The 136,853-nt window shown below is 38.0% G+C and overlaps 3 protein-coding genes across 3 annotated transcripts; 1 reads left to right on the top strand and 2 right to left on the bottom strand.

The window, feature by feature from the left end:
• Window positions 1-32,741: 32,741 nt before the first annotated feature.
• Window positions 32,742-92,217, bottom strand: STK4 (serine/threonine kinase 4). Its single transcript, XM_026697558.2, has 11 exons — window positions 91,992-92,217; window positions 88,768-88,848; window positions 84,802-84,930; window positions 80,466-80,580; window positions 79,996-80,160; window positions 77,670-77,837; window positions 75,458-75,595; window positions 74,863-74,991; window positions 72,323-72,509; window positions 54,495-54,646; window positions 32,742-32,961 (listed from the first exon to the last, which is right to left on the bottom strand). The coding sequence occupies exons 1-11, from the start codon at window positions 92,021-92,023 to the stop codon at window positions 32,803-32,805; spliced, it is 1,455 nt and encodes a 484-aa protein (XP_026553343.1). The 5' UTR covers window positions 92,024-92,217; the 3' UTR covers window positions 32,742-32,802.
• Window positions 92,218-94,473: 2,256 nt separating this feature from the next.
• Window positions 94,474-106,374, top strand: TOMM34 (translocase of outer mitochondrial membrane 34). Its single transcript, XM_026697560.2, has 7 exons — window positions 94,474-94,698; window positions 97,524-97,623; window positions 98,553-98,705; window positions 99,416-99,582; window positions 100,198-100,345; window positions 104,379-104,505; window positions 104,944-106,374. Exons 1-7 carry the CDS (start codon window positions 94,578-94,580, stop codon window positions 105,046-105,048), a joined length of 921 nt encoding a protein of 306 aa, XP_026553345.1. The 5' UTR covers window positions 94,474-94,577; the 3' UTR covers window positions 105,049-106,374.
• PABPC1L (poly(A) binding protein cytoplasmic 1 like) lies at window positions 105,290-134,201 on the bottom strand. The gene is made up of 15 exons (XM_026697555.2): window positions 133,841-134,201; window positions 132,191-132,384; window positions 130,040-130,155; window positions 127,795-127,934; window positions 126,630-126,724; window positions 125,806-125,943; window positions 123,529-123,624; window positions 121,781-122,047; window positions 120,249-120,339; window positions 119,762-119,890; window positions 118,923-119,062; window positions 117,850-117,943; window positions 112,341-112,471; window positions 110,278-110,366; window positions 105,290-109,745 (listed from the first exon to the last, which is right to left on the bottom strand). Exons 1-14 carry the CDS (start codon window positions 134,031-134,033, stop codon window positions 110,283-110,285), a joined length of 1,908 nt encoding a protein of 635 aa, XP_026553340.1. The 5' UTR covers window positions 134,034-134,201; the 3' UTR covers window positions 105,290-109,745; window positions 110,278-110,282.
• Between the last annotated feature and the right edge of the window lie 2,652 nt (window positions 134,202-136,853).

Here is a 136,853-nt window from a genome sequence, read left to right as displayed (position 1 = left end):
GCCTGTGGTGGCAATTTGAAGCCTAAGCCTTAAAATTGACATACAGATAGTCCTTACCTTATGACCGTTCCTTTAACGATTGTTCAAACTTACGAGGGCAGTGGAAAAAAAGTGACTTAAACCCAGCCATAGTTATCACCAGTGGAGCATCCCCACAGTCACATGATCAAAATCTGAATGCTTGGCAACTGGCATATATTTACAACAGTTGCAGTGTTCTGGGGTCACATAGTTGCCATTTGCAACTTTCCCAGAGAGCTTCCAACAAACAAAGTCAATGGATAAAGACAGACTTGCTTAACAACCACACGATTTGCTTAACAACCACAATGATTCATTTGATGGCCACAGTAAAAAGATTGTAAAATTGGGCGGAACTCAGTGACCACATCACTTAGTGATAGAAGTTCTGGACCCAATTTTGGTTGTAAATTGAGGACTACCTGTATCACAGATAGGAGTAAAAACACATGCAGATCAGAGGTAGTATTCAGTGGTAGTGGAAATGTTGAGTAATTTGGAAAACCAGCGAATACCACCTCCGACTGGCCCCACCCCCATCTATTCTCTGCTTCCCGAGTCCCAGCTGATCGGCTGGGTCTTCTTTTGTTGTCCTGCATAGGAAAACAGGGCTGGAAAGCAGGTTAGTGGGGTCAGGAGGGAATGGGGATTTTGCAGTATTCTTCCCCTGCCACGCCCACCGGGCCACGACATGCCCACCAAGCCATGCCCACAGAATCTATAGTAAAAAGTTTTGAATCCCACCACTGATGCACATCAATTTTTTTCCGAACTACCACCATCTGCATATATTACATGCCTTCTCCCTGTGGTTTTTTATCTCATTGCCTGCCAAAAACTGGCCACCCCCAATGTAAATAACTAGAAATGGAAGAGACAAATGGTAGCCCCCTACTTAATAGTAGCTTACATTTTGATATTTTGCTCTGATATTTCATTCTGGATATGGTTCATAGTTTGCCTTCAATAGCTACAGTATTTGTCAGAGAGAATTTAAAGTAGAGTAACTGAGTATAATGGTTTGGGAGGAAAAAACTTGTCAGGAAATATATTCTCAAAGAATTAAAGAAACTTTTGGAGTCCTACAGAAAACACAAACCACATATTTCTTGAACCACTGTACAATTCTGGTGCAGTATATTTTGAGTTACAGACAGTCCTCAAATTATAACTGGTTGCTAAGATGTTATGAATGATCCCTTCAAAGGTACTTACGACATGGTTCAGGAGATCCAATAACTCCCCCCCCTGCCCCCCCATGATCACGCACCTTCATTTGGCAAACAGTCACACTTCCAGTTGTTTGCATCATCCCAAAGTCACATGACCACAATTTATGATGTTTTATCAAAAAAAATGGCATATACTTCCAGTTTTGGGCAAAAATGCCCTATGGTGAACAGTAGGTCTGTTTAACAGCTGTAGCATTCATTTAGTAACTAGCACAAAAAAAGCCTGCAAAATTGAATTGGTCACATAAGCACCTGTTTTACAACCATCATGATTCATGATCATAATTGGCAGACTCCATTATGGTAGTAAGTCAGGGTCTAGGATGTTACTGAGCACTGACAATAATTGTAGTTTAAAGATAGTTTTCTGTACCCAGTGCAGTTTTTCACTGGGTGCCATGTTGGTTTAAAATAATTGTATAATGTGTGGAATACCTTAGGAAAAGGAATTCAGCAAGAAAATTAAGTCAGTCTGTTGGCAGGTAAGTTTCTGTTTCAGTCTCACTGCTTTGTAATATATCAGTTTTTGTTTTTGTTTTCCTATTTGATCCATCTGTGTCTCAGTCACAATATTTGCAGCAAAATCAACTTTCAACACATTTTTAATTTAGAATTAGTCATTATTTAATTCACTATATTTCACTAAAGGAAAGCCACTTTTTAGCAATGTTCACATGCACAGATTAAATGGTATGAGAAATGCCAGCAACAAAATCAATGTTAAACTGTTATATCCCAGGTTGCCTACACAAATGCAGGCTTCAATAAAAGCCTTTATTACGCTGCTATCCCACAACAAATGGCCCTACAAGGGCCGATAAAGCTACATGCCAAACTTTCTCATAGACAATGCAACACAGTCCCACAAATTAAAGCCAATGGTTACCAGAGCTGCTTCAGAAGGTGAGGAGGAAGTCCATAATCGAAGAAGAAAGAGGCAATGTCCACAAGGCAAGGTCGATAAGTCATAAGGTTCAAGATCCACAAGGCAAGATCCATAGTCCACAAACAAGATCAGAGACCACCGTACAGAACCACGATCTCAAGCAGAGTTTACAAAGGTTGGGAAAGTGCATGCCAAGCAAAACAATTGTTCACAGCGAAGGCCCTTCCCCAGCCTGATTAAATCAGCTCAAGTCAGATGTTCCTTGTGAGAAGGGGCAGGGCAGCCTCCTCACCAGGAGCCTCACAGGCCGCCTCTGACCTTCCCTCTGCTCCACTCTCCATCCCTTGAATCAATTGGGGGAGGCAGCTGATCCTCATCAGAGGGAATCTGCTGCCTGTCATCACCACTCCCTGTTTTCAGCCAATCTTCACCTGTATTTGATGCCACAAAGTTGTTTTGAGAACTCCAAGGTGCTAGGCAGATAATGGTTCACTCTCAGGGCATGACAGCCTTGAAACCAGGTTATAACTGAAGTCTGCTTCATTTCTGTAGCTCCATGGTATAACCCTCTTCATGTCTCTCAATTCTTTAAGTTGAACTTAGGTTCAATGCTCTTCTGGAATACTGCCAAACCTGCTTGTCATATTTGAAACATGGGTTTAGTAGTCTTCTGCATAGCACTATATCTATGTTTAGTTCAATCTGAATGTGGAAATCCAACTGTTAGTTGATTGGTTTACTTTGCACCCATCCAAAATACTTGCACAAAGCAGAATAAATTTTAAAAGCTAAGCTATCATAGTCGCCAGGCTGCCTGTCAAAACATGCTTTCCCCCTCCAGTCCCACATCCATCCCATATTCTGCTGGTTCATGATATTTGGTGGATGGGAAAGAAAATAAAACTGGGGGAATCCACCAATCTCTTTCTTTAACATGTTCTATATAGCACCATTTGCTATCTTGTATTTGCTGGCACTGCTTACTGCAGCAGAGGAATTGCCAGTAGGAACAGAAAATGTTATGGGAATATGATTTTCTGCTGGCTCAAGAATTGGTGACCAGCATTTTAAATCAACAACAAGGAAGAGCACTTAGTGGTGGGCTAATAAGTGAAGCAAGACAAATAGTACCATCCAGACAGTTGCCCTCAAAGACCTGGTTCATGCTATAGTTTCATCTCTTAAAAAATAAAATTGTGTATTTAACGTGAGAGACTACACATACAAGCACATAAATCCTCTTGTATGCTTAAGTATTCTTGTTGGACCTTCTAATGCATTGTTGTGTTTAAAAATAGGCATAAGCTTACCCACTATAAAAATAATGATTCCAATATGTGTGTGATTTGAGGCAAAATACTGGGATTGTGAGGTACATTGAGTTCCAGGCTCAATATGTGAACCTATAAAGCAGGGGTCTTCAAACTTGACAGCTTTAAGATTTGTGGACTTCAACTCCCAGAATTCTTCTTCCAGTCATGTTAGCTCAGGAATTCTGAGAGTTGAAGTCCACAAGTCTTAAACCTGCCAAATTTGAAGACCCTTGCCATAAAGGGTTGGATCCATCATCAATTTCCATTTCAGTGGGTGTACTCTCTTTATAACTACATTTGTACCCAGCTCAATAATATGATTGCTTTATTTTATGCGAAATTTGCAGCAAAACCACATGATGCTGCCATTTAAACTGTTTTTAGCAGCTTTATTACAATAACTTTAAAAATTGCATAGTTCACACATTACTTTCCTCATTTAAGTTGCCTCTTCAGTCTCCCAAGTCCAGGTCTGCCATAGTTCAGGACCTTTTGTTACCAGAAAAACATGATTATGGTTCCCCAGCCTGAATAAGGGGGATGAGCAAGATAGTAATATAAGTAGTGCATCTCATAATCATTGTGTCCCAAATAGCAGAGTCCTCATTACTCAAATCTCATGGGATAAGTCACAGACAACTGCATTGTACCTGCAGTGTGTGAATAAACCTGACCCTCTTGGATGTCAAAGGCAAATTACAGAAATATAATCCAACAGAACTATAAGTCATAATATGGTCATTATAATTTTCTCCTCAGTCATTAGAAGCCATCACCACAGCAAACACAATTAACCAATTAAAATTTTGCTTGTGAAGGCTCCCCTCTATAATTTACACATTTTTCTCGGCTATTCTTTCTGAGTAGTTCAATTATTATTATTATTTTTCATTTATTTGTTAATGCTACTATAGCAATAAAAAGATGGAAGGCTTGCTTTGTATTAAACTATTGTTCCCAACTCTCTACATAAAGTGATTCTTCACCCCTACATTCTTTGGTATTCCAATGGTGGAAGTTAAGTTTGATGATCAATTTCTAAGGCCACTTTCTGTGACCTCCCAAATGCAGGCAAAGCAATTATACTCATTTATTTAATATGTTATCTCTTGTCTGCCTATAAAAACACAATTGAGATATCCATCAAAACCTAAATGAATAATAAAACCATGATTAGAACAAAACTATTAAAATCAAGAGAAAGAGCCATTAATTTACAAAGCCAGATGGACCTGCAATAAAGTTAAAAGCAATTTTAACTTTTAATTATTTTATCTTGGTTTTTACTTGGCTCCCATTTTCCTGAACTTGATATTTACTACATTTCAATATATTTTTATGCCTTTATCTATAAATAACCCAGTCATACCAAACCCACTTGAGAAGCAGTTTCAGATTGTGGATGCTACTACAAGTGTCCTATTATTTAACCCAATCCGCCACCAGGATCTGATAGATAGCAAATTCTTTGGGAAAGGGCCATTTAGAGCTGTAAAGGACACAACCAGAGCTTTCAATTGAACCATGAAATAATAAAACGATTCAGCAAGGATTAAAAATAGCAGCTGCAGAACTCTATAAGGGAATAATTTCAAGTGTGATTTATGCTACCCAATATTGTAGCGTATGCCAGTAAGTTTCAGCAACTTTGCTATTACATTACAAGCAGACTTATTGGTTGTGTTAATGTTGGCATTCTACACTGTAAATCACAGGCATAATTGTTACAATCCCATGTTCTGAGGAGCAATAACTGAAAACCATCACTTTCCTGTCCTGCTTGTGAGCCTCCAGGGTGTGGGATGCTGTGTGAGACAGAATGCTGGAATTGGTGGGTCTTTTGCCTAAATTGAAAGTTCACCTAAATTGGCTTTTGTTAATTTGTTATGAGCTTTGTCTTTTCATGGTTATGCCACAAACATGTCTCCCTGTTATTAAACAAAGCATAGGATAGTTTTATTATGTGATGCTATTCTCTTTTCTGCTTTTCACCTAGCAGTGCAGCTGCAGCCCCATCTTTTTCTGCTGACCAAAACTTCGGAATTTTTGTGGAGGTGTAGATCAACACAATTCATTGACTGGGAAAGACACGTCCCTCCTGATATGTCCCTGGGGAAGCCATACAGTTACTTTGCCCCAGGCTTCTGCCTTGGGTTGTTCAACCTCTGAAAGAAAGCAGACAAAACCTTTGCTTAGCAGAGGAAAAAATATTTTTGTTTTCCTCCTATCTGGTTGAAATGCTTGAGTATGCCTGGATGAACAATAATCATAATATCATGATTCACCAAAGCCTTGGACTGTTGTTTATAAACAAACAGATTGCATAATGGCTTCTGTAATCCACATCTAATGCAAACTTCTAATGCATAACAAAATAAAAGCTTTTCTACTGGGGAAAATTTAGATGATCACTTAGGATATTCTCTTTTTGCTTGGTGCTGCCCTGATTTAAAGAAGCAATGTCCACTATTCTTCTAATCCCCAGGCACTGCTGATAGTGCTTAGTTTAGTGAAAAACACATTTTGCAAGTAGACATCCCAGGCACAAACTTTGCTAACTTCTTGCAGGGATAGGGAAGGTCTCAACGGTATCAATAATATAATCTGGATCAACAGTCTACTTCAGTGTAAGGTAGCTTCTTCCACTTCTAAATAAACAAGATGAGGGAGAGCCCTAGTCTTCATGGAGTCTCTTTTGATATTGAAGGAGGCTATGCAATCTTTCCTAATGACTTAAGTGATGATCCCAAATACAAACCATCACCACTATCAATTCGCAGTAATAATTTGATAATTCATGATACCTAGTTACTCCCTCATTATATTAATACCGGATTCTTCTAGAAGTATCTGTACTATCTCCAATTAAACAATTCTCCCGGTTTTGGAGAATATTAAACGCCATAGAAAGTCTTCTCTCTAAAAGTTTAAGAACAGAAACCTTGATTCACTAAATGGAGTCCTCTGGTACTGTGACATCCATTAGTATGACACTAACGTGTCAGTGGCTGTTAGCATGCTAATGGGAGCTGATGTGTTACATTATGCTCTTCATAATAATGTGCAGTAAACATTGCCCTGTTGGATTGGACACCTATTGCATCTATTGATTACCTTTCAACTTCCCAAAGGTAAATGGCAATGGATGTGACTATTAACTAGATTCTTGTGTCATTCTAATACAACTCAGCATGATCTGAGGCAAGACGCTATCTTCCTACTCATCACTTCTTCCCTCTACCTGCTCAGAAACAGTTGTATTAAACAAACTTTTGCCTTGTTGCCTATAGCAATTAAAATTGTCTCCAGGCAACTGGGCAGAGATACTGTTATAAACTGGGAATGATTTGTTCCTTCATACAAATGACCAAAAAAAAAAAGCTTCTTTTAATGGTAGTTACTGGAGAAGAGCTAGTTAGGCTATTGGAAAGATGATGAGTGGGTGAGAAGTGGAGATGGTCACTCTTTTCCAGGCAAAGAAGTAAATGTTTCCCTAAATTGAACTCTTTGGATAGAAATGATTTTGGGGAGAAGTCTATTGCCTTGATCGTTTTGAATGGCATAGATCAGGGGTCTCTTTAAGCCTGGAGGCCTGGCATTGCTTTCTATTTTTACTTACTTGTAAGAAAAGCAGGAGTTTCATCCCTTATATGAATGACTTACAGACATCTCTCTTAAAGCCTTTATAAGGCCCTGAGAAGCAGCATACATATCTGAGCATCTCTCAGCTCTTTTTTTTCACCACTCACTATGATTTATTTCTTTGTTATTTTCTTTTCCTAATGAAATCAATGGCCCAGTAAATGGGACAGAATGAAAAATACTGAAATAACTCCTGGGAATAAATTAGAAATGTTTGGGTTTTTTTCTGCCTTTCATTTAAAAACAGGTGGATTCTTCCAACTGTTTATTGCTTTGGGTCAGTCTCCCTCTGGTGAGGAGCCAAAGGCCCTTGCCTTATTATCAACTTAAAAGAACCAGCTTTCTTTTGATATGGATGTCTAGGCTTCTGGATCATGATAATGAGTAAAGGAATAGTTATTGTCTCCATGTCCTCCTTTAGGAACTTTCTGAGTTACTAAGGACAACCTGTGTGGCTGGGTTGTTCAAGAGAGCTGATTTTTGATTCAGGAAATCTCTTCCCACAGCTCCCTTTGCATTCACTAGCAATGCTCTGCCAATGCCAACTCAACTTAAAAATGAAAAAAAAGGACATCTCTGGAAGTATTGCAAATTTTTTGGTCAGGGAACACATGTAGTAATATCTAAAGAATTGGCAGCAAATTTCAAGAGCAGGAATTGGAATCACAATGGATCCAGTTCATGAGAACATGGGAGGGAGGTATTCTGGAGAAATCTGGGAGTTGAAGTCCAGATATCTTAGAAGTTGCTAAGGTTGAGAAACACTGCTGTTTACCAGGGAACTGGCTATTTATTGTCTAGTAACCAGAAAATGCTGGAAATTTTTAACTGTAATATGTACAGCTACAAGATCTACCCTCTTTAAATTGAAGCACTAAAGACTAAGTGTAGGTGAGAACAAGTCTATTTTGTGACAGAGGTCACAACCTGTACTAGAGAGAAGCTTGGAATAAAAAATGAAAGGGAGAAGTGGGAAGAACAAATTAAAAAAAATGTCTATGTTGCTACTTGGGTGGTTCTCCATGTACATTTTGAATCTGGATGATTCTTAGCCACTGTTAATTTGAAGATCTGCTTTTAGCAGAAACTAGTGCCAAAAGGTCATTTAATGTCCTTCCTGTCCATAGATTTGCACTGTTGGAAATTTCTGCAGCTACCGGTATACACTTTCTGGACTTGGAGTTACAAGTTATCATTAAGCAGGAGAAAAGCAAATGGAAGGAAGGAGAGAGAAAGGCAATAGTGGATCTTGACCAATATTCTACTCTCCCATTATTTTCCCCTGCAGTGCAATCAAAATATATTCAGAATCCGAGCTGGGAGCCAAAAGTGCAACACAGCTTGGGTGCAATAGGTTGCAGAAAATCTACTCCTTCATTTAATGATAGGGCAGCCTTTTATCACCAGATGATAGCAAGCAAATATGGAAAACTAATGTATCTGTCTCCAAGAGCTGTGAATGCTAAATGGATAGAGAAAGTGAGAAAAGTCGAAATGAATGTAAGCGTTCTTGTTCCAAGTTGCCAAAAATTGCATTAAGCTACAATATTGATGACCACGAGTAGCTAATGATCCTGAAACCCTCCCCAAATGAGAAAAGCAAGTTAGAAGTGATCAGGGTGAGCACTGCAGTTCAGAATGGATAGCCATTCTTCCTTGTAAGAGTGATGAAAACTGCTTTGGCTTTTCTCCTTTGGAGTAAAAGCTTTGAGCTCAAAGGCTGCATGTACATAAACAAACACAAATAGTTACATCCTACTGAAGCCCAAAGCACTGGAAATAATGAATATGTACATATATGCAATTACCCAGACAATCATGTATCCATTATCTGTTTATTTTGCATGAATAGAAGGAAATTCCACCTGAAGGTCAACTCTTTCATGCATAGCTAGTTTTGGGAAAATGGGAGCTTCTTAGTCATAATTATAATACCTAATTCTGGATTATCTAGTTTTCTTTTTTGCAAGTATCCAGGGGTGGGCTTCAAAAATTTTAGCAACAGGTTCTCTGCCCAGTTGCTGGGTGGGCGAGGCCATGGTGGGCGTGACCCAGTCAGCCTCCTGCACCATGGTGGGGGTGGAGCATTTTTGCCCTCCTCAGGCTCTGGAGGCTTTCCTCAAGCCTCCAGGAGGGCACAAACAGCCTCCCTTGGCTCTGGAGGCTCTCTGGAAGCCGGAAACGGGCCTGTTTCTGGACTTCTGGGAAGCCCGTTTTTTGCCATCCCCAAGCCTCCACATGTCCACATTTGCTTCCAAAATGGGCCGCGTGGGGACTCTTAGGAGGGATGGGCCGGGCCAGCCAAGAGTGGGATTTGGGGTTCTCCAACTGTGCAGAATCTTAGCTAGGGAACCCCTGCGAACCCCCAGCAGCCTTCCCCTGCAAGTATCCCTTGGCTACATGGCTTATCAGCATTTTGTTATAACTTGCAATTCTAGACCTAGAAAACCTAGAACTATGTTGCCTTCGGTCTGATCTAAGTATAGTATATAAAATCATACATTGCAATGTCCTACCTGTCAATGAATACTTCAGCTTCAACCATAACAATACAAGAGGAAACAATAGATACAAACTTGATTGCAGGAAATATGTCTTCAGCAACAGAGTGGTCAATGTCTGGAATACTCTACCTGACTCTGTGGTTTCTTCCCCAAACCCCAAAAACTTTAACCTCACCCCTTTCCTAAGAGGTCTGCAGGGAGCATGCGTAAGCGCACCAACGTGCCTACCGTCCCTGTCCTATTGTTTCTTTTCTTTTTTTATTTTTCTTATATGTATCCATTTATTCATAACTATGTTTTTACTTATACCTATTATCTTGTAATCAGTTGACAAAGCAAATAAAATAAAAATAAAATAAATGCTATTATCAGGCAAGGTTTCATGCTCCAAACTTGTTTTTTCAAGCAGGTCAAGGTTTTTAAACTGAGACCTGGATCTAATTGCAGACGGAACAAAGGACTCATTGGTATGATTATCTGTGTACTGTGAGGTATCTCTTCTGCTTTTTATATGGGTCTTATCAACATGGGTTCAGAAAACAGTCTTGGTAGCCCTGGGTCCTTTCATAAGATCCAGGTTTTCTGTCTGAAGAGCTCAGTTTTAACCCTAGCAGTACCATTAATGATAGCAAGAATGGAAAGATAAAGAATCCAGTATTTTGATTAGCATAGATAATCTGTTTCTATAGGGCACCTCTTCAGGTAGGAATAGCTCTTCTGGTACAGTCCAGTCTCTATTCTACCTAATTTTATTTGTAATTTGGGGGGGGGGGACTTCTAATGAAATCATAATTAAATGGAAACATGACATCCATAAAAGCAAAATCTTAACATTAGATATCATCTTAATTTACAGCCATTTTGTGAAAATGCTTGTGTCACGCTCTCAAAATTCAGGTGTGTTTATTGACTCAAAAAAGAAAAATGTTTGATAGACTAAAACTTGACTTGATATAGCAGATGCCGAACTGCTATAGAGGTTTGGGCAAATAAACAGCTATGTTATATTAGACATTCAAGACATTTTGAATTGTCTGGATCAATTTTCTTCACTTTAGCAACTTTAAGAGGTGTGAATTTTAACTGCCAGATTTCCCCAGCTATGTGGCTGGAGAATTCTGGGAGTTGAAGCCCATACATTTTAAAGTTCCCAAGGTTGAGAAGCCCTGGTCTGGATGAATCCTTCGACATATATCCAACCACCCCCAGAACTAGCTATTATATATAATTCTGAGAGATCCAATTGTATTCTTAGGTCAAAGGCCTTTGGTGTTGCTGAACTATCCCTCCTGCTATCCATCACCACTGGCCGTGCTTCTTGGCTATTAAGAATTAGGATTCTCCATCCATATTTATGTCAGCTCTGTCTCTTATGCAGTATAATCCATTTTTCTTTCCTTGCTTTTCCTCTACCAGTATCATTTTTCCTTGTTCATCTCATTGCTGGTTGCATCAGATGAGTGCAATAAATTATTTGTGGCACATAGGAGTGAGTCAAACAGCTTTATGGTTCTTAAAATGACACATTTCCTATGTAGTATTGTTTATGAGAATACTGGGGGGAAATAGGCTCTTGAGGACTATATCACTTACAGAGCCAAGAAGGAAAGTAACTTTGCATGCTATATTGGAGGAAATTCCTATCAGAGTGATAAAAAGCAATGCATTAAATAACAGAACACATGGATTTGTTAAAGAGGAGATTTCTTTACACTTCTGCAAAAAGTTTAAAAGGCTGATTAATTCCTTCAGCTGTCTTAAGTTGTCATGATAACACAGATGATTAAACTCTGGCTATGCCAAAGCAATTTATATACTTGTTTATTTATTTATATCCCATCTTTCTTCCAGGAGATGAAGACAGCAGAAAACATTCCCTTCTGTATAATAATTATCTGCACTATATTCTTATTTCAGGTGATTCTATGGAATGTTAATGAACAATTGTATTGCTTCAATATCTATTCACATAAAGGTGGCACTCATTATCAACCCCTAACTATAACAAAATATCAGAGTTGGAAGGGACCTTGTAAGTATTCTAGTCTGACCCCCCCCCCAATCCAATAAGGAGTCCCTACACCAGTTCTCACTGATGGCAGTCCAGTCTCTTCTTGAAAGATTCCAGTGATGAAGCTCCCACAACTTCTGAAGGCAAGCTGTTCCATTGGTAGATTGTTCTCACTGTCAGAAAATTTATCCTTATTTCTAGGTTGAATCTCTCCTTGATCAGTTTCCATCCATTGTTCCTTGTCTGGCCTTTTGGTGCTTTGGAAAATAGGTTGTTCCCCTCTTCTCTGTGGCAGCCACTCAAATATTGGAACACTGCTATCATGTCTCCCCTGGTCCCTCTCTTCACTCTTCACTCACTAGCCATGCCCAGGTCCTGTAACCGTTCTTCATATGTTTTAGCTTCCAGTCCCCTAATCATTCTAGTTGCTCTTCTTTGCACTTTTTCTAGAGTCTCAACATCTTTTTTATAGTGTGGTAACCAAAACTGGATGCAATATTCTAAGTGGTCTTACTAAAGCTTTATAGAGTGGTATTAGTACCTCAAGTTCTCTTGATTGAATCCCTCTGTTAATGCAATTTAGGATTGCAAGTACTGTAGTTCTAGCCTTACATTATAATCTATCTGAAATATTGTGAAAATAAAAATACTAAAATTATTATTATTGAGCTTGGAAGGAAGACATCAGCCATGTGACTAAGTCTTTAAAAAAATGTTTAAAAGATAACGTATCCAAAGATCCTTAGCTATTATTGATGTGAAAACTGCTGGTCAATGTTTGCTGTTACCATCTCTAAATGTTTCAAATACATCTTTCTAATAGTGATCAGGGAATAAAAATTTGGTAGTTAAGCTACCCCTGCAGATAACAGCCACATCTTCCTAAAAAGGAAGTCGTGTTGCATTCATCAGAAGTCATTGACAGCATCTGGTTAGAAAGATTATTTGAAGAAGTTCAGACATGTAAAGAAACAATGCATTATGCCTTTCTGATAAAGATGTTTTAAAAAGTGACTGTGGAAGATTTTCCAGATCTTCACATTAGATTCCAATCATTCTAGTTTTTATTTTCTTGGAATAAACAGGATTTTCAGCATCCATTTGAGGACTGCTTACATTCTGTTTCTCCTCATCTCTTGGCATTCTTTGTAAAAGGATCAGTCTCTTCTTTTTTCTTGTTGCTCTCAAGTTGTAAATGAGCCATTACATATCTTGTGCAATCTGACTGATATTTTAGAAAACAGCCAGACCACATAGTCATAAACTGATGGCTTGACTCCACATTTTCTTAGATATACCTCATGTGGCACATAATCACTTTTGAGGGTGTCCATTTCGAACCATATCAATTGCTTAGGAATCTGGTCTTTCATCTACCATTATTTTTCTTGCAGCTTGGTTTTTAAGAAACAGGTCTGGAATATAACAGCCTGTTTAGTTCCAGTCCTTAGTACATGCATATCATGCTAATTTCAAGAGATAATGTTGAGCATAAAAAGATTAACTAGTGGCACGAGTCAACTGTTATGGGTTTTGTGGTCTGTTGCATCTTGTTCATCTTGATAGAGTTTAGCTTCAGATTTGAATATAGGAGTTTCCTCTTTCTCCTAATATGTTCTGGAATCAAAATATAATATGCAAGTCAAACATGTGAATGAAAGTTGTTATGCAAATAGATAAGTATGTATAGTAATCATTTTTAGGCATGGGAGATACTAAAAATTAAATTGATCCTTCGTGGAATTTGCTTCTCTTATTAATTTGCATGCAGCCTATATAAAACATTTCAACCTTGAAGGTCAGCCAACATTCCATAAAACAATTAGAAAACCCATATAATTTTTCAGAACTCTTATTACTCTTACTATAGTCAGAGTTATGAGATTTAGGGAGAAATCTGGTTTAACACTGAAGCCACAAGGTACTTAATTGGATTTTACTCTGCTAATTAATATTCCTAAAGGTCCATAGCGCACCTAGTAAGTCTGATTCTATTTTCTACTCTATGTAAGTAAAATCTAAGTCAACCCTGCTCCCAGTAGATTACAAATGATAGAAGTTGAATTATACACTATTATTGCAATTCGTTTAATTTTGGTTAAGCATGTTGTGTGAATTCAACCATTCTAGTTGCAACAATCATTTGGCATTAATGTGAAAATAGAGTGCATGTCAACTTCATGGTTTTACTAGCATGTCAAATACTTTCACCATTCATTCTCATTTTCTTTACCAACCAACCTAGGGTATAGCACTGAACCATTCATTCTTTTGTGACATTTGGCCGGCTGGAATATTTGCAGTTACAGTTACAAGCTTTCCTATTGACAAATGTTCTCTGTTGATATCAATTAAAAACCATTAATGCTCTAATGTTAGGAAAGGCAGCCTTCTGCAATTCTCAAATGCATCTGTTTATGGTCATTCTTCATTTGTAGGCTGCATTTTTGGGGGTGGGTGGGGTCAGCAAATGAGTGGAAAGAGGAATATTTAATGTCATGGTACTGTCTAATAGAAAATAATATACATAGCTTGGGATTGAGTTGGTGGGATACTGGTTCATTCCTTACGTCCATAAATCCAGAACTAGCAAAAGAATTCATTGCAGCACTACTGCACAACATAACCTGAAACATCCAGACTCATGGAACTCACCGAGTTTTAGCTTACTACCTTTAAGCTCAAGGGACAATTATACTAGCAAAGCAGGAAACCATTCATGGACCCACTATACAATGACACCTTCATCATCATCATAAAAGAGACACATGAGACAATAACACCTTTAAAGAAAGAATCGGATTGAGGATAATATCTGGTCCAAACAGCTTAGTACAGAAAGCTTCCATTAGTGTGCTAGAACTCCATACAGTGTTTTAGAAAGACAATAATGATTGAATCATTCTGGGAGATGCTTTATTTTAAATTAAGTTTTGAATTTACAGAAGCATAGGAGGGGGGTCATTAATATCAAAATGGTGGACAAGCCTGGGCTATCAAAGCATCGCCTCTTTTTACATGCATTTAATATGTAGCACACCTGCTAAAAAAGAGAGGTAGGACTTTCATGTACTCATTTGCACCCAAAATAATTTTTGCATCATTGTCTTCCTCTTATGAATTGGCCTCCACTTTGTTTTGTTTTTATCATTAGCTTTAGTTGTGTATCTCTTGTGGGAGCCATATGAACTGAAAGGGGATTTAGATACACTTCGTATTAAGTAACATCTGTTTAGATAATTGGGTTTCAGTATCCTCAGTATAATATTTAATATAATATGGCAACATTAACTGGGAGTATTGCTGTGATGTTGCCTGTGATATCCCCCCGCTGCCATTATTAAGACAACACAATTATCTAAATGTCATTGATTTCAGTGAAAGAGAATAAAAAAGAATGAGTACAGTGCTTGAATCCTAAATGATCCAAACAGTGGTGGGATTCAAATTTTTTTGCTACTGTTTCAGTGGCTGTGGCTTGGTGGGCGTGGCAGGGGAATGATACTGTAAAATCTCCAGTCAGAGGTGATATTTGCTGGTTCTCTGAACTACTCAAAATTTCCGCTACCGGTTCTCCAGAACTGGTCAGAACCTGCTGAATACCACCTCTGGATCCAAAATACAAATGAAAATGATTTTTTACTGAAAGATGAAGTGTAACAATTCTCTGCCTAAATGTTCTTGGTTGCTGCCTATGATTCTGTACAGCATAAGATAAAATACGTAGCCATCCACAGAATCAAATAATCAACTTAGAAATGTAACTGCTCTCGTGGCATTGTTGAATTGATGATATACCCAGCCATCCAAGATAGTTTGATGCAGCTGCTTGATAGATTAGGAACTGACAGTACAAACCTGTACAAATCTACTTCAGGACCCATGTATCTGTGTATATATAGCACTACAGCCAAAGGAACTAAAGAAATGTTGCTAATTAATTATGAAATGTGTTTTATAAATGCCATTGATGTTCTTCCAGGTATGCTGATGTATATGTGGGTATGAAGAATTTTGCAACAGAGCTGGGGAAGTTTAGAGCAGAGATTAAATCATGCTTTTCCTAGAATAAAATATAGTCAAACCTACTTCATTCTGATTGTTTTGGTTAAGTGGTTTCCATAAATTCTAAGTGCATCATCACAAACTACTGAAGAGAACACTTTATTTTTTTCTTCCCTTGTATCATTTAAAAGAGAATCTACCATTTGTGATGCCAAAAAAAAAAAAAAAAAGACTAAACTGCTGGCATCCTAAAAGAAAATATCCAGTAGTTTATGATCTGCCATTCTGTTCAAGAAGTAACGTAATCAATTACATTTAGCTACAGCCTGTGGGAACCAGTCTGCCCTAATAATAGAAAAATTAAAAATAACAGCAAGCATCCGGAACAGCTGATTGTGGTGCAGTTTTGACCCAATTAAAGAAATACTTTATATTTGATTAACATTTCTTGATATTTTCAAACTTTACCTATCATTTTGAAACCAATGATTTAGAAACATTTTTAAATGATATAATAATTAATGTTAACTAAAAAAAATAGATTAAAAAAAATCTGCACCAGATATTTTGGGCATTAGTCTCTTTGACAATTGCTATCTTTCCTTACTTCTGGTATATAATTGTTTCCAGTATGAGATGAGAAAAATTAAAGATATAACTTTCGGTAGTTAAACAATCTACTTTATCCCTGACTTATAATCCTTTGCTTACTTATGTATATCAAGAGATCGATTGTCCAATGTAGGGTTCACAAAGACCCACGCAGGGGTGGGATTCAAATTTTTTAACAACCGGTTCTGTGGGCGTGGCTAGGTGGGCATGGCTTCTTCATCTTTTTTTGCAGCACACCCCCCGCACTCCAATTTTTTTTGCCTCCTCGGCCTCAGGGAAACCTCCTGGGGTGTGTTTTTGCTCCCAGGAAACCTCCCTGAGGCCCAGGAAGGTTAAAAAATGGAGCACGGAGGGACCGTGCAGCACGCCCCCTGCGCTCTGTTTTTTTGGTCTCAGGGAAGCCTCCTGGGGGCATTTTTTCTCCCAGAAGGCTTTTCTGAGGCCCAGGAAGGAAAAAAAACACTGGGGGTGCAGAGGGGTGCAGCGCACGCATGCACACACACACACACGCCCCTTTTTGCTCCTGCATCTCAGGGAAGCCTCCTGGGCGAAGCAGTAAGACAGCGAGGGGGATCCCGGCACAGCTGATCATCGGCACAGCTGATCGTTGGGAGGAAAAACAAGAAAGAAATATCTTAAGGAGTAACTGGGCGGGGGAGAATGTAGTCAGCGATGTTGGGCATATGTGCAATGTCGCGCATGCGTGATAAGGACTGACTGGGTGGGGACAGGTGGGCAGAGAGGGGGAGGGGCCAGCCATGGGCACGTTTTGCTGGCTCTCCGAACTGCGCATAATCATAACAATCAGTTCTATAGAACCAGCCCAAACTGGTAGAATCCCACTCCTGGACCCAGGAAGTAAATCATGCAACCTGTTTCTGGAATCTTTCAGTAGGATTTTTACCTTCAGAAATTAAAGGTGCCTTTGAGGGCATGAGCATCAGCATTCCATATTTCAGATCAAGCTTCTTCTGGAGAGATACAAGAAATATATAATATATTTTTGTCTAATCCTGCAGGTTGATTCCTCAGGCATCATAGCTTATGCACATTCTCTAACAAAGTGCAAGCAAGGCTTGAGAAATCATGGTAAGTTCAGTGACAGTATAGACAATAGCTCCATAAAGAAATTTGCCAATTTTAAAAATCTAAAAGATGTTCTTACCTCTTGCCTATGTTTGTGTCAGATGCTTAGTCATGTTTTATCAAATTAACTGATAAATAGCCCTTGCCTTTGCATGAAATACAGGACTACAATATGGTTACTCATTTGATTAATTTTATCTTTCTATTGGATAAAACACTGATGGTTTTATCCACAAAATGCAAGAAATTAACCATAAAAATATTTTTAAAAATACTGTAAAACAAAACCATTTTCTTCACTATATTATGGTTAGGCATGTTATATATGAACACAGCTATAGATTCAAATAATTCATCTGTTAGCATGCAATTCACCACACCCTTCATCCACAATCTGTTTTTCAGCCAGTCTTTGACAATATTTTTTTTAAAAAAGTTTGATTATTTGGCTCCCTGCCATACAAAGCATCAGTGGTAGATTTCAGCATCATTCTCCAAATTGGAATTAAAAATACCGGTATAGTAGTTGGGTAAAAAGTTCATGACTATTTTCTTCTATATTTGCCCTCCTGCCAAGTTTTCTATCAGACACTCTAATCCATGTTGTCATAAATTTCCCTGGAGAATACTTTATATAAGAAGTTTAATTCTCTTGTGACTGCTTTTACAAAAGCTGGAGGAAAAAATGTATTTTATTCTGAGAGCTAAAAGTGTTATGCTCAAGAAAAATAGAAAAACAGTATTGCCAAAGTTGGGCAGTGTATCTTTGGAGGCTCAGCTGCTTCCTAAAGTTTATTCAGTCATGTACTTTATAATAGAATCACCAGTCCTGGGCTACTGGATGACCATTAGATGGCAATGGGCTGGCAACATAAGGTGATATATCTATGCTGCCACTTAGTGGTAGTCTAGATATTGCACCCAAGTCATACTTCATAAAGTGCTTCACAGAAGGCAAGGCGATATCATGGATCCGCCCCATCCTCACCCCTCTCCAAATGCGAGTTCAAAGTAAGAGGGTAAGTTTGAGTCTGCAAAGGAAACTGTGGGGCCAAGCATTGGATGGGTGCAATATCAAGGCTTAGAGAATGCTAGTTTCCTCCCTCCCTCCCTCCCTCCCTTCCTTCCCAGTGTTCAATTCTAAAGGAGTCATGCTCATAAGAAACTGGTAATTTATTCTGAGAAATGTGGAGAAATACATCGCCCAATTTCTCTAGCCTCATACTTGGAGAATTTCAAGGAACCATTCCTGTTTGTCTCTAGGTCTCTTTGCTCATCATTTGGACACTCTAAGCCAGGCCTGTCAAACTGGCAACCCGCAGGTCAGATATGTCACATACAGGCCACACCTACCCCAGCTCCACAAAGGCAAAAAACGTCACAATACATCACGATCCAGCCCGTGATGCAATTGAATTTGACACCCATGCTCTAAGCTCAGAGATAGGAAATGTGGGGTTCTTCAAATATTGCCAAATTACATCTTCAATTATCCCTGTTCACTGGTCATAGCTGAGCTTTTTATACCATAGGCTAAAATGTCATCTCATTTGTGACTCATCAAATTATGTAAATCCTGCCAGAATGAATTAATTATTCATACACTTATTATATGAATTATATTAATGTGATAAATTGGAATCCCATTAACCATGGGTAATACAGATATTCTACATCTTTTTGGGCCAATAAGTTGGATGAGGCACTTGCCCAAATACAAAATGGTGACCATAAGATCTCTGAGAACAGCAGCTATCAGATGTAAAATTTCCCACATAACATTTCCAGTTTCTTTGCTTAGTTTTATCCTTTTCCTGAAAAAGTGAGCACATTTACAAATAAAGCAAATACCCATTATTTTAATTTGGTAAGAAAGTCATTAAGATCTATACTTCCCATCCTAATTTAACTGTTATTCTAGGAGGAGAAAGAAAAATGTCTGCATAGGAAGGAAAATGGAAAATACTTGGCTTAACGGGCAACCACAAGGTGGTTAAAAAAGTCAGGATGTGGGTACAAATACAAAATTGAAGCTCCCCCTCCCCTTTTCTAAATACATTATGGCTGCTATCTTGATTTTTTTTTTAACCATTACAAACATCTTTTAAGTTTTAACTTCAGAAAAATTACAACCTAACCTTGACCCATATAGTCATTGATTATGCTGGCTAGGAATAATTCTCAGCTAAGTTAATCACTGTCTCTGTATCTTGTGGCCAGAGGATATGTATTATCCACTTCAAAGGTAACAGTGAGGAACCCTTGTAGAATTTTCAAGGCATCATGTAGAACCATGATCTATTCTTTCAAATCTTAATCAGGACAGAGGGCTAATTTTTTAAAGCGTTAGAATTATCTTTTTTAATATTGGTTGGAAACATGGAGAAGAGGCCTTCATCCTACAGTGGATAGACAATGGCTAAAATGGTATGGTGAATTGCAGCCCAATATCTTTATAAAGTTCCGGGAAAGATTGTTCAATAATAATTCAACTATAAAATCTCTAGCCACTCTACCAAAGTTTGCTAAGGAAATCCCACAGTATCCTATATATACTGTAAATTTATGAATAAGTGAATTCCCTCTTCTTTGTGACAGCCCCTTAAGTACTGGAAGGCAACTATCATGACCACCCCAATCCTTCTCTTTGATAGACTAGCCATACCTAGCTCCCTCAACACTGTTTTCTAAATATTATTTGGTTCTAGTAATCAGGAAAGCTATAAACGGGGAGGGGAAATTTGATGTTGATGTAATTTACACTTCCTGCCATCTGCTGCAATTGTGCCTCTTAGATATGGCATTTTGAGAATTAGCAAAATTCTGCACATAATTAAGATACAGCTTTTTCTCTACTTCTAATGGCTACAGTTTAAGACACTTTTGAAAGCACAGCTGTGATCAAAAACTAGGCAAGCTTATTCTGCTACACTTTTATCAGGATAGGAACTAAAATGGAGAGTTCACTCCAATGAAATAGCATGTAAGGTGGAAGAATGAGCCAATCACTTCTTAAATAAGTTGATCTTTCTGCGTTACAGAACATTTTGTCTTTTATTACATTAAGGAGAAGGTAATTTCAGCACCTATCATGAACATCTCAACACTAAAAAAAGAGAACTCAGAAATATGTCCCCTCCAGCATGATTTCTTTGCCCTTCTTAAAAATGGATGCCCTGCAGATATTGTGGGAATTAAAATCTAGGCCCAGGAAATACTCACTTGACATGGAGGATTCAATAATCTGTGCCAGCTTCTTCTTTGTCCATGAGAGTCTACAAAGAAAGAAATGAACTCCTCTCTTCTGGAGAAGCAGAAATACTGTATAACCTTTTTTCTTTTTCTGATGCTCATTGAAGCTGGTTTATTTCATGCAGTGTTAAAGGAACTCAGATTTCTAGTTGATCAAATGTGTTTAGATAAAAGAAACTAAGAAGAAATGACTGCTGTAATTTTAGCTAATGACCAATTAGGGCTTTTTGCTAGGACTTTCATTCTTGAAAGATATTAGGTCTCAAAAACCTTTTTCACTTTTGTTGCAAGAGGCGGACATATTAAAAACACTTCATATTTAAGCCCTATTCATGATTGTTCCTTCTAGAGATCACCTTCATGATAGCTGTTTAGGAATTGCCCAAAGGGGAATGAATCATCCTTTGCACCAATCAAAATGAGTTGTCCCGCATTTTTACTTGGTCTCCATTTGGTCATAAATAGCTCATCCTGCTCCTTTTTCATTTCTTTATTTCTCATCAGTTTATACAATTGGGAAATGGAATCAAACGTTCAAAGAAAATATTTTTTTTTGTAAAAAGTTTTTTATTTTTTCACATTTCAAAAACATCTTTTTTTAGTGAACAGCATGATTCCAGGTTTTCACATTTTCATACAAACAGGACCTTAGTTACATATTCATCTTTCACATTTAATTTCATATCCTATCATTACGTTACATGTTTTCTATAAAATTTCTCAAATACTTTTTTCAAACTTATTTTATATATTTTCTATTCATTTCTTGACCTGTTTCTTTTAACTTTAAATAATTCTTATATCTTTATATTCATTAAACTTTATACTTTTATCTGTCATGTTTATAATTTCATCACATATTCTTATATCATCATTTCAAAAATTCCATCCCAATTCAAACAATTCAAAAGATTTTCCCCACAATTACCCATTTGAGTGTACCACCCTTTTACCTTATACATCATTTAGTTAACTCCTCTTTAATTCCCAATAATAATTTGCCTTTTTAATTATCACCTTAAAGATTAATAACAATAATCTCCTTACAACTACGTAACACATATGCATTTTAGGCCTGGTTCTGTATTGCACTTTCCCCTTCAGTTACATTAAATCATTTTCAAAGAAAAAAAATTAATCTATTCAATTGATCATAAAAACTGATGTTAATTTCTTTACAGCAATCCTCATAATTCATTTCAACTATATTCTTAAATTCATTAAACATGGTTAATATACTTATCATAGTTTCTCTTTTTCACATTTATTCCATTTATCTCTGTATATAATTTAACAAAAAGTAAATATTCTAATAACAAAAAAAATCAGTTCTATTCTTTTCATTTTAAAAATTTGTATTTTCCTACCTTCTAAATAATTTATTACTGCAATTACAATTACTACATTTATAATACACCACATTACTGTGCAGAATCCCCTTCCTTAATCCTTATCTAACCATTATCTCTGTCTTTTAAATAAACAATTTCTTTTCATTTTTGTTCGATTTCCAAATCTCTTTATTTCCTGGTTCTTTTTCCTATTACTTCTTTTTTTCCTTCATTTTTTCTCTCCTTTTCTTATTCCAGTTTTTATCCTCCTTCCTCTTTAAAGCTTTCTTCTATGATTCCCTTTTCTGCTGCTTGCTTTTTGGTTTTCAAGACATTCTCCTTTTTGATTGCCTCCTCGAATCTCCAAATTTTAATTCCCATTCTTTTTTCGCTTTGCTTTAATGTTCATTGCTCTAATTGTTCATTGAAGATGGCCTCTTCTTTAATCAGCTCCTTCCCTTCTGGCACTCCTTGTTGTTCTTCATACTCCAGAATCGCCATTTCTAGTGATTGTAAGGGAAGACAGTACGACTCACCTCTTTCATGTAACATTTCTTTTATGTTTCTTAGTTCCATTTTTAGTTCCAAAAAAGGTTCTGCCATTTTAAACACTTCTGTTGTTATTTTTTCTTTCTTCTTTACTCTTTAAGTCCAAACCAATTGTCCAATAATTTAATTTGACCAACATCTTTAATATTAATTTCCAATGATCAGCTTTTATTAATTTTATTAATTCCTCATCTAATTCAAGGGTGTCAAACTCGATTTCATTGAGGGCCGTATCAGAGTTGTATTTGATCTCAGAGAGCTGGGTGGGCATGGCCTGCTCGATGTCATTTGTGTCATGGGCACTTTTGGTGGCCCGGGAATGGCTGGGGGGGATCTTCCTACAGCCCTCTACCAGTGAAAATGGAGCTCATGGCCCTCCGGGGCTCCGTTTTTGCTGGCAGAGGCACTGCGAGCCAGTCCTTCACTGTTTCCAGGTTGGCCCCACGGGCCAGATCTAAGCATCCTGCGGCCCAGTTCCAGCCTGTGGGCCTTGAGTTTGACACCCCTGATCTAATGTATCAGAGCACTATTACAAAGCCTGTGCTCATTACTATTATATTTGATAATTGAAAAGAGATTATACGTAATCACTAAGGCTCAAATAGGAAAACTTCTCAAAAGTTTCTTTCCCTTACTTCATCTTTGGAGATTTTCTTGGAGAACTTTAAAATTATATACTTTGATGCCAAAGTTTAGTGGAATTGGCAGGGCAGGTGCTTCATGCATTTTGCATCCTTGCCCTTCTACAGAACCATTAGCATGCCATATTGCAATCACAGGAGCCGTAATCCTAGCGATTACATTTAACACACAACCATTTACCATTTTAAAGTTTGCATTATGACAGTGATTAGAGTTTAAGAAAGATTAAAATTCCAAAGACATGAAGAAAAAAATTCTGTATGTGCCAGCTGAAACCCATAGACAAATATGCATATGTCCTCAAAGCAATTTCTTCTGCTCCTCCTGTTTTTCTCTTTGGAGACAAGCAATGCATAGAAAGGTTCACTGTGATAACATAACAGCTGGTTGTCTCTCCTTTCAGACCTTGTATCTGAAGAGACACAAGCAACAGAAGCCAAGAACCCTTGCATAGATTATAAACTAGATGCCTCAATACATTTCAGGAACAATATGTGAGAATTTGGCTGATCCAAATCTTATAGTTTGGACTCCAACCCATTGATCATCACCAAACTAAATAAGGCAACACTTTGTAATAAAACCCCCATAGCCAGATTAATCACTTCACAAGGAACAGGTCAACCAGTCAGCATATCAGTAAAATATTCAACAGAGGAAGTTTATAAAAGCCAGTTAGATGACCTTGGGCCGGTCACTCTTTCTCAACCCAACTCACCTCACAGGGTTGTTGTGCAGAAAACAGAAAGGTGTCAGATATATTCACCACCTTCAGTTATTTATAAAAATAATAAAGACAGGATACAAATACATAAAACTAAAAATTATGGTAATTTCAGTATTAGTATAGATCTAGGATAATCCTGTGGGAACATATGGGGAGCATACATACACGTGATTTGCAGGGAATAGCCATCCTGATTTTTTGTGTGATCTAGAAGAATTGCAGTTAAGAGATAATTTCAAGATAAGTTTAGCTTAGAATATCTTCTTTCTCATTCTGGCATACTGGCAGGGCAACATTCCCTCTCTCTGCACCAGTTTTTCTTCAGGGTATTTGGTTCACTGCTTGGATGATGATTGACAGTGTTCTTGAAATTCCCTGGCTTCTTCTTTCTAGATGTCTTTGAACCGACCATGTAGGAAAAAAAGGCAGCCTTTCATCAAAAATTAGATAGAATGGTCAAAATATAAGTTTCTGAGAGGGCTACTGAAATTAATGCAGAAGGCCATATTCTTTGACCAAGGAGTGGGTTAATTATCTTATTTTTTATTGATTCATGTATTTGTATCCCACCTTCATTATTTTTACTCCATACATACCTTCTTCCTTATTTTCCTCACAACCCTGTGAAGTGGGTTGGGCTGAAAGAGTGTGAATGGCTCAAAGTCACCCAGGTGGCTTTCATGGTTAAAGCAGGACTTGAACTCATGGACTCCTGCTTTGTAGTCTGTTGTCTTAACCACTAGAGTAAACCAGCTCTTACAAATTATTGATATCTTACAAAAGGAAGTTTGTCTTATCATTCATAAAGACTTCTTAATTATTCCTATAGCTATTCTGTTTTCTACCAATGATTATTCTCCTTTCCTGCATTTAGTTCCCCTCTGATCACATAGCTGAGTATTTTCCTTTACTTCAATCCTCTCCCTGTGTGCCTATTTTGGACTGGTTATCATGCCCCTGAAAAAATACATTATGGCCCATAAAGATTGTATTATATTGGTTAATCTTTAAGCTATCACAAAACTTTCCCTTGTTGAAACTTTAATGGAGAGGACTACAAGAAGCACTGGACATAATTTCCTTTTTCTATCTCCCTATTTATTTGTGTTTTAACCATTGTTAAGGTACTGTTGTTTACATTGTTTATTGTTATTCTATTTTGATGCACGATATTCCATGCTTATTTGTTGCTTATAATCACCAAACAACAGAAAACCTTATAAATAATCTGTACTAAAGATGAGTTTTTCTTGTACAAATAGTACAGCACAATTTCATCCCATGTTATCCATTACTTATTATTCCAATTATTAATATAGCAGCTTTACTTTCTGAAGTTTTTCTTCTTAACTTTCATTACATTTGTGAATTTGGTTCTGTGATTCTGATAAATTACTGATCATTAGAGAGTTGAATAACTAGTAAATGAATACTGTTTATTACTTATGTGGGGAAGAATAGAGAAGGCAGATTAATACAAGGGCTCTGCAACTCTGTGCATCACTTCAGCTAAAATCTGAAACAGAACAGCAGTGTGGCTGTGGAAAGATGAAAAGTACAAAATTCTGTGTGAAATGGAAACTGCCAACCATAACACATTTATTTATTTATTTATTTAATTTATAAATACAAGACAAGTCACTTTTCAATTAAACAGTACCAAAATCCATGAACCATGATAAAATTTACATGAAAAAGTCAAGTTACTTATAGAAAATCTCAGAACTGGTTCAGTGCTGAAAACAGTCCGAAGATTGCCTGTGAATGATGATAGCACCATGGCGTAACTCTTGGGAAATCAGTTCCAGAGAATGTCATATACTTTAGCAACTAGAAATTTTATATGCTTTCAGTTGTGCCTGGAGTGCCCTTATATTTGTTGTTTAAGCTTTCTTATGTGGAGTTTAAATAAGATTAAATACTTCAGGGGTTCAGGGATTTAAGCCTCACTTTATAATATAAGAATTGTTATTGTAATAATAAAAGGAAAGGAAGTTTCCCTCAATGTAGTTCATCTGAAAAACTCAAGACTATTAAGAATGTTATCTGATTAAAAAAAAGAGATCTACTGATTTCAAATGTTAGTCTTACACCTTCATCCTGATCTTTACCATGTCATAGTGGAATACTCACTTTCTTTTGGAGAAAGCTGAAGCAAAATACAAGTAGTCCTCAAGTCACAACTGTAACGGAGGCGTCCCATTACAATCGTAAGACATAATGGTCATAAAATGGGTCAGTCACATGACCAACCTGATTTCACGTTTTCTGTGATAGTTAAGCATAAATGCAGTCATTAAAACCCCATTATCACTATGACATGGTTTTGCTGAAAACTGGTTACGATGGTTTTCAACAAAACCATTGCAAAATGCAGTCATGTGACCATGAGTTGCTACAAGCAGCCATCAATGCAGCCATGTTGCCAAGTGCCCAAAATTCTGTTGCATGAGAGAGTGGAAAATGGCCATTGGAACTTTGGATCTGGGTCGTAAGTCCCCTTTTTTTAAGACAGATTGTAACTTCAACTTATTTTGTACTTTATAATTTTGTAACATTCTATTTATATAGTTTTATTTGTAATATTTTAAGCTGCCCAGAGTTACCCTGTGATATGGGCAGCCAGTATATTTGATAAATAAATAAATCCTATCATTAAGCAATTGGTCATAAATGGAGGACTACCTGTAGGTGTTAAATAAATCTTTGTGTTGCCTTTAAGATGTCACTATTTTTACTGAGCAACTATTACACTATTTCTTCTTTTGTTATTTTTAACATATTCTAAGGAGATCTGTTACTTTTTGCATCTTATGCTAACCTCACCTTACTCTGAGCTTTCACTTTCCTAACACCTATAGACTATTTGCCTCTATTCTTTGTGACCATGTCATCTTCCCATTTCCTATACCTGTCCTTTTTTTGTTTGCAGATTATCCCTGGTTTTCTTTAGCCATATTGGTGCCTTCTACTGTCCTTTTCCTCCTATTAGGTAAAATTATTTGCAATTATGGTTTCATATTTTCTTCTTTAGGAACTCCCACCCATTTGGATTCATGAATCAAGACTGTTTGTCTGGATTGTTAGTTGTAATTGTAACCCCAATAACCACCAAAACTTTTCAATATTAGCTCTTTGCATACTAATGACTATATTTTGAATCGCTTTCAAACATCCTTCTATTTGTTCTTGCCCTACCTTGAGCATTAAGAAAAATAAATCTGTATCCTCAAGTATTGGAAAATTGCCATTATGGCTCCACTTTGGCCTTTTCTTTAGGCTAAACATAATCTGTTCATTTAAACATTCTCATCAGGATTTATAGTCCAAGTATTGCACCATCTTTGTCACTTTTCTCAAGAATCTTTCCACGTCTTCATCATCCAAAACTAGACAGTTTCAGGTGCAGCCTGACCAGTCCGAAGCAAAGCAAAACCATCACTTCCCATGGTCTTACCATTGTACCTCTGTTGACATAACAGAGTTCCAGACTGCATTGCTCATATTTAATTTGTGGTCTATCAGGATACTCAAATCTTCTCACAAGTACGTACTATTGCCAAGCTAGGTACTACCAAAGTGTACCTGTGCATCTGTGGATTTTTTTTTCCTATCTAAATGAAAAAAAACTTTAATTTCTTGCCATTGAACAGCACACTTGAAGCTATTGTCCAAAGTTCAAGATGATCAAGAATGTCCACTGAATACAGTATTAGCCACCCCAATTCCCAGTCCTGTATTATCTGTAAAACTCTCACTTATTTACCAAAATGTTGAAGATACTCGGTCTGGGACAGAATCCTGGTACCTCTCTGCATAACTCTCTCCATATATAGGCCCATTAAGGAGCACATGTTGTGTACAGTTGTTTAACTGTGAATCTATCTGACACTGGAACCATCCAACCTATTAATCAGTTTTATCAAGAAGACACTATGACCAATTTTATCAAATGCTTTACACCTCTTAACTAAAAAAGACAGTCTCATGCCACCAAAGTATGGCAGCAAAAGAAGTACAACCTGCAGCTGTAAAAAGCTTTTCAACCCTGCCAGTATATTTCTTGAATATTCCCTTCCCTTTATTCCATATTTATAGTTTGCATTTTTTTTTAAAGAGCAATGTTGGCAAAATGATTGAAAGCCTCTGATGTAATTACTGTATTTCCTATTGCTGTCTTTTACGTATTCTACAGGATTTTGTTCATGCATACACATTAATCATGAGATTCAAAAATATACAATCCCTGACTAAAATAAGAGCACTCCAAGGTTACATTTTGACTTATGATTCACCTTATGTGAATCATAAGACAAGTGGCGTGCAAAGACTGCTTATGCATTTTGCCCATCAGCGAAGGAAACTGGGACAGTGGCATAGGCTAACACCTAACACAATTAAAATTATTCCATTTTATTTTCTACTAGGTTGAATGAACTTAAGATTTCATGGTTAGTTTGTGGTTCAGTGCATCATGTAATTCAGTGAAGTTGGACTGAGCAAATCAAGATTTTTCTAGGTATGAGTGCTATAAAAACAGCCATAGCTTGCAGCTTTCATTGGTTTATGTGCACAAAATTTCAAATAAAAATGTGCAATTGTAAATTGGGAGAAGCAAAATCCTGGGTCTGGTTAGGAGCAGTGGTACCTGCTGATAGAAAAGGAGAATAATTGTTTTACATGCAGGAATCAGCACATTATTTACAGTTGTTCCTGATGCTTTCATGTATTTGGCAACGAGATGGAATAGCTTAAAGAGGAATAGCTTGAACAGGTAACTAGCAGCTGTGAGTCTAGGAGGACCCCTAATGAACATATTTTCAGTTCATCTCTAGACTTAAGCCAGGGAACTTGTGGTTTCAAATGATATCCAACCTGTAGCCATTCCACATTATAGGTTTGGGCCTGAATGCTGCTGCCTATAACTTCCAGACACTGGGAGCTCAAGGAATCCCAAAATAATGGAGCATGAGCAGCAAACCACAGGACCTGGGAGCAGAGTTTCCAAAATGCATTATCCAGTGGTGTTATAGAGCATTTAAATCAGATGTGCTGCAAGAAAACAGTTCTTTTGACAGATAAAGACAATATTTTACAATAAGCAGAATAGTTTATTTTTTCCTATAAAACAAATATTTAAATCCAAAACAAGTTTCTTGTATTTAGCTAAATAAGATAAAAAAATTATCTTCATTCATATACAAACTAAGGATTTAAACAATTATATACAAAACAGCCAGATCTCTTAAAAAAGAGAAGTTCAAATTACAGTGGTGTAACTTTTATTACAAAACATTAAAGCTACTGGCTTCACATTTAATTTCTCACAGAACTAAAACTAGACATGGATATAAGACTGAAAAAAAGAAAAAAGTGAGAGTTTACTCAAAAGACTTCAATTGGTACAGTACATATGATCCATGAGAATGGAATGGATATATATATGTACTTTGAAAATACAGCTTGGATGACAAATGAAGTGGTATATTCTTGTAAAAGACTCCAAAATAGGAATCAGAACCTCCTGTTTCAGCTGAAGTTACTGCAGAGAATAGGCATTCTGAGCATAATCCTCAATTCTTGTAGTTTTCAAAGCTGAGGAAGCAACTTGACTGCTATAATTGCTATACTTTCATTCCCTTGCTTTTTCTACATTTTACCCACAAAACAGACTAGTGTGTAGTTCTGTTAGGCACAGATCTTTTCTTATCATGACTGAAGTGAATAATAAAAGCTGGTTACTGTAAAGGCAACCAAAGGACTATTTTTTTCAATTTACATAGGATTTTAAATGCATGAGTCACATTCTGCAGAAACGTCATTATAATTCAGAAGCTTTTTATTTTAATAGTTTACTAAAAAAAAATCTTCCCATTTTATTTGGGTAGTAAATTATATAGGAATGAGAACTCTATAGGGGGAATTATAAGAATAGAGGTTACAAAATTCAATGGTACAGAGTATCCAGTTTTATTAATTTGAATAGCAAACTGCAATGTTTCTAGTTTTCATGGCACATTTCTGTAAGCCACATTGTTTAACTAAGAGAAACTGACAAGTTTAGCTCATATGTGGTACCTGTCCAACGTTGCTTTATATAGAACATAAATACTTCAATTTATTATTTAACACAAGGGTCTTCAAACTTGACAGCTTTAAGACTTGTGGACTTCAACTCCAAGAATTCCTCTTCCATTCATGTTAGCTCAGAAATTATGGGAGTTGAAGTCCACAAGTCTTAAAATTGCCAAGTTTGAAGAGCCTTGATTTAATACTTCCTTCTTCAGCCCTGAACTTATACAAAAAGTTTGCTAATGGAAATAGATCAATTATCTTGGCTTTTCCAAAGTTCCAGGATGAGTCAATGGTATTAATGGAAGATAGGAAGAGAATTCAAACTGTTTTTGACTGAGCCAATAGTTCCATGTTCCAGGAAGGAACATGGCTTACTTAGAATTATCATTTTCTATGAGAAATAAGAAGGGCACGTCCCAACTCAATAACTCAACAATTTCCCACCTGATAGACGATAGACAAAGTTGTAGAAATGAAAATTTAAAACATCTACTGAATTGTGAACCAAACTGGATTATTCTTCCCTGCTCTGTGGAAACACAAAATACAGTACATATATGCAATCTGCAATTTGGTGTGTTCAGTATCAAACAAATGTTTCCAGATCTTGAGCAGCAAGGACATACTCATATATTTCCATTTTGTTCCTGTGGGAAGTTATCAGACTAGTGTCATAAATTATAGACATTCATCAGAATTGTTAGCTGTAGGCATAGTCTTCCATACACAAATACAATATTTCAATCATTCTCTACATATCCTCTGCAGGTCAAAAGAATCTCCGAGGATAAACATACTAGGCACACGAGGCTGTTGCAAGAATAGAAGCATTTCAAGTCCTTTTTCACATTCTGAACTCCTCTTAACTATATAGACCTCTCCTTGTAGTTTGGTTGTTACATTCCAATAATTTCATATATATTGTGGATGGAAAGGAAGATTTCTGTGGACATGATTTCTTATGAAACCTGAAGCTGTCACAGACACATTCCATCATAAGTTTCCCTTTATACAAATCCAATCTTGAGATTTTCACAAAGTGCCGTGTTTCCCCAAAAATACAACCTACCCCCAAAGTAAGGCCTAACTTGATTTTTTACACTGCGCCCAATATAAGCCCTACCCCAAAATTAACCCTAGTTAAGTCCCCGCCCACTCTGGGATGCACAGGATGAGGTGAGGCGCATGGGTAAAAATTAAGCTAAGGATATGAGGAGGTGGAGCTGTCCTACTTACCAGGCCTCGCACACCCCAATATCTGCCTTGGCTTGGTGGCCCAGTTTTGTGGCCACTTGCCGCTGCTTATGTGTATCAACCCCGGCCTCAGTTTTTCTGTCAGAGGCCTTCAGGAAAGGCTGAGAAAAGGGCTCTGGATTGACGTGTGCAGTGGCCCCTGGCCTTGTTTTGTCATCAGAGGCAAAGGCCTCTGCAGTCAAGAAACGGAAAGGCCATTCCAGAAAGGTCTCTGCATTCAAGAAATGAGGTCTGGATCGATCGAGAGATCTTTTATCAGCTGCAGAGGCCTTTCCCAAAGCCTCTGACAGTGAAACAGAGGCCAGAGGCAATTCACGCAAGCGGTGACAAGGGGCCACAGAAGTAAGCAGGCAGCAGGCTCCTGATGGGTGGGGCTGTCTGTGCCACTGTCAAAAGGTGAGTCAGTGGAAGACATCCCCTGAAAATAAGATCTGGTGGCTTTTTTTGTGGCCAAAAAATATAAACTGGGTCTTATTTTGGGGGAAACACAGTATCTATTCATGAAGGCAATTGTTTTATCACAGATGTGTTTTTTTTAACTAAATGGTATTTGAAATTAATGTGGGTCTCAAGATCTACTGATATGTTTATTTTTCCAAATAAAACACTTACGCCAGTTTAAATTCACAACTAGTACCACAGACCTTAGACAAATTCAGTTTGAAGTAGCAAACAATAAAAAAGTCCACAATTCCTTAACTATTTTAAATAACATTATTATCCAAAGAGATACTAATTTTTCCTGAACTGGCGGGGGTGAGGGGCTGACATTCCTTTGTTACCACAAAGTCTGAAAAAAAGACTGAAAATAAAAGATTTATGTTTTTTAACCTGATAGACATAACTGAAAATATATTAGCATTCATTCAGAGTTTACGATTCTAATAAAAATAAAAAACAAACGAAAAAATATAACACTGAGGAGTAATACTTTAAAAAAAGAAATAAAAATCATGGAGCTCTTAGAAGTTTCTAGATTAGATAAAGTTCATATTCCCTTTCAAATGCTGGAGCATAAATTTATTTGGAAATCACCTTTCTTTTTTAACTCATTTTCAAAGTTCATTATACCAATACGGCAAAATGAAAGTAAGGATTGTTTAACATCAAGTGGTTGTTATATATCAAATATGATGAATGTTTTTTGGATCAATAGATAATAGATTAGTGTAAGGACTGATTTTATAATGTTTTTAACAGTTCAATGAAAAAGCAAAAATTTGAATTTCTATACCTCATCTAAGAACATGACGTCAGAATTATTGTCCTGTTTACTTGGGTTTTTCATACAAAATCTACTATACATTCTGATAGGTTAAACTAATACATATATTGTTTGGAACTGAACTGTAAACACTGTAAAATCTGAGTACCAATTTTATTCAAATCCGTTTCCCACTTTTCTATTGATTTGTAATACAAAGTTTAGCTCCCAGCTAAGTCAGGAATTCTCAAAAGCAACATGCAATGTATCTAAAATCTACCATTCACACAAAGCATGATCTCTTCATGAGGACTTCATTCAATGGCATACCTGAGTTAGAAAAGGTGCTTAGCCAATAGAAATAGAAATCCACCTACACAGTAGTCATAGAACAGTTTATTGTAGAACAGTTTATTGTAAGGAATGATGGAAATCTATTCTATTGCCAGGTTTTCCTCAGAAGTTCTGCTGGCGTCTTTTCTTTGCTTCAATGGCATCTAGAATTGGTTGCCGCTTTGATTGATACCTTTGTCGAACCTCTTCTATCTCCTGTTCCATCATGGGATCAAGTGTCCCAAGTCGTCTTTGAAGTTCATCAACTGTCCAGTTCCTCAACTAAAGAAAAACATAAGGCAAAATAAATTAATAAAATAGAGTGAACTTGCAACAGACAAAAAGGACAGATAGAAATGGAAAGATGGAACCAAATTAATGTTGCTAAAGAGTAACATGGAGGAATTTACTTTTGGCAAATAAGTGTAATGAAATTTACTGTTAACGCTACGTCTAATTACTGTTCCTACCTTCATCTGCCTTGCCAAAAATGCACTTTTAACCATAACCATTGTAATACCTAATTCCCAGATAGTGGGAATATTTTCCCTTTATTATATAAGAAATGATGCACTACTTTGTCTTAATTCAGCAGAAAACAACTGCATATCATGTGCTATATTACATACTTCTCCAAGAGAAGACTTTATAGTACCATGAATATCCTAAATTGTTAACTAATATTATTTACAGGTAAGTTCTTGACTTACGTCTGTTCATTTAACAACCTTTTGAAGTCATGAGGGCCTTGGAAAAAGTGACTTATGAGCTGTATTTGCATTTATAGGTGCCCAGAGTCATGTGATCACAATCGGAGTGCTTGGCAACTAGCTTGCATTTACTACTGATTGCAACATCCTATAGTCTTGTCATTACTGTTTGTAACTTTTTGCCAATCCCTGGGAAAACATACCCATTGGGGAACCTGAATTCGCTTAGCAACTGAGTGATTTGTGAAATAACCATTGTAATTCACTTAATCACCATTGGAAAAATTGTATAATTGGGTCTGACTTGACTTGCAATTGCAACAACCAATGGCAGAAAGATAATATTATTATCCATATACGATAACATTACTTTAGCCAACAGTCCTTTAAATGTATTAGACCAGCTAAAATTTTATACTAATCTTGTAACGTTTGCTTCAGATCTGACTCTTCAACATGCAACCCACAGGAACTGAAATAATAGGATGAAGTATAATGCAAAAAAGAAAATATTAAGTTGAGTGTTTTGATTAAAAGTTCCATTATCCCAAATCACTAAAGAGATGTGAGATGTCTGGTTAAAATATCATCATCTTCCACCTTTACAGTTTTTCAAATAAAAATACTGAGTGTTTTCAAGATTAAGCCAAAGGATCCCCATTTAATACATGCACACTTAAATAGGATTGTTAGATAGAAACGGCATGCACACACAAAATGCAGCATCCAAAAACAATCGCTGACTGACTCTTCATGATTGAACTAATTAAAGTTTCTGACTTTTTATTTTATCTCAATTTGCAGTGAGCCAGAAATTGATTTCCTGCCACAATAAGCCAGATTTATAGAATAACAAAATAACCATGGTAAGCTTTTTGTCTGTTTTCATATATTCATACAAAATCCAGATGGGCACAATACAAAAAACAAACCAGGAGTAAGGAAGGATCCTGGTTTCAGACACAAAACTGAAAAAAAATTTTTTGAAAAATTCTTTCAATTCATGATTTAAATTAAGATTAAGTGGTGAAAATTTTTCCTTGGAGCAGTAGTGTATCTTTTGTAGCCTATTATCATTGCTAAAAGGGAGTACAGCTTGTTAGTCCAAATCAATATACTTAAAAGTTTGGTGCCCAGAGAAACCAACTCTTCCCTCCTCACAAACACTGTTTCTTAAACATTCAATCTAAGGTAATAGGGGAGCTTGCTAACTGCATTTTTGCTATGAAATTGAGCAGTCTAGTTACAAATGATATACTATTATCAAAAGAAAATTTGGTCCAGGATGCGTAATTAACCAGGGACTCTACAATATTGACAGATTTTAGGGGGGTCATTATTCTACTAAGTAAACATTTTTAAAGCCTGTAGTATACAATCATGAACATGGGAGGATGTCTGAATCTCCTAGAAACAGCATCAGTACAGACCAAGCATGAAGTAGCTGCCACATTTGAACACAGATATAACTTAATTTTAGTCTTCGGCAGAAATATGCCTATTGCTTCATGTCTACATATTGCCTCAGGGTGAAAAGTATTTCAATTGCAAGATCACAGCGGTTCCTGATTCAGTAATTTTAACTACAAGACTTTTGGAATCAATAGACTGTATATAAGCTCCTTTTCAAATAAACCTATCCTTTCATTTTCTGCAACCTCTTCTAGCAGCGTATCTGCTATGATGCTAGGGAATTTTGGAAGCCACAGTGCCTACACAGTTTGATGCCTCCAAGTCTGAGAAAGCTGATCAAGGCTCCATGCTCAGTTCAAGTATTGGTAAACAGATTCAAAAACTTGGTCAGCAATTATTATGCACTCAATTCACATTCCAGGAAAAAAGACCTCAGCAACACTGAGCCAATTTTTACAGACATAGATGAGCAGATGCAGAAGTTTCTCTGTTTCTTCAATCATTGCCTTAGATCTAACTGCTGGACAAAGTGCAAGCCATCATAAAGATACATTATCTCAGACTGTTTACATTAAAAACTGCTGTCACTAGAGGCAAAGGGACTAAATAATATTGGATGAGATTAATTATCAGAATCCACTTCCATCGGATTTCATCCTTTACAGAAAAACTGCTTCAATTACTCTGATGAACTATGTCAGGAGACAGAGATGGAAGAACTAATTCTGGAATATATTCTTGTAGACCTCTCAGCAGTTAATAGTTGCTTTCTTATTCTACACTGTCCTGATTTTTTTAAACATTGAAGAGAAATTTTCTGAAATGGCAAGATGTCACATTTTCATGAAAGGCCAAATCTGATATTTTAGGACCAACAGGACCAAGTCTTAAATATTTATGTGTATATATTCTAGCCATAACACAAACTGTGGAATAAGATGATGTGACCAAAAAGTATTACAGATGGGAAACAACTGAAAAGGAACATCAAGTGCTATGTGGGAATTCCTGTAAATTTACAACATGGAAAGCTATTAATATTTTAGAGAATCTAAAAAGTGAAAATCTTAGCACGAGCATCTACTCTTAATGCAGCTTAATAATTTAGGCATATTGGATCAGGAGTTATTGCAAACAGCCACACGAAGTGCATTCATAGCAATATGTACATTGCATTTTGGTTCAGCATATTAGAAAGTGGTGGGGAAAACTAATTTAAGCTGCAGTTCCCTTATCAAGGATTGGAAGACCTGAGAAACTTTAATATGTGTTCACATTTGGCATGAAAAATATGGGAATCCATTTAATGTGTGAAGACAAATAGCCACCTCATCAGTAATGTGGAGGCACATAATTCTTTAGGCTCAACTAAGCATTTTGATTTTTCAACAAGGGGAGGGACTCCAGATATCCTGGGAAAAAAGGAAGATAGTGTCTGGAGAATTCCTTATGATGAGTTATTTTGTTTTGCTACCAGGCAACTGAATTAGTGTTTCTTCATTCACAGGGGCCCAAGGGGGAAAAAGTACGTATTAAATATTAACATATTTTCTCAGTCATATTTACCCAACCCACCACAGTGAGGAGACAGGGAATATTATAGGTCCCCTGTCCTAAGAAGGTCCATCTAGCAGGACTAAGAAGAAAGATCTTCTCCATGGTGGCTCCCTTCCTGTGGAACATCATCCCTGCAGAGATAAGATTGGTCCCCACTTTGACATTCTTTCAAATGGTCCTGAGGGAATGATTCTGCGACTGGGCATCCCAGAGTGATACGGGGCCATCAAGTGGCTCAGCCAATTGTTGTTGCCAGGGCAATGGGGGTTATTTTTTCTACTGGGAGTTTATTGATATAAGTCACCATAAGTCACCAAGAGTGAGTTAGGCAGCCTTTTAATTCTTCTTAAATAAATAAACATCGCCTACTTCACCAATTTGTTGTGACTAGTACTCATTTCATAATGATTTAAGTTCAATCACTGTTATTTTGATATCATTTTGCCCTGATTTTTTTAAAAATAGTTCAGGAAAAGAAGTTGGGAGTTTAAGGAATAGTAATCAGGCTCCATATACTACTCACAATAGTTCACTTTCAGTTTTCAGCACTGTTGTGATGATCTAATACAGGGGTGTCAAACCTAAGGCCCATTGGGCTGGATCCAGCCCACAGGGTGCTTAAATCTGGCTTTTGGGACTGGCCTGGAAATAGCAAAGAACCAGCCCGCAGTGCCTCTGCCACCAGAAACAGGGCTGATCCAGCCCTTGAAGAAATCCAGTTTAACACCTGATCTAAAAGAAGGTTAAATTGAATCCAGGTACATGAATAAACTTGCTTTTAGGTTAAATTTAACATAGACTTTGAGAGCAGCTTTAAGAGATCCCATTCATCAATAACAAACTTCTCAAGATATATTCAATTTATAGGATATCAAATGTAATGTATGAAATGTAACTAGTCCACTGCTTATTCCCAAATTCAAGGAATAAATTTGTCTTGGTAACCCAGTTTTATAAGACACTCAAATACAGTGGCTTACTCCATAAAAAATAGGGCCAACAATACAGTTCATTTGAATTTTATGTAGCATGCTATGTAACCACTGTTCCAAAACAGTGAATGCATGAATTTGTTTGCTATTATGTTGAGCTTCTTTTATCAGGTATTGCCTGATAAACGCAGGAAAAGCAGCAGTGACTTTTGAGCTCCTGTCTTTGTACCTTTTCATTCTCTAATGAAAAATAGCTATCCTAATTTCATTCTTACAGGACTAGAAAGATTTTAAAGTGCATGATCTCATGATTCATTTCCTTTTCATGTGTAACATAGGACTCAGACTTTTGATACTTAGGTCTCATTGCAATTCTATGCAAAGAAATCCTAAGGGAATAGAATTTTCTATACTATATTATATGAATTAAGTTAAGGCTAGTGCTAATTGTTAGCATTCAAAGTATGAATTTTGCCTGATCTGAACTACCTCTTCATAACTACTTTACCTTTACAAATTATTTAACAGATATAAAATTAAATGTCCCTGTTTAGATGTAAAAGTCTATAGAGATTCTCAGCCATCCAGGTCATGGTTGTCCCAAAGGTGCTTTTTTCAGGCAACTGCACTTTCTGGTTTTTCTCTGAAGATATTTCGTTTCTCAACCAAGAACATCTTCAGTTCAGAGCAAAACGTCTTCAAAGAAAAACCAGAAAATCCAGTTGCCTCTTGAAAAAAACCACTTTTGGTTTAGATGTAAAATAAAGTAATAATTTTAAAAGTATTCGAGGGGAAAAATGATGAAATGCATGCAAATCCCACATTTTGGACAATATGTCTAAGTTGGACCAATGTTTCAGTTTGCTCATACTAGTATCTGCAAGTACAAATTTAATTTCTGCTAGCATTTTGATTTTGATACAAGCTTGCTCAGAAGGGAAGAAATGTCAGGGTGCCTCAACTGTCTTGTTTCACAAAAGCCAATTACAAGCATTTCATCTAATAAATCTTTAAAGGACATCAAAAGGCTTTGATAATTTAAATCTAACAACACACAAAAGATGCTGTCTTTCTTCCATTACTCCTACCCTATAATTGAATTAAAAAAGCAAAGGTCAGCATCTCAGGATCAACAAAAATGAAACACAGACCTTTTTCACACAGCCATTTATTATAGCTGAAGCATTAAAATACTTACAAATCGAGAAATTGTTGGCTGTTTCATGTGGACTTATTTTCTCCTCAAAATAAATACTTCATTTTCTGATTTTAGACAGCAAAGTAATTAATACTTAATGAAGCAATACATCTAATTATTAGGATAACCCTGAAAGAGTTTAAAATTTTTGCCCCTATTTGAAGAAAATCATGTTCCTCAGAGAGTCCTTGAAGAAATTTTTTTGTTTACTTGAATGTTATAGTTATTATTGCTATTCTACTATGCTGTTTACTATGAATTGTATTATTTGTTTATTTATTGAAGGTTTATATTGTATTTTTGTATACCGTTGTAAGCCATCAGGGGTCCAAAAGATTCAGTACCATACAAATTGGACAAATACATATCTATAAAATAAACAGTATAGGCTTTGTGCATTTAAATTCCCTTTCTACAGACAATATTAATCTTTATTCTGTTATTGGGCAGTGCTGATATATATATATATATAGATTATACAGATATTGAAATGCAAACTTTTAATAGGGCAGGGACATCCATAGGACACAGGATATTTAAGCCGTAGAAGACTTTGTAAGCTGCAAGAACTGATTCCATGGCATTCACAATTGATGAGAGATCAAATCTTGCAGTTTCAATTTACCAACACATTAACCATATCGGGCTTCTAAGAGCCTGAATCAATCCTCTGCAGGAAAAAAAAAAATATCCGGCCCATGGGATAGTTTCACTGAATTGCATTACATTAATACATTCTGAATTATGCCTGAGTAATTATGCTTATAGTTGACAGTAAAAAGAAGTCACAGCTAGCCTAGCTTTCAAACTTCTATTTAAGAAAATTTATTTTCTTAAAATAAAAATGTATTTAAAATGTATTTATCTTAAAATATGTTATACTCCTTGTTGCAATACTTTTCTTGCAGTAATTCTTGAACTATATTAGAAGACAATATTTGTAGCTCAGGGTTGACCTGGGAGGAATCTTTGGTGCTCTCCGAACTTCATTGTTTTTGTGCAGACATTTCATTACTAAACAAGATTTAACATCCTAACTGTAGCTAGCACTGATGATGTTACCTAGTTTCGTAATGAAATATCTGCAAGAAAACAACCAAGCTCAGAGAGCACCAAGGACCCCATGGAACTATATTAATTTTCCAAAACCAGAAACATGAAAGGAGGAAGAAGTGAGTAAAAATACTTAGGAAAATCTACATACATACAACATTGGAATAAAGAAAAAAATCACACTCTTTCAAAATGAAAAAAAAATGAGCAAAAGAGGCTTTATTGTAAACAGCTGCAGTATAATTGCATCCTTAACTATCCCACTTCTAATTTTATATAGTATTGCTCATTTCTAATCTGACATATTTTTGCTATTCAATTTAAATTAGAGTATTAAAACCAGTTACTCATCATGATCTCTATCATTCACAGAACCTGGTTACTACCAAACAATCTTACCAGGATGTGGGATGAATTTTATTTAGAAATAAAGTTGCCCAACTCCATAACAACTCTGGAGGGTGTATTGCAGAGGAGGTATTCAGCAGGTTCTGACCAGTTCTGGAGAACTGGTAGCGGAAATTTTGAGTAGTTCAGAGAACCGCCAAATACCACCTCTGACTGGAGATTTTTTACACTATCCTTCCCCTGCCATGCCCATCAAGCCACGCCCATAGAACTGGTAGTAAAAAAAAAAAATTGAATTCCCCCCACACACACACACACTGGTGTATAGTAAAAACAAAAAATACAATTTTAAAAAACCCAAATTCTTTAAGAAAAACAGCAATTAAAAAGATAATCAAACACACCAGATTGACTACTCACTCTAACCCTGGATTACATATCACAGGTCTTTCGAATATGGCCAGGGTGGGGACCAGGTTTATCTTACAGAAGAATGGTGTTCCCCAAAAAACATGCCTCCTAGGTCTCATGAGATGACTATGCTTAATGGATGGGACATGGAGTTTGCCAACAGCATACAAATTGGGCAAAAACCATGGAAAGCCGTGGTCTTTAGATAGCCAGGCTTTATGCCATGGATAGGTTTCTAATAAACAACCAACACTTTGCATTGCACTCAGAAGCTGACCAATTCACAGAAGCCAAGCAACTCATGGAGCAACGGTTCAACTGTACCTAACAACACTTGTCTATAATTACATATACCATAATATTTGGGACCAGCTATGGCGTCTGACTGCTTTTCAAGGGAAATCTCATATAGAGCACTGTAATAAATCCATGCATTAAGAAAATATTAAGAACAATACTGCTCTGCTGTACCACCCATGTTGTGAGGATCAAATATTAAGTCAAAACTGATTTATAAAAGCAGGATTCTAGAATCAAGTTGAACTCAGGACAATGGTCAAATTTGCAGGAAAGCAATTTTTTTAACTAAATAAGTTCAAATATACCATTCTCTCTACCAATACTGCTCATTTACAAAATAACCATTTCAAAAATCACTATAGTCCACTTATCAAATCTATGTGTTTGAAAAGCTAGTCTTGAGTCACTCAATATCTATAAGATTGGCTTATTTGTAGAAAAGGGAAAAGGATTAAAATAACTTAAAGTTTAGTTTAGTTTAGCTTATTGTCATTGCACCTCATACAACAAAATTAAATACCACCTTCATCTGAATGAAGCAAATATTCCTGCAACATTCTGATGTTATGGCAACAAGAAATGCTGTCTTACACATTAAGAAGTGACTCAAAAGTTTTGGACATTAATTCGGTTAATACTAGAATTAACCTTTTTACTAGGAATATTGGGTACATGGGGGAAATTTTGCTGTAGTGGTTAAGGTGCTGCTCTAGAAACCTGGAATGTGTGAGTTCTAGCCCTCTAGGTACAGTATGAAAAATTGGCTGGGTGACTTTAGGCCAATCATTGTCCAAGATAGTTGTTGTGGAAAAAATAAGAGGAGGAAGAAGCATTGAGATGTTTATTATTTTAAAAAATGGTGGAATAAAAATCTAAATCCTGCTTAATAGTGGGGTAGGGGAAAAAATAGCAATTCCTTCAATATAACTTCAAAAGGCTAATATTGCTACTGGGTAAAACTTGCATTCTTGCCAAAATTTCTAAAACACAAGAAATAGAAGACTAAATGTTTCCAATGTGGTAGCCAAATGTGCAATGGCACTATCCCTTGGCAATACCATGAAAAAAAAAATCAGTTAAAAACTCAAAGATTGGGATGCCTTTTCCAGATTAACTGAAGAACATGAAAAGGAATACATGAAAGGCTTTAGTTTGTAAAGAGATTGTTTGTTCATAAAGTATTGCAGAAAGTTTTTCAGTAGTCATAGAAAATGATGCATAGACTATGGTTTATATATTCAGAAAGAACTATTTCAGAAGCAAATATTATGGGGAACTACAGACCACTATGTTTTCTTCTTCAATATAAGAATTGTTTAGAGTATGTAGCCTTCAATTGAAATACTTAAAAACAATGCTAAAACTTCAAGCATGAAAGGGCAAATGAATTTTCTAGGCAATTTTAAGCATTTGGAAAAAAATTATAATATATTTATAAAAATGTATAATATAATTTATAAAACAAATTATAATTTATAGAATGCCAAAAAATGCTTGAACAAAGTTTGCAGTCATGGTAAGTGGTTAACCTAGTGATAAATTGATAAAAAAATCATCAAAAAAACACAACGAAGAATGTTCTTTCTGTGCTAACTCAGAAAGCTCAAAGTGGCCAAGGAGCTGCTTATACAGTGCTACAGAGGAATTATTGAGTCTATCATCTGCACCTCTATAACTGTCTGGTTTGGTTCTGGAACCCAACAGGACAGACACAGACTTCATAGGATAATTAGGACTGCAGAAAAAACAATTACTATCCACCTGCCTTCAGTCGAGGACCTGTATACTGCATGAGTCAAAAAGAGGGCTGTGAAAATATTTACAGACCCCTCACATCCTGGACATAAACTGTTTCAACTCCTTTCCTCAAAACAATGCTATAGAGCACTGCACACCAGAACAACTAGACACAAGAACAGTTTTTTCCCGAACGCCATCACCCTGCTAAACAAATAATTCCCTCAAAACTGTCCATCTATTTACAAAGTCTGCACTACTATTACTATTAATCTTCTCATCACTCCTTATCACCCATCCCCTCCCACTTGTGACTGTATGGCTGTAATTTTTGTCACTTGTATCCTTATGATGTATATTGACTGTTTCCTAGTATGATTTGATTGCTTATTGTACCCTATGACTATTATTAAGTGTTGTACCTTAGGATTCTTGACGAATGTATCTTTTCTTTTATGTATACTGAGAACATATGCACCAAGACAAATTCCTTATGTGTCCAATCACACTTGACCAATAAAAGAATTCTAATTCTAAAATATTTAGTTAGGAGCAGAAAGCAGTGGATAACTACAGGAGTCTTAAGAGGAACAAAAAAATTGTAAAAGTTTGGATTAGAAGTGCATTCACAAATGTTCTAGAATTAGGCTGATGAGTAAAAGTTTATATCCTCAAATTATTTAGAGCAGAAGACCCCAACATTTCAAGCTCCAAAGACCGGCAGAAGCAGGGGGGATGGGGGAGGAGGGGATGGTTTCACACAAGTAAGCTAATCTTGCGCATGTGCAAATGAAGCTTTGTATGCTCACCCAATACTTGTGTGGCCAATGGGTCATGTACTGGTAGCAGTCCACAGAGCAGGAGTTAGGGACTCCTGTTTTAGAGTGATTCTTTTAATAAATGGAAGAGTACCAAGGTTTATGTTGGATTGGTTCAGAAATGGGGAAATGCAGTTTGGTGTAAGCCGTGTAATTAAATGTAAACCACTTCATAATGAGGAAAAAGAAAAAAAGAAACTCCTGACATCTCCCATATATTGCTGATGGTGAACTTGTGATGGAATGTGCACCTGAAGGTGTGTGTGTGGGTGGAGGGTGGGATTGTGGCAGGAGCACTGCAATTTCCCAGGGAGGAAGCAGTGCACTGCAGAGAGAAGCCCAAATAAAGATACTGCAAAGTCCCGAACGTGAACGGGTTAGGAAGGAAGAGGTCCAGGGTAGCCACATCGTAGAATCTCTCAAGATATATTCATTAGGTTAAAAGGTTAAAGCTTTAGTCTGGCAAGATTCTGCCTATTATGCAAATATAGAATTGAGTCGATTGGATTTCACTGTGTTGTCTTTGGATTTGAGCCTGACAGTGATTGACCAAGAAAACTGATCTGGATTTTTGGTGGATAACCTGATAACCCATGTTGCTATCATGTTGGGAATACTGTGCACATGACTATTATAACATGCAATGAAGAGCAGAAAAAATACTCTGGGGGAAAACTCTAATGATGAGTTTTCCAGACGCCAAAATTGCAATATTTGAGAATAAAGAGAAGGCAAAATAAAGATATACAGGTGAAACTCAAAAAAATGAAAGTATCATGCAAAAGTCCATTTATTTAAGTAATGCAACTTAAAAGGTGAAACTAATATATGAGATAGACTCATTACATGTAAAGCAAGATAGTTCAAGCTGTGATTTGTCATAATTGAGATGATTATGGCTTACAGTTTCAGGAAAACCCCAAATCCACAATCTCAGAAAATTAGAATATTACATGCAATCAATAAAACAAGGATTGTACATAGAACAATATCGGACCTCTGAAAAGTATAAGCATGTATATGTACTCAGTACTTGGTTTGGGTCCCTTTTGCAGCAATTACTGCCTCAATGTGGTGTGGCATAGAAGCTTTCAGCCTGTGGCACTGCTAAGGTGTTATGGAAGACCCGGATGCTTCAATAGCGGCCTTCAGCTCTTCTGCATTGTTCGGTCTCATGTCTCTCATCTTTCTCTTGGCAATGCCCCATAGACTCTCTACAGGGTTCAGGTCAGGCGAGTTTTCTAGACAATCAAGCACAGTAATCCCACGGTCATTGAACCAGGTTTTGGTGCTTTTGGCAGTGTGGGCATGTGCCAAGTCCTGCTGGAAAATGAAGTCAGCATCCCCATAAAGCTCATCTGTGGAAGGAAGCATGAAGTGCTCCAAAATCTCCTGGTAGATGGCTGCGTTGACCCTGGACTTAATGAAGCACAGTGGACCAACACCAGCAGATGACATGGCTCCCCAAATCAACACAGACTGTGGAAACTTCACACTGGACTTCAAATATCTTGCAGTGTGTGCCTCTTCATTCTCCCTCCAGACTCTGAGTCTTTGGTTTCCAAGTGAGATGCAAAAGTTGCTCTCATCAGAAAAGAGGACTTTGGACCATTGAACAACAGACCACTTCTGTTTTTCTTTAGCCCAGGTAAGACACTTCTGATGTTTGTTGTTCAGGAGTGGCTTGACAAGAGGAATATGACATTTGAAGCCCATGTCCAGGATCTGCCTGTGTGTGGTGGCTCTTAATGTACTAACTCCAGCTCAGTCCACTCCTTGTGAAAGTCCCCAACACTTTTGAATGGCCTTTTCCTGACAATCCTCTCCAGGTTGCGGTCATCCCTGTTGCTTGTGCACCTTTTTCTTCCACACTTTTCCCTTCCACATAACTTTCTATTAATGTGCTTTGATACAGCACTTTGGGAACATCCAACTTCTTTTGCAATTACCTTTTGAGGCTTTCCCTCCTTATGGAGGGTGTCAATGATGGTTTTCTGCACAACTGTCAGGTCAGCAGTCTTTCCCATGATTGTGATTCCTACTGAATCTGACTGAGAGACCATTTAAAGGCTTAGGAACCCTTTGCAGGTGTTATGGCTTAATTAGCTGATTAGAATGGGACACTTTGACCCTAGAATATTGAACCTTTTCACAATATTCTAATTTTCCGAGATTGTGGATTTGGGGTTTTCATGAGCTGTAAGCCATAATCATCTCAATTATGACATATCACGGCTTGAACTATCTTGCTTTGCATGTAATGAGTCTATCTCATACATTAGGTTCACCTTTTAAGTTGCATTACTGAAATAAATGAACTTTTGCATGAAATTCTAATTTTTCAAGTTTCCCCTGTATAAAAGTAAGCAATATGTGAAAGTATATAGAAATAAGCGTCATCTTTTCTTGATACCAATCCTAAAATATTTTAATACAACTGAATAATCCAAGACTTTTTGCACCAGTAAACTTTCTAAAGGACTTAACAAATATATATAGGTTGAGGCTATCAGTGACTGCCAATTATTCTAGTGATACATTGCCTCTAGAATCAGAAATAATGCATCTCTGACCATCATTTATTAGGAAGCACAAAAAATGGTATCCTGTTTTGTTGTTTGCAGCCTAACATAAACATCTAATTGGGCAATATGAAGAGAGAAAAATGGTCTTATTGTATCTTTAGTCTCATCCAGTTGTCTTTTGTTTATATTTCATGCTGCATTCAACCTTACTTCAACCTTAAAAATATTTTGTAATTGAGGAAAAATTTATACTCCAATAACATTAAAAAATTAGATCCTCAATCATAAAATGCACTGAGTTGGTTTTGTCAATATTCTCATTCCAAACTACCTTGGAGAGCTATTGTGAGAAATATAACTACCAAAGCTTGCTCTGACATGGCCAATAAACCAAGGAAGTGGGTGGCTATATTCTTTTCATCCTTTTATATTCATAATAGTCTTAAATGATTTACAATGGTAGTAAGGAGCCATCTTTTCAAGCAAATGTCCCTGCTTAGTGATTAGAAGTTCATTGTAAGACATGCAGCCAGAAAGAGATCATATTTCTCAAGCTTGCAGAACACCTCAATGACACTGCTGCAACAAACCCAGTAGCTAATTGGGAGCTAGGTTCACCGAGGTCAAGAGAAGTATCTATTTCAAAAACAGATCGACAAACACTGAAATCAAATCTTGTACATATTACTCAAGCCTGTTTTGGTAGCTTTTCTAAATGATATATATTGTATCATTTCTTCTTATTAGTTTTACACTTTTATTCTTTACTTTTTTTAGTTTTTGTAACTTTATTTTATTTGTATGCATAGCTCAAGGTGGAAAACATAAAATGAATATAATCTCACTAAGCTGAGAGTTTAAACTGAATCAGTTCAGCTATTCAGACTAGATGTATAGGAAAACAAAACATTCTTAATATGACCTTCTGTTATAAACAATGTTTAAACACTAGGAGTTTTTGTAGTAAGTTGGGTTGCAAACGAAAAAAAAAAAAAAAACCTTAATGAAAAAAGGTTATATTTTTGCAAATCGTTATAAGTGTCTGTTTTCAAAACTTCAAAAAAATATGAGGAAGCGCCCCATGGGTCACATGATCACAATTTGCCACCTTCCTTGCCAAGCTTTCCACACGCAAAGTTACAGAGAAGCTGGTAGGGAAACTCGGAAATCACTCTGTTAAGCGTCCCTGGCTTCTCTATGCTTGTACTAACCCACAATCTCCATCTGGCCCCCTCCCCTGTGCTTATGCAGTTTCACAGCCTCCTTCTCTTGCCCTCCCCACGGCCAACCACCCCCATTCTCCTTACCTGGTGCCCCCGCTGCTTCCCGTTTTAACAAGCCACACCCACTGAAGTTATAACAGCAATTTGGACTGCTGAGACTGTTGCCGCTCAAGCAATGGATCATTTAACTTGTGCTTTACAACCACACTGCTTAGTAACAGCAATGCCTGTCCCAACTGCCATTGTAATCCAAGGACTACCTGTAAACCACACTAGTTACAAAAAAATGTTTTTAAAAATTAGACATCAAGTTACCTTAGTGTGGAACATGGTTTGCTTATAATCTTTTAATCCCAATATTCAATCTTTTCACAATCTGCCAATGTTATGAAATGCTATGGATTCTGACTTTGAAGGATCTCTTCAAATGTTACAAGTTCAAAACATATTCACATGTGTGGTCAGTTTTATTTTGAGGTTAGAACAACATGCACCTTTTGCTTGATCTTAGAACAAAACATTACCAATCTGGAGGCTTCTAAATACAGCAAAGGAAACAAAACTTGTTCATTAAGAGCACAGTGTTCATCCCACATAAACAATTAAAGCAGGATCATTTACATTTGGGCAAAATCAATGTTATTAAACCATTTTCCTTGCTTAAAATATTAACTTATGGTAAATAGAGAATTGTGACTGATTATATTGTATGGATTTCCCCCCATTTATTTGAAAAACTCATTCTCCAGTGTCTAGGTTGTATTTTTTTATCCTTGCAATAAGCCACAGGAAAAGACGAAGAAAAAAAAGAAAAAAATATATACCAGAGTCAGTGAAAGTCCTGCTCCCGCCACCACTGACTCTCATGCAACCATTTCATGTACGCAGAGATTCTCCCAAGATGCTATAATTTGTCTTAGAGGCAGGAGAAGACTTCCAAGACCCATTGCAGCACTGGGGAATGTATGAGGTGTGGAGGAAAAGGAAAATCTTTATAGCCTCATCTACTTCTTCAACACTTATTTCAATGAAAGTCCTTCTCCCAAACTAAAGCTAGAACTAAGAAGAAATCTCCTGAAAGTTAGAACAATTAATCAGTGGAACAATTTGCCTCCACAGGTTGTGAATGCTCCAACACCGGAGGTTTTAAGAAGAGATTGAACAACCATTTGTCTGAAATGGTATAGGGCAGGGGTGTCCAACCTTTCACCTTCCCTGGGCCACATTAGAAGATGAAAATTTGGTTTGGGCCGCACATAAAATAAAATAACAGTAACGATACCTGATCATCCAAAAAAACCATAGAAAACATAGTTAACATATTAAATTTATTTGGAAATGAAGTTAGTGAGATGTTTTTATTATTAATTATTTATTAAAAATTATTTATTTTTTATCACAGTTTTTTATCACGGTTTTTTTATCATGGTTTATTTTCCGCCAAATTTTGCGGGGGGAGAAGCTCGCCCGCCTCGCGCCTACCTCTCCTCCTGCAAATGGCCCGGCTGGATGAGGCAGGACTGGAAGGCAGAAGCAGCAGCAGCGGCGGGGCAGTGGCAGCGGGGGCAGAAGCGGCAGCGACGGCAGGGGCAGAAGTGGCAGCGGGGGCAGAAGTGGCGGGGGCAGAAGCGGCAGCGATGGCGGTGGCAACAGCAGAAGGTGGCGCTCTGACGGTGCCTGCTTTTTCTGTTGCTGCTTGGCCTGGCGCTCTCCTCGCCCTGCCTCGCGCCTGCTTCTCCTCCTCCTCCTCGCTGGCTCTGGCACAAAGGTTGGGGTGGGCACTGGGCCGCATTACAAGGTGACCTGGGCCGCATGCGGCCCTTGGGCCGCAGGTTGGACAAGCCTGGTATAGGGTTTCCTGCCTGAGAAGGGGGTTGGACTAGAAGACCCTAACTCTCCAAGGTCCCTTCCAACTCTGTTATTCAATTCTATTCTAAATGAAGTAAGGGAGAAAGAATTTTCTAAGAATTGGATATTGTCATTTTAGCTATGCTATGCTCCTCTGAGAGTGCTGAGTTTTCCTATGGATTGTCATTTGATGTTTACTGTTAATTAGCCAGAGTTGACTGACTGAGGCTATAAAATAAACATTATATAAATTGTGCTTCCCTTGTAAAGATGACCTCTTTGCAGTAATCAGATTTTTAAAAGAAACTTGTTCGGCATCAAACTGTCCTCCAAATTTGATTGCTGTCAAGGAGGATTAGAAGGAGAAACATCAAGTTTAATTTTAAAAAACCTATTTGAGTGGTGTGTATAAAAAGAAAAGAAGCAAGATACCAAGGCATTGTAAGACAAAAAAAAAACATCAGCACAAAAAAGTAATACATCATCAGGCAAATTGGTCATTGTAAACCAGAACATATTTTCATTAATCAATAAACAGTAAATCACTTGGCATCTTAAAAGGCCTCACTATCAATCATTTCCCTAAATAATAATAGATGTTTCCTCTGTGCAACTGGTAAGACCATTAACATTCTTCGGAGCTCTTCTGAAGTATTTAATATATCAAATCTTAAAAAGTGAAATATGCTTGTAGAAAATGAAAATTTCAGCTAATTGACCTTCGTTACAGCCCTATTCTATTGTAAAAGTTTTCTACAGAAAACACACTGCATACTAAAGATTCAAAACTTGGCCTTCAGCATCTGACGTAGTAGGGCTAGGAAAAGCTTTAGAGTTACTATTGGAGAAGAAACTAGTAGGGACACAAGAATTATTTAATGATCTAATATAAAAAATCTGCATAATTTAGCCTGGAAGTTTACAATATATTAAAAACCTATAAAGACTCAAACACTATTCAATATTTTTTACAGGCAATCTAGGGACCTGGGTTGGTTAGATGTAATATTTGTTCTCTCAAATGTTAAAGCACTAAATTCTCTGCAATGAATCCTATGACTGGTCACCAGCCCTGATGCTACTCGCCTTTTGCAAAGGACTGAAGACCTGGCATCAAAATTGGAGGTTAGCTACCATGGGATGTTATTGTTCTACTAAATGATCACGGCAGGTTTTTTTTTTTAATGCTTTGTTAAGATTGATTTCTTGCATTGTTTATAATGTGTTCTTAGCTGCCCAAAGCCACACCTGCAAGATGCAGGGACACTTAAATTGATTTAGTAAATAAAAATGGAATATGTAAATGTTCAGCACATATACACTGCTTTCAATATTTTGTAAAATAAGAGCATGAATGACCGTTTTTTTAAAATAACTGCTGTGCATTTAAAAACATCAACTGTACCTTAGCTTTACAATGTTCAATGTGGGTAGCACTACGACTACAAACAAGCATTGGATTTGAAGTAGTAGCTCTATGAGCTAGACTAGATCGAAAATTGGCCCCATGGGATGGCGAGAACTGCTGTTCTCATAGGCTGTTGCTAGTCTGCTTAGTCAGGAATGAGTCACTCAAGTCTCTTCCCAACAATATCTCCTTTCCCTCGGGCTTCAAGAATGTCCCTGCCCTTGTTGCTTCTGTATATTCCCTTCAAGGCCGTTTCTATGGCTCTCTACACAGAAAGAAACATGTATTTCAGAGCATGGCACTTGGCATGTCTCAGCAATTCCTTAAAGCCGTGTAGCAGCCGTGGATGGCAGCCATTCAACCCAGAAGAAAGAATGCCTCTCCTAAAGCAGTAGCTGACAGATGCAATAGGGGTGCCGCCCTGTAATCCAAAGCCACATATCTCCTTCAAATCTGAAGTGCTGCATTGACACAGGAAACACCAGACCAGTGCTGAATTTGTGCACTTGAACCAGTATTTTAATACTTGTTGTTAAAGGCAAATTAAAAAGTAATCTGTAGCATTGAAGGTGTCTAATATTTACAGCATTTATGTAAACAGAAAATTCAGTTATAAGATGACATGCTAAAATGATGTTTAGTATATCATGGGGGGAAGTCTCTTTTGCTAAAATAAGGTTTAGTATATCACAGAAAAAAAGTCTCTTTGGACTCAGGACAGACCTGTAATAAAAAATACTTGAATTTGCTAGTTGATGGCATCTAACTGACTTTGCTGATTTTTTTTGTGGAAATCTCCAGGAAACCTCAGAGTTGAAAGCTAAATGAAAAGTCAAAAAATGATTGTGAAAAAAGGCTTAGATTAATAGCAAACAAATCCTGTACTGTTGTCAATAGAACTACATAAAAATGTCTAGGAGCTTAAATTGAATCAAAGGAAACTACTTTTTTTAATTAATGAAATGTAATAAAAGAACACCCAGTAGTCTTTAATGTGCTTCAAGGGCTACAAATGAAGGTAGTTATTCTCAATGGTGTTTACCAAAAATATTTTTGTCAGGTAACACTGAGGGAAATGAAATGAAAAAAGTAATGTGTTAAAGCTAACTTTATTAAACAGAACCTAAGGTAATAAGATAATAACTATAGTTTCCAAGTTCATGTACACATCTAAGAATGAATATTCATAATGAGTATCTTTTTCCATTACTATTTTGGGTAAACCTGCACTGAGTTTCACAATTCTCTTACATCTCTTTGACATCTCCCAACTTAAAAATGAAACTTGAGTAGGGCAAATAATCTTACAGAGATTTAAAGCAAATCAGAAATGCAATGTAAAACTTTTTTGTGTTATAAAAATCTGAGCAGTTTAGGAAAGATGGGAAGGAAACACTTATCAACAAAGCGTAGTAAAGTAAAATAATTTGTTCAAAACAGCAAGGTTGTAGTAATTTAATCACAAGGCTTGACTAGCATTATATCAGATTGTGCAATTAGTGTCACTAATTGCATAACCTGATATAATGCTGGTCAAGCCTTGCGATTAAATTACTACAGCCTTGTTATTAAATTACAAGTGTTCTTCATTATTGTAACTAATAATTCTATACACAGAACTCTTCCATCCAACATTTATCACCTACAAATTCTCCTGCTAAAGTTTTGTGGATATTTCTTTAGCTATTAGCTATAAAAAGTAAAGGTAAAGGTTTTCCTGTCAATCATGTCTGACTCAGGCCACAATGTTCAACTCTGTTTCTTGGCCGAGGGAACCAGTGTTGTCCAAAGACAATTTTCTGGGATCATGTGGCCAGCAGGGCATTACGCCAAAGGTGCACAGAATGCTGTTACCTTCCCACCGAAGTGGTATACATAATATAAGAAGAACATGGTTACATCTCAAACAACAGATTTCTTTCAGTAACAGTTTAGGTCAACCAGAATTCTGTTTTTAAAAGTTGAGCACTAAGTGATGAATGACACCTCTAAGAAAGGCACATGACTCTGAAAGAGATGCTTGGATTTTTCATGCAAAAGTTCTAAGTAAAATCCCTGGTCTGGAGGAGCAGATGAAAAGGTATCTGCCCAAGTGTAAATGAAAATTATAGTCTGAGCAACCAGAAATCTGATTTAATATACAGAATAAATTCTGCAGTTCACAAAATAAATTTATCCACATAAAATCTAAAGGGTCAAAAGCATCACAATAATCTTATTCTGATTCTTAAGCATTTAGCTAGTCAACACAGATCTAATTTCTTACACCAACTTCTTACATTCTATCAAGAGTACACACAAAATTAGGATGATTTTCCAAGCTCTGTCAATGTCAAAGTAATTATTTATTTATGGCATTCATGCCTTTATTTCAGCCACAAAGACTCCCAGAAAGCTTACAAATCAATAAAAACAAGAGACAGCCTCTGACCTCAAGTTTACTATCTAAAAAGAATGGGCTGAAAGAAAGAAAAGAAAGAACGGGGAAGGAAATGGAAAGCAACTAACTCCAGGTCCGGGATCATTTGTGCTTAGCTCTTGTTACAACTATCTAAATTAGCTTTAAAAAGCCAAAGTTGTCAATCTTACAATCAGCTGAAAAAGAAGAAGAGTCAAATATTTCTGGGCTGTCAATTATGCTCCAGAAAAGCTTGCTTCTGAATTCTCCCTGTGCTGCAGTCTGATAGGAAGGGCTGCTAAACAATATTTAGAAGACAAATAGAGAGAACTAATGATTGTTTTGGTCCATTTCTCTGTCTTTACTATGGCTTGAAGGAATGATTCAGAGAAAGATTGCATTAAAATGCTGCAAGAAACACTCGCTAAAAATCTACCTCTCAATAACAAGATGCTTACTATAGCTTCAGGTTCATTTGCCTGAAGAAAATGGTTTTAATCAAAACTAGTTCATATAAGACAAATAACACTGTAACAGCCCAAACAAACCAAGTCAGTTAAATTTAGGTCCTCTTATTTTTGCATCTTTTCAAAATGTATTATAGCAGTGGTGGCTAACTTTTTGGGGCTCCTGTGCCAAAAACTGTGAGCGCTTGCACGGTCGCGCTCATGTGCCAGCACCCAGAAGGCAATGCGCACACACACCCACGAGTGCAATCCCCACCTGCCCATCCACCCCCTCTCACCGCCCCCTTACCTGCACTGCGCCTCACAGCTGATTTTCGGCCATTTGAGGCCTTTTTCAGCCTCCCAGAGGCTTCAGGAAGGCTTCTGCAGGCTTTTCAGGGTGAAAACTAGGCCCATTTCATCACTTCCGCTATTTCTAGAAAAACAGGAAGTGACAAAATGGGCCTAGTTTTTGTCCTGAAAAGCCTGCAGAAGCCTTCCCGAAGCCTCTGGGAGGTTGAAAAAGGCCTCAAACCAGCCAAAAATCAGCTGTGAGGCATGTGCATGCACAGTGAGGTAAGTTGCCTGCAGCTCGCGTGCCAGGACAAATGGCTCTGCATGCCACTTGTGGCACGCTTGCCATAGGTTCGCCATCACGGTATTATAGGATAGAGTCTAGAACGGGGTGTCAAACTGGTGGTCCGTGGACTGGATGCATCACGCGCAGGCCACGCCCACTCCAGCTCCAGAAATGGGAAAACATCACAAAATGTCACACGACAGCAACATGATGCCACAAGTTTGATACCTGTGGTCTAGAAAGTATCCCCTAAATAGATCCCATAACAACAGTGGCCATAATAATGGTAGCCATTTAGCAACCAATTGTTATGCAGGTACTCCTTGACTTACAATCATTCAATTAGTGACCATTCAAAGTTACAACAGCACTGACAAAAGTCATTTATGATTGTTTTTCACATGACTGCTGCAGCATCCCCTTGGTCACATGATCAAAATTCAGATACTTGGCAACTGGCATGTATTTATGACGGTTTCTGCGTCTTCGGGTCATGCGATCTCCTTTTGGAAACTTCTGACAAGGAAAGTCAATGAAAATTCAGAAAATCAGATTCACTTAACAACCGTTTTACTACCTTAACTGGGGCAAAACTCACAACAACTGCCTTGCTTAGCAATGGAAATATTAGGCTCAATTGTGGACGTAAGTTAAGGACAATCTGTGTGTTATTTTCACAGTAACTGAATTATTTAGCCATAATATAACCAGAAAATAATCATGTTGAACAATATGTTCATTTTATTTGCATTCTAAATGTTTTTAAATTATATGCTTTAAATAAACACTCTTTACATTTTTAAATATTAAAGTGTTGTCTTTTTTTTTCTTTCAAGCTTGCATTTCTTTCCATATCAGTAAAAACAGAAGAAATTATAATTGTGCAACAGATCAAAAGTATTTTACTTACGAATTCATAATCACCGTCCAGAGGAACTCTCCAATCTGAGGAACATCTTTCAGATACCTGCCTTCCATAGTTGTTTTGCCAATTCTCTTTTTCCTTTTGCTCAAAATAGTCAAGGAAAGATGGTCTGACAGCCTGCATGGTTTCATCTCTCCCTACAAGTAAAGACATATTTATTGATTCAGAAGAGAAGGTGTTTCATGTATTAATAACCCCTTTTAAGCAAATTTAATATTCAAATATGTCCCTCTTGTGACTAATTGAAAGTAAATATTAAAAATCTGATTCACAAAGAATTTTGCCACTATGTCCTATCGGCCTATCAGTGAACGTGGTAGGCTTCATTTTACTGCTATAATCCTATACTGTGTCCAAACATTTTTGTCTTTTGCACTTCCCCCATAGATGTTGTTTTACTCGTTTCATTTCTCAGAGCTTCTCGGAGAACTATGACACACCATATGATAAATTACTGAGTAAAGTCCAGTCAGGAGCAAATTCATCCAATACTCTATCTTATCCACACTGCAAAAGAATTTCCATCAGAGATGGATTTTTCAAATAGGAAATAAACAGTTGGTGATTCTAGTAATGGAACATATATATTTCCTTGCTTAGAAGAGGGGCAGGAAAGAGTTTCGCAAGCCTAATTTAAAAACAGGAGGAAAACTAGCGATACATTAATTGCATTCATCTCCTAAAATCACTCAGTTTAGAATCTTTAGGTATTAATTTCTACACCTTAAAACCCACATTACATCTATACATTCCACATTACAACTAGGTTATTAACAGATAGGTAGGATCAAGTTCATGTGAAGTATCAGTACCAATTTATAAACCCTTAGTAAGACCACACTTAGAATACTGGATTACTACTGGTCACTATATTATAAAAAAGATGCAGAGACACTTGAAAGAGTGCAGAAAAGAGCAACCAAGATGATTAGGAGTCTAGAAGCTAAAACATGTGAAGAACGGTTGCAGGAATTGGGTTTGTCTAGTCTGGTGAAAAGAAGGACTACATGTGACATGATAGCAATGTTCCAATATTTGAGGGGAGTCAATGTATTTTCCAAAGCATTAGAAGGCAAGACAAGAAGCAATGGATGGAAACTGAACAAAGAGAAGCAACCTAGAACTAAGAGAAAATTCCTAATAGTGAGAACAATTAACCAGTGGAACAGCTTGCCTTCAGAAGTTTTGGATGCTCCATCACTGGAGGCTTTTAAGAAGAGACTGGACAACCAATTTTCTGGAATGATATAGGGTCTCCTGCTTGAGCAGGCGGTGGGACTTCTAAGGTCCCCCCCAACTGTTATTCTGTTATCACAGTAGTACCCTGGGCAGTGATTAACGTGTAGAATTAGGGTGATGAAGATCCTGGATCAAGTCCATTGTTAGCCAGAGAATGGCTGCCTTGGAGCCAATTTCCATCTCCTACAAGACTAATCCATAGTACTGTAACTGTGGGAGGAAACAATGAGAGGAGATCATGCTATATGAAGTGTACAGGTTTTAGAAGAAAGACAGGTTATAAATTTAACAAATAGAAAATGTTGGGTTTGACTTATAAATCATTACACTATTTCAGCAACTGTTTTGCTTGTATTTTAAAGATTTTTAAGACCACATTAATGATGTTATCAGGGAGTTCTGTCTCAATGTCATTTTAAATATTCAGGCATCATTTAGATAATGCAATGTCATTTAGATAACACACTGAGAATTTGTTTTCAATTATCTCCATTTTACACAGAGAAGAATCAAGTGAAACATTCAAGAGTAGGGAAAAATAACACTGTATGTAGTTAGTGTACTTATTTTACAGCGATCATTAGCAATAGCCCACTCTGTCATGGAGGTGGAAGCTTATGGAAATAAATCCCCATTCTGTAACTAGTTCTTCTTTTAAACATATCCTTTTGAGTTACCAACCCAGAGCTAATAAAGGAAAGTATTATTCAGAAGTCTGGGTTTCTCAGCAAAGGCAATGGAATAGCCTTGCTTCTCTTTTTTTACTCTACAACTTGATGGAATGGCTGTAAATTAACTGTGAAAGAGCAAAAGGCAACAGATAGTGGAGAGAATGGAATGTCAAGTTTCTTTTTGCTCCCATGAATATTCAGTTATGAGGTGCACATATATGTGACAACAATCCATGCACTGACCAAAACATAAAGCACTCTTAGAAACATTCAACAGATTTATCCAACTATTATTTAACTAATAAAAAGGATAAAATGTTTTAATAAAAGCTTTTATTTCGCAGTTAAATTACCCTTCGATGAACTTGGAGAAAGGTCCACATGATGCAGCCCACCCTTATAATCCACTCCTCTTTCCAAAAATGCAAAATTGTTGCACATTTATGATCGGTAAACCTTGATGTCCACCATGTCAATGCAATTTCTGTTTTATAGTTATCTAGAAGCTGCATAATAAATTCCAACTGAAGCATTTAGTCTGCAATTTTATATGCGCTTATATGTTATGACTGTGGTTGGGCTTCCCAATTAACATACATAAGATTGTTCTAAAATTACTGTACCAGTTTCAATGCACAATATTCCAGATATACTAAAACCCTTATGTAATAAGGCAGACTAAAAACATAATTTCTGCAGCATAAATGGCAAAAAATGCATGGCAGTTTAGAATGTGTGCCAACTGTGAAGTTGGAACAACAACAAAAAAGAATTACAATCTTCCCAATATATTTTCTATATAAGTTTCTATAAAACTCAGAAAAAGCTTTTCTACAGCACAACTCTCAAAACCATTATTTAATAGCAAATTGTAACACAGTGTAAAAAGTTCATCTTGGTCCAAGACAGATACAAAGGATTGCTGACATTTGCAGTGCCAAATTTGCGCTGCCTGCTCAGAAATACAAATTTTGGTTGATTGATTTTCCCTTAATGGAAATTCCACATCAGCATAACCACTAAAGAAGTATTACTCCAAGTTCTTATTAATTTCTGGAAGATTATCTTATGTAAGACCTTACCAAACAACATTAATGATCATAGAGGAATCTATGACAGATAGTATCTGTCTTCAGTGATATTTTAGGCACAGTATTTTCACATGAAAATCATGTCCTATTGCAAGGCCAACTATAATTCCCAATTGTTAATATTCAATGTTCTTGCACATTTTTTTAAAAAATGTGCTCTGCTAAGAAGCTGGCCTATGTAACTCTAGAAGTATATTGCCTAGTATGCTGGTCTGAATAAAGCAAACTGATACGCCCTACAAAACAATGGAATCCATGTAAAATGTCAAATACAAGTATCTGCAAAATGAATCATAAAAAGACATAAAACCATCAATACTCCCAGCTTGTTTACCAAGATGATTCATATATAAATGTGATATTGTTTTGAAGAGTGATGGATTCCTGCATGAAAATTGCCACCTACACACATTTCTGAGTTTGCTCTGAAAGATCAAATCAATGTGTCCAAATTGTTAAAGAAAAATAACTTACTTTTGAAATCTTGCAGTGTTTCACATACTATAATGTATATCTTTTGAACATTTTTATTAGAATCCTTAACCTAGTAATACAACGTGTGGTTAGTCATAGGGATTATCACAGGCAGTCCAGAACTTGCATACCAAAAAGATCTGAGTCCTGGAATACAAAACACGCTTTAAGCTAGGGGGTGTGGAACTATGGCCCATTTTAGGACTTGGAAACTTCAACTTCCAGAATTCCTGAGCTAGCCATGCTGGCTCAGGAATTCTGGGAGTTGAAGTCCACAAGTCATAAAACATGGCCATAGTTCCACACCTTTAAGCCAATACAAGGTTCACTTACAAACCCATTTTTCCCATACACACTGTTGGGAATGATAGTAACCTAACAGTTGGGTTGGCAATATATAAACCAGGATAATAATTTAATACTGTATCTTTAAGAGAATGCTGTAAGTGTGATTGGCTGAGGTTCCTCCAATGGCCATAAGATGGAGCCAGAAACCTGTTTTTTTCTCCTTGCATTTCCTGTATTGCCATTTTGCCTGATTGTCATTCTGCTCAGATTGCTGTGAGTCTTGCAACTGTTAGCAAACTCTGTTTACTGAACTCTGTTTATGATACTTGACTTCGTTTTTGGATTATCCCTGGACTGATACTAACTGCTTTAACAGTGTATGATTTGGACTGTTTATTAGACTTTGTTTACCCGTTTACTGGAAGTAAAACCTACATTTTACTATTCAGTGTTTCTGTATGCTGGTTGTGTGTTATTCAACATCACTCTCACTACATTTCCCTGAGTGCACTCATTCTCCTAACAGGAAATACCTCAACACTGGTTATGGGCCCAGACTCAGATAACAGAGTTAGTGTGAATACACAGTACCGTATACAGACAGCTGTTTAATTGTGGGTTACTGTCCTGATGGCAGTAACAGATGGCACAAGACCCGTCAACAAGTCTATCACTGATAACCCGGTTGGATGGAACAATCTATGTTTTCGTCTATGAAGTGCAGTCTACTTCTGCGAAGGGAAGGGTTATGGGCTGCAGTTCAGGATCCACTGGATGTAAATGCTTGGGATCCAAATAAGGAGGACAATGCCAAAAAGTTAGCTGACTTTAACAACGAACAAGCTCTTTGTATAACTGGACTAACACTGAGTGACCAGCAGCTAGTCTATATTTGTGGAGAGGAGTCTGCTGCTAGGTGTTGGGAGAATTTGAAGAGACACTGTAGGTGCACACATACAACTTACACGTAAACTGTTTAGAGCACATCTTCTGAAAGGTGGAGATATGTGGTTCCTCCAACAGCCATAAGATGGAGCCAGAAATCTGTTTTTTTCTCCTTGCATTTCCTATATTGCCATTTTGCCTGATCCGTCGTTCTGCTCAGATTGCTGTGAGTCTTGCAACTGTTAGCAAACTCCGTTTACTGAACTCTGTTTATGATACTTGACTTCGTTTTTGGATTATCCCTGGACTGATACTAACTGCTTTAACCGTGTATGATTTGGACTGTTTGTTGGACTTTGTTTACCCGTTTACTGGAAGTAAAACCTACCTTTTACTATTCAGTGTATCTGTATGCTGGTTGTGTGTTATTCAACATCACTCTCACTACATTTCCCTGAGTGCACTCATTCTCCTAACGGGGAATACCTCAACACATACTTTCAAAACACAAGTGCAAATATGGTTTGAGAAGTTTATTTAAGAACCTTAGTTCAAGATGGACTTGGCTATCCAAAATATTGACACCATGGAGAAAATCTTCTGGCAAGTGAGAGCTCAATGACTGGTTATACCCATCACTTGCAGCCACTCTTGGTCATCTCCCATATGTTATAAAGCCATAATTTCAAATATTTTAATAAATCAATTTTTATTATTTGTAATCCTATATGTGTGTTGACAAAAACAGAATGAAAAAAAAACCTTTATAAGGATAATATTCTACTCATAGCATAGACAAATGACAAAGTGAACTGCCCTAAAGAAATGGTCAATAATTAATATTTCAAGGTATGCAAGGGATTCCGTGCATACAGTCTAAAATATTAATATAAATCTTTAAAATGCCAATAGCAATTTAACTGGCATTCCTAGAAATATTCAAGTATATAAGTAAACTATAGATTTCTGAATTATTAAAAACAAGAACTTTTTCCTTACTGCAATTTTCTCTTTGAAACTCATTTTACACAATGATATGATAAAGTATCATAAAAGTACAGATGCAAAAAAATTTTTTGAATGTCTAACTCAGAAATATAGATCACCATAAGTCTTACGTTTAGTAGTGAGAGACATGTGCTATTTTATTAGATCATAGTAACAGAGGGATAGCAAAAGTAATAGTCAATGGCTAAGATTCTATAGAATGAAGAAAACAAAGAGATACTATAGAAAAAAACAGAAGTTGCAGTGGGAAAAAGGGGGGATTAGGGGATGAAGTATCTGCAGGTCCCAGAGTGTGTTTCAATGGTTAGATAGTCTAGACATTAGTATCTGAATACAGATGTTTTTAAACATTCATATATTTTTTAATCTAGGGGTTTGTTTTTAATCTAGAGAAACCTTATGGTCACTCCTGAAGATGACCTCCAATGGGACTTGGAGTACCACTGTGCTAATCCTGTTAGACTGAATCTCAATAGTACACAGCTCCAATAAATACTCTTCTGAACCACCTGTGACTGTTGGGATTGAAGGAAACAGTTTGATAGCAATTCTGCTCTTCCCTAAGCAGTGTTGAAAGTGAAGGAGGAAGAAAGTTCATGGCTCTAATTAGCCCAAGGCATGGCTTATCCTTATCTTATTAACATGACATTTATGAAAGCTCTGGCAAAAATCATCTGTTGGTCAATGTTAAGATTATCATCACTATGCTGATGATAACTAAATCTCTACCCTGGACTAAAAGAGAAATTAAATCGATGTCCTGACCCAGAATCTGGAGACCGTCAGGGACTTGATGGATTGAAAGAGGCTCAAATTGGATTCCTTGCAAGACAAAGTGGCTGTTTGTCCAGAAATCTTCTGATGTCTGAGAAACTCCAAATTTGGCTCTGCATGTGGTTGTTTTTTTCCCTAAAGGAGCAGTTCCCTGATCTAAGACTTCAGCAGAACATCTGTTTTGTTTAAATGTTGCTTGTTTGCTTTTGATGTAAAAAGTATGAAGCCAGCCATTGTGTTCATAATTACTGGTTATTCAGTAAACCTTAGTTAAACAAATTTTGTGTAGTGTATAAGCCAGGTCTATAATTAAAATAGAAAGACGTGCTCAGTACAAAGTAACCAGCTATTTATCCCTACTTTTTATGTACTCAATAAAAACAAGTTTGTGATAAAGTGCTAAATGGTAGATATTAGATCTCAACCTGTGTAATATCAATAATGTTGTAAGATTTCAGTATATTTAAGCTTTACAACTAAGAGATTTTTAAAAATGCATAAAAAGCCATTCTGGAGCAGCAAAAACTTATCTGCAACCATAATAAAGCCATCTCTTATGAAAGTTATTTTCCAAACAGGAAACCAGGCATAAGATATAACAGAAAAAAACTGCCTGTTATTAAAGCTCCTTCAGCTCCCTTAAAAATATGTGATCAATCATGCTTTGTCTACACATTTAAAGGATGCTGTTCTGAGGCTCCTATAATTATACTATTTCAGATCTCCAATTTTACTGAGAAAATAGAGCCATTGCTCTGCATGGAAAATTACCAAGTGAAAAGTTTATTGAATGAAGCAGATGAGCTTTACTTTTCTAATATGTGAGAATGACCTTGGGAGACAAAAAGAAGAGCTGCATTTTGCTGCTCTCCCCTGGGTTGGGGCAAATTCTGTCCCAGTTGCTGTATTAGTTTTATGATCACATTCTGTAAAAAATTACTTACTTATACATCCATGTGTTGCTGGTGGTGTAATAACGTTGCAGCTAGATGCTTGGAAGGTAGAAGTGTCCCCTGAGGACTGCAGACCATTACAAAAACTCCAATCAAAATTTTGTGCCTCTTCTTAAGAAAAAAATAAGAGTCTGAAAAGACTGAGGTGAGCCCTTTGAGATAATCCAGACAGGAAGCAGAATTATGAGTCCCAACTCTATCTTTGTAGTAAGATTATGTTAACAGAATTTTGAAGGATGGGAAACATTTCTCCCTACCTCTTTCTACTCTCTGGAAAATAGGCATTAGCTTACCTGAACACAGTTTCTCAGCATGCCTTGGGATAATCCACACGTATGAGTTGAATCTGCCTTTCTGCCCAGAGACTGAGTCATCAATCTTTGCCATACCTCTTCCTGTCGGGGCAGGAAGCCCCCTAGCCCCAGTCAAGACGAAGGTGAAGCCATTTGATGATATACCTGTGGCATTGGTTCTGCCTTCCATCTGGACACTGGACCAGATGGTTGCCAGGGTGGGAGTGGATTATCCCAAGGCATGCTGAGAAACTGCATTCAGGAAAGCCAACGCCTATTCTCCAGCATGCCTTTGGGATAATCCACACATATGGGACATCTGTGGCAGATGTCCCTATGGGCGGGAAGCAGTCTGGTCCTGTGCACTCCCATCTGTATGCACTCATTGTAGCACACTTCTTCTGAAGGCCGCCTTAGCTGAGGCATATGTGTCCAGTCAGTAGTGCTTTATGAATGGAGACGGAGAGGACCATGTAGCCGCCCTGCAGATGTCCTCAAGTGAGGCCTGCGTCGCCCAGGCAGCTGTGGTAGCTGTGCTTCTGGTCGAGTGAGCTGTTACCTGTCTGGGTGTTGGAAGAGCCTGGGTCTCATATGCCTTGGCTATGCAAGCCCTAATCCAGTGGCCTATAGTTGAAGAGAAGACTTTAGTGCCCACTGAAGATGGCTGAAATGAGACGAACAGGGCCTTGGTTTTACGATATGTTGATGTATGTTTGATGTACCTGCAAAGAGCCCTCTGAACATCCAATTTGTGCCATCTGTGCTCTTTGTTGTGTGAAGGAGCAGGGCAAAAGTTGGGAAGAACGACTTCCTGAGCCCTGTGGTAACGAGAATTTACCTTCGGGAGGAAGGAGGGATCGAGGCACAGGACAGCCCTGTCCTGAAATGTACAGAGGTCTTCCCTGATGGAAAGAGCTGCCAATTCTGATATGCACCAGGCCGATGTGATGGCCACTAAGAAGGCGAATTTAAACATTAAGAACCGCAGGCTTACAGATTGAAGAGGTTCAAACAGGTCCTGAGTAAGGGCTTGTAATACTGTAGACAGGTTCCAAGAAGGATATCTGTGGACAGTTGGAGACTTAAGATTGATAGCTCTTTTGGGGAAAGAGTGGGCGACTGGATGATGAGCTAAGGAATTGCTCCCGTAGTACAACACAGTGGATAGGACTGCTACCTGCCTGCGTAGCATACTAGGAGAGAACCCTTTGTTGAGTCCTGTTTGTAAAAACTCCAGGATCTGTGACACTGAGGCCCCAGTTGGGTCTGTGCCCTTCTTGGTGCACCATTGATGGAATGCTTTCCAGGTAGTGTTGTATATTCTGTTTGTAGAAGGCCTCCTGGAGGCTTGTATTGTTTTGATGACATTTCTGGAAAACTTATTCCTCCTCAGGATACTCCTTTCAAGTGCCAGGCGGTCAATTGGAGCCACTGTGGCTCCGGGTGTTCCAAGACTCCCTGGCTGACAGATATCCTGCTCTGAGGGATTCTCCAAGGGCGGGACACTGACGGGCTCACTAGATCTGCATAACACGACTGTCTGGGCCAGTGGGGAGTGATGAGGATGATTTCTGCCTATTCTAGAAGTACTTTCCTTATCACCCCCGGTATGAGGGGAAGAGGAAGGAAGGCGTAAAGGAGACCCTTGGGCCAGTGACTGCAAAGGGCATTTACCCCTTCTGAGCCCGGCGATGGGAATCTGGAGTAGAATCAGGGAAGTTGGGTATTCATTGGAGTGGCAAAGAGGTTGAGTACTGGCTTCCCAAATCTCTGAGCTATGCCCTGTAACAGATCTGGATGGAGTTACCACCCAGAGTTGTCCACCCAGGTCCTGCTTAGGTAATCTGTCTGGACATTTGCTATCCCCAAGATATGGTCTGCCTTGATTGACAATCTCCACCCAGGTTCCCAGTCACTTCATTTTAGACATGAGGGATCTGGAGTGGGTCCCTCCCTGGCGATTGATGTGTGCTTTGGCTGCCACCTTGTCCATTAGGATCAGTACGTGTTGGCTGGTTACTGTGCTTTGGAAGTGTTTGAAAGCTAAGTGAATGGCTCTCAGTTCTAACCAGTTTATGTTGTGTTGAAGGTCCACTGTGGACCACTGACCCTGCGCGAGCTGGGACTGTAGATGGGCCCCCCATCCCAACAGACTTGCATCTGAAGTGACTGTGATGCAATTGGGTTCTTTGAATAGGGACCCCCTGGTGATTGCTGGGGAAACCCACCACCTGAGGGATCTAAGGACATCTGACTGGAGTCAGACCCTGACGTTGGAGGTGCTGTTGCCTGTCCTCTGAAATGGTAGGAGGAACCATTGGAGAGGTCTGGGGTGCAATCGGGACTATGGTACTATGGCTATACATGAGATTAATTTTCCCAGAAGCTGGGAAAGCACTGCCAAGGGAGCTGCTTGCTCCACTGTGACCTGTGCAATCAAGGATTTGAAACTGTCCTGATGCTCCTGCAATAAATATACTTTGCATAGATTTGTGTCTATCACCGTGCCCAGATGAAGGAGGCGGGTGGAAGGTATCAGCTGGCTTTTCTGGAAATTGATTGAAAATCCGTGGTCTTGTAGAACCTGGGTTGTGTAAGTCAGGTCTGATTTGGCTTGTTGGCTGGAGCTGGACTGGATTAGGATGTCATCCAGATAGCACTGGACGCACACCGGAATTGTTCTGAGGTGCGCGGCCAGTGCTGCCAGAACTTTTGTGAAGGTTCTGGGGGCCGATGACAGTCCGAAAGGCAGGGCCTTGTATTGATAATGGTACCCTGCATAATAGAACCTGAGAAACCTCCGATGGGAGGGATAGATGGGGATGTGGAGGTAGCCTCTGTCAGATTGATGGACATTAGTAGATCGCTTCCCCCCACACTCTCCAAGATGGACTGCAGAGATTGCACCTTGAATCTCTTGTATTCTAAATGAGCAATGAGATCTTTGAGATCCAGGATCGCTCTCCATCACCACCACCCCTGAGGACTTGGGAAGTACAAATAGAATGGAGTAAAACCTGTACCCCCTCTGGTACCGGCTCGATGGCCTGGATGTCCAGCAAATGCTGGACTGCCGTGTCCATGAGCTTTCTCCTTACGTGATTCTTGGAGGTTGGATCGCTTTGCACTCATGGGTTCCATGCTGCCTTGGTCAGGCATGCTGCTAATGCCCAGATTGCAGGGAGGAGAGCTCTCTCAATCCTCCAATCGTGCTGCTCCAAGGGAAATTCCAGGCCTGGAAGCCTTCCCTGGGTTGTGGCAGTGCAATGGCAGCCCTACCAGTCTCCTGGATAGCCTGAAAAACTCGCCATGTGGCCAAAATGGTCACCGCCTGCCCCAAAAATCAGCTGAAGACCTTGAAAACTAAAGCTGCTGCTCTGGAGCTATCCAATTAAGCCTGGGAGCTCCAGGATGCACTGGGGGCAATTGCAGCTTCAGCGGCCCTGGGGAGGGCTGTGAAAAATGGAGCAGGCAGAAGTTCCAATTGCTGACTATTTACGATGATTTGGATACTTTGAGGGAGTTTTTGCAAACCTTTGGGAGAATCCACATTTTAAACTGCTGCATTCTGCTGAAATTGTTGGAGCCAACCTTTGCCACATCTCTATAGGGCCAAGACTGAGTCGTGACTGGAACTAGGGGGCTTCCTGCCCCAACAGGAAGAAGTGTGGCAAAGATTGATGACTCAGACTCTGGGCAGAAAGGCAGATTCAACCCATATGTGTGGATTATCCCAAAGGCATGCTGGAGAACTAGAGAGAGTCTCTTCTGAGAGACTTCCCACACCTCCTTCGCATCTTCTGTGGACTGCAACTCTTCCTCCTGTCTCCTAACGTCATTCCCACATATCCAAAATAGCAGCTATAAGTTTATGTACAGTGAAAACTGAAGGTCATCATTTTATGTATGGGAGCGATGCATCGTCTGATACTATAGAACCATTAGCTTATGAAAGGGTTCTTGAAAAAGAATCTTTGTGCAATTCAGGAATTGCACACAAAAATAAAAAATAAACCATTTCTGTCTCTAAGCTCAACAATAAAAACAGTACTTTGAAATTTGCACATTTGCTGCTTTTGTGATGTTACAATCTCTCCAGTCTGAATGTCCACTGTAAGCACAGGATGTTGATATAAAAACATGAAAATTAAAAAGATCACTGTGAACTACATACTTAGTACAGAGAAAATCAGAGTAAGATGGCAAAATTCCACACATAGAAAGGAATCTAAATTGGAGTTCAGGGAAAAGCTGGATCAAAATGCCACATTTTTTTTGAGATGTTCAATCCTATAGATTTAAAACACCCCAAGAGTAGTTTTAACACCCAGATTGTAGTTACCCGCATTGAAAGAATGGGATGCTCCCCTAATTTTTTCCTGGTGCATATTAGTAATATGAGGCAATGGTAAACATTAAAAATGAAACTAAAGAACATCCTAATTCATGGCAATAAAAATTATATTATTTTTTCAAAACATAATACTTATTGGGAGGAAGCAAATATTTTAATTCACTCAGAGAAGTAAAAAGCATTGAAATGCCTTGTTGCCAAAACCAATAAATATGAAATAATGTTATTCAAATCCCGACCTTGAAAAGAAAAGTACTAGCAAATATTCCATCTCTTGGTCCAAGTAATAGCTAAAAAATAATGCCAATGAACATTTTTTTGGTTTAGATCTGTTTTACTTCTCAACATTCTCTATTTTAAATGTTTTTATATCTATTCATCAAAATAGATTTAAGGATGGCATAATCATGGAGGACATAGGCTTACAGGAACCAATTAGAACCAAACACAAAATGCCAGACAAGGATAGAAAATATTTCTGATGAATAAAATTTTCACTGAAAATATATCTAAGAAGAAAAAAACCATTGTAAGGCCCAACCGATAAAAAATGGCATGTATCACTTTTATCTCATACCTATTTTATGAAGAAATGGGTTATAATTTGTTGCTACTATTTAATAGCAGGCATGAAATATGAGCCACTCTAGGATATTAATGATCCCAATTCAACTGCATTTAAAACACCATTTAGTTATAGTGATCATTAAACCCTTTCCCATGAAGAATCCTATACAAGGCTGATAAATTTTTACAGCTAAATGAATTAATGAAATGTGAAAGAAAAATTATTACTGCAGAAGTGATAAGCAGAAAAAGAGAGCTCTAGAAATAAATGTATGTGGAGCACTCCATGTATTGAATTTGGCACAAGTCAACTTGCAAAAAAAATGGCATTCTTCCCTAAATTTCAGGGCCACAGAGACAACTGCAAGGTCAGCTTGATATTGGTTTTCAAGAGATAGGAAACAGTAATAGTAAACATTCTTTACATACTGTGTTCAACAGTGTTTCTCAACTGTAGCAACTTTAAGATAAGTAGACTTCAACTTCCAGAATTCCCCAGCCAGCCAATTTTGGGAATTGAAATCCACTCATCTTAAAGTTGCTAAGGCTGAGAAATACTAGTAAACCAGGTTCCAGTTTTAATTCATATCATTGGTGGATGTGTCCTTTTTAACTCATTCTCCTGAAAACTGCTCCTTGTGCGTATTTGTCTCCACACATTCACACATCTCTTTGCACATCTATGCCACAAGCTTCTTTCTTTTTGTTATTTTATTTCTCAGTTTATGAATCTTTTCACATTCTATTAGTTGCGGGGTTTCGCTTGCTTCACTTGCCAGTATCTCTTAAAGAAGCAGTAACAGCTATGAAATATGTATTTGAGAGATGTCAACAAAGTGCAACCTTGTCCACCCACCCATCCCCATTCATCAACTCATTAAAAGCATATTTTCCTGGACCTGCATCTAAAGGGTGAGCCCAGGAAAAGGTGCAGGTAAAGAAGCCCAGACACATGTACCCAGACCCTCACTGAAGCATCTTTGCTGCTTTGCAGCTAAATAACTATATATCCCTAGATTTACCATGACAGAAAACTCAGAATTTTTTTTCCTGATGATTGTAATACTAACACAGACATTTCTGTTAGTCTCTCATTTATACATTGTCTATGTCAGGAGTCCCCAACCCCCAGTATGTGGACTGGCACTGGTCCATGGCATGCCAGAAACTGGGCTGCCCAAACAAGTGAAGCCTCGTCCATGGGATGCAGGCAGCACATGAAACCACACCTCCTCCAATCCACGGAAAAAAAATCTCTCCCTGGTACCCAAAAGGTTGGGGGTCATTGGTATATGTGGTGGAATTTAGTCTGGATTCCAGGAGGGAGTGTCTGCATTCCAGAAGAGGAAGAGTCAGCTAGATATTTAGTTGAAGATAGAGCTTCAAGACAGCTCCTCTCTAAAAGTTCTTAATATATTTTTAATGATGCAAATAGTTTGCTTTAGTTTGGCAAGATTTCTGTCTATAAGGCGAAAAACAATCAAGGAAACTGCTTAGAAGTAATTTTGTGCGTCTTTCTTGGGTTTTGAAGCCTGACAATATAAATAAATATTAGGGACATACTGTATATGTGTACCAAATAATCTTAGGCAATCGTTAGAATAATTCAGTATAATTGTTTTTAACACTGTTCATAACACCAAGGAAAAAAGAAGTTCTGAATCAACTTTCTACTAATCTATCATTTGAAGCTATGTTGGAGCTCCCCCTTCTGATTAACTGCTCTCAGTGCTGTATCTTTTAGTTGATGCTTCACTGCATCACTTTTTCTGCAAAAGTCAGATAATATTATGACAAAATTACACTAAAGTTCACATCTCAGTACAATCCCTATTAATTTAAAGTAGGAAGTTTTCATACAGACTGCACATATCGTATTTAGAAGTAAAAGTCCTACAGGCCAAGAAAAACAATTAAATCAAGAGCCTCCTCTTTTGTCTAAATCAGTTGTACTTTTTGTCACTGAAATAACACACATCCAAAAAGAAACCCTGGACTTAAGGGAAAAAAATCTTCCTATAGCAGAAAAGACAAAATATTCCATCTTAAATTCCTTTCTTATAAGTACTTGAAAATAAATGTTTAATAAGGCCTTTATTGAGAACATATGCTTTGTTCTCAACCTGGACGAAGTAATCAGCATAGTCTAAGCAAGCATTTTATATCCATGTCCACCTGTGGTATAAGCATTTGTAAATGTTCTATCTATATGGTAACCATCGCTAATATCTGTGCTACTCACACCAGCTTTTCCTTATTTAAAGCTTAAATTTTGTATTAAGATCAATGGCAGATTCAGATAGCTGAATATTATTTTTTGTTTTTGCTTTCTATTAAGCTTTACAACTTATTATGCATTCTGACCATCTATCTTAATGACAATCTTAGTAATATAATATCAGTAACATTCATACCCAACTGGATGCCTTAGTTACAAACAGATAAACATTTAACAAGGAAACACAGTACCATTATAACTCTAAAGCCAAAAATTCTGCAAATAGAAGGGCATGGAGTAAAAATACAACTAAGACAACTACAGAACTGAGAAAATGCAAGAGGAAACAAAAAGGAAGATAAAGAACAGTCATCAAAAGAGACAAATCAGCTAGAACTAATGAAAGTAAAAGCTCCAGAACTATGAAAATAGAACCCAGATGACGTTGTAAATGCAGTTGTTTTACCAGTTTCTGGTGAACATGATGGGCACCCAGACTTTGAGTGGCTCGAGAAATGATCCCTGAACAACTCAAGAGCTTGGGCTTTTCCTTATTTAAATCAGATTAAATACAGAGATATGGTGATTACAAATGCTGGTTGTGCAACATAGGTGGATTAATACTTCAAAGAATTAATGCCAAGTAGAATAACCTGAGTAGAAGATTAATAATCCAGCTGCCAGTCTCTGGTATCACCTTGGCTCTACATGGGCCAAAAATCAGGTCATGAATTCATGAAACATGCAACAAAATCAACAGATGGTAGACAATCCAAAATACATGTACGATATTCAATGAGATATAACAGCACCTAGTATAGAGTTCAAAGCAGAACTCATGATCACTATTAGTTTTGCAAGTTGGGATATGAGTAAGTCAAGAAACACACTATGTCCATTTGACCCTATTATGCATGGTTAATTTAATCAATATTTTCTCAACCTGATTTCCTAAGTTTATTGATCTATAATTTAACCATGCAGAATTGGCTGAGAGAACAAACAGCAAACTAAAATACGATGTGCTAAATTGTGGTTGCTTTGTCTCTTAATAATCACAACTATTATTTTCCCTTATTCTTGTTTAGAATTGTGCCTTATTGAGAACTGCTAGGACCATTTTTATGCTGTCAATCATTGCATTCTCCAGAGGAAACTCTCCCAGTAAGGATTGATTCCCAATAGGCCCCTTTTCAAGGGATGACTTGTTCTTCAAATGCCTATGTCTCCTCAAGCTTGAACTCACAAGATGCTTGGGTTTCTTCAGCTTTGGACATATTTTTCGGACTTAGCTCTGATTATTTAGCCTCTTGTACTTCTAAACAACGAATGGCCCTCAGAATTTCATGATTTTATCTCCAGCATTCCAAACTTCTATGGCAAACTGGCCAAATTTCAGAAATATTTTTTCTTTTCTTCAAAAGAAATGGAAATGCAAGTGGAGAGAAAGCCTCTACTATTTTGATCCTAACATACACACTAAATGTTTTTTTTTAAAGGCTGAAATCTTATCACCACTTGGTAGCAGAGAATGGGGGCAATCAGAAACTTATGATAAAAATTGATACTACAGGCCTCCTGCTTTCTTTCTCACAACTAAAAAACATTTAAAAGCATAGCAAACTGAAAAAATGTTTAGCCCTGACCCCTCTGGGGATGTTATCATGTTATCCAGATGTTATTTTTCTAGTGCTAGAAATATTTTTTGGAATATGAACAATATAATGAAAGTAAAATATTACTTTGAATTTTCATTTATACAATGGTATTAACAAAATTTCAAGTATGTTAAACAAAAACCAGCAGATACAACTACACACTTTACAAATTACTAAATGATTTTTTAAACTTTATTTTCATAGTAATAAAACCCTCTACAGAGATTCCAATCATTGAGTAAGATAAACATGGGCCTGTCTGTCATTATAAAAACCATTTAGGTCAAAATAACAAAATTCTAAAATTTTCCCATGGAAAGACAATTAGAAGAATCCAAACTATGTGGGGGAGGGGGAAGCCCACAGGAAGTTAGAACAGCAACTAACTGCATTATCCAATTAGTTTTTCTTATTTGAAATCGCAAATATACAAAGCAGGCCATCACCTCAAAAGCCACACAAAGTCTTGCCCCTCCCCAGGCCAGTTAGGATAGGATATAGGATAGTGGCAGAACCCTTTCAGTTCCATCATACCTCAAATTCATATAATGGCAGCAATGACAACTACAAGCTGATGCTTTTCCAACCAGGTTGCCAGAAGACACTTAATATCCCAGAAACATCTCTGTTTCAAATATAGTCCTCTCGCTAGCACTTTTGAGATGGGTGATATTTGAAAAATATAACCTGATCACCCAAAAGGGTCCTTTGAGGCCATTTGCTATGCTAGTATTAAACTGAGAAAAAGAATGTTTTACTGTAATGATAACATTGTTTATACAATGCCTGCTTATGTATAAACCCATCTGTAGATAAGCCGACCCTCAGTTTTTTAATCAAAATGTATCACAAATGTGCCACTAAGCTGACCTGCATTTTTCATAGCACTTTAGTTAAAAATTCAGGGATCAGTTATCCACATACATCTATGGAAAATACAGGTACTTATAAACAGTGTCACTATATGTATCGTATATAAACCTAACCAGACATTTTGGGTGAATTTTGGCATTAAAAATTCTAAATTTATTCACAAATATATACAGCAAATGATTTGGTTCAACAGCTAGCACCATATTTACTGTACACTGTTGCTACATAACAAGTTAATTCATAAAGTCTTCTTCAGACCAATTACATTTGTGCATCCAAGTGGGACAACCAATGGCTATAGTACCTCCTTCTAAAACAAGAAAGTTCTTACCTCGTAGAAACAACCAAATTTACATGAATTATCACCTTTATTGGAAATACATTTTTAATATTTTTTTTTACTATATTGAATTCCTGAGCATCATTTTTCCCGATTTCGCTGAATAATGATTTTAAAAAGCACTTACTTTTCATGGTCCCCTCATCTTCCTCATCTTCTGCATTTATGACCATTGTTCCTAACTGTGATGCTAAAGTGTCATTGTATTCTATCATGGTATTGGCACCTTCACTCATTCCACAAGCAGCTCTGATTGTACCCATCTCTTGTCCCCTTGCTCGAACCATGGTCCTAGAATCAATTTCATCTTCTTCCTTCATTGAGAGAGAAAAAATACTTCTAACGTAAGTAAGGTAACTCCAATCGTCTAGAATCATTCAAAACATCATGGTTCTTCAATTGCCACTGAAACATTCATTACGACTATTTTTGCCACAGTTGTTAAGTGAATCACTGCCGCTGATAAGTTACTAACCCAGCTGTTAGGTGAATCTGGCTCCCCCACTGATTTTGCTTGTCAGAAGGTTGGAAAAACTGATCCCATGATCCAAAAGCACAGCAACGGTCCAAGATATGAACTAGTTGCCAATCTTCTGAATTTTGATCACATGATCATGGGAGCAATACAAGGATTGTAACTGTGAAAAATGGTCATAAGTCACTTTTTTCACTGCTGTTGTAACTGGAAGGAAAGACAAGAGAATGACCACCAGAAACGTGGTTGAAATTACAGTGGCAATGGGTACACTATTGGAAGACCTGAAGGACCATGGCTGGGAACACATCATCTTGGAGGAAATTGATCTATGTCAGTGGTCACCAACCAGTGAGCCGGGGACCACTAGTGGTCCACAATAAAATTTTGGTGGTCCTCAGAGAAAAGTCACTCCCAAAGGAATTAATGTAGAGTGTGAAGGGTGTGTGTGTTTATTTTCCTGGTCATGATGTGCACTGAAGATGGTGTGTGACTTCATTGTATGAAGTACAATGACAATAAAGTAAACTAACTAACTAATACAGGCTGCATGGGAACACAAGGCTGTACCGCCCACAAAGCCCGTGGGAACACAAGGCTTGCATTGCGCATAACTCGAGATAGTGAGGGGAAGAGGAAAGGGAAGAGAGGGGGAACTTGCCCGCTCGCCCCACGCACTTGGCCTGGTCACCAGGCTGCTTCTTTCCACTTCTTTCTTCTTCTGCTTTTGGCTGCACGCAAGGAAAGCAGCAAAAGTCTTTCTTTCTCTCTCCCAAACTCTGTCAGAAATGAGTCTTTGGGACCCTGCAAGGCATCCTGCTCCAAAAGGCTGCACCATTCTGGCAGAGGTTGGGGGAGCAAAAGAAGGATTTCTGCTGCTTCTGCTGCTTTCCTTGCATGAAGCCAAAACTCCCTCTCTCTCTCTTTTCCTTTGAGAACAGAGCTGGAGACGGTATCCTGTGATCCCAAATAAAGAATGATTGATTGGTAGGAAAACGGGGTGGGGAATTTTCCTGCAGACTTTTTTGGGGATTTTCCCAGGGTCTCTGGTCTGTAGGATTTAAAATTATGAGTGTGGTGGTGCCTGAGGTCCAAAAGGTTGGCGACCCCTGATCTATGTGATCACTGATGCTAATTTGATGGCACACAATTCTATCATTAAACATCAAAAATGCAAGGCAAGGGAGCTAGAGATATTAAGAAACTTAAATCATGTCTAATGAACAGCAGAGAAACATTTTAACAGAGCAACCATGTTCTTTCTCAACTGGCTTCAATATATCAAAATGACCCACAGGCAATAAATTAGGATGGCTAAAACAAAAAGGAGCAGCAAACTTATGAGAGGCAGTAAATGCTACCTTTTGAAGTAGTTTCCACCTTCTTTATTAGAGAAATTAACAAAGATCAATAAAATGACTTCCATATTTAGAAAAATAAAATACGAGAAAAAAGCAAACTTAGTTGAGAAGATGAAATACTTCTGAAGTAGATAATATCATTGATAGATCGCTCACAGTCCAAAACAGGTGTCAAAAACCTTGCCTTCCTAAGTGCGATAATTGTCCATCCACTATAGTTTATTCGTTTGTTTAATAGATTATACCCATCTTTCCTTTGGGAGCTCACAGCATCATTCACGCGCTCCTTCTTCAGGTGCCTTATGCGAATGAGCCTTGGCTTTCTGAAGTTTCACGGAACCTGCCAATATCTCATCTTTCCCAATACACAAAAGGCCTTAGAGGGGTCAAGCGATCACCTACTATTCACAAAGAAATGATCCTATTATTTCTCTTCATAGGATAGGAAGGAAAGAGGGTGAGGGCCAGAACATTGGGAAAGACTGCAGTAAGTTCATCTTACAGTCGGTTGATGCTTCACCTTCAAAGAGGTGATTTTTTTTTTTAAAGGAAAAGTTTCTACATTTAAGAAATTAATTTAAAACATTTAAGAAATGCCTGAGCAGGAGGTGGGTTAGAAGACCTCCAAGGTCCCTTCCAACTCTGTTATTCTATTCTAAATTAATTACTGTGTTGTTTTTAATTTTCAGGGTATGCTAGATACTACTCAGAACTGGTTGGAACAGATCAGCACACAAATACTAGCAATAAATAAATATTAATAGAGTGAACAGTATGGGAAAAAAGAGTTTACAATGCTACTACAGAAAACGTTATGGCTGTAGCACTCACTGAATTTTCTTCATCATCATGAAACATGTCACGCTGTTGAGCTTGCTGAATTTTTAGTTTAATATCCATTGACTCATTAATCATATCTCGCAAGATGAAAACTCCTTTGGCATTTTTTACAAATGGGTGCTGAAAAACAGATATTAATTTTTTAACATAAAAGTTAAACTCAGAACCCAATATTATGTTCATACACCTCTAAAGAGAATGCTACTAGTAACTTTAATGCAAAACCACCCAGGTCAATTTTGTTCAACTTATACAGAAAATGAAAAACTGATACGCTATTCTGTAATACTTTAGAAGTACTCTAGAACAGAGAGGTCCAATCTGCAAGATTTAGTCAGACCCTTTTAGAATCTTTGGAAACTCCCAAACTCCCCAAGCAAAATTCAGACGCACAATTTTTCAAATTTTGGTAAAATGAAATTGAAAAGACACCCACCCACCCACCCCAAAAAAGGAAAGCTTCTCATTCTCTTCTCATCCTCCATTAAAAGCTTAGAAGAAAATTCTACTTTGTTAACGTCTCCAAACATGTATGTGGAGGCAACAGCTCCATATTTCCTTCCATTCCAGAATAGCAGATACTAACCTGAAGCAACTGCGTAGCAGTGGCTCTTTGTTCTGGACATTTCACAAGACACTGTTTTACAAAATCTGTAAATTCGTCTGACCATAGTTCTGGCTTTCGAAATGTTGGTGGTGGATTTGTTGGAATCATGAAAATTGCCTGCAAATAACAATATTGGTTTTTGCCCTTTGCTCATGTTATATAACAAAAAATAGATGCACAACAAAAATACTTATCAGAGCCCAAAGGGCCAAAACGTCCCTATCGTTTTGTAGGACAAAAATGGGACTACAACTTCATGTGGCTATTTTTTTTTATCACAACTATTAACACCGCTAGCACAATTTTCTGCCATAATGAAGTTGGAAAAGGATGAAAATTATAGTATTAATCCTGAAATAGGTATTCAAAAACAATACAAAACTTTATCAAGAACTCAAACCCTGCCGACATGTGAAATGGGTGTGGGTTAATGTCACCCATGTCATCCTTGGCCTCACAGAAAATATTAAAGGATAGCAACATCTTGTTTCAAAGCATAAGGCTGAAACTGGACATTCCTGTAGTCTTCTGCAACATATTAAATGCAATGGCACCCCAACTATCTGAATGGTCCAGATTGGAAAAGCTGTTCTAGTGGTCTTCATCCTCAGTTTCAGTATACAGATAGTCCTAGACTTACAACACTTCATTTAGTGACCATTTGAAGTTACAATTGCACTGAAAAAAGTGACATGGCAATTTTTCACTTACAACTATTGTGGCATCTCCATGGTCATGTGGTCAAACTTCAGACACATGGCGATTGGTTCATATTTATGCATGTGCTGGTGTCATGTAATCCCCCTTTGCTACCTTCTGACAAGCAAAGTCAATGGGGAAGCCACAGTCACTTAACAACAGTGTTACTAACTTAAAAACTGCAGTGATTCACTTAAGAAATGTATCAAGAAGTCATAAAATGGGGCAAAATTCATTTAACAAATGCCTCACTTAGCAACATAAATTTTGGGCTCAACTGTAGTTGAAAGTCAAGGACTACCTGTAATTAGCAACAGCAGTACAATATATTTCAAGTGAGTGGTACGGTGGCCGAGAGATGGAGCTCTCGCCTCACAATCTGTGAGTTCAATCTTCATAGAGGCAGGTATTTCTCTCTCTGGGCACGTTGAGAATATATTTGTTGAATATAACTTCGCAATGGCGACAGGAAGGGCATCCAGCTGGCAAACACTTAGCTCCATTCAGTTGCCCAGACTTCCACCACGCAAGGGATTATGCGGTTGTTAAAAGATGATGACTACAATATATTTCAACATGGGCTACTTTATGGATTTGCATTCAAATAATTTTGAACTTTACTGAATCCAACTTCCTGCTTAAAGTGAGTTGAAAATGATAAACATTTTATTCTCTAAGAAGACTTAACAGAAACACATAGATGTTTCACTTATGTAGGTAGTCCTCACTTCATTATGGCAACTGGGATCTGCACTCCATCCCTAAGTGATATGATCTTAACATGCAATGTCACGTGACCACACTGATTTAACAACAGCTGCTGCAGCAGTCCTAGTTGCCAGCATTAGGTAAATCCCATGTGGTTGCAGCATCCTGCAGTCACATGATCATCATCTGCAATCTTCTTCCAGCTTTTCCATAGATTTTACTTGTCCAAAGTTGGCAGTGAAGATTGCAATTGGCAATCACGTGACTATGGACATTGAGACACTATAATTGCAAGCTGAATGCCAAGCACCCAAATCACAACCACATGACCACAGGGACACTGCAACTACCACAACTACAAGGATTTGTCATAAGTGAATGTGTGATCATTCAATGAGACTGCCTGTACTGCTGATCACAAAGGAAGGGAACCAGAGGCTTCAGGCAGGCCCTAATTTTTTTGGAATATAGCTATAGCTATTGAATAACTATAGCTATTCTAAGAATAGACAGTAAACTTCATTTTTTAACATGATGAGAGAAGTTATTAAGCATATGGTGCATAGACATATTTAGTAATCAAATTTAGTTTGTGTTTTATGCCTGCAAAAAGTTAGGCAAATCTAATTTACTACACACAAAATCCTCATCATGCATGTGGAATTTTATTAAGTTGATGTTTAGAGACTTTATCTAGCAAAGTAGGATCAAACCAAAGATAATGAGAACTAGGTCTCTACTAGTGTGTTAAAGCTACAATCATCTCTTATCTTGGTCCAATTACCCTCATTGGATGAATATCAGCATATGGAGGTTTTCCTTCAGCCATTTCAATGGCAGTGATACCCAGAGACCAGATGTCTGCCAGACAATTGTATCCAATTTCTTGGATCACTTCAGGTGCCATCCAGAATGGAGTTCCTATCACAGTATTTCTTTTTGCCATAGTATCCTATGAAGGGAGACAAATTTTAAAGAAATTAGCTATTTAAAAGGAATCTGGTAAAAACATATTATGATCAATTGTTCAAATACTTTCAAATATTCTGTATACAGCTATACTGCAACTTTATAATTACAGATATTGTAAGCTACATTAAATATTCCTGCATCAATTTGGTGAATGTGCTCTTCTAGAAATCAGGGGATTATGAGTTCTAGGCCTCTCTTAGACAAGAAAATTGGCTAGATGACTTTGGGCCAGTCATTCTCTCAGTCCAACTCACCTCACAGGGTTAATGTTGTGGGGAAAACAGAAGGAATATTAGGTAAGTTAGTTGCCCTGAGCTACATGTACAGAAGAAAAAGTGGAATAGAAATATGATAACCCAGGGGTCCCCAACCACCGGGCTGTGGACCGGTACCGGTCCGTGGATCATTTGGTACCGGGCCGCAAAGAAAATAAAAATAAAATAAAAATGGCGGCTTTCTTCGCCTTCAGTGAATGCTGCTGGGATCAGGGATCAAGGACACAAATGAAAGAAGGGGAGGGAGGAAGCAACCAAAGCCTGTCCTGCTCTCCGGCTCAGCGGCTTCGGTTTCCTCCCGCCTCGTTCCTCTCTCAGTCGCTCTCTCGCTCCTCCACCAGCCCAGGAAGAAACTGCTTCAAAGAAGCCGGCAGGGTGGCTTTTCCTGTCGGCGCAGCTCCTCCGAAGCGCCCGTTCACCCCCACCCCGCCGCCCGCGGTTCAATCCAGTGCTCCGTTCTGCCTGCCTGCCTGCCTTCGTTTCTGGTTGTTTCGGAGTAGCTTTGGCTGAGAATAATAACTATTTGCCTCTTTTACTCAGCCGAAGCTGCTCCGAAACAACCAGAAACGAAGGCAGGCAGGCAGGCAGAACGGAGCACTGGATTGAACTGCGGGCGGCGGGGTGGGGGTGAACGGGCGCTTTGGAGGAGCTGCGCCGACAGGAAAAGCCACCCTACTGGCTTCTTTGAAGCAGTTTCTTCCTGGGCTGGTGAAGGAGCGAGAGAGCGACTGAGAGAGGAACGAGGCAGACACCTGAGGGATAAGGCTGAGGGAGGCAGGGCTGAGAGGCGGGGCTTCTCAGCCATCCTGCAGGGACTTGTCCTGAGCCTCCCTGAACTTGGTGGTTTGCTGGCAGACATTTTATTACCCGACTAGGTAACAACATCAGATGTTATCTAGTCAGGTAATGAAACCTCTGCAAGCAAGCCACCAAACTCGGACTCTTCCCCCCCCCCCCCTCCTTGAAAAAGTGTCTTTCCCCCGGGTGAAACTGGTCCCTGGTACAAAAAAGGTTGGGGACCACTGTGATAACCCATCTCCTATGATTTTCAAAATATTTGATAGTAAAGATGGGCAAAACACTCTGAACAGAATAGCTTGGCTCAAGTTGCTCATGCCTGCACTGGAACATATAACTTTGTTCCAGGAAGGAGGAGGAGAGGCAAAGAAAAACCCAAGGATATTAGTGGATAAGAGAAGAGAGAGGCAGAAAGACCAGGGAAAAGAAGATAATGCTTCTGACCCTGCTGGCAAGGTGATAGAATGTTTGTGCTGGACATTCCCAATCCAGCAAGAGTGGAGAGAAAGAAAAAAAGTGGTGAGAAGATTAGGGATGGTCAAGCTGGTAGGATACGCTGGATTGGGAACAACGCACATCAACCTTGTCCTATTAAACCTGTCTGGATTTTGTTTTATTCAAAATCTAAATTGAATTTCAATTTTTCTAAATTATGCCTGATCTGAACAAGTTAGCAAAACCTCCAGAATATGATGGTTCTGGGTTGGAAATAATTTTTCCGGCTTTGTGCACATCCAAGTCAACAGAGATACATTCAAATGAAAATAATTTCTAAAAATCTAAAGCTTCCAATCTTAGAAAATCAGGTTATTTATATATGCTTTTAGTTCTCCAGAGACCATCTCATATTATATAGCAACATTTGAGCCAGAAAATATACTGTTTGGTTTACATATATCAAACTAGAATGTTTATTTAAATACTGGCATTTTGTGATGTTTGCATCCAGTCAATACAGTTTGTAAACCATTGTTAATATATTACTATGCTGCCAACTGTGGCTTGTTAAACAACCAATTCTTTGCACAATATTGGAAGAGGTATATCAGTAGTTTTTACACTTACAGTAAGCTGGCCAGCCACCCCAAAATCTGCAAGTTTAGCATGTCCTTCTGTATTAAGTAATATGTTGCCAGCTTTGATGTCACGGTGTATTTTCCTCATGAAATGTAGGTATTCCAGTCCTTTCAATGTTGATTGTATTATTGTAGAAATTTCATCTTCCATCAACTGTAGAAGGAAACTTACTAAATGAGCAAAGTTATTGCTAAGTCCCTATTATTGTCACTTAAAATACATGTTTTCTATTAGGATAAGGGATGGAGAAGGCTACAAGAGGATAATGCGACTTATTTATTTCCAGTAATAACTATTTCCAGTGGAACATAGAAGGAATGTTCGATTTCTGCACTTTCACATTTTCTTGTTACTCAATAAACCAGACTAACGTTTATAAAGTTCATCAACTTTTATCCAAACTTTTTATCCAAAAAAATCCCCTCAAGCATTTATTCAGATCCTGAAGCAGCACATACCGTTTTATTTCGTAGTCGAATTATATCAGACACAGATCCGGCACCGCAATATTCCATTACTATCCAGAGGTCCGTGTTCTTAAAATAGCTGCCATAATATTTGACTACATGAGGACTAAGGAAGACAGAATGTATTACTGAATTGACTCGTGTACATTTTCCAAAAAAAAAAAAAAAAAAGCCAGCTACGAATTAACCCCAAATCCTAGGATTGGGGGAGTATTAGGATCTTAAGAAAAAGCATAAACTCATAAAAATGAAATTCCATTCTCTGGTTTTCAGTTATGTATTTCTACTCCTATTTCAAAGGAGTGCATTTTTTTTGCACAAGGCAACTCATGCAAGTGGAAGAGTTTGATTTAACTGGCTTGCTCGAAGGATTGAGCTGGCAAAGCAAAAATTCAAAAGCTGCAGACCTTAGCAAGACCATTCTGTGAACATGGGACAGTACTTTCCACATTCTGTTCTGGGAAAACAGTGTCAAAAATTACTGGTATCCTGAAAGGGCAGGAGAACAAGATCTTGGATTTCAGTCTTGAGTGCCCATCTGACTATCTCTTTCTCTCATACATATATACCCAGGCAAAGCTGGATTCCTGTATTCTGCAGCAATTATGCAGCTATAATTACTAAATTAGCAATAAACATTTTATTTAATGGTGTGAGTCTTTGAAACTTCTGCTCTTATTTAGCTATGACTATGAAAATGACAGCTGAGTATCTGAAGAGTCGTTTTTTCTGAAGTCCAGCACTTCCAACAGCTACCCAATATTTAACAGGGAATATACTAATAAAATATTTCAATTCAGGCATAAAATGTTATTCAAGTTGAGAATTTTTATAACCATTATATTGATATTAGCCACAACTTTTCAAATTACATTCTTCTACAGTATGAATGTTTTAGCTTCTTATAACAGTGTGTGTGTGTGTGTGTGTGTATCACACACACACACACTTACATACACACACAAACATATATGTATGTATATTTAACAGAGAAAATTGTGCAAGATATATTTTTCATTATTTTCTATCTATTATCTTACTAACATTTAAGACATTTCCAATACATGGTGAAAGCTCACATAGAGGTTTCTCTGATGTATTATTCTGTAGAAATTCTTCAGTTGTTTCAAAATAACAGCAATGAATGAATGGTTCATGAATGGTTTACATATTCTTGTTGTAGGAAAGGTGTGTCCTCTCTCTAGTCCCCCACCCACCCACCCACATTCTTGCTTCCTCTATAAACTAGTGAAAATCTGCATTTGGGGATGTCGGGGGGGGGGATTATTGTAAGAAGGTTAGGCAAAGGCAAGGAAAAATATTTTTCTTCAATTATTTCATCGGATCTTAATTTCTTCAGCAAATGGAATAATTCATTATCAATCAAGTGGGACAGTGTTACAGTTTTAACATATTTCAGATTGCTATGCTTATTCGTTATTAATCTATTTTAAATCATGTAAACTCCTTTCAGCACCAATAGATTTTTTCTAAGCTTACATATATATCTTTTAAAAAAGATATGGATTTCTAAGTATCTAATATTCCAATAATTTTCCAATAAATCATTTCCCATAAAAAGACTTTTAACAGAACATTAAAGCTTTTGTATTTTAACCTTCTTTGAATAAACTAAACATTTCTGAAAAAAAAAACCATTTAATCACTTTATTAATCACATTTAATCACTCCTTAATCACGTGTATTTTTTTAAAATACTGTAGTTCAAGAGGATTGTGGGAAATTAACGGAGCTCTCTTATTTACAAAGTTCAAAACAAACTAATGAGACAAGACTAAATAGATCAATATGGCCAAGTTAATAAAACATTGGTGTTTAGAATAGACTTTCTAGAGTTTAGCAGGATATTAATAAAATAACTAAAAGTTTCAATGGCTCAGAAAGAATAGAAGCAACAGAAAAGGACGATAGATTTAATTCTTTATTAAAAATATCACATCTGCCCAGATATCCAGAGTAGTGTCCTGGATAGTGAATATTTCTTATTAAAATAAACAGGCCCTGCTGGTGTTCACTATTATGCTCAGAAATTCCAGGAAATTCCTGACGACTTTCTCCTTCAGAGGGAAGACATAGAAGAAGAGAATATGCTAAACATATCTTGAACTTAACTAATACAAAATATTTGGTAGAAAATAATGGAAACTTTGAGGAAAGTTACATGATAGTATAGTTTCTGCTATTAAGCAAAAGTAAAGATGAATATAACTGAGTATTATCTTGAACTTCAGATTTAAAAAATTCAGAACAATGAAAAATGGATCCCTGAAAGGTGCTCTTAAGAAATAAAACACTAAAAGCACAACAGACTCATTCCAGCAGACAAAGGAAAATAGCAGAAGCACTTAATGTGGCAGCCCAAAAAGTTAGAAAAATTAAGCAAGGAGCATACTGAATTAGTACTGAGGGACAGAATGCAGAGTAATAGCATATACAGGTAGCCAAAATTGTAGGTGGTATCAGGAAAGGTCAAGCTCAAAATGAGCCAGTCAATAAAGGGTGCCAAGAATGACACAAAGGATGTCTATTGAGATTCTCAGTTATCCAGGTGATGGTTGTCCCAAAGGTGCTTTTTCAAGAGGCAACTTGGCTTTCTTTACTTTTCCTTGAAAACATTTCACTTCTCACTCAAGCTTCTTCATTTCTGACTGAATGGTGGAGAAGCAAAACATCTTCAAGAGCTGAAGAAGCTTCAAGGAAAAACAAAGAAAGTCCAGTTGCCTCTTGAAAAAACACCTTTGGAATGACAAAAAAGGGCTTCTTCAGGTACGGGTAAAAAGGAAAAAAAAAACATTTAATGGCTATTTGGTGAAAATGATAAAATCCTAACTGTTAATGAAGAAAAAGCAAAACTATATAATTCCTACTTTGATTTAATCTCTCAGAAATCTTAAGAGAAAGGGAGGGGGGGGGACAGCTGAATTCTGTCTAACTGTAGAAAGGCAAAATGGAATTCTGAATACTTCAGACCAGGTGTCTCCAACCCCCAATCCTGGGACTAGCACCAGTCTGCAGCATGCCAGTAACAAGGCCGTGCAAACAAGTGAAGCCCCATCTGTGGTATGTAGGCAGCACACTAAGCCACCCGCTCCAGTCTGCAGAAAAACCTTTCTTCACGGAACCAATCCTTGGTGCTCAAAAGATTGCGGGGCTTCAGACTTATTTCATCTGAATTTTTCAATCTGAGACATTCTACAGATTATTAAGAGTTTGATCTGTAAGCATTTTAAAACAAGCTCTATGGTTTGTCCAAAACAAATCTTGCCAGAGTAAATTTATCTAGTAATTTTATTAGTAGATTGTGAAATGCTATAGATCAGGGCTGTCAATCTCCTGGCCTGTGGGCTGGATGCGTCATGTGCTGGCCATGCCCCCGCCCGGTTTAGTGAAGGGGGAAAAAGTCCCAGTACGCCACACAACATCACCATGATGACATGAGTTTGACACTCCTGCTATAGACATAGCTTAACTTCGTATTTAATGAGAACAAAACCACTACCTAGAGAATAGGATGAAAATAACAGAATAAATTTTAAGAAAGAGAAATGCAAAGTTCTTAAATTTTAAGAAGGAGAAATGCAAAGTTCTTAAATTATGAAATAAATCAAAGGTACAGATATTGGTCCCTTTGGTAACAGCACAATGAGGTATAGTGGAATAGTAAGTACATCACCAGATAACTAACACCCAACAGAGTGACATAGCTGCCCAAAATCAAATGCAATTTTAGGCTAAATCAACAGCAATCTAGTTTATAAATCACAGGAAGCAATAGCTCCATTATAGGTTGCATTTGTTTTAAGTACTGTGTGTAATCCCTAGCCCGGTGGTGGGATTCACATTTTTTTATTACCAATTCTGTGGGCGTGGCTTGGTGGGTGTGGTTTGGCTTGGTGGGCTGACTGTGTTTAGCTCTGAGAAAAGTTATGCGTTATATTCCTATATGATAATACTTCTAACCTATCTGAAGTTTGCTGGTTACTGTATTAACAATATAGTAAAAATAAAATACAGTAAAAGCTTTCTTTAGGTAAAAGAATAGACTATATTGTTTTCTGCCATTTTGAAGCACAAAGCACTGCAGGAATTCCATTTCTTCACACTATCTCCATAGAAACGTGGGTGGGAAAAGATAAATCTGTCCATTATTTCACCCAACACATAATCAAGAAACCATCTCTTTCCACCCATCAAACTAGATAAAAAGATGATATAACCTCCCACATAATTTTTTAAGAGTCAGTAGGAGAATGAGAAATAAGAGATTTCCCATTGGTAAATGAAAATACTGAGTGCTGGTACTTACCTATCACATTGTTGCATTATTGATATCTCCTTAATAATCTCCTGCAAATCAGATTCAACAGGAACTTGCTTAATTGCAACAACTTGGCCTGTTTCTTTGTGGATAGCTTTGAATACGCTGCCATAGGATCTATAACAAGAAACCCAAACTTGAAACTCAGAAAGGACAATAAAAGAAGCTTGTTCATTGTGCTGTACCACTAGTTGTACCACAACCCTGTGGCCACACTCATACCTTATTATCATCTCGTTGATTGAAACACTTCGCTCTATTTTTCCACTTCGAATAAACGGATACATTTAAAGGTTCAAATGTTTTTTCTACACACAAATGTAAGTTGCGATTATTCTCAATAAATCAAGGGATTCTTTCCTCAATAAATCAATGAAAATCAATGTTCTGGCTCATTTAATTGGGTTTTTATTTAATTTTAAGACTTATGTACAGAACAGATCCTATCATAGATCATATATGCAGAAATATTGACAATTGAAAAGGGTTCACCAACCTTTAAGTACCACTGTATATAAGAAACATTACTGGAATAAGCTGTTTTAATACTCCTAATGTGGAAAATATATATATTTGGAGGAGAAATAGTAACTTTTGTTCTCAGAAGCTGACTTTTTAGTTTTCAGAAGCTAAAAACTATGTTACCATAAATATTCATCACTAATCAATATTTTTATTTAGTGGGATACAGATTATCTACCAGTAACATTATTTAACTTTAAATGTCCCAAACATTAATTGACTTGCTTTATTACTAGAAATGAACTGTGGAGTATATTTTGCATGATTAATCTTGCTTTTGGAAAGAGTGTGATCTAAGTCATGCATGGCATTGCTGAATATAAGAGAAAAATTTCTAAATATTTACAGCGTTCTCTCATTCTTTTAACTCAGACCGAGAAAGTGAGGCTTTGCACACTGCATGACTTCCTCAATTGCTAGAAATGGACAACCTGCAGACATAGCAGCCCCCTTCGGAACCCCTCTAACCACCACAGTTTCCTACGCCTTGAGGCAGGAAACTTGCAGAAACTAAAAATAGGCTAAACAAACAAAACACCAGAAAATGGGGGGAAAGGAGAAGCAAACAAAAAACAATAAAATTTTAAGAATTCATTTAAAATGCTACTAACAACTTGATTCATGTAAAAAGGTTTACTTTCTTTTAGAACACAGGAAATACAGTAAAACATTTTATCTTCTGATATATGTCTGTGAACTTTCAACCATTATGGCAATATGGAATATCTGACATTACAGGAGTAGCAGAGGAATAATTTTTAGGTCACACATTGCCTAAATGAAGACAGTAATAAACGCTCTGCATAGAAATGACAAAACTATTTCATAGACCTCAATAACAGTACTCTTTTAGGTCCGTCCATCCCCCCGGCCATGTGAAAAAAGCTTAATGATTTCCTATCCTGTTTAGAAAAATAGTCTTCAGAATAATAGTGATGGAATCTTTAACAGAATTCTGCATGTATACAAGTAGTCTTGAGTTACGATGGCCACCGGTAGCAGAATTTCTGTCACTAAGCAATGCAGTTGTAAAGCATGATGTCATATGACCAGATTTCTTAGCAAAGGCAATCACTGTAGTTCCCATTGTCATTTTTAAGCAATGACTGGGGGTAGTTAAGCAAACCCCTCCTTGAAACTACCTGCTGGCTTCCAACAACTAAAGTCAGCATGGAAGCCAGCAGGAAATTGCAAGTCCAGGCAGATTACAAGCAGGCCAGCAGACAGCTGCTGCCAAATGGGAGATGGAGTGAGGGGAAGGCAGATGCCTGGGAAATGTAGTACAGATAAGGCAGGGCTTGGGGTGGCTGCTACTGGGTGTGGGAAGGTGTGCAAGGGTATGCAAGTGGTTGGACAGGGTGCACTAGAATACATGAGCACAGCAAGGCTTGGAGCGCGCGTAGATTGTCAGGGAGGTGCAATGTGAGCACAGGGAGGTTCAGGGAGGGAACACAAGAGGCTGGGGAAAGGTGTACAGGTAACCAGCACAAGCAAACAGGTTGGAGGAGAGTGCGCAGATGCGGGAGACTTATCTAACCAACTTGCAACCTTTCCTGCCGGCTTCCCCATTGACTCTGCTTGTGAGAAGCCAGTAGGGAAGGTCACAAATCACATGAATGGGAGGGCTGCAGCCATAATAAAAGCCAGTTGTCCAGTGCCCAGGTCACAAACACCAGTGTGGGGTTGCTGTGACAGTTGGATGTTTGAGGAGGAGAGTAATCACTACTCATTGAGCACTCTCGTAACTCTGAATGGTTGCTGAACAAGTGGTCTTTAAGTGAAGACTACGTTTATGCAGTTTGGGTAAGTACAGGTATTCCTCAACTTACAACTATAATTGAGCCCAAAATTTCCACTGCTAAGCAAGGAAGCTGTTAAGTGAGTTGCGCCCCATTTGATGACTTTTTGGGTATGGTTGTTAAGGAAATCACTAAAGTTGTGAAATGAATCTTGCAATGGTTAAGCGAATCTGGCTTCCCCCATTGAATATGCTTGTCAGAAGCTCCCTAGGAACGTTGCAAATGACAATCCCAGGATCCTGGGATGTTGCAACCATTGTAAATACATCGTGGTTGCCAAGCACCCAAAGTATGATCCTGTGACTATGGGGATGCTACAATGGTCATCGGTGTGAGAATCAGTCATAAGTCTTTTTTTTTTCAGGGCCATAGTAACTTTGAATAGTCATTAGATGAACTGTTATAAGTCAAGGATTACCAATACCTAAATGCACACAATCATAAACATCATCAGCAAATATAATTAACAAACAAAATCACAGTAACTAAGGTAACAAAAGTGTAAAGTAAAATAATGTTTTTCCTACATATCAAACCCGTGAACCTATTTTAATTGTCCCAATCCATCAAGGCACGTTCCAGAATTAAGTATCGTTTGGCTAGGTAAAACATGGAAAAAAATTCTGTAACTCCATGACACAGAGATCATTCTGGTCAATTTTAGACTGGCAGTTGCTCTAATCCTTTACAAGCTTAGAGGGCTGTTAAAATGATCCAGCCCAGTCTTCTTGTGCAATGGTTTGGGTCCTGCCTAAAGGTAGTACTGGATGAATTACTCTTCAATATCTGAATCACTTATCTATGGTGTTCCATAAACTTCAGTCTTATCTCCCATACTGCACAATATCTATAGGAAATTATTGCGAGAGTTTTGGGTTCTAGGGCTAGGGTGCCATGTATTTACTGATGACATCAAGTTCAACTGCTCCTTACCAATTTCAAGGAAGCAATCAGTATCCTTGAACCCTTTCTAATTTTGATGGTGGACTAAATGAAAGAGAACAACCTGAAATTAAATCCAGATTAAAAGAAATGTATCATTCATAGGAAAAAGATGGAAATGTTTCTTTCTACGATTGAAAGAAACATTTCCAGAAAAAGCAGGTTCACAGTTTCGAGATGTTTCCTGAATCTCACCTATCACTGAGTTTGCCGGTGTAGGCAAAAGTTACGTATGCATAATTACAGTTCATGAAGCTATGTGATATTTCGTCAGTGGGCAATTTAACCTCTCCTCATTACAACCTCTCTTAACTGTTACATTCCACTTTAGATGGGGCTACTACTCCTGAACAGTGTCTAGAAACTGTAATTCAAACAAATTGTGACATTCCCACCAGATATACGATACAAGATATATGAAATATTTGATGCTATAATAAAACATCTTCACATTTCCTGTCTCTTAGAGTACAAGTCACTCTATAGCTAACTTTCTCTACTGTAGTCTATAAAACAATGTTTTGCCCTGAAATAAGTAGCCTGGTTTAATTACAGTCTTCAAAATGACTTGCTGTTTCAAATAGAGTTTTGATCGTACATATCAGGAAATGACATCAATCCCTTACATACAGCTATTATCTATGGTAGCATTATATACATTGTGATAAGGATATTTATGTGGTTTACTTACCCCTCTCCAAGTTTTTCCAACACATCAAACACTTCTTCAGGCTGTTTTGTCAAACTATCTTCATCTAATTTTCTTAGCTGCCTGGAATCGAATAATTAGATATGTTATCATATTTTAATGGACAGACCTTCAATATCAACTTAATTCCAGCAGCAAAGATAGTTTATTAACAAATTCTTTTACTAATACTGAGTATAAGCCATACATATGCAACACTACATGTTTAAAGGACAGACAGATGAGAACTTTTCTAAGGCAGCCTGAAATTTGCACCAACTATATCTCTTGTACTACAGTGTATTCCAATTTATAAAGTATTTTTCACCCAAAATGCACTTACTAGTAATGAAATGTGTTCTAGTTTCATGAAAACTAGGCATTCATTTTCTGAATCAAAAATATAAAAAGAATCAGCACCATATGCAAAACAGGTAATGATTTTAAAAGAGGAAATATTACTAAGATTCTACCCAGGAAATGATGAAACATGAAAACAAGTCTTAATGATAAAGCTTTAAAATTACAGAATATAATCTGGTTTAGAATAGAAAATAACAAATATGTTATCCTTCCCAAGTTACAAGTTGGGTAACAGTTAGCCCACAAACTGTTCTAGCTATGCACTTTTAAACAAGCCACAATTGGCTAGTTTCATATATCATAGTGTGAATTCAAACGTATTAACCCTGCTCATACATGATAAACAACCAGTTAATTCATTTCTAAATGTTATCATAACATATTTAACAACTACATTTATTAGTTTTTAAACTTTGTAATTTTATTTATTTGATAAGTTTATACAGGTAGTATAAACCTCAATTTGGACCAGTGCCAAGTACGAAATGACAATAACCGCTTTCTCGCTCAAAATTGACAATATTAATCAGTTCCACAGCTCACTTTTATTTGCCTTCCTACCCTTTGGAATGTATATCCTAGTGCCAGTATAATTAACAAGGGAATTAATGTTTTTATTTAGACTCATTATAGAGAAAGATTATAACAGAGTAAGCAGGCAAGCAAAGGGGGAATACCCATCAAAAGCAATATACTAGCATCAGCAGCTGGGTGCACACTATACTAATATCCCACCGTATTCTTTGTTGTGTATCTGTTTACTCTCTTGGAAATCAGTTGCAGTCTCTGATAATAGTTTAAAGTTACAAATTCTTCTGACTTCAATTGTCTTTAACTTGTGTTTGTTTTCCTATTGCAATGGGTAACGTAGTCCTCAAATTACAACCATATGTTTAGTTACCATTCGAAGTTACAACAGCACTGAAAAAAGTGACTTTTGATTGTTCTTCACACTTTCAACCATGGCAGCCTCTCCATGGCCACATGACCAAAATTTGGGAGCTTCACAATTGGTTCATATTTTTAACGGCTGCAGTGTCTTGAGGTCATGTGTTCACCTTTTGCGACCTTCTGACAAGCAAAGTCAATGGGAAAGCCAGATTCACTTAACTGTGTTGCTAACTTGACTGCAGTGATTCACTTAACAAATGTGGCAAGAAAGGTCATAAAATGGAGTAAAACCCATCTGTCTCATTTAGCAACAGAAATTTTGCACTCAATTGTGGTCATAAGTTGTGGGCTACCTATACTATATTTTGGTTCTCCAAATACTGAGTTGCAACTCCAATTCATCTGTCTATCTCCCATCCAATTTAGAGGCCACCTGATTTCACAGAATTTATATTACAAAATAGCAATAATTAAAAATACATTGCTAAGTGCAACATTCCAATTTTATGATCTTATTTCAGCTTCCCTCTGCTTTACAGGCCTGCAAAGGTTGTAAATGTTAGGATTGGTTGCAAAGTTACTTTTTCACACCATTGTAATTGCAAACAATGACTAAACAAGGTAAATATAATTTCAATATAATCTTTACTGTGTTACTTTTATAAAGGTATTCATACAAATATTGCCTGCTTTCAAAGGGATTTTTTTTATAATTTCATACCTAATATATACAGCTGAAAGGCAATCATATAGGTTATACATGACTATGTGAGTTAATATCAAGAACAAGTATGTGCAGGATATTTTTTTAAAGGTGGGACAAAAATCTGTAATTCAGTAAATTATGTAATTTGCAATCTACATATACAGAAATTTTGAATACTTGCAATGTTTAACGCACTGTTTAAGCAATTAAAACTGCACAAGAAATGTATTGCCAGTATTTCAGGGTTTTGACATTTTAGAACTTCCCTTTATGCATTTTAAGACACTGGGTGCTCCTTTACGTATCCACTTCCCCTTACTATGTTTTCAAGCAATGAGCTTTTGGTAACTACAGATACTAACTTCCTCTGCAGAAAATGTTCGAAGTACCTCAAAATGTATACATGAGAGCCCATAATATTTTTGCTTTCAGCTTATGCTTCTAGAGAAAAGCTATTTCTAAAAAGACAACATTATTTGGAAAGCCTTGCAAATTCATAAAACAAAACTTTTATTATTCACTTCTCTATTCTTCTGCTGATGAGTTAACCAAAAACTTAGAAACCACCCTGAACTGTAAGGAAGCCCTGATTTAAATGCCCAGGCAGAAATACTTAGGCCCAGGCAGAGACAATTATCTCCATCTTTGGAAAACTAACTAGACTAATCGATATGGGATTTCACCCTAGGCCCGCCTCTCTTGAGATGGCAAGTTCGTATCTTTTGATAGGGCGATATAAGTTTGACCACACTAAACGGTATCGCTGCATTTCTTCTCTGGTTTTGACCGTGGGAAAGAACACGACTGAGGAAAGCAGATGGCTCAACGTTCACAGATAAGGTGACCCAAAATGGTAGCTTAAGGGATTTCAGGTGGAACTTAAATCCAGAGAAAATAGTTGGGACTAACGCAGCCCGAAGAGGCAAACAGCTGCAAAACGCAGAGCCGACTCCACCAATAGGAAACGAGCCGGGCGCCCAGTTTTGAGACAAAGCATTACAGAAAGACGCCTGTCCTTGAGGCACAAGGTGCAGGCGAAGCCGGACCGGCGAAAGGCAGCGGAGGAGGAGGAGGGTCAGAGTTTCCTCTGCAGAGAAGACCCAAGAGCCGGTCTCAAAGGCAAGGAAAAGCGCAGTCGGCACGCAGCCCCCCACCCCCACCCCCACCCCACCCCCATGGCTCGTTCTGTCCTTGAGGTTTCTTCCACCATCCTCATCGCGCGGTCACGCCCTTTTCTCTAGGGGCCCCCCAATGTCCGGCTTCTCACCGGCGCGGGTGGCGCAACTGCACGGTCTCCATGGCTGCAAGAGGAGGAGCAGCAGCAGCAGCGGCCGATAGACAGAGCCGGGATGGTGCGGAAGATCAAAGAGAGGCGGCAGTCACCGGCGCTTCATCCCGCCCGCTTTCTCGCAGCTCTTCTTTACTTGCTCCGACTCAAGGAGCGGGCCCCGCCTCCCAAACAAGCGGCGGCTTGCACTTCCGCCTCGGTGCAGCCTATCGAGGCGATGCCCGCCGGCTTCCGCAAAAAGCGAAGCCAAATATGGACCCCGCCCACCCGGCACGCGGGGGGGTGGGGTTGGGGAGGGAGATGAAATTCACTGCCCGACCCACGTGTTCGCGCCAATTCTCTCCTGGCTTTGGAGGGCGTGGCTACGGAGGTGGGTGGTTGGCTGTAACCTCGCCCATCTTTATTCCTGGGGGGGCGTGGTGGGTACGCGCTTTCCCGAAGTTTGAGTAAGATGTGGCTGACCCCATTAATTTTGGGTTCACACATTGCATTAAACCATTTTTTTTCAATCACCCTGGCGGAATTCACACCTTTCGCTAATTTATATCCTTATTACCCATTAGTTCGTTTTCTTGATGCCCATAGCATCATAAAACTAAAAGGGGTTGTTTTTTTAAAGGACTGAAATATCCTGAAACTCTCATCTTATAAAGATTTCAGGCAGGAAGTTAAACAAAAAAAGGGAGGGAGAACAGGTACAGCCCTATGATTTTAAGAATTTTTGGAAAAAAATACGGAAACAAGCATCCCAGTGTAGAGCAGCCATTGGCTATCAGCAAGCCTCTGAGCACAGGTTGACATCCATTAGACTTCTTTGTCACAGAAAGCTAAGTTTTATGGCTTATATTTCAATACAGTGTACAAACCCAGAAAATTCTGTTAAGTCAGCACATTCATAGTTAACTGGCCCAAAATATCCTTCTAAGCTAGGAAAAACATTTTAGCCTACTCTTATCCAAATACATGTTAGCTAGTGTACAGTGGAAATTTAACTTACACATGGTTGCAATCTTATACTTAGGGTTACTTGCGAATATTCATGATTAGAATACTGGTAAGCATATGATCATAAGTATGCCTAGTTCAGAAGAACAATTCTGATTATTTGGGATTGTTACTATCTGGATTCAGTTTTCAATCCATTTACTTGGAAGAAAGCTCCTTTGCATCAAGTGAATTGTGTTATAATTGTTAAAATAATACAGAGAATTGGGGATTACTTATATATCATAGCATGCACTGGCTTAAGCAGAATGTTCTTACTGGGGGGCAATTCTAGCAACTCCCAAGAAAAGTATTTGACATTTTAAATTCCATCAGACAAATTGTCTGTGGCATAAAGCTTATTAACAAGAATCTGCTAGCCAATTACACAAGAGTGGAGAGAGATAATTGGTTAAGAATTGGTCCATTTGTTTTATAGGTTTGAGGAAAAATAAAGGCCAAAATGAGTATGTATTACCTGGAAAAATTCAACTTTGCTGAGACTTCAAAAAAAAAATGAGTATCTTAACTAACTGCAAATATTTAGGCGCTCATTTGCTTTTAAGAATGGTATATCCTGAAGAGCCCTTGGTCTAAAAGACCTCCAAGGCCCCATTCAATGCTATGATTCTAATTTTTTTAAAAGATTAAAATTGGGATTTTGAGGTTAGAAAAGGCTAGGGGGGCCGCTAATAGACTGTGTATAATCTGCAAACATCTTTCAGTGATGAATTGGGGCTGTGTGTCACAAACAAATGGCTATTCTTATATATAAATCTAATTGCAATTAAATAGAGATCATTCTATCATGGATGTAATAATCCTTTCTGTTGCACTATAAATTTCTATAGTGTAACAAATCTGAGTGGGACCACTGCAATTTGTGGATCCCTATTGTAAAGTTCCCTCATGGCTTAATATTTGGTGCAGAATCCACTTCTTTTTCTAATAGAAAAGCATTCTATCTTAATCCAGAATTTGCACTATTCCAGATTCGCATCCCATGGATACTTTATTATATACCTGTGTTAAACCTTGCTAGGAAAAAAAAACACCATATGACTCTCCCCACCTTTTAATATAATACAAACGCCACTATATGTTGGAAAGTCATTGCCACACAGAGAGAGAGATTGAAGTTTAACATCTACCATCTCTCTTTCTTATTGAAAGTTCAGTTTTCTGTTCAATTGATTTCTATGCAGTTTTACGCGAGATTACTGTTTATAAATTTATTGATAGAATGAATGCAGTGGGGTTTCCTCCCACAGGAGCTCGAAATACTCCATTGGGTTCACCCCCCCAATGTGAATACAGTGCTGTAGTCTACGCAGGCAGCTTCATTTCACTCTCCCTCCCCCCTCCCTTCAAACCGCCCCCCCTCAACTGACTTCCTAAGCAACCATGTATAGATTGCAGCGCTGGACCTCCGGTGTACGGGCGTCTCTAAAGGAAGGAGGCGGGGCGTAGGCCGCTTGCACCGCCCCTAATTAAATCGAGCACGGAGGAAGTAAAGCGTCTCCTGGTTTCTACGCCGCCAGCCGGTGCCGGCTTTTTTCAGACCTCCCTCGCCTCGAGTTCATGGCTCCTGCGTCGCGGATCGCCGACCTGAAGCAAGCGGGCAACGAACAGTTCCGCAATGGGCAATACGGCCAAGCGGCTGCGCTCTACGGCCGAGCTCTGGAATTGCTCGAAGCGGCAGGTACTGGCGTGGAGCGCGAAGCCCCCGCAAAGGCCTCGCTCGGTTGTCTGGGGCGGGAAGTCCTGGACGAGAGACCTCGGGTTAGGACTCTGAGGCAGTCGCCTCATTGCCTCTCTTAGAAACCCTTCGATAGGCTTTGAAAGAGGGGTTTTGGTTTTTTTACTTTCAGCCACCGGGTCGCTCTTTGCTCGGTACCGGCTGATTCCCCAAGTCTGACTCTTATTTACTTCTTTCGTGTTGTAAATGAGTTGTAAGATGGGGTGGGAGCGTCCGGCTGGGCTTCAAAGCCATAACCGGCGTGTGTGTGTCTGTGTGTAGATGAGATGGCATTATTTACGTTTATATTCCACATTTAATTTGCAAAATCACGAAGGGCCTTTAGGGATTCTCTCAGAACACCTCTTGGATAATGACTTCACCCATTTCATAGGTGGGTGAAACTGAGGAGGACAGATTTCCTGGCAGAGGTGAGATTTGAATCTGTTTGAAACAGCGATTGGGTAGTAAAGTGTGTGGGCCACTATCTTTAATTTTGTCAAAGAGACAAGCAGAAGCTTAGAATGACAATTCAGAATTGAGTCTGGCCTGGGCTTAGAGTAAAAGTATATTTCAAAACAGATTCCTATATGAATTCCAATTGATATCAATGTGCATTGTCTTTGGGCTTAAATCCTGCTCAGAAATTTTTTAAAGAAATGGTTAGTGACTAATATTTTAGATTGTAGAACTAGAACCAAGCTTGAAGTGTAAATGCACAAAACAAACCCACAAAGATGTTTGTGTAAATGCACAAACAAACCCACAAAACCCTGCTACATAAATGTGGACAGCCAGAATATTTTAAACAGTACCTGATGGCAGAATATAAAAACTCCATCCCATTAGCTGGCTTTGAGCGTTCTGGACTTTTTTTTTTTTACCAGCTTCTTAGGTAGATAAGATGTGTTTTATGGTCCCCTGGATTAAAATGGAACAACATTCTTTCTCTTGCTACATATTCTTGGAATTGCAGCCCGTGGAGTACATAGACCAAATGTGGCAAATTGTGGTGGACATACAAGAAGAACTTTAGGTCTTCATAATTTCCTGGTCTTAAGTTACTGGGAGTCTCTGAGACCTCTTTCATAATAAGCTTTAGACTTATTATGTCAGCAAAGCTATCTGCTGCAGTCACAATGAGAGATTTTTGGCCACTAGCAGAAATGAAAGTTGTGTGGAGTCAGAAACTGGATAGCTCTAGTGAAGCACTTTCTTTTCCTTTCTATTGCCCTGACCCTCCAGGCTTTAATTCATTTTTAAGTATTTTCTGATTATTTCTGTCCTCTGTGTTCCTTATGGACTCTAAGGTGAGGAACAGAAACTTATCTAATTATCTTGTAACTTCAGCCTTGTCTCCCTTTCACTTACGTAGTTGTAGGCCATTGCCTTTCCTAAACACAAGAGATAGTGAGTGAGTGACCTTCTAAATAGAAAGCAACATTCTGGAATGATAGAACATAGTGAAAGCCCTAATATCCAGCAGATAAAAGAAAGAAATTAAAGAAGATTTAAAAGGCCTTTTCTAACATAAAGACCATTTTTAAAGAGCATTTATGTCTTTATAAAATGTTTGAAAAGATCGTATACAATTAAAATATTTCCATAATTTGTTTAGGTATCATATGGTCTTTTTTTGTTAATAATCATGTATGAATAATGGATACAAAGGTTTTCATGCTACCTATTAAAAATAAGGTAAACAGTTACTAGCTCTCTTTCCTTGAATAAATTCTATTTTAAATTGTATATAAGCATCATTTAAGGACCAAGTATATATAAAACAGCAAAGGTAACATGTAAGAAAACTTCATTTTTGAATGCATATATTTATATTTTTTGATATTTGTATTCAATTATAAGGAAATTGGCAGGCCATATTGATTATTTAGCCACGTGGATAGGAATATTCAACAGTACTTTGAAAGCTAGTATATAAGACTGAGTAGTGTTAAATTTCATAGCGGGTGAAACCATTGATCCATAGAGTTTAGTAATGTCTATTCCTGCTAATATGATCTTTTCTAGTCTTAACTGAGATGCTAACACGATTGGAGATCCCGGTATATCTAAATGCATATAATCTACATTTAAATGATCCTTACCAAAATTATATATATATATAAAATGAATTTAGCTCAGCCGTAGATCAGCTAGGGAGGACCAATTCAGCTTCCATATAAAAAGACATTATTATTGGAGTTCTTTCACAATTGACACAAGATAAAAATCTAATATATTCATGATAATATATAATGTGATAGAGAAAATTTTATTACTTACAAGCCACACATTTCCCTTGACTTTTCCCCAGTTATGACTTAAGGCTAGGCAGAAATTAGTGGACTTGAAGTTTTATGTAGACAGCTAAAGGTATCTCAAAAAGAAGAGATTGTGCCAAACCCAACTTGTAAATAAAAGTAAAGGTTCTCGCACATACGTGCTAGTCGTTTCCAGCTCTAGGGAATGGCTCATCTCTGTTACAAAGCAGAAGAGCCAGTGCTGTCCGAAGATGTCTCCATGGCCATGTGGCCGGCATGACTAAACACCGAAGGCACACACAACGCTGTTACCTTCCCACCAAAATGGTCCCCATTTTTCTACTTGCATTTTTACGTGCTTTCGAACTACTAGGTTGGCAGAAGCTGGGTCAAGTAGCGGGAGGTCACTCCGTTACACATTGCGAGGGATTCGAACTGCCCAACTGCCGCCCAACTGTACCTTAGGATAAATGCTGTTCTTGTACTTAGACATGTTTGCTATATTTTAACACTTGTCTTTATCCATAGGGGATGTGAATACAGAAGAAAAAAGTGTTCTCTATTCCAATCGTGCTGCTTGTTATTTGAAAGATGGGAACTGTAGTCTTTGCATTAAGGATTGTTCTGCGTAAGTAGCTGCTCTCTCAAGAAAAGGAGAATGAGTGCATACCTCCCTGTTTTTTGTTTTTGTTTTACTTCTTGGCTATTTAACGGTTGAGGTTTTTCATAGTTGGGATTGCGAAATAATTAATTCTGCTTGTTTAAAACTGTGAAAAAATCTCTCCCATGTTTTACTTTTCTTCTTTGTAGAGGCTACATATACTTTCTGTATATCCAGTTGTCAATAGTTTTTTTATTAGAGAGAAGATGAAAGATAACATCCCTGAGGATTAAATGTATATTCTCTAACTGACAAACAGTAGGAAATGTGGGAGAGATTTAAAAAGTGGCTTGCTATGCATTCTTAAGATAGCAGCAGCCATTTTAACTGCTGACTTGGAGTTAGCATTGCACTTCTTAGGTTTGGGAAATGTAAGTATTAAAAAAATGGGAATATCATATTTATTATTTAGGTGCCATCAAGTTGGAAATCATCTCTCGTGATTATCTGGACAAATGCTTGACCTGTCTGTGCAGCTGCTTGAGTTGAACAGATTTGGCATTCCAATTATTTGATGTGATTCAGAAGAAGAAAAATATTGTCACAAGAGTGGAAAATTAATATTGTTTAATAAATATTCAGCATTAGTAAAGATAAACAGCTATTTCTGAGATTTGTAATGGAGTAGGTCTTCTTATATTGCAAGCACAATATTTATATATCATACTCTGCTTTTATTTTGTCTTCAAACTTGAAAACATTTGTCAGAGACAAACTCTATATAAATATTTTATCCTCCTCGATTGAATGCTTGGATAATTCAGCCAAATTTCAAATATTAAATTAGGTGAATTTAAATATTATTTCTATTGATGGTACTATGTATATAATCTTTCCAGGAATTAAATATGAATATTAACTTTTCTGCTCTCATGAATTGTTTTCTCCTCTGCTAGCGCTCTGGATCTGGTTCCTTTTGGAATCAAACCTCTGTTGAGGCGGGCAGCAGCCTATGAAGCCCTTGAACGATACAATTTAGCTTATGTGGACTACAAAACTGTATTACAGATTGATTGCACTGTACAGGCTGCACATGACGGAGTCAATAGGTAATCCCTTTCTTTGTATTTAATGAGTATACAAAAGTGATTGAATTATTTGCAAATCTGATGCCATTGCGATGAATTGGACTATACTCCTACAGCCTATGACTCTAGCCCATAGTGGCTGGGAGTCATGGGACTTGACATTCAAAATACTTAGCATGAAATTATGTAGTCCATCAGATCATATTATTACTCTAGCCTCACTTAGGTAAGAAGTGCATGCTGCGTATAGAGATGTATAAAATGTTCTGCACTGAAAGGTAATGCTTTGGAACAAAGCCTATTTATTTATATAATTATTTGGTTTATATTCTATTCTCAAGGAAGTCAAGATGACACACATTACTCTCCCTCCACCAATTTTCCCCCTAGCACACATGAGTTAGAATCCTGGCAGTATTAAGGTTCTTGGGAGGCCAGATGTGGAGGACAGGCATAGCACAAAGTTACCCAGCTCTTTCTTGGGAATACTGTATTGAAATAAACCTAGAAATGGCCATAATAACAAAGAAATTATTAATCAGCTACCTTTTTGTTTTAAGTTACTGCCATGAAATTACTACTGCAGTATATGATCAATAACTTTTTCAAAACTTATCAACCAAAATCTATATTTTCTGACAATATAGATTTGTTAACCAAATAACATTTAAAAAAAGATATTGCAGCAGATAATATGTATTGTAATCTTATATACAGTTATCTTCATTTAGAATGACAAAGGCTTTATTGGAAAAAGATGGTCTTCAATGGCGCCAGAAGTTACCCCCCATCCCAGCTGTTCCTGTTTCTGCTCAGAGAAGGTGGGAGCCTCCTACTGGAAGCCAGGAAGATACTCCAAGAGCCAAAGCAAGTAATTCTGTTCCTGAAACAAACCAAGGTCAGTAGCCTTCTCATCTACTAAGTGGTAAGTGACTAAAGCATCTTTAGCTTATACATACTTTTCTAAAAGATGTTGTCCAAACAGTCATTTTCATTTTTCTTGTTTTGTGTTTCCAAGGAACCACAAATGCATTTTGGAATGGTTGTTGGAGTGGACGAAGAGAGAATCTTTTGGGGTAGAAAATAACTGATAAAAACATATACAAAAACTTGCTATCCACACTTGCTATACATCAATAAATAAGCATATGATTATTTGGGTTCCTTAAGCTCTGCTAAACAGTAGGAAACATGATTTTTAAAAGAGAATAAATAGAGTAGCACTCTATATGAATTGAGTTTAGGATGAAGAATACAAAACGTACTATTCCATTCTAATTCAGATAATTAGTTCCAAGTAACTGGGAAAACAGTGGGCTTGTTAATAGTTGAAGTATCATATTCTATAGCAGAAATGGTTAATTCCTGAATCTTAGTGGACGGTCATTCGCAGTCCCAAGCATTCAGAACTGGATTTTCATTCCTGATATTTTTCTCTTATAATAATAAATATGCAATGAAATGTTTTCATTTTACTATTAGTTTACTCTTTTTTCTTGAATATGAATTCCAGTGCCTAATGCTGCCTCAAATGAACGAGCAAATATGCTGAAACTAGAAGGAAATGAATTTGTGAAAAAGAACAACTATAAGAAAGCTATTGAAAAATATACAGAGAGCATAAAACTCCACAAGATGGAATGCACAACTTACACTAACAGGTAATGCTTATGTAACCAAATGAAAAATAACTTCACTAACTTGACAAGTAATCAGACAATGCCATTGGCATGTTAGACCACAGTTTGATTAATTGTATGAAATACAATAATTCATACATATTATTTTACAAATTTAAATTTTATTCAATTTTAAATGGGTCATAGAAAGGAAATATTGAGATATATGTATTAGCCAGCACCATTGTGAACAGCACTCTATGCAACTCTTATATACTTTGCTGCATTTTTTTGAATTATTCAAGGATGATTGCTGTTTAAATGGTGATACTGGTATTGGTGCTCATACTGGTCTTTCAGATTTACACATCCAGTGATGTAATAAATTCCAGTCTGAATGAAAACAAAAATTACTGCCTCATTAAATTCCATTGAACTTCAACATTACTTTAGATCACTTATTAGAAATAACAAAACATAATTCAGATATGTCAATATGATGAGGACCATGAGAACTTGGAATAGCATCTCCAAACCTTTCACCCCAAGGGCAGAGAAAATGATTTCTTTATATAACAAATATACAGGTAGTCCTGAGGTGACCACTACATTCGAGACCAGTATCTCGATCGTTGAGTGAAAAGGTCATTAAGCGAGACACCCATATGACTGCCTTCCTCACTAACCATAATCCTAGCCCTCCCAATTGTGGTCATTAAGGAGTCTCCCAAGTCGTTATACAGAGAAACGGGAAGAGCTGCCTGCTGAGTTCAGTTCCCCTCTATGTGTGGAAGCAGACTGCTCTGGCAGGCTGCTGGAATGGAGCTCAGATCTTCGGCCTCCGAGCTCTGTTTCTGCCCTGCCCTGAAGGAGTTCGGCTCCCCTGTGTGTATGGAAAGATACTGCTCTGGTGAGTTGTAGGGACAGAGTTTGGATCTACCAATGTTTTCTGTACAATAGTCCTCAGCTTACATCCATTTTTTTTTATCATGACAGCACTGAACAAGGGGGCCCTCAGCCATTTATTTGCAGTGCTTGATTTTGCAGCCAGTAACACTTCCTACTGACTTCCCACAAGCAAAATCAACAAGAAAGGGAGTCAGACGTTGTAGTCACGTAACATTGCTTAACAACAGCAACCAAAACTGCTGTTGCTAAGCGGCGCAATCACCTGTCATTGTGCTTTATCATTGTGTCACTTAGCTATGGCAATTATGGCAATTGTTATAAACTGATGACAGCCTCTTCCATGTGGAGGTCTGCAATATCGTGATAGTCCCCTTAATGCAAACATTCGCAGGTGTTCTGGATGGTTTTAATATAAGTGTTTATCTTTAAATAAGGACTGGAATCAAATGTCAAATAGCAAAATTGTTTTTCAGCTCCATCACATGCAACAAAAAATCCCATAGGAAGATGGAAATCCATCTCATCAGTGTATCTTATTGTATTTTATAATATAATGCTTATATAATCTCCATCTCTGATTGTGTTATTATAATTTGAAGCAGTATAATGGATATTTTTGCTATTTGAAGTCATTGTAAAGTTGACTGATTGATAGATGTTACAGCTTTGCCTGATATATGAACCAAAGCATTGTACATAGCAGTGATGGCTAACCTTTTCATCGTCATGTGCCAAAAGTGTACAAATGTGCATGCACGCCTGCACCCATAATGCAATGCATGTGCAACTCCCGTCCCCTGCACATGCACACATGACCCCCTGCCACACATCTTTGCACATGTGTGCATGACCCTCTGCGTGTCGCGCAGCTCTGCGCATGTGTGCATGACCCCCCCACATGCGCCACAGCCCCACACACGTGCAGCAGATACCCGACAATCAGCTGGCTGGCAGGAGGCACGCGCGCATGTGCAATGGATCTGTTCCAGGTGATGACTCACATGCCGGCAGAAATGGCTCTGTGTGTCACTTCCGGCACGTGTGCCATAGGTTCGCCATCACGAATATATAGTGTCAGGGAGTGGAAATGATTTGATTGTCAGTTTAAAATTATCCTGAAGCAAGAACACTTTAGTAAATACTTTATTCATGGAAAACACCTACACATATCCTTTCTTCTTTCCGCAGTTCTTTATTTCAGAACAGCATTTTCCTGTTTTACTTACATGGGATTTGTCTGTCTTTATATATAAGAAAATCATTTTTCCCATTCCCTTCTGAACACAGTTTAGTTAAACTGGGACTGTGAACCAGGGGTGGGATTCAAAATTTTTAACAACCAGTTCTGTGGGCGTGGCTTAGGTGGTAGGCATGGCTTAGTGGTCTTGTGACTGGGTGGACATGGCTTGGTGGTCATGTTATTGGCTGGGCATGGCCAACTCAATATCACTCACATTGAGGAACACATCTTGCCTGGCCTCTCATGACTGGGGATGCTGCAACAGTCGTAAGTGTGAAAAATGGTCATAAGTCACTTTTTTCAGTGCCATTGTAACTTTAAATGGTCATTCCACACAAGCAAAGTACTAGCAAAGGAGGGGAAAAAACCTCCAGAGATGTTCCTGAGATAGGAAGACAAGTCCTGCCAAGAATGTAATAAGAGTTAATGGAGAGGCAGTTTCTATAAGCGACACCAGAATGTTTCCTTCCTGCCTTCCTTACAGGATTAGGCCAGTAATTTCTTCTAACAACCAGTTCTCCGAACTGCTTAGAAAGTTAACCGGTTCTAGCGAATAGGTGCGAACTGGTAGAATCCCACCCTGCCATGAACTGAAAAAGACCACGCTCCCATTTGCATTATGTAACAATACTGAATTAGAAAAGTTGTGAACGGTAGTAATAGTCAAGTAGATAGCAGTTCACAAAGGGTGTAATGTAGGGGTAAAAATCCTTTTGGTAGAATGCAGTTCCATTTTTATCCTGTGTGGGGCTGTGGGAAAATTGCTGGTGATGTTTATTTAATTTATATGCCATCTATCCAAGTAAAACACACACTGGTAAAATAGCTTCATTTCTAAGCTAACACAAGAAAAGGATTACATTCAATTATGCAGCATAACAAACAAAATAAAAAGTATATTATAACAAGGGATTATATAGTGCTGTAAATAGTGCTGTTCTGAGAGCCAGAATGGTAAGAAGGTAAGGTGTGAGAATAGAAGTAGGAAGATCCAGTTTCTTGCCCTCCTTAGGGCATGGAAGTTGGCAGAATGAGTCAATCCTAGAAATTGAAGAACTTCTGCCTATCAACCTGCACTGGAACAACATGGTAGATTACATAACCACCAATTAAAAAAAAGGCCTTCATCTTGCCATGGACTGATGTTGAATATTGGCTTTCACGCTTGGCAACTTTAAGATGTGTGGGTATGGGCTTCCAAAACTCCACACATCTTAAAATTTCCAATTATGAAAAATGCTGATTTATGATGTAATAACAATGAAAACAGGAACAAAGATTTCAGTTTTCCATTTCTATTATATTTCCAAAGGGCTCAGTAATATTTTCAAGATGGCACTGAAAACTAGATTGAAAGTTCAGAGTTGCTGTGAACAAATGCTACATGGAGGCGCTGCAGTATATATGTAAAAAAAATTCTGGAGAACTATTAGCTATAAAAATTGGATTGGCCAGATACAGCATTCTGTATCACTTTAAGTTCATGTCATTTATATACATGAACTGAAAGAGATATATTGTAGCGATTTTAATGACAAGAGCAACATATTGTTCAGGATATATATAACTGCAGTATCCTCAGCTACAGTAGTAAGTGCATAGTAACAGTAAATATGTAATGGTAGTGAATATACAAATAACTACTGTACTGGTGGCAAATAATACCAAATAATTTCATCCATTATAATTTCAGGGATGTGGAAATAGATTTGGAGGACAACTTTTTCAGAAACTGTAGATACGTTGCAAGATGTGTAAAGCCTTTTAACATTTTTAACACATGCATTGTATAATTAAAGCCAAATATTTGAAAATATAAATGGAACACTTGCACCTCTAGTCTTCAAGAGATGAATCAATACCTTGAATCCTAGAGTGTAACCAATTGTTTTTGAAGATATGTATAGGTTATTTTCTATATTTCAGAGCTCTTTGTTACCTGAATCTGAAGCAGTACAAAGAAGCAATTGTGGATTGCTCAGAAGCCCTTAAAATAGATCCTAAAAATGTCAAGGCATTTTACAGACGAGCACAAGCATATAAAGAGCTTAAGGTAAATAACTTTTGTTTTTTTGTTTTAAGTTTTAAATAAGTGCACAGTCAAAATAGGACACTCAGATTTATATTACTCAGTAAGGAAATAACCTCATTGGGTTCTCTTAAGATTTTCAGTGGATAATACTTCTTACAGTGTAGATCATTTTAACTGCATTGCATTTAAAGAACCATCTTACAAAATTTGTAGGCAACTACTGAAGCTCCTTATCATATCTTTCTGTGTTTTTTATGTGTGTGTGTGTGATTCTGCTGTGTAAGTTAAAAAGACAACTCCAAACAATTCTTTCTTTGCTTATAAAAGTGGACAGTACATACAAGGCAGGTATTGTCTTCAGTTAGAACAGTATGGGTGCAACAAAATAAAATATTTTAATCCCTTAAAAATACATTAAAGGTATATTTCTCAGAATTGTAATTGTTTCTGTTTCTCTAGGACTATAAATCCAGCAAAGCAGATATCAACAGCCTCTTGAAAATTGAACCAGAGAACGGTGCTGCTAAGAAACTACAACAAGAACTAAACAAGCTTTTAAAATAAGATAGCTAGAACTTTGTACTTTTCTGATATGTTTTTGTTTTTTAAAAAAAGATTACTGGGATGCGTTTGCAAAATCCTAGGCTTGCTGATGTTTCTCTGGTTTCATCCCTTATAAAAAGTATCCATTCTTCCTCCTGCAGTTCTAAAAATTCTGTGTTATCTCTTGAGATCTGCAAATTATTTAGAAGAGGAATTCTAGAGAATTGTTTTTAATTAGCACACTATTTGTCCAATGTACTCCTAGTGTGTTTGCAGAGACAGAACTATTATAGTGGCTGATTGATGAAAGTCTTAACTTAACAAACAGGCAGTAAGACTTTCAAGATCCTGCTTTGCCTTAATTTTTGTGGACTAGCTTTGGTGGAGCATTTTGGTCTTCAATGTGTTATTTGGAAATCTAAAAATGCTTTTGTCCTTTACTATAGAATGGCATCTTGTCCTTTCTTCGTTCTATCTATACCTTTTACCAGTTTGCCTCTTCACTTCTTAGTAATTAAGTTTAATTTCATGTTCTCTAAAGTTAAATACATGTTGAAATATGTTACTCTTTTTCCAGAGATACTTTTTTCATTTTAACCTTTATAAGCTAAAGCTCATGTTAGGGAAAATATGATCCATTTAGAATAGCCCAATCTCAGGGCTGCTTTTGCATCTTCTTACAGTTGCTTATCTACAGCCTAGATTCTTGCAAGCAAAAAAAAAAAAGTGCCCTCAGAATGATAATTCAAAAAACATCACTGTAGAAAGGAATGAGTCATATATGTTGAGCAGTTCACATTATCTTTCCCATTGGCTGTGTTTTGATGGATCTGTTGGGCAGTTGTAATTTAGCAACACCTACACATTTTCCTTTCTTGCTATAGAGAAATATATTGTAGATGAAAAAACACTTTTAGTATTCAGCCTATTATCCTGATACTCTGCTTGAGTAGGAGAATTGAACATCCACGTGCTATTTGGTAAAAATGCTATCCAAAATTTACCACTATGTCACCTTAAAAAATCCTTACATCTTCTACAATACCTATACGGATGTTGCTACTCTGAGTAGCATGCTCTCTCTGCACCTTTTCCAAAGTGGGTCTGTAGGCACCCACTTGGAGCATTACTATTTCTTGTCTTAGTGAGAAAAGTTTTGCCTCTTACTAAGAGTAGAGACCATGCACGAAGCATTTTGAGAAGTTCTGTTTTCAATGTACTGTAGAATATCATTTGTTGCTAGAAATTTTAGAGAGAGTCTTTCCTTAGGCCTTGTTGCAAGGATCAACATACCCTGTTATTTTTAACTTTCAAAATAAACAAGCTCTTATGGATATAAATTCAGAATATTCCAAATCTCATCTTTTTTTAGTGTTCTAATACTGGGCATCTCTTCTTTTTGAAGGAAACTTATCCTAATTTCATCTCTACATTATCACTGCATTATTTCCTTCCCAAGGGGGAAAGGATTTACACCAGGAATGTATATAGCACCTATACCTGCCAAGCAATATTATGCGCTAAAAATAAAAGTAAACCCACTAAAATCTCATAATCTGTGGAAGTTTCCGGTTTTGTGGGAGGTGGGGATGGGATAGTTGAAGGGTCTCCAAACTTGGAAAGTTTAAGACTTGTGGACTTCAACTCCCAGAATTCCTGAGCTAACATGACTGGAGGAGAAATTCTGGGAGTTGAGGTCCACGAGTCTTAAAGCTTGAAAAGCCCTGGGATAGTTGATCCATCTTTCCTTTGAGATATTGACCTAGAACTTTTTCAGCCAATCTTCCTCCTCTTTTTTTGGAAAGGTGGAGAAATTGATTAGGCTGCAGCTTCAATGGGCCTTGAAGAAAGTAAATTATTGGTTTTAGTATAGCACTGACATGGAATTAATTATTCTGATGATGACAGTGCATCTATCCTAGTCCTTATCGACTGCCTTTGAATAGCAGGGCATTGTTTAAATAAAAATCAGTATATTAAGGCACATAGAACATCAGAGAAAAGAGCCATTAGTTGTATGGAATAAATGTAGCCTAAATGAATACCCAATTTCCAGACAGGGTCTTTAGTCTTCCCTCTCTCTTTTGGAGCCAATTGGAACTGGATTACATACATCCCCAAACTAAGTGCAAACATAGGCCCAAATGCTAATATTAAATGTAATTCTGGTAATATGAATGATGGTGCCATATTTATCAGGAAAATAAAAGTTTATAATGTCTGGTTTGTGGCATATAATATGCCATAGACTGAAAGACCCAGGATGCCTCACACTAAAGAGAGCATTATCTTGCATATTTATAAAACCCCAATTTTCTTTTTTGGTCACCCTCAATTTGCAAGTCACTCAAGATATCCTTCTAAACCATCTCCTGGATTATATGGCTCTGCTCACAGTCACTCATCTGGATTAACAGACCATGCTCTAGATACATGATGGCGAACCTATGGCACGCATGCCAGAGGCAGCACACAGAGCCCTCTCAGCGGGCATGTGCACTATTGCCAGCTGGTCTTCTGGTTTCTGGTGCCAGCTGGTCTTCATGGGTGCTGGAGTGCCGGAAAATGGGCTGTTTTCAGGCTGTTTTTCAGGCCATTTTTGGCACTGAAAATGCCCCCAAATGGCCTGAAAACACCCCCCCAAATGCCTAATAAATAGGCATGCGTGCACCGGCCACATGGTCTTTGGTTTTTTGGTGCTCTGGCATGCCCACATGCACAAGCATGCATATGTGTTCCAATTTGGGCACAGTGCCGAAAAGGTTCGCCATCACTGCTCTAGATGGATTTCCTTGAAGGTGACTCAGAAGCTACATGTGATCCAAAATTCAGCAGTTATGGGTATACCTAACTACACATACATAATACCACCCCTGCATAAGTTGCAGTGATTACTGGTATACTTCTGTTTGGTAGATTACTGTGTACAAAACCCCTTTATGACACAGGGCTAGGATATTTGAAGAATTGTCTATCTCCATCTCTCTGCTCATCCAAGAATATAAGAATATTAGAAAGGTTTGGCATATCCCAGGTCACATCTATTTAACAGTGCCAGCATGAACTACTGCAGTTCCTATTCAACAGCTATCTAACAACTTTGACATTAACACACAGTCAAAAGCCAAATGGACTGCTGAATGGCCAGATACAGGCAGTTACATATATGAACCTACACAAAAGGTGCCAGGTTTTGACCTTCCTCACCAACATTGGTCAACTCTTAATACCCAACATGGTGTCTGCCAGGACTCATTGTTTAAGTGAGGTCTTGTCTCTACCCCTCAGTGTGTCTGTGGTGCTCTTCGACAAAGTATGCATCACATTATGTCCAAATGTCCATCAAGAGCTCACACTGGCCCAATGTTTTGATTTTTTTCAACACAGACCACCCTGTCCTTGAATGGCTGGGTGGACTGGGCATTAACATTTGAACCACTATAAGTCCATGTATTTGCTGTACACTAAATAAAATAAATAAATGGCTTCAAAATCTAAGGGACTGGTTTGGACAAAACTCAGCAGCACTTTTTTGTGTGGCTGTTGATAAAAATAGGATTGCCAACATGATCGCCAACATCCGATGACGGATATGGTACAAGAAGAAGAATTAAATAGAATAGTCTTCTATTTAAGACTGTTCTAAGTCTTAAGAATGGTTCTTAAGAACACCCAGAGATCCAGATGGTGCCAACACTGCCAGATTTCAGAAAGCCCCCAACAAATCTAGCCTTCCCCCAGTTGGCAGGTCAGGATGTTCCATGAACCATCAGTGTGTTAATATAGGTAGTCCCCAGATTCAACTGTTCAAAGTTAAAACAGCATGGACAGCATGAATGGTATTTATAAGATGTCCTTGTAGTTCTGGCTACCAAGAGTGAGTTGCAGTTCTAATGTCAAAATTTCTGATGTTTCCTGACAGCTTCCACAAGCAAGAGTCAGTAGGGAAACCAGCAGGAAGTCACAGTCATGAGAGGTCTTCACTTAAGGAGCCATATGGTTGTCACTAAAGAATGACAACCAGGGCTGCCAAAACTGCCATTGCTAAGTGATGGTAGTTATTGATATCACACTTAGCAACAGCAATCCAGTCCTGATAAATTTTGATTTGGGTGCGACAGATTTGGGTGCTTTTCAATGGTATTTTTCCCTTGGGATTTTTATTATTTATATTTCTTTGCTGGTTTCAATGTTGCTAGTGGCCAGAATTACTTGCAAGCGGACAGTCATAAACTGAATAAAATAAATACAAAAAGAAACATTAAGAGTTTTGAATCCACCCACAAACAAAAAAATTGTTGTTTCTGCCATTTCTACAGCAAATGTGAAGAGTAGCATCTAGAAAAGAAGACAAAGGTTGGTGAAGGGAAGTTTCACTATTTTATCAAGTCAACAGCAGGAATAAATAAAATATTGTTACAGGCTCTCAAGCTTAAGGTTATCAAAAAAGAACCAGGATTGAAAAATAAATTTGCAAAAAAACAACAAAAGAGAATCATTTGGTTCCATTTTCATCTTCCTACTGCATCATTATCATATATACCAGGATTACATACGGGAAAAGTTACTATAATAGCTATTCAGTGCAAAAAAGAAAACAATTCAAATCAGGCAAGATTTTTGCAAGAACAACTAGTTTAAAGAGATATTCACGAAATCTCTGGTAACATGAAGGTTTTGTCCTCTCTTCAGTGTGGATTGTCCATTTTCTTTTTTTCCTGCAATGACACATTTTAGTTTTAATTGGAGAAGCCAAGGCTAATTTTCTTTTTACAAAATGCTGCTAGTTAACAGGTTTTCAAGAGCTTTTTTTTTTAGCTTCACAGCCTCAGCAACAACTTGTTTTTAATTTATTTATTTATTTTTTTCATTTCAATGTGAAAGTGAGCATTTGCACCCAAAATCTTAATTGTAAATTAGACCAGCCCTCCCAGACATGCCTTTCTGCAGTCTTCGTGCACTTTAATTTATTATACCATCCACATTCCTTTCCTGCTAAAGTTGTATTTCTCAGTCTTTTCAATTTTAAAAAGTGTGGACATCAGCTGCTAGAAATTATGGGAGTTAAAGTCCATGCATTTTAAAATTATAGAGATTGACAAAACTTTGTGCTAAGGCATTCTATGCAATGGAAAGTAATGCTTAGAAGTGGGGAAGGGGAAGGCAGCTGAAACAGAATATTGACTTTGTAAAATCACAGACACTGGAAATGGAAAGTTAGGCTCAGCAGGTAATGCTCACTCATCGCACCTTCGTCAGGGGAGAAATGCCATTGAACTTCTCTTGTGGGTTGCTTCAGAGATCTGATGGGCTTGGAGCACAGCTACTGCTTCCTCGATCTAACAAAGGCAAAGGCAAAGACAAGATTGGAGTTCAGAACAGCCGGTTGCAGAGTTTAAAATATTGTTTCTGCATCCAAAGAATCCAACACACAGTCAGGACAAAGCCTTTAAAAGGAAACTCCACTTGAATTTTGCTGGTACAGTAGCATATGTGTCTCCAGAGCCCTACTGATGCTTTGAGATTAGCAGTCCCGGAATTCATTGGCTCTAATTCCAATTCTCCTGAAAGACCCCAAGTTGGAGAAGACTATAACATGCTGAGACAACCACTTCGCTACATTTGTGAAATGGCCCCCTGTTTAACAGATCTGGGAAGTTGTCTTTATAGGTTCAGTTCATCTGTTTATTTGCTACCTTCTCTCTACTTGGCACTGAACCCTCCTCCACAAGCCTTCTGATGAACAATCTTGCTATAAAATATTTGAAAAGGAGATCATAATTAAGAACACCACCACCCAAAGCCACTTAATTATTTCCCATTCAAATTCAATGTTTTTTTTTTTTAAAAAAAATTGCACTTGAGCTTTTGAGATACATGAAACTCTTTCATGCTAATGAAGTTGCAGGAGAGGAAGAAAGCAGATGTGACTTGGCACATAGATAAAGCGGCCCAAGTACCTTTATTATCTAAAAAGTGTTCTTGGAAACAGTGATAGTTAACCTCATGGCCAGACCATGAATTAAATGACTGTACAGGTAGTCCTTAATTTACAACCATTCATTTAGTAACCATTCAAAATTGTAAGGGCATTGAAAAAAGTGACTTATGACTTGCATTGCATTGATTGCAGTATCTCCATGACTGTGTGATCAAAGTTAGGGTACTTAGAAACTGAAATGTATTTATGACAATTGCACTCTCCTGGACACCATTAGTAAGTTTCCCAACTGGCGTCTGACAAGCAAAGTCAATGGGGAAGCCAGACTCACTTAAAAACTGTAGTGATTCACAACTGTGGCAAAAAAACGGTTGTAACATGGGACACAACTCACTTCCTTGCTTAGCAATGGAAATTTGGGGCTCAATTGTGGTTGTAAATCAAGGATTACCTGTAGTCAATCTGTCCTTCTAGGATCAAACCTGCTTCAATACAGGTACTTGAATATACAGTAAATATATAACAGAGAGGCTATAAAAACAAACACCTTGAAGAATACATCCTTATCAGTTTAAATGTTATTTTAAGTGCAATCCTTCCCAACCTTTTGTATCACTCCCATTATATCTGCTCTTAACTTCCAAGATTTTCTTCTTTATCGTAGTTCCTTTCACACTGCCTTTTTAAACAAACCTAGCATTTTCACACTCTATCAGGCTTTCTTCTGACCACAGTTCTGATCATTCTTAGAACTTATCATATTCATAGTAGCACTCCCATATCATGCTAAAATAGATCAGACCAGTAATGAATACATTATTGGTATATTCAATGGCTAGATTTCTACGTCAGAAATATGATAGTCAGCTGGGGATAAACCACCAGTGAGTGCTATTCTAGAGGCATCTAGTTGGCCATTACAGGAGACAGAACAAGGGATTAGGTGAACGTTTGCTATCACTCTTCCAGTATCCCTATGCTCCTAAGGTTGAAAGAGGAGTGAAGGTGTGTAGGAGTGAATACTCTACAGTTAATATCTCTAGGCTGTTTGTCTCCGTTCTTTCCTCATGCTATCATTATAATGGATCACCACTGAAAAGATAAAGCAGATGTGCATTTGTGGATTCATACACTTAAAGGACAATAACATAACCCCAATTTTGTACAGTAGCACAGAGAATAATCAGGAGATATAAAAGCACAAAGCAGGTGGAAAATCAGTCTGAAAAAACCAATTGAAAAACAGCTATGGAGATGCTATTGAGACAAATTAACTGTGCAGACCAACCTAACACAGAGTAGGACAGTTCATTTCACCTGAAAAATTTGGAATGGTAGATTTAGGGCATTTTTAAGCATGGAATCCCAGTACCTTAGACTGAAGGGATTCTGGTGACTCCAGCATGAGTAGCAGATCAGAATTATCTATCTCCAACAGCATGCCTGTAATCTTCCCAGCCAGGGTGGGGTGCCTTGCATGAATTAGAGGATAGAGACGTTCACCTATGCACAGCAAAAAAAAGGGAGGGGGGGATAAAAAAGGAAGTACTGGGAAATCTGAATTTATCTTCTGTTCTATGAAATCCTCCATCTAATTCTACTTCAGCACCTAACCTTCAGCAACTATCCAGGCCCACCAACACAAGACTATGATCTTTCAAATAGATAATCTAGAGGAATCATTGTCAGCTACTGTGGAAAATTTTAAATGGCAACTGCTTAGCTAGCTATCACCATTGCTAGGGAATCCATATCTGAAAAGTAGGTTCATTAGCATGGGAAGTAGAACCTCAGATGGACCACCATTGCCTCAAACCTAGACCTATCAATGTTCTGTCTTTAAGCTGTTGGGTAAGATTGAGCTGGCAGGGCAGATTTCATCTTCCATTGCAACCCATGTGCTCTCCATAGCCACCACAGTTAGAAGATGATATACAGATAATGCAGACAATCCCAAGTGATAGTCTGGTGTAATGGCTAAAGGACTAGACTACAAAATGGGAGAGCTGGCTGGTTATCTTTGTGTCTCCCATTCTCTCTCAGTCCAACACACTTCACAGGGGTGTTGTTGTGGGGGAAAATAGAATGTAAGAGTGTTATGTATACTGTCTTAAGCTGAACAAAGAAGAAGACAGGATATAAATCTAATGCTATTTTAAAAAATCCTTGAAGACTACACTGAGTAGATGTTTTTCTCTTATCATACTTCTTTAAGCGGTACTTTTTTGTTACTTTTGTGGATCTCAATCTCATCATGAAGGCCTATTGTTACTCATTAGATATTTTAGATCATCGGTATCCATCATTTTGGCTTGCCTAGGCCATATTGAGTGAAGTGGAATTGTCTTATAATTATATAATAATATAATTATATAATGTAATATAATTATAGCACGTAATAATATACTCACATAATAATGTAAAAGTTTACAATTTTGTCGGGCTGCAGTACTAGCTATGCATGCTGCATGTAGCCCCTGCTGAGTTGGACATGCCTGTTTAGGCTGAATAGTTAGGAAGTACATGGACAAGTTAATTCAGGTACTTGCTATAGAATCTAGATTATTTAAATTGGGTAAAATTAAATAAAATAAAAAATAATAAAATAACTTGGTGCATTACTTATCAGCATTGGATGTTAGTGTTATGGTTATCACAGAGACAGTAGCACAAAATGTGACAGTATTTATTGTCCTACTGTCACCCACAAAAATGTGCACATAAACTTCCCAGTCCCCACCCCCACCCCGTCAGAAGATGATTGAAGTTAATTGCGAAATTCACAAATATCAATTTGATAGGCAATTTATTAAGGGAGTACAAGATGAAGGAGAAAAACTTTAGATATACTCAAGAGTTAAATCTGCCTGATTTTTAATCCCCAAGTCCCTTGAAAAATTTTGGAAATATTTGGAAAACCCTTCTTCAGACATGTGTGAATATCACTGGACTCATTTGGAAGTCAAATCTTTCCTCATTTCACTTTAACACAAGATAGTTGGGAGTTTCTATGGTGCATGTTTACTAGTGGTGAGATTCAAAAAAATTTTTTACTGCCGGTTCTGTGGGCGTGGCTTGGTGGGCATGGCAGGGGAAGGATACTATAAAAACTCCAGTCAGAGGTGGCATTTGCCGGTTTTCCGAACTAATCAAAATTTCCGCTACTGGTTCTCCAGAACTGGTCAGAACCTGCTGAATATCACCTCTGATGTTTACCATCATTAAATGTTTTGGTGGATAAGATCCTGCAAAGATTCCTTCTCAATCAGAGATAAGAAAATGAGAAATACTGTAGTAACTACTGTAAATTGCCTCCCAACCTTAGCTATTCAGAAATGTGTCACTTCTAATCAAGAAGTTACACTGATCATTCTTTTGCATACCAAATGACTAGACCAGCTTTTCCCAGCCTGCTGCCTTCCATCTATATAAGCACTTCTGGGGACTGAAGTCCCAAAATATCTGGAAGTTGCCAAGTTGAGAAAGACCAATTCTTCAAAAATGTAAAACAGAAAGATAGAAAAAGTGATAATCTCTTAGGTGCACACATAGTTTGCACTAATAGATATAACATTCTTTTGTTTTTATAAATATCCATAATAAATAATATTTGGATAGAGATTTCATTTCTCACAATGCTTTGGGTGCATTAGCTATAGATACTCTGATCTGCAAACTGCCAGGCTATTGTTCCCTTAGCCCACATATTCTAGATTATTTTGGGAGAGGGGTGTTATAAGGCATGGTAAGGTCACGTACATCACATTTTTGGAAGACACAAGATTCTAACCAAGGATTTCTTGATTTATCATATGTTTTCTTACATTCTATGACGCACCAGCCAACCCGTTGTTTTTGCAGTCCTATTACCACATCTTAGTTAGGAATAATTAGATGATCTAGGCTGATCTCAAAAAAATAAGTAGATTTCATCCTGATTAAATTCAGACAGGTAGGCTCCAAGAAGTGTCTAGGCCCGTGATGGCGAATCTATGGCCCATGTGCCAGAGATGGCACGCAGAGCCATCTCAGTAGGAGTGTGCACCATTGTCAGCTGCTCTTCTGGTTTCTCGCAAGCCAGCCAGCTGCTCTTCGTGGGTGCTGGAGCACCGGAAAATGGCCTGAACATGTCCCCAAAACAGGCCGTTTCCCGACTTGTTTTTGGCACGAAAAATGGCCTGAAAATTGTCTGAAAAAAGGCCTGAAAATGCCCCCAAAGCAGGCAATTTCCAGGCCAAAAATGACCCCAAAAGCAGGACACCAGCCAGCTGGTCTTCAGTTTCCTGCCACATGTGCATTCGTGTGTGTTCCAATCTGGGCACTCGGTGCCAAAAAGGTTTGCCATCACTGGTCTAGATTGTAGGCTACATTGAGCAAATGACATAAACACCCCAGAAGACAACTTCTGCACTGTTATCAAAAAAACCCTCTACATACACTGCCCATAAAGGCATTACAAAATGAAGTTAATTATAGTAAGCTTTATCATTTGTTTATCAGGTGATTTAAACTCAAGATTTCACCAAGGTAATACTTCTCCCTCTTTTCTCTCCAGTACCCACTGTAACAATTTCATCCCTTTTGCTTGCTTTATTCTAAATTGGGGTCTCCAACCTTGGCAACTTTAAGACTTGTGGACTTCAACCCCCAGAATTCCTCAGCCAGCAAAGCTGGCTGAGGAATTCTGGGGGTTGAAGTCCACAAGTCTTAAAGTTGCCAAGATTGGAGTCCCCTGTTCTAAATGCTATAAAGTACACATGGGCGACGCTGAACTAAGTCATGAAGCTAGAATTTTCCCTGAGTGTGTTTCTTGCATCTGTATTGTCCAGAAGCCCTGGGGCAAAGGAACAAAGCAACAAAGACTGAGTCCAGGACACAGTATGGTGGCCAAAAGCATATAATTAAGGGTGAGACTAGAGAGCTAAGCCTGTGAAGTTAACTGGATAATAATCCTCATCTCTTGCAATAGAAAAGAAGTTGCATCTTATCAGCTAAAAGATATCTCTCTCTCCCAATCTTTTTACTACAATTTGATTTATTCTGGTTTATTCCAATACAAGTACGTGTCCTACATACAGAATTGTCGAGCATTCATCTAAGAAACTAGCCTTCTAAAATACTGCATATGCCATTAGTCTATGTATATGTCTTTTCAATAGCTTTCCTGAGATTTGGAAGCTATCCTCTGTATTGGGCTTTAGCAGAACTGTAAAGGTTTCACCCAGGCTTTTGGCTCAGCAACTGCAAGAGCATGGAAAGTTATGTGCACTGTGTATAAGAAGTTAAATGTTTCCTTTATTCTGTATTTATTTAATAATGTTGTGAGTTGCCTAGAGTTATCTTGTTTCAGATAGGGAGCCATGTGAATTTCTAAATAAATAAAAGCTTTAGATAATTTGTAGAAAACATTATGACAGTCAGATTTTAGAACTAGCATAATACAGGGAGTCATTGTTTAACAATAATTCATTAAGTGACCAAGATGGCACTGAATAAGTTTTATGACTGCTCCTCATAGTTGCAGCCATTGCAGCATCTCTGTGGTCAGATTCACACTCAGAATAGAGCTGGAAGGGACCTTGGAGGTCTTCTAGTCCAGCCCCCCCACTCAAGCAGGAGATCTTATACCATTTCAACAAATGACTGTCCAGTCTCCTCTTAAAAACCTCCAGTGATGAAGCACCCACAACTTCTGAATGCAAGCTGTTCCACTGGTTAATTGTCTTCACTCTTTGGAATTTTCTCCTTAATTCCAGGTTGCTTCTCTCCTTGATTAGTTTCTAAAAGTTGTTTCTTGTTCTCTGGTGCTTTGGAAAATAAATTGACCCCCTCCCCTTTGTGGCAGCCTCCCAAATATTGGAATACTGCTATCACGTTTCCCCTAGTCCTTCTTTGCTCTAGATTAGCCAAACCCAAATTGTTCTTCATATGTTTTAGTATCCGGGCCTTTAATCATCTTGGTTGTTCTTCTTTGCACGTGTTCCAAGTCTCAACATCCTTTTTGTAATGGAGTGACCAAAACTGGATGCAGTATTCCAGGTGTGGCCTTACTAAGGCTTTATAAAGCAGTACTAATATGCCTCTGTTTATACAACCAAGGACTGTATTAGTTTTTTTGGCTGCCGCTGCTGCAACCTGAGTGTTACAGTCAGGTGATTGCAATTCAAGCACTTGCAACTGGCGTGCGAGTACAACGGTTGTGGTGTTTTGTGATCTCAAGGTCTCCATTTGCAATCTTCACAACTGGCTTCTGACAAGGATAGTCAATGGAGAAGATAGCAGGAAGTCACAAATTGTGATCACGTGACAGTGCACTTAAAGACCAGGAAGGCTTTTGATGATTTCAGCAACCAGAAGTGCCAGAACTGCAGTCATAAGTTGGTGCAGTCACATGACATCAAATTTAGCAACCATGTTGCTTAACAATAGTGTTTTCAGTCCGAAGTACTATTGTTAAGCAGTACATGTACGTCCATGGACAAGAAACAACGGATGGAAACTAATCAAGGAGAGAAGCAACCTGGAATTAGGGAGAAACTTCGTAACAGTGAGACCAATTAACTAGTGGAACAGCCTGTCTTCAGAAGTTATGGGTGCTTCATCACTGGAGGTTTTTAAGAAGAAATTGGACAGCCCTTTGCCTGAAATGGTATAGATGCTCCAGCTTGAGCAAGGACTATAGTCCCCTGTAGTCAAGGGGTTTGGACTATAAAATCTCCTGCTCTATTCTGATAGATTGAAGTACATTTTTTTAGGAAACATTGTTTTTTAAGCTAAACTATGGTTAGCATGAAATATTTGATTACAACTTTTTCTCTGAGAAAGTCCTGGCTGAGGGGGAAGTTCACAGTGCTGCCTTCTAGAAGATGCACACCACTCACCAAGTATTTGTTTCTGTTCTTGAGGAGGGGCTGCAGCCAACATGGATGTGGTCAAAGGCTCCTGTCCATGGACATGAATGATTGGTTCTACAGCCTAAAGCCCAAGAAACAAAATACACTGAGAAGAGCCCTTCCATTCCTACTGAACAACTAATATGAACTGATGACTCTCTGTGAAGTATGCATTGGTTAGAGCATTTCTTCTCTTTGCAAACTCATATAGCAGCTTTAATATAAGCACCTGTCCAACTCAAATCTTATCCAGTGAAAGAATTTATTCTTCCTTCTGGCCATATTGAAGAAACAATAGAGTATATTTGATTTCTGTAAACTATGCAATAATCAATATATAGCTTAAGTCAACCTAAAAGATAGTGTTGTTGTAAAATATCTCCTTTTCATACAGAAAGCCATAGACCTGATCCTCAATTTCTGAAAGCGAGTTGTCTTGACAACTTTAAGACTTGTGGACTTCAACTCCCAGAATTCCTCCTCCAGTCATGTTAGCTCAGGAATTCTGGGAGTTGAAGTCAACAAGTCTTAAACTTGCCAAGTTTGAAGACCCTTGTCTTAAAGGATGGAAAGCTGCTGTAAATCATTGTTGTCCAAAGATCACCACTATGTTCTGACCACCATAAATACAGAAAGTATCTTGCAGCATCCTCTCTATCTATATTTGTATTTTTAAAATCAAGGTATGTTTTCATGTAATCAAATGCACAAGGGAACCATCTTGTATTTTAAGTGTAATAATAGCACTAGGAATTTCAGGAATGTAGTGTTCCCAATTTCCATCTAAAGGGAAACACAGGAAAGGAATATTATTGGTAATCTGGACACTTTATCTGTTCAACCAAGTATGTAAACATGAATTGGCTAATGATCTGACTCACTGGTTTCTCTGTGAGTTCTCACTGATATCCAACTTAAAGGCCATTCCCAAAGCAGAATCCCAGCTCTATATATCTCTGCTACAATTTGCCCAATTTAGTATCTCAAAAATAACCCATCTAAGAGCAGTTAGGTTCTGCTTCTAAGTGTGTATATTAACTGCAGAATGGAAGAGTAGAGACCTGTTGCATTGGCAGAGATGTTACTGCGCCCAAAGGGTTGACATTCCTCACAGTTGAAGAATACTTGTACTGCGAGATACCACGTGAGAAAGTTGGAGAAGAGGATAGTCTTGCACTAGTGGTCTGGGTTCCAATGTTGACTGGAATGAAACCAGAAATATTTTGAAAGAAGGCTTTAATTGTTCCACAATATTACATGTTTATTTTTTAAAAAAAAAACTTTTAAAATAGCACAGTTCTTACATTGCACCCAAACCTGGGAAGGTACAGATCTGTAATAGCTTTGCCAGATTTCACATGCATGATACATTGTACAAAAGTAGAAAGATATACCCAATGACATTCTGGGAAGATTGATTACATTAGGCATAAATTCTTGGTGAGCCTTTTGTCCAGTGCAGGCTCCCAAGAAGTTACATTTTCACCAGTCTGCTGTCAATACATTTAGCCCAATTAAGCCATAAGTTTAGTTTCTTGGGTTACACTTAGTATTAAAAGCAGTAATGTGTCTTAATTGTTTTAGCTTTGTGTAAGCCCATCCCTTTTGGCTAACCCTCATGGGCTTGCTCAGTAAGCCAAAACAAAACCCATATTTAGCAATACATGGTACTGTATTCTCAGACTATATTTTCCAATCATACAGCAACAGACTTCCAAAACTTAGGTTTTATGTTAAGAAACAAGTAGCACATTGTAGAATTGATTGTGCAAACTCTAAGTGCAAACTCACTTTCCTCCGCTTCCAGTCAATGAGTCAAAAACCAAGGCTAAACCCGTTCCCTTGAGAGATATAAGTTGCATTCATCTGGACGATGTACTAGCAAAAGCTCCAAACCTACCCACTCGCTGACCAGTGGATGGTCCTCTGGGAACTTGAGTTGAGGCTTGTCTCATAGTGCTGATGTTGGAGACGAGGCGGCGAGGGGGTCCATTAGTTCTTATCATTGGAGTAGCTGCATGATAGGCTGCTAACAACAATTAAATACCTTCAGTCAGAAACCTTATTTATGGATAAAATCATAGCAGTAGTTAATACCAGAATCCTGGTTCATTCTCATTACTGAATTTACAATTAAGACTATGAGCCATGCACACTACCCCACAATATTTGAATCATAGTTTGGTTGCTATTTTAAGAACATTTCTTAGTCCTAGACCATGACATTAAAGCAGGGGTGACAAACTCCAAGGTCAGACACAACCCTGGTGTGGCCTCAATGAAATCGAGTTTGACACCCCTGCATTAAAGGAAGAACGTCACACATGGGCAACCTCATTTCCTTACATTCTTAGACATGTTTTCTGGATAACCATATTTCAACTCACAAGGAGGCCTGGAAGGCTGAGTATTCCAGCGAGGGGCTGGGCGGACTGGGGCAACGGGGCTAGGACTGTAGAAAGTAGCTCTAGTTTGTTGCTGAGAAGAAAGAAGAGAAGGTGGTATGACAATGTATATAAACTAACAAGATAGTTATTTTTATATCATTAATATTTTGAAACATATGTTGTGTTGTCATGTGTTGACAGCAGCGAGAATTGTATTTGAACAATATTGGAAAAATGTTTTACCAGTAGTTAGATATAAGAGATAGAAATCAGAAGAGGGAAGATTATTACTATGCATAAGTAAAAGATCAGTTATTGAATATAAATAAGTTAACAATTATTTTTGTTATTATAATTATGATTTTTCCTATGACTATCAGAACATTTGTTATTTCTCTGTTAAACAAAATGGACAAAATAAACAAAATACATACATACACATACACACACACCATACACACACATATACAGAAATACACACACACATATACATATATACATTCATACACACACATATATACATACAATTTCAAACATATAAAGGAACCAAAATGGGGATTTTATAAGTTCTGTGATGTTTTTATTTTTGTACTTCCAATTGTTATAGATTGTTGCTATCTGCACTAGGATTATAAATCTAAGAATTTTTTCCCAATCTGGTGCCTCCATTTCAGACCTAACTCAGTGATTGAGGATGAATTCATTAACATATCCAGGTAGGTTTCATGGAAATAAATATGAAAACATTTTGCTATTGTCTTCTTTTTATTTCCCAGTCTAGGCTTCAGTTACATGCATAACATGAATAATGTTACTGTCTGGAGATGACTATACAAAGCTGTTGTCAACCTAATGAATTTCAAATGTATTGGACTACAGAGCATGGTGAATGAACAATGACGAAGCCCCTCTTCACATGCAACAATTCACTTTGTTTATTTGAAACAATTCATAGCTTGTTTTTCAGACTTCTCTTATAACACTAGAATTTGAGAGCATTGAAATAAACCTGATTAGGTTTTGAAGGGCCAAAATAATACCTCTTCACAGGGTGCATAATTATCTTGTGGAAATAATGCCCCATAAGAATGATAGGCATTAACAAAATTCTAACTTGGTACCAAAAATCTTTTTCCCCCTAGTTTTTTATTGTACTATTGTAAGAATCAAATAAATCATTTATCTCTCTGTGAAGATTAAAGAGAATGCATTTCACTCCCATCTCTGGCCCCCAAACAAACAAAAAGTTCCCAAATGTTTGCCCAGCCTACCTGGTGATGCCATGACACACATTGTTGTGTCCCCAGGCAGGCATAAAGGCAAAATAGAGTCTCCAGATTGGAAAAAAATGATAGTCCACCCTAAACATTCACATGTCTCAGGTATATATTTGATTCTGATGCCTGATGGCCCATTTTAAAATATGCATCTCGAGGGAGAAATGTTTTCCTATTCCTTGAGTTCTATGCTATCAAATGCTGTTAACTTTATTTATGTATCTTTAATGGAAATGGTATTCGTATAGGTCTTACCTGTGGAATTGAGGGCAGGAAGTAGCCAGCAGAAGGATGAAAGGAACACAGCAGAGGCCCGGGAAAGGCCCTCATGGAGGCCAGCCTCTGCATGTATTGGTTAGTGAGAATGGCTTTTCTCTCCTCTTTCCGTTGGGCAAGGGCAACATACAAAGGCTTAGTGCTGATGATGCGTCCATTCATTTCTGTCACAGCCTTGGTTGCTTCTTCTGGGGAAGAGAAACATACAAACCCAAAACCTTTGCTGTGTCCGCCATCCGTCATTACCTGAATGGATAATTAAAACAAAGTCCATTGAGCATCAGTAGCACTTCTGTGGCCATCATCTTGATTTGTTTTACCACAACCTGCAAACACTCCATGCATAGAAAGAGAAATGGACCAAAGAGAATGAACCAATTGTCAACTTTTCCAAACTCTGGAAAAACAAGCGTTTAAACACAGTTTGTATGGATTAAGATTACACAACTTCACATTTGGCATACTGAAGATGGGCTACAGGGGTGAGATTCTACCAGTTTGGGGAACTGGCAAATCATGTCTTTGGCTGACCCCGCCCCTCTCCGGTTGCCCCCCCTCCCCACCCAGTCAGTCCTTATGGGCAACATCGCATGCATACCCAACATCGCTGACTGCATTCTCCCCCGCCCAGTCACTCCTTAAGGTATTTCTTTTTCCCTCTCCCAACAATCAGCTGTTCCAATGATCAGCTGTGCTGGGATCCTCCTTGCTGCCTTACTGCTTTGCCCAGGAGGCTTCCCTGAGGCCTAGGAGGCAAAAAGGGGCACGAGGGGTGGGCTGGGGAGGGTGCTATGCGCCCCCTTGCCCCTTTTTGCCACCTGGACCCCAGGGAAGCTTTCTGGAAACAACCCCCCCAGGAGGCTTCCCTGAGGCCCAGGAGGCCCAAAAATGGAGCACTTCAGTCTTCTCCAAGCAGAAGTCTCAGATTTTTTCCAAAACTGCAGAACAGATTTGAAGATGCACCAGCTTTAGAATCTGCCTTGCTGGTGGAACATTATATACCAGGGAAATGACGCTAGTTGATTCAATTCTAAATGTCCTTCTCCAGCCCTTATTACAAGCTTCATATTATACTGTGCCCAACCTGTTACATAGCTTCTAACCCACAATAATCAATGTATTAAATTGGTTTATTATTTCAAGATTGCATAATATTCCTACTCGTCTACATACAGAGAGAGAAAGAGAATTTACAGGAATTGGTTCTACTGGATAATAGAATAGATAATCTTATATGTATCAATAAGCCATTTTGCCATCCCTCTGCATTCAACAACTGTACAAAACAACTCTTGTGTTTTATGCTTTCAGACAGAAAGATTAGATTAAAATATTTTAAATAAAAGACATAGCAATCAGAATTACTGCAGAAAATACAAGGCATAGAGAGGGGTAATCAATTATAATTACATGGAAACTGACAGTGTCATAAAATGAGCTTTGGTTATTGAGTGGTTTAAGCATATTAATAAATAAATCATTTAAAAAATTAAGAAGGGAGAATGGTAATGGACCGCACTGCAAGTGAGAGCCCCTGTGATTATTATGCCTTCCATACTATGCAGCCCTAGATATAAAACATTCACAGGGTTTTGGTAAATCAAATTGTGAAACAAGTTCAAACTGCATTCTGAAAGGATAAAGCCCAGTACTATTTTCAGTTGGTGAGAACAACTAGCAAGCATCCACATCAAAAATGCAAAGATACTCCGGTATTAGAATCTAACCTTAGCACTTGTGATGGTTCCATAGGGTGAAAATTCTTTTCTCAAATGCTCATCATCAATGCCATCATCCAAGTTCTTTACATACAAGTTTACTCCCTGAAAGCAAACAAGCACAGCATTTTTTCCTCTTCACTATAAACAATATTGAGATAAGAGTTTTGTAATGAATATATACATATAAGTGACATCATCCAGCATCATAAGTCTGAAAGAATCTTACGTGCTATCAAGAGCAGTATCTAGGGTTTAGGATTAGGATTTTATCTGATGAGTGGCCATGTTGTCAAAGGTAAATTTAGTTATAGTTGAAAATATCTAGAAGACATCCCTTGTGGGAGTGGCTGCCCTAGATATTATCTTTCAAATTCATGAAGTGAACTTAATATTGTCTTATGGTAATTTCTATTATTTGCCATTTACCCAGTACCTAAATCTAGATTACATGTTACTTTTATTGAATTTGTTCCCTAGTTGCTTATATCTATTACAGTTTACATGTTGCTAGGGTCAAAGCTACTTAGAACCAGAAGAAACAATGCAATATTAATATAGCAATGACAATATGCAACAGAACAGAATAACAGCAATCGGGGATCAATTATAACATCCAATTGTTATATTGATGTATTTAATTATCAATCAATCACACCCCTTTAAGGAAAAATCAAATATTAACTGTTTTGGAAAAAACAATGAGATGGGAGCAAACCTAATCTTGAGAAGAATGCTGTTCCCAAGGATGAGGATAGCCACTGAGAAGGCTGAATCTTAAGGTCTCTAAAAATGTCATTCCTTAAGAGAAAGGAACTGGAAAGAGTCCACCCTTCCCAATTTTAATGAATGGATGGAAGCCACAAGTTGAAGGCAGTCGATAGATATCCAAGTCCTCAGCTGTGTAGCCATGTTCATATTTTACAAAAGTAGAATAACTGGCTAGAAAGGCCCACCTAGATACTGTAAGTAGTCCTTATGCAAATGACCCCCCAAGTTCCTCCTGACTCCTGGATTACAATAATCTACACATACTTTTCATGTAACAAAGATAAGAAAGAACTAATTACCAGAAAAAACAATTAACTGAAAATTCCCCATTTGAGAAATATGAGGAACTTCATTTGAATCTTGACTGAGCATTTCCTGGGGTAATCAAAGCATACATTTTCAAAACAGGAGTATCCATTAATCCCTATATGTCTATATGGATGAGCATGACAGAATTGGCCTCTAGAAAAAGTTTTTTAAACTTTGTTAGCTTTTAATCGAGTTACATCTTGCCAACATTTGTGGTTTTTATTTGAGCAAAATATATACCTTAGAGTTTATAGCATGAAGCAAGGAACATGCAGAATAGGAAACTCGGTCCAACTTAGTAGAGAAAATACAAAAAAATGAGGTTTGTCCAGTTTGGGAACTTTTCTTGGGAAAAGACATTCTGCTCAAAAGGCATAAAAAGACGAGAGAAATCACTACACTTATTTAGTAACAACCTGACACTTGCTGTTCAGAAACTTCCAAATCTATAGTCCATTCTTTCTTCAAGCAATCCCCATTCCCCAACTGCCTCTTTCTGAGTGAAAGCAACACGGCAGAGTGAACCTTACTGCTAGGTTCATCAGAAAACATCCCAAGTATTGGATTCGCCAACAATAGTCACTTAGACTCAAATCTATTCCATCTTTCTGTTCAATAGGTCCTAGTATAGAATAGAAAAGGGGCAGAGTATGAGAATGGAGAATGTTACTGTAATAAAACTCACAATAAAATATGTAACTGTGGGACTGAATCAAATCAGAGTCAACAAGATGAAGAATCATAGCGAGCCATAGCCAGGCCATTTGAGATCGTTTAGCAGAAAAGGGGAATTTAGTTCAATTTTCCTTCTCTCACTCCCCCTCCTGGTCCTGTTTCTTTCATCAAGAGCCTCGGTGGCACAGTGGTTAGAATGCAGTACTGCAGGCTACTTCTGTTCACTGCTAGCTGCCTGTAATTTGGCAGTTTGAATCTCACCAGGCTCAAGGTTAACCCATCCTTCTGAGGTCGGTAAAATGAAGACCCAGATTGTTGGGAGCAATATGCTGACTCTGCAAACTGTTTAGAGAGGGCTGTAAAACACTGTGAAGCAGTGTATAACTCTAAGTGCTATTGTTATCTCTGTCCCTTCATCCAGGCCATTCATTCTAGTAGAGGTGTATTTTGGAGTCAACAACAGAATGTGGGATTTTTAAAAGACATCCAATGGTTCTGTGCCAGCCATACTTTGCCTTCAACTCATATTACCTGATATCGGTTCATTCTTTCCTGCTTGATTTGTTCAAATTTACGCTTCAGCTCATTTTGTCGCTCCATCCTTTTTTGGGCTCTGCCAACGAATACTGTTCGGTCATTGATCTCAGTTCCATCCATCTGTTCAACAGCCTGCGGTGAGAAGAGGTGACAGGCAAGGCTGTAAATTTATTTCACAGGAAATCACCTCATACTTTATCATTTCAGTACAGGTGGCCCTTGACTTACAGCCACAACTGGTATCAGAATTTCCATTATTAAGCAAGGCAGGTTGTTAAGTGAGTTGTATACCATTTTACAACTCTTACCATGTTTGTTAAGCAAATTGCAGTTGTTAAATGAAAAATGCAGTGTTAAGTGAATTTTGCTTTTCTCATTGATCTCATTTGTCAGAAGTCCTTGAGATCTCAGGTGACAATCATATGATCCTCAGACTCTAAAACTGTCCTAAAACTTGCTGGTTGCCAAGCACCCAAATTTTGATCATGTCACCATGAGGATGCTGCAACAATTGTAAGTGTGAGGACCTGTTGTAACTTTTTTCAGTGCTCTTATAACTTCAAAGAGTCACTAAATGAAATGTTGTAAGTCACACACTAATTGCATTTATTATTTTAATCAAGGCCTATTCTGAACTAGCCGAAGGATAAAATGCTATCCTGCCACAGCCTGAGGAAATAATTGGAAAACTAGTTCAATCTATGACAAGACACTGGTTTAAAAAAAGACTCTTAAACTCTTATTATATCCCCCAAATCTTTTCTCTTAGCTTTACTCTTTAATAGAGAAAGGAAGATTGAGAATAAAGATCAACTTGCCTTCTGAGCATCTTGATGATTCTCAAAATTGACAAAACCAAATCCTTTTGAGCGACCAGTATTATCTATCATGACTTTGACACTCAAAGTTTTTCCTGGAAGTAGAACAAAAACTTTTAGGCTAATACTACAAGAAAGGAGGCTTACATGGAGCACTGAGGCACAAGGTATTTAGCTCCATTCATAGATAGTAATGGATACATGCGAATAAGTACCACATTCTTCTATTTTATTTAAACCTTTGGCTCACAGAGAAATTTTACTCTGGGAGGGATTTTTCATTTCTTCAAATTCTGCAATAGAAAATTCAAATTTGTTTCATGGCAGTTTGAGTGACCCAGAGTTGCTTAAATCAGATGGTTAGCCATACAAATCAAGCTATTCTCTTCTAAATATTGGGCATCCTTGTCATTTTATGTATCTTACAATGAAATCTTTCTCTTACCAAGTGCATCCCCTTTTGCTAGATAGCGCAGGACTAATAGGTCAGGTGTTCTGATATAATTATAGGGAAGGAATTTCTAACTCAAAAAGGGAAGCCATTTTAAAACTAGTTTATATGTCAAAATGTAGCTTTCCATAATTCTGTACCCTCCAGATATAATGGTTATCAGTTTTAATTCCTTAGGGATAATTGACGAATTCAAAAGGATTAGGGGGAGGTGATGAGTATTGTATCTGAACAGCAACAGATGGGGGAAACTTCCCAAAATATGTTGCTGTTCAGATACCTTAATCAGATGCAAAATTGTTGTACCCTTATGGCTTAGATTATAATTTCAATTTTTTTACTTAGCAATTGAATATTTTTACCTATGTGGAAGTAGGTACACTACTGGCTGTATCTTCTGCACACAAAAAACTGAAGCAGCATCTAAGCCATGGTGGTGCAGTAGAATGCCTTATTGCAGGCTAACTCTGCCATCTGCCAGCAGTTCAATCATGACCAACTCAAGGTTGACTTAGATTTCTATCTTTCTGAGGTTGGTAAAATGTGGACCTAGATTGTTGAAGGCCATATGCTGACATAGTAAACTGCTCAGAGAGTGCTGTAAAGCACTGTGAAATGGTGAAAAGTCTAAGTGCTATTGCTATTTTGCTAAGCTGTTAAACTTATGCTCACATCCCTTATTTTATAAGCAGTAATTTTTAGTGCTACCCTTACCAAATTTTGAGAATATTTCTTGCAGCCTGTCGTCAGTCATGTCCTCTCCAAAGTTTTTAATATAGACATTAGTGAATTCCATTGCTTTGGCTCCATATTCTGCTTCACGCTCTCGGCGGGACTTAAAGTGGCCAACAAATCTGCAGGGTCAAGACAGGAGATGTGAAGCCATCTCTTAAAAGGGTATTGCAAGGGCAGAACAAGAGACCTCCTACTGTCTTTTATTCAGCTGACAAGTTATGCATCTGGGGCAGCTTCTTCTTTACTGTTTGGCAAAGCCAAAGCTTTGTCTTCTCAAGTGAATCTTTTGAGAAGCCAATTTTGGATAAACCTCACAAAGAGGCAGGGTGTATGCTTTGGTATGTTTGGTATGTTTGGGCAGCGGTCCCCAATCTCTGGGCTGTGGCCTACTACCAGGCCGGGGCCTATTCGGAATTGGGCCGCATGAGTGGCTGGCTGGAGCACACATACATAGCTCAACCTGTTCCATACTAGCAGGCTTGTAGGCCTGCATTCCTATTGGTCCGGAAAAGCCAGGCCGTGACTGGACAAAACTAAGCATTCTGATTGGTTCTTATTCGGCTGCTGCGATTGGGTAAAACCAAGCACGGCAAGCTCAAATGCATGTCATAGGCTGCCTAGCTGCAGCCAGCTCTATAAAAGGAGCTGCCTCGGCTGGGAGTCTTGTCTCAGTATCTGCTTTCCTAATAAAGAGCTGTTGTCACTATTTCGAGTCTCGTCTCTCCTTGGGACCCACCGCCCAGACTTAACACAACCTGTACAAGCAGCAGGCCAGAGGGCAATCACACACATGCATGCCAACTTGTTGCTAGTGCAAGTCAAGCTGTGTGCATGCACACCAACCCATCATTAGTGTGGCCCAGTTCCCCTCTCCTCCTCTCCAGCCGAGCCTCCAAGCGGAAAAAGGTTGGGGAATCACTTCTTTAGGGGAATCCAGAGGTTAAATAAAGAAATTGATTTTTTTAAAAAAAATTCATATATTTTTAAAATCCATATCCCACCCTTAAAAATAATGTATCTAACTGTGCAATACCTTAAAGTCAATTTTTTAAAAAGCAAAAAAAAGCTTGTAATTTAAAGTAAGTTTAAGAATGTTGCTTCATAGATTTAAATTATTAGAAAAGGGAAGAATAAAAAAATGCTTTGGCTACATTCATATTTTGTATCAAATATTTAGAATGATTTCAAGATGTACAACATCAGTTAAAAAATTATAATCTGATATTTTAAAAAAATCTAAAACAATATCTGCAGCATTCAAGCAAGGATCCTAGTCGGCTTTTCGTAGTAAACCCTTATTCCCGGTGATTTATTATTAAAATGTCTGTGAAACCAATATGAAAGCTAATTTTAATATTAAAGTTTCAGTATCAGAAAATGACTTTCCCTTTTTATTTCATGATTCCCTTCTTTCAATGCACTTTGAATTGAAATCTGATGGCAGCTTGTACAGAGAATCTGGGGGCCACATCCAGGGGTTGTGGGCCACCTATTGCCTTGGGCTATTTCTGATTTAAAAGATTAAAAATCTAAAAGTTCTGATCTAAAAGTGCTGATCTAAAACCTGATCCCAATTGTGAGTTGAAAGTAAACTCCCAGGCAAAATACTACAGTAGCCACTCCAAGATATAGAAAACACCTTCTGCTGATTGATGTATTTAGCCTAGTAAACCTATTTGACTTCACTCTGTTGGCCCTGACTAATAATGGATCTCCTAAGTTTCAAAGATTCAGACAGTTGCTTCCCAGGAGATCCTAGAACTGAACCTGGATCTTATACATTCAAAGCACACATTTGCCACCAAGACACGACTGTTTCTTTAAACTATATAGAATTGCAGGTTATTCCCATTCTAAAGGATACACAGAAAATAATAGCTTGCACCATCTGCTCAGGCTTCCTGACACCATTTGACACCATTTTGGTGTGGTACCACTTACAGAGAAGATGAGAGAAGTCCAGCTCCGATGGTATGGATATGTCCAGAGTATAGGACCTTCCACCATTACCAAGACAGCCTACCAACTAGTCGTCAGTGACCTCGTGGGCATCCAAGGTGTCAAGGTGTTAAGACATCATCAACAAAGACATGCAAGCCACAGGCCTGTGCCCCAGAGATGCAGCTGACCACTCAAAATGGCCTTCAATAATCCAAAAAGTGGACCCTGCATCTGCGGGAAAATGCTAGGAAGAAGAAAAAGATCTACTCAGGCTTCCACTTACACCTGGCGATCGTTTAGCAGCATTCCATTCATTGTATCAATTGCTCTATTTGCTGCTTCCTGGGTCTCAAAATGGACAAAGCCATAACCCCTAGATCCATTCTCGTCACAAACAACCTGTTAAGAAATGTAAGAGAAAGATGAAAGAAAATGAGGCCAATCAAAACTTGGAACTGATCATCAGTCCACCACTTGCTTTTATATTCCCAGTTCTTCCCAGTTGACTTTTTATTCCCAGTTCCCAGGACTTAAGAATAATAGCTATCACCTGCTTAACCTGTAGCTATCTAAGAATGTTGGCTTTAGGTCCTATAATCTCCAACTAATATGTACTGTTGATGCTGGATGGAGATTACATGGGTACGAATGGAAGCATATTTGGAGAGATATCAGCTTATATAGTTCTGGAGCTCCCAATTCCAGGGAGAAGAGGAAACAATATGTTGAATCTAATCTAATTCTGTCCTCAAACAGCTGCACTTCTGGAGCCATTATAGTAATTTTGACAGCTGAGAAATCATCATCTCTTGTCCCATCCTGAAAAAAATGCTGGCAGAAAGCGGGGAAATAAACTAGATCAGGGGTCTCCAACCTTTTGGACCTCAGGGACCACCAAATTCATAATTTTAAATCCCGTAGACCACTAACATGAATCCAGCATGCCATTCGCTGAAGTGCCTGGACTCCCACTGATGAGATGGGGTCCTTCAGGCACAGCTTGGCTGCCTGTTTCTGCAACCTTAAATACTCAAAGAGTCATTGGATCTGTTTCCCACAGAAAACAAAACACTGGGATCTCTCATCTCTCTTTCTTTTCCCTCCTTCCCTCTCTCTCTTCCCCCCCATCCTCAATGGGGGAGGAACCTCTGAACTAGTGCTGAGTGGTGGGAATCTGATGTCTGGAGGCTGATGAGCCACATGCTGAAGACCAGATGGCTGGTGGAGAGGTGGGGCAACAGGGATGGTACTGGCAGCAGATGGACTAATGCACATGGGGAGAGAGGGTAGCACACGGGAGATCGCAGCATTGGAGCCCTTCCTGGGTGTTCCCTGGCCTGCGAAGGGGTGGGGGTGTGGGGAAAGGAACCTCTTAACTGGTGTTGCCTTCTGCCTCCTGCCTCCGCGCATCAAGGAGGCCAAGCGACTGCCAGCGATGCCCTCAGGTGAAGATGTTGCGAGGGGGAGGCTCAACCATTCCCCTCAGGAGCCACAAACGGCTCGCTGCCCCTCTGGCAGCCACCAAGCCTCCTCCTTCCCACTGGGCATGTGAACGCTTCTGGTGAGGAGGAAGAGAAGCACAGCAGGAGGATGCTTGGCGGTTGCCAGAGGGGTGGTAAGCACTTTGTGGCTCCTGAGGGGAGGGGTCAAGCATCCCCCTTGCAACATCTTCACCTGAGGGCATCACTGGCAGCCACTACCTGAGGCTCAGGAGGTCCATGCTCTTCCTGCTGCTGCTCGGCCTCCTCGATGCACAGAGGCAGGAGGCAGCAGCCATGACATCGGTTTGCTAGGGAGACTGCAGGATTGCCCCCCCTCCCCACCAGCAATCTGGTCTTCAGCATGTGGCTTGTCGGGCTCTGGACATTAGATTCCCACCACCCAGCACCAGTTCAGAGGTTCCTTTCTCCCCACCCCCACCCCCTCGCAGGCCAGGGAATACCCAGGAAGGGCTCCAATGCTGTGATCTCCCACGTGCTCCCCTCCCTCCATACGCGCATCAGTCCATCCACTGCCAATATCATGCCTGTTGCAGACACGGGTGTGCAGCGGACCACCAAAATTTTCTCGCAGACCACTGGTTGGCGACCTCTGATCTAGATCAGGGATGTCAAATTGGCAGCCTGTGGGACAGATGTGTCACATGCAGGCCACGCCTACTCCAGCTACATGAATGGGGAAAATGTTGCAAACATCATGAGACAGCAATGTGACATAGCAAGTTTGATCTAGATGCTTTACCCAAGGGCAAAATAATTGAAAGTCTTGTTAAATTGAAAGCCATTAAACAATAACAGATTGATACTGCAGCCTGAACATTGATAAGAAAAAGTAACAAAAACATGAATATATTTCTGACTTCCAAATGAAAATGCAACATCATCATTAAAAAAATAGAACTATATTTCATGGTTTCTGAAAAGGTTGTACCTACTTTGCAAGAAAGAATATTTCCAAAAGCTGAGAATGTATCATATAAGGCTTTGTTATCAATGGAATCATCCAAATTCTTGATGAAAATATTGCCGACACCTGATTTCCTGAGTCCAGGATCTCGCTGGGACCACATGATACGAATGGGCCGACCTTTTATGACTTCAAAATTCATGGTGTCCAAAGCCCGTTCAGCTTGAAGAAGAAAAAATAAAAGCACATTCTTTTATCAATAAATCAAAAAACAAACTTGGGAAACACAAATTTCAATGCACCAATATTTAACTTTTCAAATAGTTCAGAATTACCAATATACATTAGCTCCAAGAAAACGAGATGGCATAAGGGTTTAAGAAATCACTGGTTTTCACAGAGTTGTCTGCATGTAAAATCCTAAATTGAAAATAATCAAAATGAAAACTGTAATATAGAACTGATTAACATGTAATATATCCTTCTGTAGCATATTTGTTGCATTTTTTATTTACCATGTTTCCTCGAAAACAGGGCCCCGTCTTATATTTTTTGCCACCAAAAAAGTCACAAGTCTTATTTTCAGGGGACGTCATCCACTGACTAACCTCACTTACATGCATCAGCTCCTGGCCTCCTTTTCACTGTCAGAGGCCTTCAGGAACTATTTCTTCTGTGGTCATCAAGGCATTCCTGAAGGCCTCTGCAGCCGATAACAGAGCTCCAGACTGATACAAAGCTTTGTTATCAGCTACAGAGGCCTTCAAGAAAGCCTTGCCAGCTACAGAAGAAATGGGCCAGCAAGGCAGGAGTCGGGGTGTGCAAGGCCTGGCTACAACTGTCCAAAGGTAAGTAGTAGGGCAGCTCCACTCTCCATCCTTACCCTATCTTAATTTTTACCTGTGCACTCAAGTGAGTGGGATCTTGATTAGGGCTTATTTTGGAGGTAGAGCTTATATTGGACGCACATGTAAAAATCAAGCTAGGATTTACTTTCAGGGTAGGTGGTATTTTCGGTGGGAAAGGGTAACAAAACTTTGTTTTCTGAAGAAAAGCTTAAATTGCACATGTTCAATTTGAAGTTTCAGACATTAATTTGGGAAACAAAGGCCTTGTCAGAAATTATGAATTTAAAATGAGGTTGACAGGTTGAATTTATGATCATTAACATTGATATTTGATTCATTGTTGGTGTCTAAGACCATTAATAAAATCCATAAGGATCTAAGGCAGTCCTTATTTCAGCACTTGCTTCCTGAAGACAATATTATTTTTTATCATTTTTTAAAAAATTAAAAGCACCAGTTCTCCCATTTCTTCAGATTGAAATAGATCAGATTACTAACGAAAGAGCAGAGACTGTCCTTAGAACTGAGGAAATAAAAATGTTACCCTTAAAAATAGATAAGCAAGTCTGAGTGTTAATAAAGCATAAGAAATCTTTATTTAAAGCATATATGAAACATTAGTTTAAAGTTATTAGCCCTGAAAAGGATATTACATCCCTCCTCCATCTGAAAAAGGAAAATAAGACTAAAGAGGAAACCACATCCTCTCAGAAAATCTTAAGCATTTAAAGACAAACAAATAGGGGGGAAATAGTAAAAGAAAGTGTATTTTAGTATGTATTCCAATAATGTACAGTATTAACATTAAACCAAGCAAAGAAAATTCTTACCATCAGCAGGCTGTTGAAAATTTATGTAAGCATAACCTAGAGATCGTCGTGTGGAAACATCTCGACAAACTCTGATGGACATGATGGATCCAGCAGGTGAAAACTTCTCGTACAATATAGCTTCAGTCACATCTGGATGAAGATCACCCACATAGAGAGAGGCTAGAGGATATCCTGGGCCACTAGCATTCATGGCCAATCATCTAGTGTAACTTTGGAAGTGAAGCAGAATCTAGTTACTATTAAGTTGCATAATGTAGAGACTTTGAGACACAAAAACAACATGGGATTAGAATAGCTACGATAGCACTCCATGTAACTTCTCCATGTGTGTCTGACAGCAGTGCAGTGAAAAAACTCACATGGTATCAGGGAAAAAAGTATTTAGAGTAAACTGCATTCCAACATATAACTTGGAATGAAAGCAAAGTATGTATAAGCTCTCCATATGCAGCTCGACCTAAACTAGAATCCAATCCCTTTTCTATAATCCCCATTACATTGCAATAAGACTAGGAGGGGGAGTAGTGGAATTCAACTCTCTATATGCAGAAAACAAGAAATGCTAGTTAGAAGAATTCTAGGAGTTGAAGTCCAACATCATAATGTTGCTGATGTTGAGAAACATTGTAGTAAATTGACTTTGTACTTCTTTGGAAACTATTTTATCTTCATATCTTCTTAATAAAGTACAATGGGCTGAGATTATACTAAGCTTCATGATAAACTATTATCCCAAGATTGCTAAACTGGAGTATGTATCCCAAGGTTGCTAATTTTTATGGCCAAGCAATTTTCAAAGCCAGATCACACTATTCAAAATCCAACACTATTCTCAGAAGAGATCATTGGTAAAATGATTTTATTTATTTATTTATATTTATTTATTTGGTTTGTCAATTGCTTACAAGATAATAGGCATAAGTAAAAACATAGTTATGAATACATGGATACATATAAGAAAAATAAAACAATAAAACAATAAGACAGGGAGAGTAGGCACGTTGGTGCGCTTATGCACGCCCCCTACAGACCTCTTAGGAAAGATCAATAGTAGACAGTCTAAGGTTAAAGTTTTTGGGGTTTGGGGAAGAAACCACAGAATCAGGTAGAGTATTCCCGACACTGACCACTCTGTTGCTGAAGACATATTTCCTGCAATCAAGTTTGGTGGGATTAACCTTGAATTTGTATCTATTGTTTGCTCTTGTAATGGTTGAAGCTGAAGTATTCATTGACAGGTAGGACATTGCAATGTATGATTTTATATACTATACTTTGATCGGACCGAAGGCGGCGTAGTTCTAGGTTTTCTAGGTCTAGAATTTCAAGTCTGATGGCATAAGGTATTCTGCAACGAGTAGAGGAGTGGAGAACATATTCCATCCGGTCCAATAGATAGAGATGGTTTTAGATTGCATAGTGCTTTTTCAACATTGTCTTCTGTAAAATCGATATGTATTAGGTTGTAGTTGTCTGTGGTTCGACTAGGAAATACTGGGCATGATCCATTGCTGTTTACAAATACTGAGCCAAAGAATGTGTTAAAGAGGTTGGCTTTAATAGAGTCATCATTGCAGTCTTTACCATTAGGTACTTTCAGGGGTGGGATGGACCTTGAGTCTTTTAGTTTGTTGTTTACAAAACTGTAGAAAGCGTGGGTAGAATTGGTGCGTAGAAGGTTTTCCTCTTGTTTAATGTGATAATTGGTGCATTCGGTCTTTATCTGGTGGCATAATTTTTTGTATCAGCTTTTGAAGTTGGCAACGTGACCAGATTTGTTTTTCTGCCAAATTTATACTGGAAGAAGAAAGTAGGTCTTTTCCAAACTGAGTTTCAAACCCTTTTGAGTCTTACAATGGCTTCCCAGACTAGTGCATATGCATATATGGGAGAAATAACATATGAAGCATGTTATATAAACTTTGACAGTAGACAAGAATCATGAGATAAGGACTCTGGTGAAGTTTCACTTTCTCTACAGGATATTCACTCCTAATCTCAAGTTTAATGTTCTGAAAGGGGAGGTTTAACTTCTTTCTCATATTTTCTTCTCTGTAGGATCCATTTTAGCTTCCTCTACATAATGTAAATAATTATTTTATTGAGTGTTCATTTGCAGAAAAAAACATTATGTAGCTAAAAAACCTACACTTATATATCATTTCTTGTTCCTCTAAAAAATAAAGATGAGAAAGTACAAACTTATATTTAATTCTTCCTACAGCTTTTTTCTGTGCTTTTATATAGTACAACTAGTCAAGAGTTTTAAGAGAAAGATTGGCCAATGTACTAATGCCATGCTTCTTTAATATTAGAGGATTCAATGCTGTACCAGTTATTTTCCTAATTGTTGAAAGCTACATCAAAAGAGAACTACAACAGTATTTAATCTTCCTAGGAAAATTGTGAGAGCACCCTGGATTATGCATTCTGTAAAAATGTCAAATGTCTCAGTAGATAAACTAATATTTTACATTAGCAATAATTCTTAATTATCTTTCATAATTTCCAGTAACAACCTTCAAGTGGTCAGGTTAGGTTGAAACTGATAACAAAATATCTGGAGGAAACCCGGTTGTGGAAAGTTGCCAAGATGTTTTGATTTGATGCAAAACTATTTTTAAAATGGCCACCATTTCTGGGTAATTAATTCAGAAGGAATTCAACAAACTTTTTTTTTAAATGAAGGTTTGTTTCAGTTCATTACCTATGCAATTATACCAGTTACATCAATATCATAGGTTAGTCTTTCTCAATTTGGTTATTTTCAATCTTACAAATTCTCAGCCCAATATAGCCAAAAGTTGACAGACAATGCTGGGAATTGTAATCTCAGCACAGTTGGAACCTATGAGTTTGAAGAAAGCCTCTCCCAATCACATCTATTTCATTACAGCTCAGAAAGATTGAGAAAAGAGGTGGCATAGCTCTTCTAATTATTTCCACATTTAGAATTATTTCAATTTCAAAGACATGGAGGTCAGGCACTTTGCTGCTGGCATCTCTACTT

Source organism: Pseudonaja textilis, chromosome 3, assembly GCF_049901715.1.
Source record: "Pseudonaja textilis isolate UNSWEBS1 chromosome 3, rPseTex1.2, whole genome shotgun sequence".
NCBI lineage: Eukaryota > Metazoa > Chordata > Lepidosauria > Squamata > Elapidae > Pseudonaja > Pseudonaja textilis.
This window is presented reverse-complemented; position numbering and strand designations above follow the sequence as displayed.

Bases quoted from the DNA above. Each gene is read 5' to 3' on its own strand.
- STK4 (XM_026697558.2), bottom strand. From the start codon at position 92,023: ATGGAGACCGTGCAGTTGCGCCACCCGCGCCG. The intron at 88,849-91,991 runs GTGAGAAGCCGG...ATTCGATTCCAG, and splicing joins CAGTTGCGCCACCCGCGCCG to GCAGCTAAGAAAATTAGATG. The intron at 72,510-74,862 runs GTGAGTGCTACA...CTCTCAATGAAG, and splicing joins ATGATGATGAAGAAAATTCA to GAAGAAGATGAAATTGATTC.
- TOMM34 (XM_026697560.2), top strand. From the start codon at position 94,578: ATGGCTCCTGCGTCGCGGATCGCCGACCTGAAGCAAGCGGGCAACGAA. The intron at 100,346-104,378 runs GTAATGCTTATG...TCTATATTTCAG, and splicing joins TGCACAACTTACACTAACAG to AGCTCTTTGTTACCTGAATC. The intron at 104,506-104,943 runs GTAAATAACTTT...CTGTTTCTCTAG, and splicing joins AAGCATATAAAGAGCTTAAG to GACTATAAATCCAGCAAAGC.
- PABPC1L (XM_026697555.2), bottom strand. From the start codon at position 134,033: ATGAATGCTAGTGGCCCAGGATATCCTCTAGCCTCTCTCTATGTGGGT. The intron at 132,385-133,840 runs GTAAGAATTTTC...TTCTTCTTCAAG, and splicing joins TTTTCAACAGCCTGCTGATG to CTGAACGGGCTTTGGACACC. The intron at 130,156-132,190 runs GTAGGTACAACC...ATTTCTTAACAG, and splicing joins GAAATATTCTTTCTTGCAAA to GTTGTTTGTGACGAGAATGG.